The following is a 111,258-nucleotide window of genomic DNA, read 5'->3' as shown; positions in this document are numbered from 1 at the left end:
TTTTCATAACCGATTGTGCACCCCGATGCTTTGGAGAATTGTCTTTGCGTGGCAGTAAAATCCCGAGACGGGGGACGACGAAAGGCAAGGGATGATAAATCGGCGTTCGATGAAACGGCGTTGGGTAAAATGTCCCAGTCGAAATGACGAAACGAAAACCCCGTCACATTTCCCTGTGCCGTTTCCCTAATGTATCAATTTCGCGTGTGACGTTGTCACTGTCTACGTTCCTCAGTACGCTGTTTTCGAAAGAGAAAAATAATATACTACTAAACTACTAAAATGCTACTGTATTCTCGTACTGTAGTGTCGACTGTATCTGCTTGGCTGGTTGGTTATGTGTATCAAGCGTAAAACAACATCATAGAAACAAAGCACAACGAACCATTGCGCATCATTTGCCGCCATTCTTTTCACCGAGTCTGAGTTCCCGATTTTTCTATTAGCGGAAAAAAAAAAGACAGGAAATGGAGGAAATCTATTTTTCCCTTTTTTACACGCGTCTTTCTACATTCACAACTGTAGATTCGCGGAAACCCACCCAGGAACGTTTCCTAAGCGTTTTTGACTAGCGGTCGTTGCTCAAAACAAATGAGAGCAGCATGAAAAGTCTACTCAGCAGTGATAATACCGAAATCAGTTGAACCCTGGGGATATCGTCTGCGCCATGGTCTGCGAACGAAGTGCGGAAGTGACGACAGCGCTCTGCGGGCGATTTCAGCTGAATTCGTGCTTTCTCGGCGACGCATCGTGGTGGACGAACACAAACACGACAGACACGGACGGCGCTCAACTAGCAATCCAGGTTTATTTGACACAAATTCTCCCTACCGCTACCCGGGGGCGTGTTTCTCGACAAAGGTGACGTCTTTCTTTGATGAGTTCCAACCAACATGCTCTTTACCTTCTACGTAGTGCTCCACGGCACAGCGGATAGATCTGAAATGACCAGTGTGTAAGCAGTGTAACAGTCCGTTACGCGAGACCTGGAAATAGACAACCTCACGGGAGATTGGCATCCACTGTGCTGCTGCAATCGGGTCAACGTGACACATGGCCACAGGACGAACGACCGAGGAAAAACAACGAGAATGCGCACGCGTTGACATTACTTCGGTTGTTGTATCTCATTTCTCATTGTAAGAGAGAATCACAGGGGAACGCAACAAAGCTGTTGTTTAGAGCTTGGCTCTTGAGTGTCATTTCGCTTGTATTTCTGACGTCTTTGTCTCGCTCCTTTTTCTTTCCAACTAGTTTCTTTGTTTTCTACATGTGGGGGAACTGAACGAAGAACCGGAGCATGGAAGGAGGGGGCACCACGGTAAATGTTTATTATGTTGGCAAGGGGAAGGAGTGCTGTCGCATCCATTTTGCTACGAGGAATTTTTGTCGCACGATAACTATCTTGCAATGCAAATGCAATTTCTTGGATTGAACTCTGTCTGTAGACGGATCCTCCGTTTACTCGGAAGTACAACGATTGTCCCACGACAAACTGTGCGCAATCAGCGCTGCGTAATGCGATGGAGACGACTGAAATAAACTAGTGAAATGACCACATTTCGTGGCGAAAGATCACACCTCTCGTCATCTCACAAAGCGATAACACGAATCGCAGCCAAAGAGAGAGAGAAAAAAAAGAAAAAGTTATCTTCATCTACTAGCAGTGGCGTAACCACGGGGGTGGGGGTGGGGGGCTCGAGCCTCCCCTACCTGCCACGGACCGACCCACACAAATCGTGCAAATCCGAGAACATAATATATGGGGGGGGGGGGGACCAGTGTGACGATCGCGAAAGTTATTGCAGTTCATGGCGTCTATCTGAGAAGCACTCTTGAGTGGTTTTCAAAGTATGAGCTTTTCAAAATACTTCTAATCTCCTGACACCACCTCATTGGTCATGACAGCCTATACATGTAATCGTATTGTGAACGTCTAAATCAACTATTTTCGTTCCTTTTTTTAATCCACAGTTTGCAGTGTGCACAAGTATGTGTGTGTTGTCGACAGAGGATCAGCGGGGGGGGGCGAGTTTTCGTATCGAGCCCCCCCTACCTTGGAGGTCTGGCTACGCCACTGCCTACTAGTCACAGCCGCTACTATGCGGAATACGAACAGGTTACATAGCATATAATTGTCGAATTCCCTATTTTACTTCGGTTATGCCATTCCTTTGATTCTTATCATTTTGTGTGCGCACTGTGAGTTGAACTTCTAGTTTCAACAGAACTGGTAATTTCATAATTCATTTCAAGAAATCCTGTTTCTGTAAGCTGTATTGAGATAGAACTGCTACCGATCGGCATGTGAACAGACACTTATTTAGAACTCATCTTATTTAGCATTTGCGTCCATTTTTTATGACGGTTGTTTGACCATTTTGCATTTGAGATATATATTTTGATATATCTCAAATATATTATATTTTGCACAGTCTTCGTCACACGCTACGCGCGCGACAGCTACCCCCGTGCTACTCAAAACACGAAAGCACGAAAATCAACTCGCCGTCTTGCACGACAGTTTCAGAAGACTTTTACGAGACAATCGTCCCATCTACACACGTATAAACACCGGGTACAATGGCATAGAGAAGAGACTCAAGGTCAAAGGGTCCAGTCAGCAGCTGTCCCACGCGCGTTTCTCCCTAACGGGGTCATCCACGGAAACCGCGACGGTGGCGCCCCGCGTAGGAAGTCCATAAGTAAATTCAAGATGGCTACCGTGAGACCGTAGCCTTAATACGCTTTTCCCGGAAATATGAGTTTCTCAGGAAGAGTCAACCCGTGCGAGATTACCTCTGCAATGAAACATTTACAGAAAACATAATAGCATGTAACTTTTCCCTGAACATGTCAAACGCTGTACACAATCGAGTGCTTTTAAGTTAATCGCCTGTGTACCGTGACCAAGCAAGTGTGCAGAGATTGCCAGAGCATTGTGAGCACGTGATAAGCATGTTGTCATACACTGACGCCCGAGTAATATTATTATTTATTCATTTTGTGTGGCTCATATACCTGTAGAGAGCGTAACATATTTAATGCGAATCAATAACTAGACCGTGTTCGGCAACCTCTGTAAGCCAAGGTGATTTTATCTTGCCAGAAATGCCTCACATGCGGCACGAATACCTTAAAAGGAGACTTCGCAAGGATTCGAAAAAATGAAAAATAAATGACCATCATACCGAGCACGAACCACGCCTCAATACCGAATGCAATATCCGCATTCATTTTGCGCGAGTAATCAGTTCGTAAATGTTGACAATAGCAAACCGAAACTGAAATGCGAAGAACAGAAAACAGAGCTCCATGCTACGGTGGTTCGTCCGGAGGAGGATTCCGTGACGTCCCCAACATTGTCGTCTGCTTTCAAGCCATGGAGGAAGGAAACACAAGGAGCGCCTCTTCCCTCCAGACTAGCGTAGCCACCCTCTAGCGGTCGCTCGAGTCAAAATCGCCATTGCTTCCTGTCCACCACGTGGTCCCCTCTAAAGTTTCGGTTTTGCAAGGCTTTGTTTCTCGCGCTGCTCTCCGTATGATTTTGCTTCTTGGGAGTAATTTATTGTGAAAATGTGAGCACCGTCGTAGAAACGACGTATGGTAATGTGATCCTGTCCCGGCTCCGGCTCTCGTTGAACTGAAAGCAGCTCCACGGGAACGCGTTTGGTTCGTCAGTACACGGTAACGTGCTTTAGTCGCCCGTGTGTCTTCCAGTCATCTTGAATTGTTCATTTGGGACCTCAAACTCTGCCGCAGATTCATTTCATATCTTCTGTTGTTGCAGAAATCTGATTAATGGAACCGCATTCTTAACCACTTAGTCAAGAAAAGTACATACGTTGGAAGTAACCGTTGCCACATGTGATGTTTCCGGTCCCACATACTCCTTTTGCGTTCTGCACACTGTCACTGGTCTTCTAATAAAACAGTAAACATTCGAACACACAGAAATAAAATGCAAGCACGCGTTCAACGTAATACTGACATCTGAACAGCGACACAACTACAGCTCGCGTCGTCTGCTTTGCTGGAGCCATGCTGTCTGGAGGGTCACGTGAGCGGTCACGTGGAGACAGGAGCATCCCAGAATGCAACGCGAGGCCGGCTATGCTCGTCCCGATAGAAAACTGTCGGAGGGGCCGCTCCTTGTGTTTCCTTCCTCCGTGTTTCAAGCATGGAGGAAGGAAACACAGGAGCGGCCGATTCGAACAGATTTCCGTGGGACCCCTCTGGCGGTCGCTCCTGTCAAAACCGCCATTACTTCCTGCCCACCACGTGATCATTTCTAGAGTTTGGGTTTAGCAACGGTTTGTTGCCCGCGCTGCTTTCCGTGCCTTTATGCTTTTCCGTGGTCATTTACTCTTAAAATGTGAGCACCATTGCGAAAACAACGTTTTGTTAACCTGTTCTTACCGCGGTTGCGGCTGTCGTTCAACAGAAAGCAGCCCTGTCACGAGAATAACGTTTCATTCGTAAGTATACGTACATGACCGGTTGTTTCGTACCCCTGTCTGTGAGAGAGTCATCTTGAATCGTTCGTTTGCAAGCTGGCGCTGCGCTACAGCTGCAGATTCATTTGACTTCCTCCATTGTTGTACAAGTTTGATTACTGGCATGCTTTACCACTTCACCAACACACACACAAAACGTGGCCACGTCGTCACTCAAACATCGCTGCCACGAATGATGTTTCTAGTCCTTCGTGCTTGTCCTGCAGACCGTGACCGGTCTTATAATAGAAGGGTAAACCAAGAGTAAACCTCCGAACACACACAAATAAAACTGGACGCGTGGCGTTCGTCACAATGCAGATATCTGAACTGCGAGACAATCACGACTCCCGTCGTCTGCTTTGGAAGCTGGCCTGCGCATGCTCATGGGCTCACGTGAGCGGTCACATGGTAGACAGGAGCATCCCAGAATGCAATGCGAAGTCTGGCACGCCCGTCCCAATGGCAAAAAGTTGGAAGGGCCGCTCCTGTGTTTCCTTCCTCCATGGTTTCAAGCCTGCATTCCTTCGCCCTTGCCGGATGCCGGGTGATGTTAACAGTGTTGCTTTCAGCGCCCTCTCGCTTCACAGAGACGAACCGCTCGCTTCATAATAATTCGTTTGAGTAAAATCTGCGCAATCGTGGACCGAGATATTTCGTGCACATGTTACTGGCACCCCAAAGATTACAAATATGCCACAGCCTGTGTGGTGAGTTTGTTGAGGAGTCCCACTTTAAAGCAAAGTCGGCTGTACCTTTGGAGTGTAATGGCTATGGCGATATCTCGTTCCGTTACCGATATATTTCTGGTTCCAAAAGACGTTAGTTTATTTCCAAAAGACACCAGGCTTTGTTTATCTGCTCCGAACAATGAAGTTGCAAAACGCAGTAGTTTGAGATGTGCTACCAACGCGTTCCCACTAGTTTTGCAACTGGACTTTCTCCCTTCCGACTCTGCACGTTGAAAAAGAGTGCAATACTTGTTCCTGACGCCAATGTACAGTCTGTCGTGAATGTTTGCCGACGATAACCGCGACACCGCTGTTTGCACTGTAGCTGTACCCAAAAGATCTTTTACTCCATTCTCCGTCCACTATGACCCGAATCCAGTCCTCCTCAGGTAACCGAGGATGCGGCTGTAGAGTATGTACCACTACGCCAGTCTACAACGTTGCAAGCTCATTGGCCTAGACTGTGCGCGCGCTCCGATTGGTCGACAATGTTTTGAAACCGCATTTTCGACGCGCATGTACGTGCAGCGTCCCGGCGGCCGTTTCAACAGTTTCAGCATAGTTTCGAAATAGCTCGCATCGGCGGCACGGCGTCCGTCGTCTTGTGTTCCGTGTTTCGGTGATGTTAATCGGCAGAACAGTTTGTGATTCGACGCGTGTTGTGCTGTTCCTAGACACGACTATTATCCCACGTACAGTCTATCAACTACGGAACTGGATTGCTTCGTGGGTTGGAGCTGTTGGAGAGTGAAGAACGCGTTCGGGCGCCGTTGGATTTTGAGGGCTGACAACAAAGACAGGATTACGATTACGTGCCACACAAGCCTGCCGCTCTGCAAGCAACGAAAGAAGATGCTCATCGTAAAATCGGCCCGCACGGCGTCCTCTTCTGTTCCGTGTTTCAGTGATGTCAATCGGCAGAACAGTTTGTAGAAGTGTTCGCTGGTTTATTCATGCGTCGATGTGACTCAACGTGTGTTGTGCTGTTCCTGGACACGACTATTATACCACGAACAGTCTATCAACTCCGGAACTGGAATGCTTCATGAGTTTGAGCGGTTGGAGAGTGAAGAACACGCTCGGGCCGTGTCGGATTTCGAGGGCTGTTCGTTTTGCTTCAAGTTCGAACTTAGTTACAGTGCGTCAACAACGCAGTGGACTTTGTATTCACAGTGTACCCATGTATCGGATCTTTGAATCAGTGCTTTGTGTCAAATAAATATTTCTTTTAGCCAAAAGAAGCTTCAGTTATTTTGAATATCGGGTAACGGCGGTAGGCGTGAAATCGGTAGAAGTCGATGGGAGCCAGAACCGGCCGAAAGCTCAGCCAAAGTTAAAGGGACTATGAAACGATTTTTTTCTTCGTTTCGTTCGAAAGAAGACATTTTTCTGAGTCTAGAACCGAAATTTTACTTTCGTCGCGCGAGCGGGCTTCTCGGGAGCGAATTTAAACGGAGCGGCGAAGGGAGGACAGCTGGCGCCGCGCCGTGGGGAGCTGCCCAGCGGAGACACAACGGGTAACTTGACGCGACCACGGCCGGCTCAGCAACACGTCATCGTGACGTGTTGCCGAGCCGAGGAATCCCGCCAGGAGCATGCGCCGTAGGATCCCGCGTATGCGTTCATCGGGAGTGGAAATCTCCATGACAGCAGCTTTCGCGCGATCGGCAGATTTCGGCAGTGGCGGCAGCCACAGCGCGAGCTCGCGGCATTACTTGCCATTGTGCAACACCGGTGACGTAACGGGGAACCGAAGTGCGGTCCGTCCAGTTACACCATCGGCAGGGAAATATGCGCGAGAGAGGAGGAACGCGGAAGAGACATTTCCAGCGCGCGCTCCTCGCAGAGTGGAGCGATTTCGTCCGGAAAAATTTGTGGCATATTAGTTTCTCTGCGGGAAGAACAGTTTCCATCGAAAAAAAGTATGGGGGTTCGGGTAATTTCATAGTCCCTTTAAGGCTCCTGATTGGCCGACTGGCATTGCATAATTTCTACAACGTTGCACTCTCATTGGTCGCGTGCCCAGTGTTGTGTGAATTATCTCAAACTATGGGCCCTATGGGGAGCTGTTGGAGCCTGCCGAATCTGCCAAAAGCCCTCACTACGAACCTTCCCGAATGACACTCTCCGAGTCTCTTCGTCAGCTGGACTCTCGCCATTTCTCCCTACCGAAATTGCTTGGTCCCTGGCCCAATCCAGCCCAGCAACGCTCTGCGCTCAAAGCTCTTCTGACATTTCTGGACACCATCGGACTTCGATCGTTATTGTAAAGGGGCTCGTTATTTTATTCCCCCCATTCCACCAAGCACTGGGGTAGAGTATCGCCTGTTGCGATGAAACTCCCCACTCTCCAAGGCCGAAAATAAAGTTGTTGTTGTTGTTTGCCAAAAGCCGTCAGGATCAGGACACTGTGTACGTTGCTTCGCCAATTCGATTTCCTCTTGAGCGGCAGGATCCAAATAAGCATTCGGTGTGTTGCATTCGTACAGAGGACAATAAAAAAATATTGCATATATTGAAGAGTTTTACTCCATATTTCGAATATTTTCAGTGCATAGTTGCACGCATATTTCGGTTCACGAGTTTTTACTACATATTTATCAGTGCTCTAGTTATGAGTGTTAGTGATGTCGAGGAAGATCGCCGCATCAGTCTGCCTGATTAAGAACTAAAAGAAATAGCAACAACAAAAATTCTGCCCAACCCGCTCACGTCATCTTTTCGCGAAGGATGGCGCCACGTACTGTTGAGCCACGTGATATTTCTGGACCAAAATCGGAAATGACGAATGCACGTGCGTTTGCGTTTCTGTACGTTGTCTGACTGTGGTTACTGACGGTAGAGCCCTGCACAATCCGCGGATGGAAGCGGATATCCGCGGGTATCCGCAAGATACATGCGGATTCGGATGAAAATTTTGCACTTTCTGTGGTGTGCGGATCGGATGCGGATGCGAAGGCAGCAGTCGGTAGCGGATCGGATGCGGATATACCGCGTACTGTAATTTTTCCACCAGCACTTTATTTGTATTGCGCGCCCACAGCGAGCGCATGGTCGGGTTCACCTTTGACCATGGACGACCAAGACGGGAAAGGAGGCATTCTGGCGTCTGGGAACCACGTGAGCACCGGCGACGTAGCGTTCCACGCGTTCCAGAAGACTCTCCATATCGCGTTTGTTGAAAGGTTTACCTCTGCTTGTCGTCGTGAGTCCTTTCGTGACAGCATGGAGGCATCCGAAACTATACCAACATGCTTCCGGCGGTCTTTACGCGTCCTTCGAAGCCAGCGGATTTTGAGGATCGGATGCGGTAACGTGTGCCCGGATGCGGGTCGGATGCAGATGCCAAAAATATCATCCGCGCAGGGCTCTAACTGACGGCACGAGGAGCCCGCTGGCTGCTGCTTCTTCTTTTCAACGTGAACAGAAGAAAGAGATTAATAGTAAACACCTTGTAAAGGAAATTGTGTAGACGAAAAGACATATACTACTCTTTGGAATGTGCATCATTTACCTACTTATATCACAAAATCGCGTTGGAAAAGTGATTCAGAGAGCTTGCATTCTACATGTTGACGAAACCAACACGGTCTTTTTCTTCCGTCGTCGCGACACAATGGCTGCACCAGCCTACCATGACCCGTCCTATGGTGAACTCTAGTAGTATAGTATGGTGAGCTAGAACTATAGTTCACCATACCTGTCCATCCGATCATGGTATAATATGAGCTATTTTTCTTTCGTTCGAACATATTAATTGCGGGACAGGCGGCAGCCATGGTGACATTTAAGGAACCCTACCCACGGCTTCGAGATGTGCGGCGTAAGGCACTTGTGTATAATGCCCCAAATAAAAGCTGTCGAACTATAAGTGTATCCATCGTAACTTGTCGTAATTTTTCTTTCCTCAAATTAAAGGGCGAGCGACTACACCTGATTATTCTGCTTTATCAAATTGTGGAGATGACACGTTCGTCAGTCCCACTGTTTACTGCGCATGATTTCTCACGATGGAACAATATCTGAGCGATCATCTTGCACACCACCACCGATAAGTGAAGCGGATTGCAGTAAAGAGCGCCCCATTTTCTCTTTTTTTTTTCTGATTAGTCGGCATCAGACGAGGCCAAGGCAGCCAAGTCTTGTAACGATCAACTAAATAGCCAACATTTTCTAACAGTTTCTTTCTTCTGTTTTGTTAATTGCTTCGAAATTATCTGTGCACACGCATACAGAATACCTGCCATGCTCAAGGAACCAAAATGACCATTAAAAAAGCTAAACAACACAGCTTAGTGGCGGAGGATTGCCTATAAATTGTCACACAGTCACCATTGCCTACTGCCATGCATATTGCAAAGAAATTGTTGTCGACACGTGACGCTGACAGCTGTCTTGCTAAACACATGTTACATCCAAGCCAAGCAGAGTCAAGGCTGTCACTCTTGCACTGCGTTCTGCAAATAATGAAATCCTGCTTCGTACACTGCGTAGTTCAGTATGCGATCACCTTACAACCTGCGTAAGGAAAGTAAGGACAAACGTGGACAACAGCTACAGCAGGTCCTGAAGGTCACTCATTTCCACAACATCTTCTCTCAATTTCATATGCCTTGTTACACCGGGATAGACTATTTCTGGCATTAGGTAATGTAGGTAGTACTTTTTGAGCTGGGGCAACAGGCATCCCAAAACGATGGGTCTTTTCTTATTGTAAGTACCTGCACGTCCGTGGGTGACCCGATCGCAAGCTTGCAATAACTTCTGTTTGTTATATATTAGTTGAGCTTGGATCTGACAAAAGTATTTATGCGATCGCGGCAGGTACAGTGAACCTTCTTTGGAAACACCTCTGTTGTGTCTGTTCTGAACACGTGTGTTTCCTGTGGTGAACTTGAATAAGTCAGAGGTATGCTCACAAATAGCAAACGAACACGTCATGCGGTCTTTAAGATTGCAACTGCGAAGTCACTTTCACACGTCGTTGACGCTATAGTTGAAAATCAAGATGTGCCAAGTTTCCTCATGACACAGCAAATAAAAAGGATTGCTGACTCTGTGTGTTGAGCAAAGGGAAGTAAGCCAAACTGATGCGTTTTATGTCGTTTTAAGTTATGTGTTGTGTCATCGATATCAGAAACAACTACCCCAAAGTCGTGGTATGCGGCCCGCGTAGTTCCTTCGTGGCTCTATGCGGCCCGCGCAGACGAACGAGTTCAGCACCCCTGGTATAGGGTCACAAGGTCTCATGCCCTTCCTGTTAAGCAAGTCCTGGAAGTGAAACAAGACACCCAATTCTAATCTTGCGAGATATTGCTACGGAGATTCGGTCGATAACTTTATTGATATAAAGGCGATAGATAGATGATCGCGCAGACCTTTTGCAACTCCAGGCATCTTCAGCAGAATTCACGGCTGTACGTCGTCAGGAATTTTTCGCTTCCGCGTTTTTCATCAAAAAACTTTTTACAGCATGTTGGAGAATCAACACGGGCCTGTGTAACCCACAACTGAGTCTCTGCAAAAGAACAATGGACAATGGGCTTATTTTTCTGTATCTACTGTCATAAGGTAAGGAACCTGTCTACGAAGGCAGGCCCTTATACAGAGCCCGACACAGGTTTACAGAACACCAGAGCGACGTATTTCTTCATCGCAGCGAACGGGAGTGGACACACTTACTGAGAGGTGCATCGAGTACCTGGTCACCTGTTTGTAAGTCTATCTGCTGCTGTTTGCAGCAACAGTATCGCTCAGATGACTATGTACACCACTCCAGTGTTCCATAAACTTTTGTCGAGACCTGTAGATGTACTGCAACTCTAGCCTATATACATAGGTCGGCGCAATCATGATCGCAATGCCTTATCAAAGCCTGATGATCGCGATCATGAGTGCGATCACGAAGCACTGGCTAGGCTGCCGCGATCATGATTGCGCCGAACTATGCCTATATACTGGAGAACAACTCCACCCCGTGGTCTCTACAACGAACATCATCTATTCCGACGTGTGCTATTCCGCTACTCTAAGCCTAGGTAATTCCCAAGGGTTTGACAGAGTTCGATCCGTGTGATCTGTCCCTGGGCCCAGAATGATGTCCGCCGCAACGCCAACAGCCCTTCTCACCGTAAGGCCTCCCAGAGACCACGCCTCTGATTTCACAGTCCCTCATGGTGCTTCTATAGGTAGCGTCTTATAGATACTGTCTGTGATCTGGTCGTCAAAGACAACGTGCGTTTCATCCAACACCAGGGTGGGCTACCTTTCCAAGTTACCACGAAGCATCGGCGAGCCCGAGACACGGTTCTTGAGGCTGACGCAGTAAACAGTCGTGAAATCGTAGTCCCTCTCGTCCCAGTTTCTGCAGCGACAACGTTGTATCTCACCGTGAAACGGCTGTCTGAGAATGTGCCTGATGATGCGCTTATTCGTACTCTTGTGCCCTACGGATCAGTGAAGGGCGTTTACTTCCCGCTGTAGAAGGATTGTTCGGTTTTCCGCAACCGTACCCACAAAGTTAAGTTTGTATAATATTTAAATTTTCATAGTACATATTGCACCTTGTAAGATATCTTCTTAGAAAATCGTTATTTTGCCGTGCGTACTGTACCTTTCTGTTGCGGTTTGTTACACATACTTGGTTTGATGTCCTGTACATAATGTGTCCTCTTTTTGTTGTTTTTGTTATAAATATTTGGCTGACAGTGTTGCTGTTGCATTTCCCTTACGAGAAGGTTGCATGTTCTGAACTATACATAGTCTGATTTGTACTGGCTTGTGTTCTTTGTAGTTGGTGAGGTTTGCGGCAAATATTTGGCAGAATGTTTTGCTGCAGTACTCCGCCGGCAGAGTATAGTACATCGTTTTATTCATACTTGCATGTTAATACTATAGCAATCCGGTCTTTGCCTGACTAACCTTACTTTGCTTTTTTTTTCTAAATAAACATACCCCCCGTGCTATGTTAAATTACCCTCAAACACCCATTGCGTAGAGACAGTGTAATGGGAATTCATACTCATTGAGGAAATTACTATATTCGTCAGTTACCAGTAGTCTTCATTGCAATGCCATCCCTATGGTGAACATGATAATAGTGAAATAGGAACGATTGTCATCGAATTGCCTGTACTGGACAGAAACACAATAATCTAATACACACATATGCACACAGTCACTCCAGAAGAAGGCATATTCTACTGTAATAAGGTTACTTTATGCCACTATCCGGTGTCGTCCTCCAGGGAAGCCAGACGGGGGAGTTTCTGAGCATCCATGAAGATAAAAGTAACTGTCCCTCATTCTGTACTCCAAGGTGCTCGTGCGTATAGATATGTCAAACAGTTAGGCATACTCATGCTGCTTTCTTGGCAAATTACTTTTACAAATGTTTCGCTTTCTTTCTTTCTTTGCTATAGCGATACAACAGGAAAGTTTTAAGAGAACACTGTGATTCCTAGCATGGCGGCTGAAGCCAAAACTCAGGTTTTTCCCGTTTTTTTTATTAGCGTGGGATGTATTGGCGTTTATATATGGTTGAGTAACTTCAATCACGTAAGTCAAGACATGCTCACCTTCTTCTTTATGTAGAGTGAGACAGTTTCTGCCGAGAGCCACCACTTTCATTCCACTCAGTGGCCCTATTCAACATAGAAAGAGAGCCGATGAAATGTGTAAACATCACTTGTGCGTTAGTATAAAAGTCAACTTTTGTTTGCCTGTCCAACAAGTGATAATATATATTCTATTTTATCACGACGAGCGATCTTTCAGAGAAAAGTGCCTCTACCATTGGACATCAATGTAATGACAAGCACCCTAGTTGCACATAGAACAGCCTGAAATAGCGCCCCACCTCTCCCTGCTCTTCACAATGCAGTACTTATTCGTGGAGGAGGCGCTTTACCTCTATTCCTTCCATATACGCCCTTCTCTGGGGAAAACAACCCGACTTCCCTCTTTTAAGCGCAGCTGCAGCTGTTTTACCGAGTTCTACTGTGTCATAGGAACTCAAGCAAGAACAAGAACGGCAGAGCGATCCTGAGTACGATAAATATAATCTATTCTATCCTGAGGACCAAACCACACCAAACTAAACGCCACTACACGAGTCGAGGAAATCTAAAAGCAAACGGCACGACTCTGATATCGAAACACATATCGCATTCCTCCCGGAGTTTTTTCTCTTTTCCGAAGTGTCCGTCATGGATACCGATGTTGCTTCTAACGTCAGTAACACTAAAGTGCTTTAGCCGGAAACATGCGAAATCTTTTTTATGGATCATCAACTGATGTTTGCGCTTGATTAAGGCTTACCAAGTTCCGAAGGAAATGTATCGCCCGTGCCATTGACCACGACCGTGAAGTTTTTCCTAGAAATAGGAAAGGGTACTCAATTTCAATCTACATATTCATATCACTAAAATGTCAGCCGCATAAATGTCATTTCCGGCGTTGATCGCAGTGGCAAGTCTCTCTTTCCAGGCGATCCTTAGCAGCTATGACTTGTCATATGCTGTCGTTGATGCAGTATCTAGCTTGGAAGTTGTGCACCGATCACCCGAGGCAGTAGGCGTGTTTACAAGCGGGCGATAAGAGTCGACATTACTTGTCGATAAACATAATCTATTGGAAGAGAGAAGTCGATTTCACCGCTTCATGAAAACCGGTGTATATCTGGTTCCATCCGTTGGAGGTAACCCGCAAAGCTATTGGACGATGGAAACAGCTGCGAACTCTTGTCGACGACATTGTCGGTGCCAAGTTTTGATTATATGCACGAGAAGTTCGTACTTCAACAGGCATTCACGTCAACCGTTTATTTCTTATTTATTTATTCTTTTTGCTTTTACCGCAAGTTGGAAGTATGGGAACGATTGAACAGCGCGAGCAGTAGTGGTCGTATGAGCACATCGTCACATACCTATAGAGGAAGAAGATAGTAACTTTGTGACTTTGTGCCAGTACGCAAGTCGTGCGATTGCCAGACTTGTTACACGATGTATATATATATATATATATATTCATTGTTACCCCTTAGTCCTGACGAAGGCGGAGCTTCCGCCGCGACGTCGACGCATCCCTTAACTTTTCACACGTAAATAAATAACTTGCCCCTTTTTCTTACTTTCTATACACTCCTTGTCTGCCTCTCGTTGATTCTAGTACCTATTTCATTGGGCGGTCGCCTACGGTGGAAGCTCCGCCTTCATGAGGACGAAATAGCTAAATGCGGCCACGAGGCTGATAAGGGGCTTTACAATGACGTCACGATCGGTTGGGGGAAATTACCGCAACCTGGCGGTTTTCAGTGAGGTGAATTCCAGGGTGCCTTGACCTCACTCATATATGACCTCACTCCTGAACCTGACACAAAAGCATTCTGGAATTCATCCTATTGACAACCGCCAGGTGGCAGGAATATCCCCAAACCGATAGTTACGTCATTGTAAAGCCACTTATGAGCCTCGTGGCCACATTTAGCTATTTCGTCCTGACTTAGGCAGAGCGGCCAACGTAACGTAGACGTCGCCCCTGACTTTTATAACTTTTAAAGGGACCGGAAAGTGAAAAATAACCCCCATATTTTTGCCCACTGTCGTGCACAACATCGTTGTTTGATAAGACACAGAAAGCATTACTTCTCAATTCGGCATATTTTTTACGTATAAAAATTTGGAAGATCGCCGGAAGATGGTCGGTGCTGCCAGCGAACGGCGAAAAAGAGCAACTTGGGTTTCGGGTCCAGGGCTCCCAGGGATTGGTCAACCCTTACCACGTCAGAGTTAATTTTGTAGAGAACAAAGTTGACACACATTATCTTATAGTTAAACGCCATTTTAAAAATGACGCTCACTTCCATAGCTTTTACGTTAATAAAGCATTCAGCTACTTCGCCGCTACGAGCTACGATCCGCCGCGCCATCTGCAAGGTCATCTGTGTTATCGCGTTTATTGTTTACGTCGTGGGTGGTCATGTTGGTCGCGCGAAGCAGAGACCAGAAAGTATAAGTGAATGACATGTTCGTGGCTGTTGTGTCAATTATTCGAGAGACCTACATATACCTGGTGTAGTTTTGGTGTTGGGGGATGCAAAAATCATGTTCGTTCACCATCGGCGGCGGGCGTTTTCTACCACAAGATTCAACAGGAGAGTGCGCGAAAACGAATGTGGTTCGAAACACGCGGTTATTAGATGTAGCAGTCGTGTCGTGTATGCTGAGCTAATTTTGCTGCAGATGACTACGAATATCCCGTAGAAGGCGAATTGCGAAGACGTAACGAAGCACACTGATGCTCAGTACCCAGTGATTTTGGTTCACCGAGGTGACGAGTTCAACACAACGTCTTAGGTACGTACAGGCGTCACACATGTATAAATTATAATATAGCTATGACGTATTCCATTTAACTTATGTTGTCCTACTTGTCTCGTACTCAACATTGTCAACATCAACAAATTTAATTTTAGGGGCTTTCCAGTGCTAAAGTAGCGCAATACTGCTTCGTGTGTGTGTGATCCAGGCACTCAAGTTGACATGACAAAAATAGCTGAAAGTATGTATGCAAAGTCCATGGATGGAAGCACTAGATTTGTTACGTGTTGCAGACTTTGTGACATTTTTTGGAGTCTTTGGACAGGTGCAGAACATTAGTATGACGTCAACAATAGGAGAAGAAACCGGTGAGTACTACTAGCTTGTTTGAAGGGTACAAGAATACTTCCTGTTGAGGTGTAGTTATGACTTGATGACTAAGGAACACTAATTTTCTAGAAATGCATCCCCTACACTTGAATGCCCAATGAAACAGCGAACGTTCATTGTCTTTGAAGCCCCACTACTGGAATTGTTCAATGTGTAGTGAGCCATGCAAGGTTACCACATCATATTGGTCCTAAATTTGCAGAGTTCCCCTATCTCGGACGCAACTGTCATTTCTTTCTATTACTCTTCTGATCCTAGCTTCTCACAGATTAATGTGGTTCACCATACACTGCATGGGCACTGCCTTTCTCTATACTCATGCTTTCGGTTTCTTGTTCTGTTGAATAAATCTTCACTTGAGTTTGCAGCCATCACGTTGTCTACGGTGTTTGCCCCTCATCTATATTGATGTGCTGTAACGGTATAGCACATCAACATGCCAACAACCAACCAACAACTACCAAAAAACCTTGCCTAGTCCTACTTTTGGATGGAAACTACACGATGTGATAACATCCACATATATAAAGTTTTAGTCGACGGATATTTGCTGTTTTTGTACAACCTTCATTGTACATTTCTTTTGTCTCATTTAGCATGCCTGAAGAAATGTTCTCATCTTCATCAAGATGACAGGTCATTGTTTGATCTGCAGCATTATTGTTCCTGTAATCTTTGCACGAACAGAGAATACAAATGTGAACAAATGGTAAAATATTGTAGAGGAGGTGGTGTCCCTCTACATGAGTCCTGACCGGCGATGATGGAATGTCCCAGAGGGCAGTTGGTCGTGGCCTCACGCTAGGACGGTGCCGGTAGAACTGCCGTGCCAGAGCCGAGCGCGTGGCAGCAGAGGCACGTCTTCGTCATCACACACGGGCCGCCACATCACTCCCCTCCTCAGACGCGGAGCGGTGTAGAGCTAGCGGTTGGGGTCCGCGTCGATACATGAAGAGGAGGAAGACGGGCGACACGTGGAACAGGGACGGATGGTCTTGCGTCTTGTGCTGAGTGGGCAGAAGTGGCGGGATGTACGGTGCGGACAAGAGCTGGCCGGGATGGTTCCAGGGGCGGGCCGAAGTGGAGAGCAGAGTAGGCAGGTAGGCAGAACGTAATGCAGGATGGAGCGACAGAACCGCGACCGGTTCGTGAGCGGTGAGGTTGTCGCGTGTTGAGTGAGGCCAGGAGACAAAAGGCGTCAAGTCGGACCAGACTATTTTATTGACCGTTCTGGCCGGTCGCTCGAGAGGAAGAAGAAGTAACTAGCTCGCATCTCGCGAGCGCGAGGTGGCAGGGCAGAAACAGGGTCATGTGGCCAAAGGCGATGGTGGTGCAGCTAGTGCTGCTACATCATCCTCCCTCCCCTGGAGAAAGATGATGCTGAAGCTGCAGGCTGGACAGTGCGGTGCAGATCCCACGATACGTGCTTGCTTGAAACTGGGCGCAGTGGGAAAGATCGTGATGCGGCTGAGGGGGCGGCTCGATTGTCATGCTGTGCGTCAGGCTCGTTCGAAGAGTCGGAAGATACTTCCAGCTGGGTGAAATGCGCCAGAGATGAGGGGTCTAGGTGAGCGGGCTGCAGCCTATCGATGGGAATGTTGTCCTCGCGGCCATTAAGCTGTACACGGTAGAACTTGGCGTATCGGTGGAGAACTTGAAAGGGGCCGTCGAAATGAGGCTGAAGAGGCTTACGAACGGCATCCCGGCGAACAAAAACATGTGTACAGCTTTCAAGCTCGGGGCTGATGAAGGAATGGCTACGAAGGCTTCGTCGGGTTGGGGAAGGGCAGAGCTGGGACATTGTCAAACGGAGTTGGTGAAGGAATGACGACGGCTCGGCTGCTTCGGGGCGCACAGGATGGAAGAATTCTGACGGCAAACGTAGTGACGTCTCGTAGACGAGTTCTGCGCTGGAGGCGCCGATGTCTTGCTTGAGGGCCGTCCGAATACCAAGCAGTACTGTAGGAAGAGCGGCGAACCACTGGGTACGCTCACGCGCGCAGGAGAGGGAGGCCTTAAGGTAACGGTGAAAACGCTCAACGAGCCCGTTTGCTTGGTGGTGGTATGAGGTGGTTCGTATCCGGTGTGTGCCGAGGTTCTCCAAGAGCTGGGTGAACAGCCTGGCTTCAAACTGGCGGCCGCGATCTGTGGTAAGGGTAGCAGGCACACCGAAACGGGCTATCCAGCCGTGCAAAAAGGCTTCGGCAACGGTCTCGGCGGTGGAATCGGCGATGGGAATTGCTTCTGGCCACCTCGTAAATCTGTCAACGCATGTTAACAGGTATGAATGACCATGCGACGGAGGAAGCGGGCCCACCAGATCGATGTGCACGTGCGAAAATCGGGCGTCAGGGAGCGGGAAGGCTGCTAAGGGTGCCTTGTTGTGCCGGCTGACTTTCACACGTTGGCAGACGAGGCAAGCGCGGGTCCATGCCCGAACGTCGGCGTTCATCGATGGCAATAGAAAGGGGGTGGTGAGCAGCTTCTGCGTGGCGGGGATACCAGGGTGGGCTAGGGCATGCACGCTATCAAAGACAAGGCGACGGAAAAGCTGCGGAATGAACGGGCTAGGTCTGCCCGCGGAGATGTCGCAAGTTAACTTGAGGAGCGATCCGGGCAGAGGCACCTCTTCGAAAGAAAGAGTAGTGGCAGAATCTCGCAGTTTCCGCAGCTCTTCGTCTGACTGCTGCGCCTCGGCGATCTTGGAATAGTCCATCGTCAAGTTCGGAAAGGTGACAGCATCGACGTGCATCCTGGACAGAGCATCCGCTACAGGGTTGTCGGTTCCGTTCACGTGGCGAATGTCGACGGTGAACTCATTTATGAAGGCGAGCTGCCGGGCTTCACGGAGAGTGTAACTGTCGGCAGCCTTGGAGAGGAACGCGTAAGTCAAAGGCTTGTGGTCTGACAGGATGTAGAACGTTCTTCCTTCGACGAAATACCGGAAGTGGCGGATGGCTAAATAGGCAGCGAGCAGCTCACGGCCAAACGCGCTGTAGCGGGACTGCGCTGGAGAGAGCTTTTGCGAGAAGAAGGAGAAAGGTCTCCACTGCCCGTCGATAAACTGCTGTAAGACACCGCCAACAGCATGGTCAGAGGCGTCAACCATGATGTTAGTTGGCGCGTCGTGTTTCGGGTAGACGAGGACAGTAGCGTCTGCAAGGGCTTGCCTGGCAGCAAGGAAAGCGGTGTTCGCTTCTTCCGTCCACGAAAACGGCGTTGAAGATGGCGTGCCGCGCAGCATGTCTGTCAGAGGTCGCAAAATGCGCGCACAGCAGGGAATAAATCGTCGATAAAAGTTCACCATTCCCAAAAACTCTCGCAGCTTACGCAGTGACGTTGGCGTTGGGATGTTGCGTATGGCAAGAACTTTGTGGTCGAGAGGGCGGATGCCGTCTCTGCTGATTAGGTGCAAGAGGAACTCCAGCGATGGGTTGCCGAACTCGCATTTTGCGGCGTTCACAACAATGCCGAACTCTTGGAGACGCTGGAAAAGCGCGCGAAGGTGGTCTTCGTGCTCCTCGGGGGACCCGCTGGCAACGAGGATGTCATCTATGTAGGCAAACGCAAAGGGAAGGCCGCGCAGCACTTGATCCATAAAACGTTGGAAGGTCTGGGGTGTAACGATGGCAGTCTTGGAAACGTCTGAGGGTTCTACTGGAATGTGATGGTAAGCTTTTACCAAATCGACCTTGGAGAACATGGTCATGCCGTGGAGATTGGAGGCGAAATCGTGAACATGCGGGATGGGATAGCGATCTGGCACAGTAACCTTATTAAGGGCTCTGTAGTCGCCGCGCGGCCTCCAATCTCCGGTCTTCTTCGGTACCATGTGCAAGGCTGATGACCAACTGCTGGAAGAAGGCCGTACGATTCCAAACTGGAGCATGTGTTGGAATTCCTTTTTCGCAATGGCGAGGCGCCCGGGGGCCAGGCGACGAGGACGGGCATGCACGGGAGGACCTGTAGTGACAACGTGGTGAGTCACTGTGTGCATCACGGGTCGCTCGGTGTTACATGGCTTCAAGAGGGATGGGAACTCCTGCAGGATGGCGGAGTATGGACAGTTTCCAGCCTTGAAGCGGGCGATGCGGCTGCACACTGAATGTCGACAGGGAACGCCGTTGACGCGAAACCGGGTTTCTGCATCCCAGAGCAAGTGTTTTTTCATGTTCACCATGAGACCGAAATGGCTCAGAAAGTCTGCTCCCAGAATAGGGTACTGCAAGTCAGCCACAAGGAAAACCCATGCGAAGGAGCGGCGGAGGCCCAAGTCGAGAGTGAGGGAATGCTCTCCGTACGTCGCAATCGGCGTGGAATTAACAGCTTGCAGGGTGCGGGACGTTGGCTTGCGTGGTGAACGAAAAAGAGAGGACGGAAGCACACTGACGTCAGCGCCGGTGTCAACAAGAAACTTTAGTCCGGAATTGTTGTCAAGAACAAAGAAGAGGCGGGAAGGACGAGTGCCAGAGTCACCAGCCGCCATATCTAGTGACTGGCTCGGGGATTTCCCTGGAAGGTGCATGGTGGTGTACAGTTGCGAGCCTTGGTGCGGAAACGGCGATGATACCAGCAAATTCCGGCTGGAGATAGGGAACGTCGATGCGCGAAACGGGATCGGCGTGGAGACGGAGAAGGACTGCAGCGGCGGAGGGCTGCGACCTCCAGCTGCAGGTTGGAGATCTGTTCCACGAGCTGAGAAAGGTCCACTGCTTGCGGCGAGCTGGAACAAGTAGCCGTAGGCGGAAAAGGGGGGTGCGAGGCAACAGCTGCGATCTGCGGTGGTGCCATTTCCATGACCTTGTCGGCAAGGTTGGCGAGGTCGTTCAGACTCATGGCGCCAGCGGCGGCTAAAACCATGTAGACATTGGCCGGCAACCGCTGGAGGAAGAGTTGGCGGAGCAGGGAATCGTCGATTACGGCGCTGTCGGGACGGTCGCCGAGCAGTTGATCCTAAAGAGTTTTGATCCTAAAGACCCATTTGGATCTTATGACCTTCATTCCAGGTAGCCTGTCGACCAAAGTCCAAGTGCCCGCATCATGAAGTGAAGTTAGCTTGTCGTCCATTGCTTCTCTCCACTTTGGACTATCTGGTGAAGATAATGCTTCCTGGTAGGTAGAAGGCTCCACCGCCTCTGTCTCCCTCACCTTTCGTAGATTTTCAGTCTCACAATATTTCTTCGTTGTAGGATCAACTTGCAATCGCTGAGGCGGGCGTGATGCCCTACTGGATCTTCGTGCAGGGTTGTCCTCGCTGTTCGAACTGTTGTCCTCACTTGAAGCTGTAGACATTTCGCTGGTGGCTTCAGAGTCCTCTTCTGAGCGAGGAGGGGTTTCTAAGGTGTCGGAGCCATCTACCGCTCTATTGTGAACGGTGTCGTAAAAGGTGACGCTAGGAGCGGTCCTCTCACCGCTGCTGCCTTCTTGTAGGAGTTCCGAACCTCTTCAATGCTCAAGAAACCTGACGTCCCTGCTGACGAAGACAACCTTCCGTTCTGGGTCGTATAGCCTGTACGCTTTCCGGTCGTTACAGTAACCCAGGAAAATACTTTTCCTGCTCTTAGCTTGGAGTTTCGTTCTCTCCTGTGAAGGGATCCATGCGAAAGCCTGGCATCCAAAGACTTTGAAATAGCTCACTGTCTGCTTCCTTCCTATGTACACCTCTTCTGGTACGGCCCCTTGCAGTACCCTCTTACTGCACCGGTTTCGCACATGTGCCGCTACGTTTACTGCTTCCGCCCAGAACTTTTCCGGCAATTTGGCGTCCGCAAGGAGCACACGCGCAGTTTCCACCAAGGTCCGGTTCATGCGTTCGACAACGCCGTTTTGCGCGGGAGAGTATGGTACTGTCTTCTCATGCGCGATTCCTTTTGCCTTGAGAAAGTGCTCTAATTTTCGTCCCACAAATTCACCACCGTTATCCGTCCCGATTCTTTGTACTTTCTCGCCGGTTTGAGTTTCAGCTTGCTCAACGGCGTTCTGTATAACCGACGGTGTCTCATCCTTCGTCCTCATGAAATGAACAGTCACCTTCCTGCTGCAGTCATCTACTATGACTAACATGTACCTGCTTCTTCCGAGGGATGGCGGGAAAGGACCGCACAGATCCATATGAAGCAGTTCTAGTATTTTTTGTCGGGGTACATTCTTGGATGGCTTGAATGGGAGCCTCGTGCACTTCCCTAGCAGACAACAGTCGCAGTTGTCATCATTTGGTGACAGGAAACTCGGGAGTCCACGTACGATCCCGTCTTTGGCCATCACTTTCAGTGTGTCGTAGTTTAAGTGTCCCATGCGCCTGTGCCATCCTGCTGCGGAGTTGTCGTCTGCCATGTTTGCCTGTTCTTGCGGTACCACGACTGCGGCTTGCGTTTTGTAGACTCCTGCGTCCTTTAGCCCCTCAAAAACGAAGTTACCATTCTGATAAACAGTACACTGTTCGCCTAAGAAGTTAACATCCATTCCATTGTCTATCAGTTTTGACACGGATATTAGGTTGTCGTCCATGTTCGGGACATATAGTACATCCTTCGCAGACAACCTGTTGCACTGGCCATTCCTTGTGACGACGTTGAATACGACGGTCCCTGTACCTACACAGTCTATTTCCGTGCCATCCGCTAGAGCTACCTTCTTGGTAGTATCGTCTCTAAAATGGCCACTTCGTGCCATTTTAGTGCCATTCTGAAGTTGCCATGGCGCGACAGCACATTCGACTTCGCCACTCAGTCAGTGAACGGAACACTACCGTCTACCTGTAGCTGCCCAACAAAGGTTATGGGCCCAGAAGCGCAGTCGCAGCTGCAGCAAGAGGAAGGATTTTGAGCAGCCGCAACACTGCTACTGCTTTCTCAGAAGAGATTGAAGAGAAGCGCCGGAAAAGATTGACTGAAGATGGACGAGGCTTCGAAGGGCACCCATGTCGAGAAGCTGGAAGGGTACAACTACCCGACTTGGCGATTCAAGGCGACAGTCTACCTTAAGACGAAAGGTCTGTGGACAGCGATTGAGGACGATCCTCCGGATGCCACGGAAGCCAGAAGCTCTTGGAACAAGAAGGATGAGGAAGCTCTGAATGTGATTGTTCAGGCGCTATCAACTAGCCAAACCACCTGCGTGATTAACCAGACGAGCGCCAAAGGTGTGTGGGACCGTCTGGAGCAAGTTAGTCGAGGACGAGTCCTTGAAAAGAAGTTAGCCCTCCGTCGTGAGTTAAACTCAGCGAGATGGGGCAAGGAAGAAACGGCCATCCAGTATATGCAGCGCATCGAGTCGCTTGGGGAGCAGCTTCGAGTTCTTGGCGATAATGTTGAGGATGCTGAGATCGCATCAATTCCCATTCAATGTCTACCGAAGGTGTTCCATGGAGTTGCGCGACCGTTTGATATTTGTTCGATCTCAGACCTTACACCGGAGAAAGTTAGGCACGCCCTTTTACGAGAAGAACGACGGCGGACCGAAAATGAGACTGCCGACGAAGCCGCCTGCAAGGCTTGTACTTACCACAGGCCAAGGGAGGAACACTTCAAGTGTCACAGTTGTGACAAACACGGCCATGTTGCAAGGAACTGTCGCTCCAACGGCAACGGACCAGCGAGACAGTCCAACTACCGTGGAAACTTCAGAGGACGAGGAGGATCCCGCCCATGGACCAGAGGTGGGCAGTGGCAAAGAGCACGGTTTGCGAGAACTGAAGAGGCAGAACGCCTAGCCGAGAACTTCAAAGACTTCGCCTTGCGAACCACTTCAAGTGATGAGCTCCCTTCAGGCAGAAACACCAGGTGGTCAGGTGGTCCTCGGGGGTCGTCGAGAGGGAATGCTGCCCTCAGGTACCACTTCGTAATCCAGGTCTCCAATGCGTCGAAGTACTTTGTAGGGACCGAAGTACCGCTTCACTAGCTTCTCGCTCAGGCCTCGTCGTCGAATCGGCGTCCAAACTCATACCAAGTCGCCTGGACTGAAGCGTACGTCTTGTCGGCGCAAATTGTATCTTCTTTCATGGACGCGTTGTTGTTGACCAATCCGTAGTCTGGCCAGCTGGCGGGCTTCTTCTGCTCGCTGTGTGAAGTCCAGAGCGTCGTTTTCCACATCACTGGGTTCGTGGGGCAGCATCGCGTCCAGCATAGTCGATGCGTCATGGCCGTGTGCAAGGCGGAACGGTGTGAATGCCGTTGTTTCCTGGACAGCCGTGGTATAGGCGAACGTGACGTAAGGCAGTATTTCGTCCCATGTCTTGTGCTCGACGTCGACGTACATCGAAATCATGTCGGCAAGGGTTTTGTTTAGGCGTTCGGTGAGCCCGTTCGTTTGCGGATGGTACGCCGTTGTCCTCCGGTGAGAGGTGTGGCTGAGTCGAATGACTTCTTGTGTTAGCCTGCTTGTAAATGCCGTTCCCCTATCGGTGATTAAGGCGGTTGGAGCTCCGTGCCGTAGTACGATGTTCGCTCGATGAAGAACTTCGCCAATTCTGTTGCTGTGCCCCGTGGAAGTGCCTTAGTCTCAGCATAGCGTGTCAGGTAGTCGGTGGCGACGATTGTCCAACGATTTCCGGAAGACGAACGTGGGAAGGGCCCGAGTAGATCCATCCCAATCTGCTCGAACGGCGCCGACGGCGGTGCGATTGGCTGAAGGTACCCAGGAGGTCGTACCGGCGGCGTTTTTTGTCGTTGGCATTCCCGGCACGTCCTTACGTAGTGGTGTACGGTCTTGGCCAGTTTTGGCCAGTAGTACTTTTCCCTTATACGGGCCAGTGTCCGGCTGTATCCCAAATGACATGATGACGGTTCGTCATGGCAGGATTCAAGAATCTCGGTGCGCGTGTCTCCAGGCACAACGAGAAGCCACGTAGCGCCTTGTGGTGCGTGGTTTTCTTTGTAGAGAACACCATTACGTAGGGAAAAACTTGGGAGTGATCTTCTGAAGATGGGAGGAACATTGTCGGCGCGGCCCTGCAGATAGTCGACGAGTGTCTTCAATTCGGGGTCGTTATACTGCTTGGTAGACATGGTAGTCACGCTCATTAGACCGAGGAAGGCGTCGTCGTCCTCGAGGCTGTTGTCCTGTCGCTGGAGTGGTGCTCGGGACAGGCAGTCGGCGTCGTTGTGTTTTCTTCCTGACTTGTAAGTGACGGTTACGTCATACTACTGTAATCGGAGACTCCATCTCGCTAGGCGTCCTCAGGGGTCTCTTAAACCAGCCAGCCGGCACAGAGAATGGTGGTCTGTTACCACCTTGAACGGCCGTCCGTACAGGCAGGGGAATGAACGTGTAGTATAATGCTATTGTTGGGAAAAACTCACGTGACCTCAAGCGTTGGGCCAATCGTTGGACGTCGGTTGAGTAGCTTTTTGCTTTGCTTTTTTTTGTCTCCCTGGGTGACCTGTGACGCTGGCGAGGCTTTCCCTTTCCCATCTGTTCTCTCCCTCTCCCCCGCTTTGGCGGTTCGGGGCAGTTCTGGGTGGTTGTGGATCTCCGTTCGCGTCGAGTGAAATAAATAACAAAATGTGGAAGCGTTGGCTGGTCTCTGTTACACAAAGTGCTTTATTTTCCGGGATAGGTATTTCCAAAGCACAAATATGAAGTCTGCTGTAGCTGTGCACAACACGAACATGATGTGAACATTGTTTCTGAAGTTCGAATGAAATGCCGAAGCAACTTTGCATTCACTGATAGCTGATGTCTCACGTGGAAGATTTCACAGTAGAACAACAGTATATTGGCTGCACAGGCACACACATTCAGAGGTCCGGCATGACAGAGAACGTGTCCATATTGCTGCTTGTGTAGGCCCCTGGTTGATCCGTCACAAACGAAATTGTGAAGCTGCTACGCCGAAAGATGATGATCCAACCACTCTGAGTGTCATCGTGTCATATCCATTCTACTGTATCCATGCAGATGCTATTCTGAAGAAGATATGAGTTGAGTGCTTATACCTGAACAAGAAAGATAGGGATCAGAAGTGTGAAAACCAAAAATTCTACCTGCCACAGGTGCGGCGCTATGTTATGCTAAGCGGCAAAATAGAATACGAACTGACTTACCTGTCATCGAGTGAGTAGCGGAAAAACACAGTATTCGTCCTCCTTGAATCGTTGTCGCACCAAGCAAGCGAAGCACACCTGCCTTCCGCTTATCTACCACTCAATTGACTTGCAGAAGTATCCATGAGGCACCGAGTTTTTCAGAGTCAGTATCGACAACATGTTAGGGAAGGACACTAAAAACCATCCAAAGCGGTACCGGCGTAGATGCTCTGCTTGCGTCCCTGCTGCACCCAACACATTTGGAAACTTTGCGGCGAGTTGCTGGAGTTGCTCCGGCACCGCCGACACGGTCGCCGGCTTGAGCGCGCCATGGAAAGTTCATAATTTCAAACCAACCAATGAGCGCTCGCATACCGGGGGAGCGGCCTCAGGAGCCAATGGGCACGTGACGGTTGAGAACTCGCTCTTCGACGTAAAAATTCTGACGTTTCATGACGTTTGATGACGCGAAAAGCTCGCAGCGCCTCACTTTAGTCCGCAAGTGAACTCGCGAGTTTCATCCCCTTGGTACAGGTAGGGGCGCAACTTTGTGATGGCCCATATGAGTGCAAGGCACTTTTTTTCGGTCGTCGAATAGATCTTTTCTGCCTTGGTTAGCGTTCTGCTTGCGTAAGCGATGACACGTTCGACGCCGTCGTGAAGTTGAACCAGCACGGATCCTAGACCATCGTTGCTTGCGTTGGTGTGTATTTCTGTTTCGGCATTTGGATCGAAGTGGGCCAGCACGGGTGCGGTCTGTAGACGCGTCTTCAATTCATCAAACGCCTGTTGCTGGGCTTCACTCTAGATAAACGTGGATCCGTCCTTCGTGAGGGCATTCAGGGGTGACGCAATTCTTGAAAAGTTCGGAATGAACCGTCGGCAGTAGGCGCAAAGGCCAAGAAAGCTTCGAACGTCTTTCACGTCAGAAGGAACACGGTAATTTGCAATGGCCACCGTCTTCTCGGGGTCGGGGCGTACGCCGTCGCTGCTCACGAGATGGCCGAGAAATCTGATTTCCTCGTAGCCGAATCGACTCTTCTGAGGCTTCAACGTCAGCCCTGCAGTTCTGATAGCCTCGAGGACTTGCTTTAGCCGTTCAACATGTTCTTCGAATGTTCTTGCGAAGACGACAACATCGTCGAGGTACACCAGGCAGGCTTGCCACTTTAACCCGGCGAGAACTCTGTCCATAACACGTTGGAACGTCGCTGGTGCTGTGCAAAGGCCGAAAGGCATAACCTTGAATTCGTAAAGTCCATCCGGAGTGACGAAGGTAGTCTTCTCACGGTCCCGTTCGTCGACTTCAATTTGCCAGTACCCTGTCTTGAGGTCCATGGAAGAGAAAAATTATGCGTTTTGAAGGTGATCGAGCGTGTCGTCGATGCGCGGTAACGGGTAGACGTCCTTGTTCGTTATCTCATTGAGTTTCCGGTACTCGACGCAGAGCCTGAGTGTTCCGTCCTTCTTCTTCACTAGTACCACCGACGATGCCCACGGACTGGTCGACGGCTGGATAATGTCATCTCTTAGCATCTCTTCTACTTGCGTTCGGATCGTTTCTCGCTCTTTGCAGGAGACCCGGTATGGCATGCGGTGAATTGGACGGGCCTTTTCGTCGACGATGATGCGGTACTTCGCAATGGGCGTTTGTCTTACTTTCGACGATGCAGCGAAGCAGTCACTGAAATCGTTGAGCATCTGGAGAAGGGTTTGCTTTTGAGTTGAGGGTTTACGTCGAAATGTTCGGCCTCGTGTTCCGTGGTGACCGCGATGCGAGCAGTGCCCATCAGGCAAACATCCATGGTGGAGTATTGGTCTACGATGACGGCTATCTTCGTGCCGTTCGCCAGGTGTTGTGGCTCCGGGCGAAAATTTGTAACCAGGAGTTGGAATATTCCGTTTCTTACGGGCACAATTCCTCTTGCTATCCCAATTCCTCGTTCGAGGAGAAGTTGCGTGTTGCCTTCAGCCAACAAACAGCCAGTCCGTGCTCTCTCGCACGTAGCGGTCACAAGGACTGACGACAAGGGAGGCAGGTTGACGTGCTAAGTCGTCACGGCGGTTACGTCCGTGTTTGCGCGTTTCTTCGCGGTTATTCGTGCCCACCACTTGTCTTCTGCTGTTTCCGGCGTTTTAAAAGAGATAACTCCATTTGTGAAGTCGATAAGTCTGAAGTAAGTCGATGAAGTCTTCGTTTTCGACTAGTAAGTCCATTCTGAGTATTATATCCCGTGGGCAGTTCGGTAAGACGGCAAAGCTGACGACGTACTGGATGTCACGCACTTGTATGACTGCCGTGCATCGGCCAGTCGGTGTTACGACGTGTCCACCAGCAGTGCCGATGTTAGGCTCATCCCACTTCGTTTGCACCTTGCAAAGCTTCTTAACCAACCTACCACTTATAACAGAGTCGTCGGCTCCGGTATCGATTAACGCGATCATCTCATGGCCGTCGATGAGTATTTTCAGGTTATTGGTAATTTTTGGAGAGTTGTGTTGCGCTGCGTTGCTGTTCGTCGAGTTGGAGGAATTGTAACTTGTCATCGGTCCGCAGCTTCACCTCCCGGAGTTGCAGTCTTCAGTTTTCCCGGTTAGGGCTGCGCCACACAGGTCGTCTTGTCGGTGACGGTGAACGTGCTCTTCCTGGCGACCTGCTGCGGTGGGAGACGCTCGGGGACAGGTCGCGTCGCGAGCCAGCAGAAGCATTCTGCTGCCGTAGATAGTCTTCAATTGCCGCGGGGCGACTACCGCGCTGGGGGCGGGGGGCGTCGGGTGGAAAACCGGGAAGGCCAAGACGTCGGTAGGGACATCGGCGATAGACATGGTTGGCCTCTCTGCAGTGGTAGCAAAGCGGTCTGAAGTCGGGAGTCCGCCAAACGCCCGTTTTGCGAAACGGCTGAGGGTGTGGCGGGACGCTAGGAGTAGGTTGGACAGGCCGAGGAGGCGTCCAACGGTTTCCGTAGTACGACGGACGAGTAGGTGGCACCTGTCTCACAGCGGCGGAGTAGGTTGGTCTCGGTACTTCGGCGTCGGGGTTGGCGGTTGATGATGTCTGGATTGCCTGGATTGGAAAAAAATCGCTAGAGAAGTCGGCCCATGTGGAAAAATCGCCAAAGAAGTCGGCCCAGGGCACACCGAGCCCGTCGGCCTGCAGGTAAGCATCCTGACAGCCCCTCACCTGCGCGCCACCCACGGCGCGCTAAAAACAATAATAAAAAATCGCTTGAGAGGTCGGCCCAGCTATTGTTCTTGAAGTTACATACATCCTATCAGAACTTTGTAATTAAAACTCCACTATGGTGCTCACGTATAATAATGTGAAACTTTTTATAATAAAACTTGTAATTTTGATTGTAATGATATTGATTAAAAATATCTTATTTGATTAAATGTGCTATCCCTTCTGCTTAATTGAAAACTTCCATTAATAATAAAAAATATTGTGTATGATGTGTGATACCCCTTCAATGCTATTGCATCATGCCTGTAATAAGTATAATCTTTGTTTGGTGTATTGTGTTTCTTCTGCATCAGGTTTTTTGGCTAAGTTTTTCTCCTTCACACAGAGTCATAGCATAATTTCTGACATTAATGACCTTAATAAATATATTTTCACTTGTAGTTTTGTGTATGGCTATCCTTTGCATGTAAACAGCCTGCTGCACACCCGTTGTAGATGAAAAAAAAATAGGGTTGAAGTCGGCACAGATTGAAAAATGACGAAAGAAGTCGGCCCAGGCTGAAAAATGTGAGGGGGTAAGCGCGCACGCGGCCCTCCCCCCGCCGATAAGCGCGCGGACAACCCTCCGCACACGCGCCGCGCGGGAAAAAATACGCGAACGACGGTGTCGCAGCCCTGGTGACCATGTTGTAGTTTCTCATGCGGTCTCCCCCGACATACCCATATACTACTATCGAGTTATTGGTAACCAGTTACACCCAACAACGTGGAACGCATGAACAACTTGAGGATCCGTATGACATCTGGTGTAATCGTTCTACCCTCTTTAAGAAAATAGAAGGGAATATCTGTGCACCTTTCCCAATAGTAGGGCAATATACACACAATTCGAGAACTAGCAATGCACAATGTAGTGTGACTCGTACCTTTGAAGACTCGAACCTTTAGAACCGTGCAAAATATCAATGTATCAAGAAGATGCCTTTTCTTATACATTGGCTTTCTTGCTATGAAGGCCCCTTATTATGAATACCCGAAGTCCTTTTAAAAGAAAAAAACAACACAGCATATCAGATTGTTTTGCTTTCACGCAAACATCACAGCGCTATAGGTTCATAGTGTTGTAACCGAAGTGCTGGGTGGATTCTGAAAGTGGAAAATAGCTTGAGGTCAGTGTTACACTGACAAAAGTACACCACACCATAACACGCCATAACAGGCACGCCACACGTACACCACACGTACACAAGGACACGTACACCACACGTACACCACACCATAACACGCACACGTTATTGAATACAGATCAAATAGCTAAACTTCATGCTGTCAGCATGACAAGATCCGGTAGAAAAAGCTTGACCATCATCACTGGCTCTGAGGCAGAGATGTGGTGGTGCACACTTTAAGCACGCTCTGGAAGTGGTCCTGCATAGAAGATCAGGCTAGCTTACATTCACTCACAATTTGAAACCAATTGAGATATCGTGCGTCGATCATATTACGCAAACAGATTAAGGCGGAATAATTTATTCACTTCGGATTTTTTTTTTAAATTTAGAATGACTACAAAAACAAACCTTCAGCGGAAGACCCCAGCATTCCAATTTTTGTAGACATGCAGGACTTGGAAAATACAGCTCCAGCACGCAGTTGTCCTGAGAAATGGTTATATTTCGTATAACATCACATACACAATATACACACGATTCTACTTTACTCAAGCATATTTTCACCAAAACATAGTCCACTATCCTAAAAGCAACGCGAAAACCGCGATGGATCACTGAAATCGAAACTATGTGATGCTGTGTTTCCAGTTTCGAGGGAAGCCTTCTAGAACGGTACAGTGAGTAACGTTTATCAATGCGAGGAGTACCACAAGAATAAATAGCACTTACTCTTCGATGAATCACTTAAAAATGTCGCAATTCTTCGAAAGTATGAGGAGCCCGGCCGGACACATTCATTACTCACAGCGAGGGCGACGGGGACTCGAACAGTGCAAACAAGGCTCAGGAACATCATTGGCAGATTCGGAACTGTCGGTCACGTGATTGCAACACTCGGTGCCTGACAGTCTAGGAAGAGAAATCCGTTGCCGCACCCCGGTCATGTGACTGATTATCGTGAAGTGACCAGATCAGCATCGGGCAGCGATCCTATATTTTGGTCACATGACCAAGATCAGTCCAGACCGGGAAGTGATCACTGCACCGTCGGGGGACTAACGACCTTCTAACCATCTTCTCTTGCGCTCCACCTCCTCCGTTCCCCCACCGCTGGAACCCAGGATTCAGGCGCCGAAGCCCCCATAGGGTGCCCATTCTTTCCCCGAGGGTTTGTGCTGCCTCGGAAGTATCTATCTACGTTCCGCGGTACAGGTTCCGTGAACTGAATCACCAGCCACCGTGCCGCGTGACTTCAATGCTCATCATACGGCCTGGGGAAGCCGTAGAATGGACGGACGGGGAAGGAGATTGTTTGGAAGCAATGGAGACTGTTGACATGTGCCTACTTAACAACCGACAGCCAACTTATATGCGATCACCAACGTCGCTCGATGTCCTGGATATTTCCTGGTGCTCAGCAGACATAATTCGTCACTTGTCGTGCGCTACCGATGTCGACACCCGAGGTAGTGACTACTTTCCCTTCTACATTTCGCACGAAAGAGTGCCTCGGTCACCCACTACTGGATTGATTCCTTTCCCAGACTGGAGACTCTTTCGTGCCCGCCTCCGAACATTTGTGTACACCGGTATGTCCCCAGAGGCTCTGTCGCAAGGCATTCGTGCCGCCATGCAGAACGCGGTTGTCCAGTCTAAAAGGGTAACAGGTCATGTCGGTCATTCAGCAATTAACCACCTTAGAGCATTACGTCCCCGAGCAGAGAGAACGGCTTCCCGGACTGGGCATCTTCCTGATATTGTGGCATACCGGATGAGAGCTAAGCTAATACGAGAACTTAAGAACGAAGACCAGAAGCGTTGGCGTAAGTTTTGTCAACACCTTTCACCGTTTGAACCCGCCACAGAGATTTGGAGGACAATTCGACCTTTGAAATTCTCCCTTTCGATTTTGAAGGATGCGCCCCTACAAAAGAATCCTCTCGCGGCATTGGCTATGGTTAAGGGTGTAGACGAAACCACGCTAGTGGCAGATTTCTAGGTCGTCCTTACGACACTGGGGGCTGCCTCAACGCCTGTGGTATACAACAGTTTTGTCCAGAGCTTGACGACAGAAATCGACCAAGACTGCCCCCGCCCGCCGGACGTTATGAACCGCGACTTTACTCTAATCGATCTGAAGACTGCGTTAAAACTTGTGAATGTGCGATCGTTCAAAGGACCAGATAAAATCACCTATGCCGCACTGCGAAACCTTGACGAGCAGTCATTCCAAGCTCTCCATCATGTTTATAATACGTCTTGGCGACAGGGATCCGTACCATCTACATAGAGGGAGGCACTAGTTGTTCCCATCCTGAACCCAGGCAAACCCCAAAATGCCCCATCCTCCTTACGCCCTGGGAGTATGACAAGCTGTATGGGAAAACTGATGGAGAGAATGGTCTTACATCGCCTCGACTGGTGGCTCGAAAAACAAAGTGTGTTCCTTCAAGAAATGGCTGGATTTCGTCGCCACCGAGGCTCCATGGATCCAGTTCTCGACCTCGTTTAGTCTCTACAGTCGCACGACACTCTCTACAGCACGACGCTCTACAGCACGACGCTGGCGGCTCGTGCTCATCGGCGGATCGTTGAATCGGTCTTCCTGGACATTAAGCGCGCGTATGATACCGTCTCGCACACATGTGAGGCTCCACTGGTTGCGTTTTTTTGGCGTATCGGGTCGCCTCTTCAGCTGGCTCCACGATTTCCTTACGGACCGAACTGTTGCTGTCCACACATCCCACGAACAAAGCCCCAAGCACCATATTCATCAAGGCGTACCTCAAGAAAGCATTCTCAGTCCTATACTCTTTAATATGGCAATGGCAGGACTAAAATCGATACTGTGGGGAATGGATGTGCTGCAATGGTGTGCAGATGCCACTATTGTCCTTGAGGGGAGCTGTGCATCATCGACTCTGAGGGACAGTCTGGTAATTGCCTTATGCTTGGACATCACCTATGAGCTTATGTGATCCACCCTCTGATATGACTCCCATGATGTGCGATCAGTTATGATGTCTGATCCAATTTGACTTTTTTTTTCTTTCCTTTTGTTAGGGAGTGTTCAGCAAAATAAACTTCATGATCTTCTTTATTTGTTTTTTAACTGTCTCATCACATTTTGCTTTTGATTGCTGTTATCCTGAATTTTGTGATCACAACATACCCCACAGGGTCAAGCACCAAATTGCTATGTCTGCTACGCACTGGACTACTGTGGCAAAAAGAAATAAGTAGTGCACCATTTCACAAGCTACTCCACAAAACTGGTGAATTGAAGCGTTTTGAGTACGAGACATGCAAAGTGATTTTCGAAACGCGCACTACACAAATTCAAAACGATGACTTGTGCATCACATATGCAGTCCAGTCACCGACATCACACCTCGTGCTTCCGGCGAGTGCACGCGAGAACAAGAAAAAATGCGGAAGCTCTGGTTGTGTTTATTCACACTTACAAAGAAAAACGGGAAGCACAGAGACCGAAAGCGTCTATATCTGCTTTCGTTCTGTTGAACATCCAGAGAGAGCTTCTGCATATTATCGCGAATGAATCTGCACAGATGAGTTTAGGAAACTGTTTTTTTTTTTCCTTTGCCAAATAAGTTGCCCCTGTGTGTAATATTCATGACAACTGGTTTCGTAGGCTTTCTCCGCTTTGGCATTTTTGATTGTGATGGACGCTTGGTGCAGCCCTTGCAAACTTCGTGATGTTTACACTCTCCTTCAATGCACACCTGCAATCAGTCATAAGAAGATGTAAGTACTGTTATTCAGGAGGTCCCGTGGGAACTGAGCTGCACAACAAATACATGCGTTCAAGTTAGTGACATGAACTGATAGCCAGCGTTGTCCCGTCCGTGTCCTTCTTCTCTGCGTCCTTAACAAGCGCTGTTCTTATCCAGGGAAACACACCATCAACCTCACTTCTGAACCCTGCTTACCTTTGTATCATGTACATCTGTAATACACTCAAGAGCTACCACAACTGATGCCGTTCAGTTGCGTTTGTGCTCTTATGTACGTGACAATCAACGGTAGATTGTGCTCAAACGATCAGGATGTCACTGAAAGAAGTAAGTTTCGTCAAGTGCGCCCACCCGAGAAAGAGAGAAAAAAGAACTGCAGTTATTTCTCTCCGGCTCAAACACACATGCACAAGAACCGCATGTCGAAAAGCTCAATCGCAATATTAGATAGCATCAGATTACATTAGATTACTATAGAGGACAGCCCCCTAATTTCTTCAAGCTTGCATTTTGCATACAAAATGCAAGCTTGAAGAAATTAGGGGGCTGCACACGCAGGAGCAGTCCGCCACTATTTCGGCGCATAAGTTAGTTTGGTGTCCTTTTGGTCACTCTTAGCAAATTGGATACTTTAATCACTCTAAAAAAGAAGCATCGCAAGGTAACATTTTCTATGAGTATGAGGGGAAAACTGAGAGAACGTTTGTAAAATATGTGGGAAAGTGACTCGATAACAGCTATTGCAATCGTATGGGGATATTGTGAGATAATCATATAAGTAGCACGCGTGTTCCCTGACACTTAAGTTGTCAGGAACAAGAACCGTTCCAGTACCGCACGCATGGACCGAACCATTTCCAGGACCGCACATGAACGCACGCCCACCCTTTGCATAAGGCTAGGCAGTCCCGCCTGGATTCAGCGACGACCTCCTCGGAGTCCTGGGTCGTCACAGATGTTGAGTACCAAATCTGGGAAGGATTCCCATGGAAGTGACCACGAGTTCTGTCACGGAAATTATATTTTCGGGGAATTTTCTCTTCAAAAATTTCGAAATTAGTCACTACGCACAAGAGGGACAGAGCGGAGTAGTTGGTACATGTTCGTGTCGGCTTCCTGCAGCAATAGACGCGAACAAGGAGTTAGAACATAAATGGGACAAACCACCTTCCTGTGTCAGCTCACCTTTCTTATCACTCACTAACCAGGAAAAGGACTCACCTCACTGCAGTCACTGCGGAGCTGTTGAAGATCTAGAGCACATTCTTCTCCATTGCCCACACTACCAACCTTCTGGAACCGTTCTCTCCGGATCCCTTAACGAGCTAGACTCTCGTCCCCTCTCTCTCACTAAATTGCTTGCTCCCTGGCCGCATCCAGCCCACCAACGCTCTGCTCTTAAGGTTCTCTTCGCCTTTCTGGACACCACAGGACTTCCATCCTTATTGTGATGGGGCTCGTTATTTCATTCCCCGTATCACCACCAGCAGTGGGGTAGAGTATCGCACCTGGAGATGAAACTCACCAGTCATCATCTCGTAATAAAGTTGTTGTTTTTTGACGGTGTACGTAACCCTATTGAAAAAACCCATAAGTAATTCATATAGGTCCTGTGTAAAATTATATAGGATGCTACAGGATCCTTATGGGTTATTTAAGAAACTATACAACTCCTGTGTAGGTCATTATGGGATCCTATACGAGTCCCTGCAGGAGTCATGTAGGAGCCATAAGGTTCTATATAACTCCTGTGTAGGCCATTATGGGATCCTAAACGGGCCCATGCAGGAGTCATGTAGGACCATGCAGGACCCATACGTTCCTACATTGAGGATGTAGGAGTTACACGGGTCCTATATGTAGACCATGCAGGAGCCATACAGGGTCACATACGGCTACATAGGAGTCATCCTTTGTCGACCAGTTATAAGTCCCTGAAACCCTGAAACGAGTAAGAACGTGCAGGAACACCATATCAGCCCTCCTAAAATCAATATAAAATTTTTACATGTAAAAATTTTATGTTGATTTTAGGAGGGCCGATATGTGCTTCATCAGTTATTTTAAGCTGCAGCTTAAAATAACTGATGTTCGATTCATTTTTTGAACATACATACAAGTCCATTATTGATCGACCAAACATCAAACATAAAATGATGCGTGCGTTCCATGCACACATTTGGCATATTACAGTACTTGGCGTTTTTCAACCGTCCAGCAGTTGTTGAACCCCATCCAGCGATATTGCTTTGTCGCTCGATGGGTTTCTGGGTCTAATATCTCGGTCTGCAGCTGTCATATCGGGACGCTGTTTTTTGTGACGAATTCCCATTTCTTCCCCCTTCGCCTGCATGCTCGTGGCTAGTGTGAAATCGACAGTTGCCGAGATATTTGGAAATTCAAGGCCCCCGCCGGTGCTTCCGACACCTCGAAAGTCCCGTTCCTCTCGCCCCGTTTGTCGGATCGAGACCAAAATTTAGGTCCGAACAGGTCTGGAATAGCTCTACGATCGCTCAAATCACACTAGCAGCTGATCTCTAGTGGTTTAGAAGTTGTACGAGGAGACGCGTTAGAAACGTCGTTTTTTCGAACTTCGGGGCCCTTTTTCGGAAATAAGCTCGCGTCGGACATGATGTATCTTTGGAGAGCATACTGTTATCGACGCGGTGCACGTGGTAAAATATACCACACTTTTTCAACTTGAGCGGTACTCGAGTTACAGGTTTCCGCGTTTACTGGCCTCCCAGTACATGGGACCGACGGCTTTTTTCCCCCAAAACGTTCCCCTTGCTGCGACATGGTCGTGTTTCCCTTCGTTGTGACAGCCTCGATGTGCTCTTTCGAACAGCATTGATCCCGCAGACGCGCGACGTTCCGTTCTCGCGATATCGGACGAGGCGACCAGTGTGGCTAGCGCAACTCTGAAACGCTTCCCACTGTTTCGGAGTCTTAACTCACATACCCGACGTCCGATTCAGTCGAAATTTTGTGTGCATGTGCTCTGTTCTCTGCTCTACAACTTTCTCATTCAAACCACCCGCCCATTTCCAGCGGTTAAGGCGTCATTCTCGAAATTCCTGACACCGACCACCATTTCCTGATTTTGTCCCCATTTTCAGATGTCAAGCCCGCGGCGGATGCGAATTTCCTTTCAATGAATAAACGCACTCGACATAGGCAACTCCTAGAAACTTGCGGCACCTTTCTATCCCTCTCTGTTCCCGAGTTAGGACACCTTGGCAACGGCGGCCCTCTTATACATAGGACCGAGAGCATTTTTCACGATATGGGGTTTTTGTTGGCGCAGAAAGGCGATTGAGGTCTCTTTTTGACGGGGAAAGCGTCCTCTTTCCGATAGTATTAGTCCCGTCTTCGCGCGACTTTCCGTTCCCTTGCCATAGTGCGAGAGCGCCTGAACAGCATGCATCCTCCTCCTCTTTCACCGCCGCCCCCAGGCGGGGCTCTGGCGCTCTGGCGCAGTGTTGCCACACCTACAGATTTATCATGAGATCTACCTACTTTTTGGAAAAATCTACAGATCTACAGAGATTTCTGGAAATCTCATGATTTTTTGCTCCAACGAATGAGTCAGTCGACCCAGTGTTACGCATCAGTGCACAAAACGACAACAATGAAAAACGTCAGCAGAATGAGGAAATGAGTGTTTTAAGGACTATTTTTTAGAATGTTTTCCACAGTTAATTGGATGAAAACGAAGCAAAGAGACAACCTCTCAACGACCACCATAACTGGCTTCCTGCACACAAAACACATGCTTTTGGGGGCAAGCTGCTTCGCCTTTGCCGTTGACAAGGATTTGATCCGCCGATGACGAAACTGGCGGAGCTCGCCAGAGGAGAAGGACGTCTACAGCGACTGAACCATTGGCGAACGTCAACGCTCAATCATTTTTCTTGAGTGTTTATGTGTGCGTTGCCAGTTGTGTGTGCCTCACAGACTTGACTGACTTTGAAAAGAAATCACAACGTTTATACTGCACGTCACGCATGTAGGCTTTCATTATGTCCGTGGGAATAATATATCGAGCTTTATTGTCTTTGTTGTCCATTGGGACCCTCGCTCACCATTGTGATGGTGGAACGAGTGAGAGAATTGTTCCTACTACACGCCATGCGTTATTCTTGCGTTGGAACGCCACAGCTCATGTGAATACACATGTCAAAATATTAAAATCTGCGTGCAGTGGCACTTTTTTTTAAATTCTAGCAGACTTTAATACGCGACATCGCAAACCCAAAGTTCCAAAATGCGCAATGCCAGTGCGCCGCGGCAATAAATTCCGACTGTGGTCTTCAGCAGTGGAACAAAATACGTTCTTCCACTAATTTAGAGACGCAGGCAGACATTCCGCATTTGAAGGAAAAACGTTCAAGAAACTGACTTTTGAGTGGCTACAGATTTTTACCTCTATCTACAGATTTTTCGGACTCGGATCTACAGATAAATTGCTTTTGCGTGTGGCAACACTGCTCTGTCGTCCATTTCGCTTGCAAAGTTCGTTGAGGTCAGACGCGTTTGTTCTCGGATCCGGATTTTCGCGTTTCGTGGCGGCTCTGAGCTCCTCTGGTGCACCGAACTGCTGTGGATGTGTTATTCTGCTCTACAGGTGATGCCTGGACGTGCTTTCTTGTGTGCGTGTTGGAAGGTACGTCCAGAAGCCCTTAGATTTGGTGAAGTAAAGGTTAGTTGCGTGCCAGTAGTGTCATGTTTCGTGCTTTTTGTTCAGTATCCTTTCCAGCATGTGGGTTCCTCCGACTTTATGCTCTCAGTGTGAATATTACCCTTGTGATTCCTATTACCTTATCTCTATCTGTTACCTCAGTGTCCCTATTGGCAAGCCTCCAACGCTTACCAGGGTGAAGATGTCACATGTGATGCTCCAGTGGCCCTGCTTCTTACGAGGAATTTGCGAATTTGAGATGCTTTTTACGGATCGATTTTCGTGAACAACGCAGATGAGCCAGCACACACACGACATGAGAAAATGAACAGATACGTCACGGAAACGTTGAAAGACATCAAGTAAGTCGGGTCAAAGTACGTTGCAGAGCTCCTCACTGATTTGTGTTTACTGTGAAACAGATGAGGCATACGCCTCACCCATGCAACTCCGCCATCTGCTCCACGGCAGTGCAAGCCTTTACAGCTGTGACCTTGAATGTAAAAAAATTGTGAATGGTATTAATAAATAACGGGAAGTAGACGGTATTTTATTGTACTCCTCTCTTATTATTTTTGTTCATTGCATGTATATGCATGTATCGCCACAGCCAAATTTTATGCCGTGTCCCCATACACGCAGTGTACAGATCATATAGGAGACGCAGGTCCTACATCTCCTATAATACCTACATTGCTCCTATAACTCCTGTGGTACCTACACCACTTATATGTCCTATATCCAATAACATCATATGAGGATCTACATATAGGATTTTCCAGTAGGGAATTGTGGAACCTTGGTGAACCCTCAAGGTCAGGAGTATGACTGCAACACTTTCTAGTCTACCACGTGGTGAGTCTGAACTTGATAAGGTGTATCAGGTTCTGATATGCCCTATGATGACGTATTTTTTTTTTTCTATAAATACTTCCTCTTCGAATAAACTTCACTTAGTTGAGAGTCTGCAGGTGGTTTGTCCCATTTATGTCCTAACTCCTCTAACGCGTCTGTTGCTGCAGTAAGCCGATATGAGCTAGTCACTGCGCCCGGAAACTGGTGAAATGAGGCGGGGCTAATAGGTGCGGCTATTATGTGAATGCCGCATTACCCGCAAACGCCAGGCGGGCACACTCGCATTTCATCGCCGACCTACAGCAAGACTGCATTTATGACGGCAAATAGCAGAACTAAGGAGGTGTCAGCGGACTATAACGGGTATACCAGCACCCGCGCTCAGCTCTAGTCATAGTGTCATCCCATAGACATTGGATTCCCCCGGAGCTGTCAGCACAGTCATCTGTATTATTGCTATACTGGGCAAAACAAGAACAACAGGACGCCCACTGCTCTAGAGCACGTCGCCCGATCAGTTCTGATGAATATTGGTGTTGAGGGACAGTTTACCGATGAGAACGATATGTGTCATTATTGATAAGATTACCTTATCTTTGTCATAAGGGTCACAAGGGGAGCCCTCCAGTTGGTCTATAGCTCCATAAACCTGCGTTGCTCCCTGCTTCTCACTCTTGCCTACGCAAGGAACCACACAACCAGCTTTGATGCCCGTCTCCTGGAACGAGTAGTAAACGTGGATGAAGCCGGTGGATGGTCGCTGAATATCAGAAAAACAAAACTTGCTGTAACGTCACTGTAAAGATTATGTTCACTGTATAGCTCTTACATACCGCCATGACTCGCAGTCCCCTGAGTTTTCATTTAGTCACTGTTTCACTAATTGGGCTTCCTCGTTCAGGAATCTTAGCGGCTTTCCGCATTACGTCAACTCCAGTGAACACGGAATTGACATTGCACGAAGCGAGAAATTCGGTTGTGGTGCGGGTAGCGGTGACTGAATACTGAGTTTACATGTGTTTCGGCATCACTTTCTCTTTCCTTTTTTTTTTTTTTTTTTGTGGGAGAGGCAGCTTACAGCCGAAGAGTTCTAGGTTCCTCATAGGCAGTGTAGCGAAGGGTATAGCTTTTATTCGGTACAACCTGCACTGCGACTGCACTACTGTATTGTTGGCACATGTGTGTTCATCTGCTTAAACAGTAAGTCTAATGTCAACACACTTCGATAGCAAGTCGTGTGCCGCTACGGCAACGTGGATCCGCGTTGATCTGCACTGTTATAACAGAGGTTCACCACATAGCACGCTCCTAGCCAACCATCATACCGAATGATATCATTCTGCGTCCTGATTTGTTCAAAACAGGGGGGAGGAACGATGAAAGATGAAAGTCACTGAAAAGGTTAGCCAGCTGTAGGACTCGAACCCACATCTTCTGGATTACCGGTCCAGGGCTCTACCAATTGAGCAAAGCTAACACTTAGGGAGGCGCCTACCTGGGACAAGATAACCTGTCCCAGATAGGCGCCTCCTGCCATTTTCAACATATCAATGCACAGAATGATGTCATTTTGAATGATGGTTGGCTAGGAGAGTGCATTGCGGTGAAGTTCTGTTTTAACAGTGTCAATGCATGATGTAAACGTAATGTTCAAAATGAATGTCGTCCACTGCATACAATAAAGCGCGGCTACGTGCCTTTGCTCTGAGAACTTTTAAGAACGTGTTCCTTCGCGACGCTTATAGTACTACGTAAATAGTACTCCAGCACATGACACGATCGAATTACCGCACAAAGTGATACCGTTGCCCCTATTTACTTGAGGAGAAGGCATGTCAGGAAAAGGCGTACGCTTCCAACTCTCTCGAAATCAAGACAGAGAAAGATGTCAACCGGAATAATGCGGTGATATGCGATCAATCTGCGTTCTAAGAGCGTAATAACGCAATACCAGATAAAATGCAAGCCGACAGCCCCAAATCTTGGCTATGTTGAAAGGTTGGGACTACGAGTCTGTGACATCGTCAAAACGAACGGAAGGCAAATGAAGCAGACGTGCTATACTTACGTTATCGAACTTAAATTGGTAATCAGTCAAATGTGCGAAAGTCAATTCGCAATATTTATCCAGCGATACTAAGTCTCCTGGTAGAGCGTCAGTTTCAACACGATCACTGCTGTCGCTGTTGTTGTAGTACAGGCATAGCTTCTCTTCGAGTCTGGGTGAGAAGTCAGAACATTAATTGTTGCTGCAGTTGATGCTGTGGAGACACACTGGTAGGGACTCCGGCAGGGCAGGTACCATGCCGATTTTTAATACTTCACCATTACAAATGTGACAGTGCAAAAAGCTGTATGTACGTATGTATGTCAGAGAGAGAGAGAGAGAGACGGTCAAGCCTCACCGCGGAAGAGGTAGAAGTGAACATGTGGGTTGTGGGGGGGGGGGGGTGAAATGAACATGTGGGGCTCGCGACAGAGGGAAAAGGTAGACAACCACACAGGTAGATGTTAGGCGAAAGAATGATTTATTGGCGTGAGCGCAAGATGGTGCCCGAGCGATGGCCGATAATCTTTGTCGTCGCGCACCACAACTAACCTCCCCCCAGGAAAAAAAAAGAGGAAGGATGGTGATCACTGAGGGTGCTTGAGGATGGGAGGCAGGTGGCGAATAGTGAGGGTCAGAAAGGGTCGACGAGGACCGAAGGAAGGAGTTTGCGAACGGTCAGCCCCGGACGGTCTTGGACGTATCCGGTGCAGCTGAAGGCAGTGCGGCGACATCATGCAGGGTACAGGAAATGGGAGAGCTCGGTTCTATGAACGCCCGCTTAATGCGGTGAACCGAAACGACCTCCTGCGGTCGTTGAAGTTGATGGTGGAAGTCTTATCACTGCACTTGAGGACCTGATGCGGGCCAGAAAATGGAGGTTGGAGAGAAAGGCGGATCGAGTCGGTGCGGAGGAAGATGTGCGTCGCACTCGACAAGTCGGGGGAAACATAGGAAGGAGAAGTGGAAACGGCTCGTGTCGGGAAGCTCGTAAATCGGCGAAAAGCCTCTGAAGGTGCTGGGCGTATTTTGTAGGGGTCGTGCTGGAGGGTTCCGTTGGGATGAAGAGGTCTGCGGGCATGCGTAGGGGCGCTCCATAGGCAATCTCGACAGGCGAGCAGACGAGGTCGGGTTTGAGGCCGGCGCGGATTCCCAGAGCGGCGAAAGGAAGAAACTCGCCCCAGCGATCGGCGATCGCCGTGGGCCACTAAGGCTTGCTTGAGGTGCCTGTGAAACCGTTCGACCAGACCTTTGCAGGCAGGGTAGTACGCAGTGGTTCAAAGTCGGGCGGTTCCTAGGAACTTCGTGAAGGCCCGGAAAAGGTGACTCTCGAACTGCGGTCCTCGGTCGGTGATGACTTCGTCAGGCACTCCGAAGCGCGCTACCCTTGTGGCCATGAAGGTAGAAGCCACAATTTGGGCGGTGGAGTCCTTCATGGGCGCTGCTTCAGCCCACCGTGAAAGACGGTCGATGCATGTCGACAAGTAGCGGTAGCCGTCTGAGTGAGGTAGAGGACCGACGATATCCAGATGAATTTTGGAGAAACGCCGCGAGGGTGGAAGAAACTTGCCCAATAAATCATTCTTTCGCCTACCATCAACCTGTGAGATTGTCTCCTACCCTTTGCCTCTGTCGCGACAACCCACAACTGGTGACCCAAACGTGATCCGAAAGCCCCTTCGCTTCAATCATGGAGGACTCTCCAGCCACTTCGCACATTAACCGCTTCGCAGTTTGGCTGCCGCCCTTTTGGCCTGCGAACCCTTCCATCTGGTCTGTCCAAGCCGAGTGCCAGTTCCAGCTCGCAGGTATAACAACACAGTCTACTAGATACCAGCATGTCGTCTCCTCTCTACCACCTGAGGTCGCCTTCGACGCTGGCGACATTCTGTGCGCAGCGATGAGCGCAACATCTTACGACACCTTAAAAGCAGCCAATCATCAAGCGCACTACGGCCTCCGAACGTCGGCGTTTTCAACAACTGTTGTCAGGCGAGGACCTCGGGGACAGACAATTGTCCCAATTCCTGCGCCAATTGCAGGGCCTCCTCGGCGATCGGGCAGCCACCTTTGACGAATCTTTTCTGAAGGAGCTCTTCCTCCAGCGTCTGCCTTCGGCGGTACAAATGATCTACGCCACCACTTCGAACGTCTCCCTCAGTGAGTTGGCCGTGCACTCGGACAAAATTATGGAGGTCGCCCAACCCTCCGTTTGCGCTCTCGCCCCACCGGCAAGTCATGGGCTATCTCCGCCGTCGATGAACGGCGCTCTACGGATGCTCTACGTTCCCGGGGCAAACAAAGCCAACTCAATCTGACCTCACCTCACTAAGGGCCGACAACCAGAGCCTGAGCAGTCTCGTGGCATTTTTCATCCCCCATGATCGTTCCCCTGGGCCACGCGCGCAATTTTACCGCCGAACGCGCTCACCTTGCTCCAACCGCAGGCGCAGAAGATCTCCGTCGCCGGCATTCCAGCGTCAACCGAACCCATCCCCGTTCTGCTGGTACCACTGGTCTTTCGGTGCCCAAGCCCGCAACTGCACACCCCCTTGCTCCTGGCCGGGAAATGCACCGGGGAACGCTAGAGGCGGCGAGCGCTCCCCCCCCCCCATTACGACGTACAGGCCGTCTTTTCTGCGTGCTCGACCGGACGTCCCAGCGCTGTTTCCTCGTGTACACCGGGGTCGAAATCAGCATCATCCCAGCTACGCGGGCGGGCAAGCTACGGAGCCTCATTTACCACCTAACTGCCGTTAACAACACTGGCATACCACCTCGGGTTGCGGCGACCTTTCTCTTGGATATTCAAGGTACCAATGGACCAAGCCATCATAGGGGCAGACCTTCTACAGCACTTCGGTCTGTTGATTGACACTGCCGCAAGTCTTTAATCGACTCTACGACCAAGCTACGCGACCTGGGCGTCGGTACATCTCCGTGCCTCACCTTCCCTGCGTCGTCTCTCTCAGCTCTTGAGTCTCCCTTCGCGGCAGTACTTAGCGAGTTCCCATCTCTATGGCTGCCCCCCGGACTGGACCAAGCCCGCACGTCATGACGTCGTTCATTACATCCGGACGTCGGGCCCTCCGGTTCATTTCAAGCCTCGTCGAATCGCCCAAGAAAAATAGAAAATCGCTCGTAGCGAGTCCGACTACCTATTGCAAATTGGGATCGCTCGGCCGTCTTCCAGTGATTCGGCTCCACCACTCCACATGGTCCCTCAGAGGACCGGGGACTGGCGTCCATGTGGAGGTTATCGTGCCTTAAATCTTGCGACGAAACCTGACCGATACCCCCTACCTACACTCTTAATCTAGTTCCCTCTAACGTTACTCTGATACGCACCTAACTTGTGAAATACAAGTTATTTGTGCTCGATGTAAAGGTTACAGCCCATTCAAAGGTTACATGCGGACGTGCGCTGCCCTCTTACAGGCTACATTGCGAGAGAAACAGTGGCGTTACCCCTAAGGACGGCGTTACGCTTTTGGAGAAGTTACCAGCGTTACTTATAAAAGCGAAGTGGTCCGCAGTTTCGCGAAAGTCAAGTGGCAGTTGGCAACAGCGTGTATCAGGAAAATGCGGGAGGAGCGTTTCGCTTGCTGTGTGGTACCTCGCCGCTTCGACATCCGTTGCATTGGAAACAACGGAATTCAAAGTCACATAGTAAGTAACCTTCTGCATTTACTATTACATTCCTGCGTAGTTCACTCTCATGTTAGTGCAATGTTGCATGGGCGAAGCTCGCAGGTGGACATATGATGTGACGGACGCACACACACATTCGAGGTTTCACACAGGGACGTTGCACGGACGCCGGCTGTGATCGTGATGTGATGCATTTTTTGGAGAAATGGATGAAAATGGACATGCACTGGAAGTAGCATGCTGTTATTGTCACCATGCACGAGCCAAGCATGCAGCACTGAGTGAAACAGGTTAGTAACACGAGGAACGCGCTTTATGCATGCGTTGAGCAAGTGATTGCGTTGAGTGAAACTTCTTGATGCATTCGCTTTTAGTGATCCCAAAGACGCATCATAATTGTGACTGCTTCTTCCTCGTCCTGAATTAGACATTCGTTCTTTTCCTTCACTATTGTTTAAGTCGATTCCTAACCAGTTATTTTAACGGTCGCTTATGGTCTTTTTTTTTTTCTTCTGTCATTGCACTGAAATGTCGGTTATCATCACTTGGTTGCCTGTGACTACATGATAGAATCCCGAAAAGGAGGATAAGCAAGCTGCGCGTTTCCACGTCAGACTTGTGTAACCGTTATCATTTGGCTCTTCGCAGGTTGTTTTGAACTTGAGACGTCATGAGCAAAGCATTTTTAACGTTACAATTGCATTCGGCGCAATAGCACAGAAAGTGGTAGGACTAAAAGCACCCGATATATTATGGCCTTGCAATTTGTGCAGAATATTGCAGTAAAAAAGATTGTTCTTCGCAGGTAACCCATAGCGCAGCTCCACTGGTTCCAAATTTGATGGACACAGCCATGAGTTACCTGGCAGTATGGTGGCAGAGGGTAAGTGAATAGTGCGGGTAATGGTTCCTGCACTCGTAAACAGTGGGGATACGTGTAAAAATGAAATAATCAGCGCGCCCCCTTTTCACATTGCGGTTTATATTTAGGTATCTTGTGCCACAGAAGTACATACGAACAGTCCAGCAGAAATACAGCAGCAGCCCAATCCCAGTCTATAACTCTGCAGAGGCTCAGAGAGATAGCAGCAAACCAGGTCCTTCCCACAACTCTCCGCAAGCTCGGGATTCGTCGCAAACCCAGCCAGCCAGCCATGTACGAACCTGTATTTGCCAACATTGTAGATTGTCGACTAGGTATTTCCAGTGCTTTTGTGACCACGTTGTTCAGTGTGTTGGGTGTGGCTTTCTCCCTTCTTGTGATACTTGTGGAACAACGTTTGAAACCATCTAAAGATACATACATCATTTGAATTTTTGTATTTAGTTAAGCACACGAGTACAGGATGACATAATATGACAGGATGAGCCAGCCAACACAGTGTATAGGTGAGCTACTTGAGCAGATGGAAAGAACAGATCAAAGTTCGAAGAATAATCTGAAAAAAAAGGCTATTTATGCCATCACCGAGAGGGCCACCACATGTGCTCCAAGGTGGTTGTCGATTGCATTGTAAGCAGCATAGAGGAATTGTTTCAGGAAATGGGTGTGCAGATTGACACCACTTTGGTAAAATCAGATCAGGTTCGGAAGTTGCATTATGAGGAACCCCTGATTTTTTGTAACGTGCCTTAAGTGCAAAATGCGTTGGGGTTCTTTATCTCATTAAACTTTCATTTAGATAATTTTTCTACACGTCATGTGAAGATGACTACGAATTATCTATTTTGCTAAAGTCAAAAAGTGACTTGTCAACTCAGTTCCGTTATATGTACATTCAGTGCAAGGTGCTCCGCAGTTTAGTAATACTCATATTTCATATATGCCTTTTCTCTGCATGATCCTTCGGAGATATTTTGCTCCACTGAAGAAGAGACTTGTGAACTCGATTTTGACTTTCAGTGCAAAGTGTATTGCATCTTGAACTTTTAATATTACTCCTATTTATTATGCTACAATTCATTCTTTGAATGGTCTTTCAATGTGTCATATGAAGATGATAAAGAATTTTACAGTATATTTTTCGAGTATTTTGCGTAGAATACTATGTAGTATGAACCGTTGATAATAAAGTAACGCTGTGTTTGCAAAGAAAAGCTTCATATTTTCGTTTAGCATTTCTTGCGTTTTATTGGGCAAGGTGTCCTTGAGAACGTGTCACAACCTTTTAGTTAATGAAATACTTTACACAGCGGCATGCAGTGAACGATATTTAGTTCCGTGAGGTTTTTGGAAACTCGTGACATGCGTTTAATTTGTTTTCAGTGGTTCCATTCTTACTCGTTTTTTTTTTTTGCAACTGAGCTCCACAATTTTTTTTAGTATTGTGATTTTTTTTTATTTTTCCAAAAAGATGCGCGTGTCGAGCTTACTCTGCTTCAGGTACAGGCAAATCGGCATCCGCGAGCGCATAGTTATGATTACCCAATACTGTTAGGACACATTTCTCTGTGGTGTGCTTCTTTTATTAGGAGTTCGTGCAATGTTCTCAGGGACGCCTCACCCCGCCTTCCTGTGTAGATGGCTTCACTGGATAACTTTAAGATAAAGGTTACAAACCTAGCAACGCAGTGGGTGGGTATAGGTTATACTTTAACCTCTGTGTAAGAGTTACATGGGCAGCAACGTGGAAAGTGACTACAGGTTATGCTTTAACCTGTGTACAAGGGTTATTCAGAGTATAGGTAACATAGTTACCTCTAGAAATAGAGGTAAAAAGTTTGCAAGTTTTTTACTTCTATTTATGGGTTACGGACTTTAGAGCCTTGAACCATCAACCTTGCTGGCACGAAATGGTTCAGTATGGTGGATCTGACAAAGGCATACCACCAGATTCCGGTGGCCCAAGAGGATATCCACAAAACCGCTATCATTACACCTTTCGGCTTATTTGAATTTCTGCGCATGCCGTTTGGCATGAGAAACGCAGCACAAACCTTCCAACGCTTCATTGACTCCATCCTGGACGGCCTGCCTTTCGTCTTCGCATACATGGGCGACCCTCTCATCGCCAGAGAAACGGAAGAGCAGCATTACCAACGCCTTCGCGAGGTGTTTGGCCGCCTCGAAAGTCACGGCGTCGTGATCAATGTTCAAAAATGTGAATTCGGCAAGTCATTCTTGGAATTATTAGGCCACCGCGTGTCAGCGGACTGCATATCCCACAGAAAGTCAAAGCCATCACGGACTTCCCCGCCCCTACGTCACTGCACCAGCTCAGTCGGTTTTGGGGTTTGTCAATTTTTATCGCCGGTTTGTTCCCTCTTGTGCGTCTCTACTCCGGCCCCCGGAAAATTTCCTCAAAGCGCCACGCTCTCCATCCCAACCAATTCCCTGGAACGACAGTCACCAAGCGGCTTTTCTGGCCATCAGGTACGCCCTCGCCAATGCCACGCTCCTCCTTCACCCACTGCACGACGCTCCTCTCTCTCGTTTTGTAGACGCGTCAGACCAGGCAGTCGGCGCCGTTCTTCAGCAGGAAGTCGACGGGCAGCGCCAGCCGGTGTCTTTCTTCTCCCGCAAGATGTCGTCCACGTAGTCACGCTATAGTGCGTTCGTGAAGGAGTTGCTAGCTGCATATTCTGCGGTCCCGTACTTCCGTCACTTCCTCGAAGGACAAGAGTTCGTAATATGGACCGAACACAAGTCGCTTGTTGGCGCCTTCACATCTGCCGGACGGAACTACTCCCCTCGAGAAATCCGGCACTTGGCATACCTCGCGGAATTTTCGACGGATGTACGGCACATCAAGGGGGCCTGCAATACCCAGAAGGTGGCGCCAGACTGTGCGCGGGCGAGGGCCAATAATCTTTGTCGTCACGCACCACAACTAATTTATTGGCGTCAACACCAGATGGTGCCCGAGCGATGGCCGATAATCTTTGTCGTCGCGCACCACAAACATGTAAAGGGAAGATACGAGGGGTAAATGTAAATGAACGTAAATAGTATGCATTTGGAGCAGTTGAGGGTAATTAAATGTAAGGTAAGGGTAATTAAATGGAATTAGAGGTAACTAAATGGAATTAAACCAAGAAAGTTGAGTTTAAAGGCAATGAATGTAAGATATGTAATGAACAGGAAGACAGAATGAGATTAAAGATTCCTCGGATCTTTTTTTTTACATATTCCCTACAGGATTTTACAGCCAGTTTATCTGTTTCCTCGGATATTTCGAACGGAGCAGAAGCGTACGCAAACAAGCGACCAGCCACATGTCAGACTGGCGGTGCCGTGCTTGCAAAGAACGGCGGGGCATAATACTACAGTGCTTTGTGTGGTCTTATTGCGTATTATGTGGGCGATGTGCTCAAGGGGGTTGTGTAGGGACCTACTTAGGGCTTTACTTTGTCTGCTTGGATTTTGATGCTTCTGCCATCCCAGTGGTCGCTCATGACGTCGTAACGCTGAGATTAATTTCCCAATCTGGGAGAGCCAACATTTCTATCCATTTATTTACCGTACTTCGACCTTGGTCCCATGTGCTCCGATTCCATTTCAGCTTCCATTCTGATTCAACTTCGATCCTGAATAACTTTTCTCAGCCAAAGCATATCTGCACACTTGCCCATCAAATTGTCCGCTGTACCTTATTGTACACTAAACGATATGGATGTGTCTGAGATCTGCCCCAACCAGCTCCATCCGCCGCCCGAAATTCCAAATGGTTAGAGTCCAGGGGACCGCACTTGATCCGCGCTCCTAACCACGTCATGAGACGAGGGGATACCCAGTGCGGTTCAAATAACTAGTGTAAAGTTGTCCCATGAAACAACAGATCCCTTTTCCCGTTGACATCCTACTGGATGAGTGCTAAAAGCGCTGCCCGGTTTCCGGCATCAAGTGTAAAAGAAAAGATTTCACTGTATAACCTATCCAGCGCCACTATTTTTTTGACAAGCATGATCCTTCCACATTTCTGTGGCTGCGACTGGGAATTCCAAGACAAATAAGTTTCATCTACTGTTCCCCCGAGAAAATGAGCATCGTTGAACAAACAATAAACACAATTTGGGGTTGGGTTACGCTATGGACCTTGGGGACCTTCTAGCCCGCCATAGTTACGCTGCCCGTGCTCGTGCTCCCGCGTCATGGTCAACGTCGGCCTCGTCGTCTTCCGGCCACGTGCAGCGGTATATAATTTCCAGCTCTCAAATTGTTGTTGCTTGTGACGACACACTCGATGAGAGATGGCAGCACTGCGCTGCCCATTCTGAAGCGGCGTACTGTACGGATGACCATACCTGACAAAAACTCATGTGCCAAGTCAACGGCTTAACATAGATGAAATCTTTTTGTTGGTATTGGTTCTTACTATGTTTTTCTAGTGCGTGATGGAGCCAGATTTTCGATTTTGGGCGGCTCTATTTTGTAAGCGAGCGGAATCTCGAAATACAGCTTTTCCCAAACCTTTCGACGACGATATAAAAATTTCTGAGTCTAAAACGCAAAACCTGCTTCGATCAGGCACTAGATCTAAGCATCCTCTTCCATTTAAAAGCAGTTGCACGGAGATCAACAAAGTTTTCGCGGCGCTACGGGAGTTGAAAAATGTATGGGGATTCCCATAGAGCGTCGGTGGTGATGCACCGCCTTAATGTAAGGATTGGATTGTGATCGGAGAAGTCGGAGAGTATGACACGTATTTGGGGTGATATGAGAGCTAGTGATACGACCCATCGACTACCGTCGATGCTGAGTAACTAAATACGCTTCACCTCAGAGTAGAGACACTGAGTTACATGGTCCAGTAGGAGAGGCAAGGACAGGCCATACTGTTTGCGCGCCATGCGTCACCTTCTCCGCTCACGATACCATCTATCGAGAGCGTTCCGAAATGTTGCTGCTGTTGCCAGCACGTCACCTTGACAAACTTGAGGTTTGAGACGTTGTGGTGGACAATATATAGGTAATGCCGCACGACAATCACACATGCTCCCCTCCCTTTTCAGACGGCACGAAACTCCTCTCGGGCGACGCATTAATTTACCGGACGCGACACAGTGTGGCATTTACAGCTCAGTGGCGTTACCGCTCGCGACAAATCGACACCCCAAGATGACAGCACTGCGACGATTTGGAAGACCTAGAGCACATTATCCGCTCGACAAACTATTCCGAATGACACTCTCGGTGTATTTCGGGCTCTCACCCTCTCAATATGTCAAAGCTGCTTGGTTCATGGTCACTTGGTCCAAGTAATCTCTGTACTCCGACACACAAATAGCCTTGGACGGACGCTCGAACCCAGGCGAGCGACGACAACGTCCTCTGAGAGACAGTTTTTTCCTGCTGTCCTATATTTCCGCGTAGCGCAGATAGTTCCGGATGCGTTCATTTCTCCTGACTCACCAATCACTCCAACATATATTTTCCGCCGTTCATTCGTGAGATCAAATGTACCGGTTCGTTCGATTTAAGGTGAAAGCTCGGGCTCCATGTACTTGTTACAACAGCGGTGGACCTCATCGTCATTTAACGCGTATGTACGTGTAGACGGTGTAGACGGTGCCGTGGTCAGCAGAATGAATCAACTGCCCTCCCCTATACAAGAATTCCACCAACATTACCATCTCTAAGTGTTCGTTTGCTACTAGAAAGGAAAAGGAGGAAACTATACATGTATTTCTGTTGTGCTGATTACTTACCGGGAAATGAAATGAATCTGCTCAGCACAGCAGTTGGAGAATTGGAAGTGCTTGTCGTTAGTGATGTAGCTCATCAAGAAGCCATCGTTCCAGGGACATGTTTCAGCACCTGGATGGCCGTTCACATTCGTCAAAGGTGGTGAGCCATCGTGCACGCACCCGAGGCTAAAATGAAGCGAAATAGGGGGAAATACTTGAGGAAGAAAATTAAGTGCGGTCAACTCCGTGACTTGAAATAGTAACGCAATGATTTTTGCACCACGACCATACCGTGCGGTCTCGGTACCATCTAAAGAAGAAAACGCAGGAGTGGCCCTTCCAATCGTTTTCGATTGGGACGAGCGTGCCAGCCTTCGTATTGCATCCTGGAATGCTCGTTTCCACCACGTGACCGTTTCCGTGACCCTAAGAGCATTCCAGCTCTCAAGGCAGACTAGAGATGCAAAAATTCCGGAAATTTTGAATCGCTCGAAAAAAAAAAAGACGTTTTCCGTTTCTTTTCTTTTTTTTTTTTTCGAAGACGAAGAGGAAAGCGAATTTTTTTTTTCAAAATGTCCGTTTTCTTGTTTTTTTTTCGGGGCTTCGCATCTCGAAGGCAGACGAGGCGAGTTATGGCTGTCTTACCGTTCAGATATTAGCACTGCGATGGACCGGCGCGTGCAGTTTTATTTCTGTGTGCTTGGAAATTTGCTGTTGTGTTACAATGCCAATCACGTTCCGCAGGACAAGCATGCAGAACTAGAAACAAATCATGCGTGGCAGAACCAGCGACGTTTTCGTGTTTGTTGCTCAATTGGTAAATGACTATCAATTAAACTTGTACAACCATGGAAATCAACTGAATCTGCAGCACAGTGCCAACTCGCAAACGAACGATTCAAGATGTCTCAAGCACACAGAGTTCACGAAACAACCTATCAAGTGCGTACTGACGAATGAAACCCTATTCTCGAGGCAGCGCGTCTTTCAGCCGTGGTAAGATTATGTTCACATAACGTTGTTTTCGTAACAGTGCTCACATTATAACAGTAAATGACTTTGGAAAAGCATAAAAGCTCTGAAAGCAAAGCAGCAACAAAGTGTTGCAAAACCGAAGCTTTAGACCACGTGGTGGACAGGGTGTAATGGCGGTTTTGACACGAGCGACCGCCAGAGGGCCTCCACTGACATCGGTTCGAAATGGCCGCTTCTGTGTGTCCTTCCTCGATGCCCGACCTGCATTTCTTTTTTTTTTTTCTGTGTTGCAGGTCGTCAGCCTACCCCATGTGACATTCTAACTCCCCCCCACACACACATCGCGTTCTCTGTCCTCTTGTCTTTCTCTTGGACGCGCACTTTTCAAACTTCGCAAGACGTCGCAGTCGAAGTACTTGCCGTCTGCTGTGCCCTCCGGCTCTACCACGGGGGCCTCGATGGATCAGTTAATAGTAGGCGCATTCTTTTCGCTTGCACTGGATTGCACTACTTTGGACTCCGTGCAAGACGGGTGCCTAGTGTGTCCACCGAGCGCCCACTGATGCCGATGTTGTGGGTTCAATCCCGGCTGAGAGCACCAGCAGCTTTGAGACAGGGCAGAAGTTGCGTTAGACTTGCGCGAGGGACGTGCATATTTCTGTGCATGTGAAATAACACTGAGATGGATAAAACCAACCCATTCATCGATTGCTGTTGCGTCAATGTCAAACTTTCGCTACGCAAAGTACATAACTGCTGTCTTTATAGTAAATTAATAAAATATTAGCACAATTGAATGAAACACAATACATGATTCTAGTACAGCTAATTGGAGTCAACATAAGCCGACACGAAAGTTACTGTAAAAAAATGAAATAATTATTCAGTCAAAATTAAACGCAGCGAGATCCATTGATTCATTCATGAGCGATGTAGCATCGCAAAGAGCTGGGAGGAAGGACATGAGGCAGTAGTGGGAAAAAGCGGGAACTAGCGTGCGTCTCCGGGGTTATCTCCGTCGTTAAAGGTACTGTAAAGCTGTAGACGCAAGCATGATATAACGGTGATGTGACTAGAGACTTTGTTGCTCCTATAAATACCATATGCGGAACCATACCACCGACAACGCTCTATAAATATTTTTAATTTGCCATGAAAATTGCGGCGTAGTGGAGCGGTGCGACGCCTGGCGTCAAACAACCCCCTGTACAGCGGGCAACACTGAAAATTTGTATTACACACTATTACATCAGAACTTCGCTATTTTAGTAACCATAATATTAGTTTCCCTGTTTACGTATGCATTCTGAAACCTCTGTTAACAGTGTTTTTTGCGAAGTAACCCAGCGCCGGCCGCTGTTCGATGGAAGCTCTCCCTACTTCTCTGCTGCGCCTGCACGCTCCTTCTGTTCGCGGCCTCTTTCGAACGAACAAACACTCTCTGTGAACCTCTGTGAACAAACAAGTCCCGACGCTGTCTGGCTTCTTGAACGTCTGACACTTTTTTTTTTTTTTTTCAACGGCTTTTTAGTTCGCTTGTCCGCTTATCCTCAGATGTGGATAGTTGTGTGGACTGCAGGGGCGAATTTTGTGGTGGATAGTTATGTCGGGCCCAGTGTTCTAGGCATGCAATGTGGTTGCCGCCGTATCTGTCAGGAGTACGGATTCATTTCGAATACCTAGTACGGTGTCGACCGTAATCTTTAATCGTAATTTTCTAATTAATTGCACCGTCGATTGGAATGAAACTTGCGCAGTTTTTGTCCTGGTGGCTTGGACTATCGAATAGCCACATCAAATGACATTTGATCGGTGCTGCTTTACAGTACCTGTAAGTGTCCCGGAAAAGCTAGGGGCAACCACAGACATCACAACTGGTGCTAGAATACAAACTCGCCGGTTTCCATCTTTCCGCAAGACCTCTGCGCCACCACCAGCAAGGGAATGCTGCAGGACACCGGCATGCCGCCAGTCAATTGCCTAATGAGGCATGTTGTATGGACGTTCGAACCAGAGTTCGAGGTAACTCGTTACAAGTAACTCGTTACTGTAGCTAAGTTCCTTTTTGGTAACTTGTAACGTTACTCGGTACTTTTGCACCTGGTAACTTTCAGAGGAACTCGTTCCTTTTTTTGGTAACTTTGCCAAAGTAACTTAAGTTAAGTTCCAAGTTAATTTTAACTCGATTTTCACTCCTGTCCACACAATTTCTTGCTTTCTCTCCGGTTCCTCCATGGCATATTTTGCCATAAAACGTGATTTTCAATGAGTGACAGTATTTTATTCAGGAAGTAAGAACTGCTGTCACTGAAATAAAGCCGAACCATTGTGCGCCCACAGGGGGTAAGATGCAAAGCGTTCGAGTAGACTTCTACGAGAGAAACGTCATCATGACATATTGGTAGACAGACTGAAACCGAAACAAAGCGGGTTCCACGAACGGGCACTTGTTCGCTGTCTCCCCTTGAAAGAAAAGTAGGACCGAGGGTCTCGTCCATTCAAGGGATCATGTCGTAATCCCCTCAAGACTGTGGCTTTCGGGCGCGACCTTGTTCACCTCTAGCTTCGAGCGTAGTTCAATTCTACCAAATTCTGGCGCTGTCGAACACTACAACGTCATTTATTTACAAACAGGGAGAGGTCTATTGTTGGGCATAAAGGAAAACGATCTAAGCGTGTTGCACTTCACCGCAGGCAACTCAAGGTCTAACTCAACTGCCCGCGCGCTGCACCTGCGTAATGCTATTTTGTGTCCGAAGTAACTTGGAAGTAACTCGTTCTTTTTAAGTAACTCAGTAAGCGAGTTAGATTTCATGCTGAAGAACTTCGTTATTAACTTAGTTACATTTAGCACGCGGTAACTTAACTTGTAACGAGTTCTTTTTGACGGGTAACTTCTCAATCTATGGTTCGAACCATCAAAATCAATAGGACTTTTTGTGGCCTGCTCGTGTGTATGAGGAACTGGTCACCCGAGCAGGTGTTCCGGGGCAGCGAAGAGACAGTGTAACTACCTCAAATCCATTATTTAACTGTTTAATTAGGAAATTTCGGGGAAGGTTGAGACAGTAGAATGGGAGACAGACGATACTCGTTGAAAACCGTTGTATTGTGGTAGAAGCACAAGAATAACGTCCAATATTTTTTTTTTTTTTTGTTTCGCAAGCCCAATCCTCTGTTTCGCATGCTTTGAAAACTAAAACAAAAACAAAATCCTCCAGTCGTAAACGGGAGATCATCCCTGGGCCCGTCACTCGTGACGCAAGCGGCGCAACTCGAGCAGGTATACGCGTCGCTTTACTTGAGAAATAAGGAAGACACAAGGCGTAGAAGGCGTAGGGAGGGATGGGGGGGAGGGGACTTCTCCACATCACGCGAGGATCGTGTCGGCTGTCCGCGGCTGCATTCCCGGGATGTTTTCGTAAAGTTCATTGCGCAGTTATATTACAACGTCAACATGTCAAAATTGCCTTGTTCATGGCCAAATCCAGTTCACCAACGCTCTCCCTCGGAGCACTTCTGACTTTTTTGCACAACGTAGCACTTCGGTCCTCACAGCCTGGAGGCTGCGAGGCAATTCACCACGTTATCACCAGCAATGGAGTACAGCATCCCCCCCCCGGCGATAAAGCTCATAATCACAAAACAAAGTTTTTGTTGTTTATTACACCGCAGGCCGAATAGGACTGTGGCTTCTGGTGGACAGTTTCCAACCATATTATATGTCGCCTCACTTCTCCTTTAAAGAATCCTCAAATGAAACCGAAACTGCGTCGATCGGGCACTCACGGAGGACAGCGCTCGATGCACGTCAACGTGCCACGTCAACCGCTCTGCGGCCGAGATAAGCGTCCGTCGGCTAAGTTCATGTACTCCTGAGGCGCACCGTTTTAGTTGCGGCTCATTTGAGCAACGAAATTTAGACAGGGATATTTCACGAGATGATCTCGTTTCAGGATTTTTATAATATAGTGGCCAGTACTCTCTCCAATTATGGTATCTCGATTTTGCCCGAAATTATCCAAGTAAATAGTTCATTAATACATTTTAGGTCAGCTTATTGTTACATACACTCTTCGAGAGTATCTCCGCCCATCCGTATTACTAACTTGTAAAAACGACATCTTTGTTGCCCTCATAGCTTTTTATGCACACAATTCGTAAAGAACAAAAAAAAATCACCTTGTACGTTGTCACGTATACCGTAGATCCGTACAAATACATTCGAAACCGATGCGAATAGCCCATTTGAATGTTCGAATATGAGGCGAATAATTGTAGAACCGAAGCGAATACGAAGCGAGTAGTTGCAAAATTGAACGCATTGCACGCATAGGGGGAGTGGAAATAAGCCGCATAAAGTACGGAAAACATAAGCAGACAACGGCTATATTTTAATTTGCAGCGGTATAACCCCAAACAGCTGTTAGTATGCATTTAGAGGGCTGTCTTGCCGTGCAGAAACACTAACACTACGAGATACGTCAGACTCTCCCTTCTGGATGTCAGACGGAGAATAATGGCTACTTGGGCGCCTGGAATAGGAAGATATTTACATGCCCCGTTGGCAAACTTATTGTACAACTACCTGTACAAGTGCACTTTAGTGCGCCACCATCATAGTGTACATTCTGTGCGCTATGAACTCAAGAAAGCAGAAACCCAACGAGAAAATCAAGATGAAGCAGAGTGCTGTGCCACCTGGTTTCGACTTAGGGAAGTGCGCAGAAATAGTGTGTCTGGCGGCTTCGCTGTATGCTGCACTGTTTCGCTGTTCGTTCTTGCGTGGCCTTTTGCGTCCACCCGATGGGAGATTCCATCACCGCCGGTCAGGACTCGTATAGAGAAATACCATCCCCTCTACATTGCCATGAAGTTCGCACAAAAAATAAGACGCTCTGCACAAGTACCGCGTCCTTCAGAGTTGACTTGAACGCCGCTTTGCCGTGCGGAGCGCGGTGGAGGCACCCTAACAGATTTTAGCGAAACTAATGGGAGATAAGGCTTAGGGCTATCACACTCGTGCTAGAGGGGTGCCTGAAGTTAGTGGGGAGCAATGTTGCCTACAACTGTGGTTATCAACGCGGTGCTCGTTTTAATTCGAGCTATTATGCATCTTGCATGCTATCTGATATCGGCGAGAAGGTGTCTTTCCCTTGTTGGCATTCATGTAGAGACAATCTTGTGGGCATGAATTAATCGTCGGAGCGTTGTGTAAAAGGATTGAGGATAGACAGAAATGTTTCAGACATTTACCCAGTACAAAATAAACTGAGCACCGGAAAACCATGGAGAAGGCAACGGGAGAAGTGGCGCGGCACAAGTACTCACGATTACATAAATGTTTGTATTGACTATCGTTCTGAACCATTATTGTTTATTGATTTATTATGAGTGCCCTTCCGGAAAACTCCTTTACGGAGGCGCATTTAAACGCTGCTAACAAACAGATGTGAAGTGCAAGAGGCTGGTGCAGGCACCCGAGCCGTCTCCTAGGTCCGGGACTTCCTATCTGATCGCACCCTTTTTGTGCGCACTGCTCACTGCGACACAGCTCCCTTCCGTGTGAGCCGCGGGGTGCCGCAGGCCGTGTGTTGAGTCCATCGCTGTTCAACCTTGTCAACGCTGACGATGTCTGCATTTGAACTTCAGTTAACGGGAGAGACGGGATTCAGCGGCTCCTGCAGCAAGCCCTCGACGTCATTGAATAATATCTCGCCGACAGGGGCCTACGTGTACCTCCCCAACCTCAAACCTACGTGTACCTCCCCCAAAATAGTCGCCATGAAGTTCATCAACCGCTCATTTAAGAACTACCCACTGAACGTCGCGGGAACGCCACTTGATTTCGTCCCCCGCTAGAAATATTTCGGCATCATCGTCGACAAGAAGCTGTCATGGATCCAGCACATCGAGGCCCTCTCTACGAAGACGAAGAAATTCGTGCTGCGACGCACCTCTGGAGCGTCGTGGGGTCCCTCGTGCAACGACTTCCGACACGTCCATAGCGCACTTGTGCCGGGGGACTGCTACGGTACTACCTCCTAGTACTCCACGAAATCAGTAGAACGGATGAGCGGGACCTCCTGAACGCACAGGCGCGCAGCCTCTGTGTATGCCTCGGAGTGCCACGTACGGCTGAAACTTGCACACTACTTGCGGAGGCGCGAGAGACGCCCAGATATACGACGTCGTTGTTGTTCAAACCGAAACCATGCACGCACATGGTCCCGTGAGGTGTGTCCTCCTCGTCGTTCACAGTTGGCCGAGAAACAACAAATTTACTTGAAGGTGGAGAGTGGAGAGGTTCATCGCCAGAGGCGATACTCTACCCCATTGCTGGTGGGGATGTAGGGGAATGAAATAATGAGCCCCTTCACAATAACGATCGAAGTCCGACGGTGTCCAGAAATGTCAGAAGAGCTTTGAGCGCAGATCGTTGCTGGGCTGGATTGGGCCAGGGTCCAAACAATTTCCAAAGAGAGAAGGGGCGGGAGTCGACCTGACTAAGAGATTCGGAGAGTGCCGTTCGGGAAGGGTGGTAGTGGGGGCAATGAAGAAGAATCTGCTCCAGATCCCCTAGGGCACCACAGTGGCAGCAGGTGGGAGAGTTAACTTGTCTCAAGCAGTAACGCCACTGAGCTGTAAAGGCCACATGGAGTCGCATTCGGTGGATTAATGCAGCATCCTGACGAGAGGTGTTTCGTGGCATGCGGAATGCGAGCATTGGATCAACTCTGCTCAACATAGATGGGGGGGGGAATGTCCGTTGTCCATTGGCGGGAAGCCAGGGGTGTCACGAGGCGTCGCAGAATGGAACGGCGGTGTCCTCTCAGCAGAACAATACTGGTCCGTTTCCGATACGAGAGTGCTGCTTCTGCGGCGCTGTCGGCCTGCTAGTTCCCCACGACATCACAATGGGCTGGAACCCACTCGAGAACTATCCTATGGCCTTCTGCATAATATGTGTGGTAAGCCATTAACACATCTGTGACTAATGGTGCGGATGGATCTCGTCCGCCGGAATTTTCAATAGCTTGAAGTGCAGATTTGGAGTCTGTGAAGACTGTCCATTCCCGCGATCAGTGATGTGTTGTAGAAATAAAAGGATGGCATAGAGTACCGCAGCTGTGGAGGAGGTTGGACGTGAAAGGTGTCTTCCTTGCACTACGCCTTCGGATAGTATGACGAATGCTGAGTCGGACTTCTTGTTTCGAGATGCGCTATCTGTATATGATGCTGTAAACGTAGAAGAAGGATTTGAGGGGGGACCTGATCTCTTCTTTCAAGAAGGTTTAGAAGGCTTACAAAAGTCGGCGGTACCGGCAGAGACCAGGGGGCTTCCGGCTGTATAATGTCCTTAGCTATGAAGCCAGTGAGAGTCTGGCGTGTCCTCTGCGCTACTCGATAGAAGTCGCTTTCAGGGCGGTATCGAATTTTCCTGAGGAGCGGGTGACGGGGAATGTGAGCACGAAGACGGAGGAAGTGCCGAGCCGTATCACGTTCACGGAGAACCTCAACCGGGAGTTCACCAGCTTCAGCCACGCATGCCGTGTTTCAGCCATTCTTGGAACTCTGAGGCAGCGACGAAGGCTTCAGGCAAACAGGGACCGAAGGGTATTTAATGATGTTGATATTCTGTGCAGGATAGGAAGACTGTAAAGCACAGTCGCCCTCACCAACGCCGCGTGAGCTGCGTGCAGGGAACGCTGATCACAGCCCCATCCTGAGCCAGAAAGATGTTGAATTGCGGGGAGCCATCGCTGCACTTTAGTTTCAAGGTGTTTACTGTGCCGAGCTCAGCCTCGGCACAGTAAACACCTTGAAACTAAAGTCGATAACTTTTTTTTTAGTTCCGTGTTAGCGCCGCGAAGCAACTGTGGCTATGAGCGGCGTACAGACATGGACAGATGGAGAGAGGATAGCAGGAAGGAGTGGGGGACAGCGGGGTTAGTATGCGTCCTGGGCCGACTTCAGGGGGAACTGTGCCGACATTCGTCCAGAAAGTCTCCTGAAAACCCAGGGAAAACCTCAGACAGCACGGCCGGCGACAGGAATCGAACCCGTGTCACATCCCAGTCTCGGCATGTAAAGCGATCATCCTAACCACTATGCCACGGGAGCTGGTCGAGTCGATTACTGTGCCAAGGAAGCGGTGGAAGCGAACCCGCTCAAGCTTCTTGGCACCAACACAATGAAGGAAATTGGTCATAGCTTTGGACATTCATTGGTCAAAGGAAGCTCGACGCACTTTTCGGGTGAAAGCACGAGTAGTATAGCCTAACCATCTCTCCTATTATTTACGCTAAGAGTCAGTAGAGTGTCTTTCACCCTCCTCCGTATGTCGAAACAGGGTTCAAGTCAACTCTGGACGAAGCAGTATATTTAGTAAACTTTTTTTTCTTTTCTTTTCACCGCGTTCCAAAACGTACAGTCGGTGTGTTGTGCACGGATGAAAAACTATCTCCACAAATTAAATATGATACACATCCTCGTAACTGCATCGTAACTGTGAGGCAACTTCCTATGCTACTTACTTGTGAGCGAACTCGTGTGCCAAACGAATCACAACACTGAAAGACCAGGCCTTGTCTTCTACGACAGACGAACGTCCCTCTACGCATACACCCGCTACGGTAGCCACACCTGCAAAGAAAATGTGCGATAACTCACGTTTGAAGGTGAGCGCAGCTCATTATTTTTTAACATAAGGTGATGGAAGTATCAACTCAAGGTGAAGGTACACATAGGGCATTACTGTGTTGGTATAGTTCCCCGTTAGCACTGCCATTCGAAAAGGTAAAGACTATTGTGGGGGCTGAATAATGCACCTTTCTCTTAAAGGAGTACAGAGGGCCATAAAAAAAATCAGATTCAGACGTCTGATGAAAGTGTGTGTCATTTTACCGAATAGCGCGAAAGGTTTTGATGTGTGCAATCTGTTTCCCAGAAAAAAAAAAAAAAACTCCCATAAACATGGTTTCACGCATTCACCCTTAACACTCCACTCCATGTATAATGAGGAAGAGGAGGCATACTGCACTTCACCGATAACGTTATAAGGAGAACTCGTTCTCGTTCGCTGGTCAGTGGGGGTCAGTGCCTTGTCCCTTTGCCGCCGTAAGCCAGTTTTGCCAGTTCTCCCGGAGAACTGGGGATAGAAGGAGCGGCCCAATCATTACCGAGCCAGAAGAAAGGCTTTTTCAGAACCCCGAACACAAGAGTAGCAGATGACAGCGGAATAGCAGACACCATTTCTCCAGACCAACCAGCGAGCATTCTCCTTATAGCGTCAGCGCGAGGTTCCAGGCAGATCACATGCTGGTACTGCTCTTCACCACCGTTGCGCACGGTCGCTTTTTGAGGCGTATTTTCAATTCAATTTCTGCGATACATATCACTCTGTGGTGTGAATTACTTCGCATGGTGGATCTTACTGGCCAACTTAACAGTTTTATTGGAAGAACACAGGGTGTTAAAAATGACTTCTGTGCTATTTAAGGGCCCTCATCTCACCCGCTCCAACTTTCATCTGCTCTACCTAGAGTGTTGTATCACAATATAATTTGCTATGCAGCTGCTATCGAAATTTCTTTCTTTCTTCTTTCTTTTTACCTTTCATTTCTGGAAAAAGTGAGAGAGCCTCTAGGAACTTAGAGTCACTAAATAAAGTTGGCTTCAGAGCAGAGTTCGAGGTAACTCGATACGGTAACTAACTTCCTTTTTTGGTAACTAATCCCGGTACTTTTGCGCCGTGGTAACTTTGGAGTGACTCGTTTCTTTTTCAAGTAACTTTGCCAAAGTAACTTGAACTAAGTTCCAAGTTACTATTAATTCGCTTTTCACTCGCGTCCTCATATTTTCTTGCTTTCTCTCCAGTTATTTTATGGCATTTTATGCCATAAAATGTGATATTCAATCAATGACAGTACAGTATTCTAGATCAATCAATGACAGTACAGTATTCTATTCAGTAAGTAAGCACCTCTGCCATCGAAATGAAGCTGAACCATTGTGTGCCCACAGGGAGTAAGATGCAAAGCGTTCGAATTGTTAGACATTAACGAAAACAATCTAAGCGAAGCGTGTTGCACCCCTCGGCAGGCAACTCAAGGCTAGTTCAACTGCCCACACGCGCCGCACCTGTGTATGACATTTTGTATCCGAAGTAACTTGGAAGTAAATCGTTCTTTTTTTAAGTCGCTTCGTGACTGCGAGTTACATTTTAGGCTGAAGAACTTCGTTATTAACTTAGTTACATTTTTCACACGGTAACTTAACTCGTAACGACTTCTTTTTGACGGGTAACTTCTCGATCTATGCTTCAGAGTAACAGCACTAAACAGTGAAGCCATTTTGTTACCGCTCTGCACCAGCGCCATCCTTAGTTGAGGAGCATGGCCAGCTACCATGACAGCGCTCGCAGTGGCGGTTGGGTTCAGAGAAGCATGTGTGATTGTCGTGCGGCATTATATATGTATTGTCCACAAGAGCGTCCTGAAGGAGGTCAAGGTGAGCTCAAGGCGGTCAGGATGTCTTGGCGAGCTCCCCGCAGTAGGAACACCGTTTCGGAGCGTGCTCGATGGATCGTGGTCGCGAGCGTCTGTAGGTGACTCTAGCGTGACACAAAAAACAAAATGGCCTCTCCTTGCCTCTCGCCCGTGGAAACCAGTGCCCCTGCTGTGAAGCGAAGTTTATGTTGAAGAAAGAATCAGATATTTCCCCGATAGTCAATGAACCGTCTGCAGATAATTTTCTATAAGATCCTTGAGAAATGTCGCAGGATCGATAGTGGCCTGTAGTTTGAAAGTAGATTTTGGTCGCCTTTCTTAAACATAAAACTGGTGCAACACTGGCAATTTTGATATCCACTGGGAATTTCCCTTGTCGAAGGCATTAGTTGCATATCTTCTAAAGCTGACTTGCAATTACATGCGTTTCCACCAAGTTGCCACTGTTCCCGGCCGGGTAGTTGAACAGAGTGAATATCCGTGGCAAACTTTTTCTTCTTCCTTTTTTTTTACCGATGTGATATTTCGCTGATGCCCTCACGGTGTGCCTTTGTGGATACCCCAGTTGCCTAGCCGGAGAACGGGTTTCGGGTGTCGAAACTCCTCCGAAATTGTACCTTTGATAGTGCATTTGAAAGCAGAAGAGCAAGGGTGATATTCGTCTCCCATATGTAAAGTTTCATCAAACCCGTCTCGAAACATCTTTTTCTGGCTGCGCTATTGGGATTCCACATGCCTTGCATATACAGTGCCTTGCATATAATGTTGGGAAGCGCCTGCAGGGCTTTAATACTTCGGTGGCAAAGTTAATCCATTGAAACGTAGACCTACCCGCAATGCCGCAATTTACCACGCCTCCTTTAATTAAGCACATGTCTCGCCTGCAAAAGAAAATAAACATATATATCTTTTTTTTTTATTCTCGCGGTCTAGTTAGTGAACAAGCGCAGAAAGTTGGGCTAGTTGGTGAGACAGCATACTGCAGATGTTGGGACTCGGAAGACAGGGACTGAAGGAAGCACACAAACACAAGCGTCAAGCGACGCTTGTGTTTGTGTGCTTCCTTCAGTCCCTGTCTTCCGCGTCCCAATATCTGCAGTCTAGTTAGTGGGCGCAACACAGCTAAATGTTCCGGATAAAATATATACAGGGTGTTTCAAAAAACGTGTCATTCGGACTTTATAAAAAAACGGGGCGACGGAAAAATACGGGGTAAAGGGCACTTGTGTGGCAACTAAATTTGCCATCTTGCAAAAATATTTTAATTTGATTTTAATTAACATAAATTGAATTTCTTTAGTTGAACTCCAAAATTTCCCAAGTCAACCTAACGTTTTTTTTACAGGATTAGAGAGCCTGTAGCGAACTTAGTCAGATCCACCAAGAAATCCGCTCGATATTGCAAAGGGTACTGCCCAAAAAAAGTACCGAAGTTGAGGCTTCATAGTTTCGGGTATTCAACAGCGCAGCAAATCAGTCGGAAAAATGCGCGGAGGGCAGGACATGCTCCTGCCCCCATGAAGCTACAACAGTTTTATCGCCGGACCGGCGTGCAGCACAAGACGCGCAGATAACAAGGCAGGTGACATTCCACCATACGTTGATAAGCGGCAAACAAAAATGATTCCGCCTCTTTTTTCACGCCCTGTGTTTTTTCGACCTTCTATCTTTCATGGGGGCAGGAGCAGTCCTCCTCTACACGAATCTTTGCGTCTGATTTGGTGCGCCGTTGAATACCCGAAACTTATAAGCCTCAATTTAGGGACTTTTTTTGGGCTGTTCCATTTGCAATATCGAGCGGATTTCTTAGTGGACCTGACTAAGTTCGCTACGGGCTCTCTAATTCTGTAAAAAAAACGTTAGGTTGACTTGGGAAATTTTGGAGTTCAATTAAAGAAATTCAATTTATTTCAATTAAAATCAAATGAAAATATTTTTTCAAGGTGGCGAATTCAGTTGCCACACAAATGCCGTTTACCCCGTATTTTTCCGTCGCCCCGTTTTTTTATAAAGTCCGAATCACACGTTTTTTGAAACACCCTGTACATTCCTAGAGCGAGCACGATGATCATGAAAGTCTACAACGTACCCTGTGAGAAACGAGAGCAGGTCCACTTTATAAAATATGTTGCTGTGATTCTTCTTGTAAAAACCTTTGAATGCGGAAAGCGTCTTTGAGAAATCAGGCTTGCTTCCATTCTGTACACTTTCAAAGATGACGAAGTGCTGCTCCTCGTCAGTCTATAAAAGAACAACCCATGACCCTTCAAGGTTTCTTACATTTCCACGTACTTTACGGGCAGTTAACGGCACACCGTTCTTACTCACTGAAAGCGGCTTACTATAAACGAAAGCACAAACGTGTCCCAAACGTTTGCTTTTCGTTGAAAGTTCTCACCTGCTACTTTTATGTTACGCGTGTAGAGGGGTGGTGTTACGGCACGTCCATTGTCATTTACGCATGGTGCTCCGTGTCATTCGGCACAGAAATATTTCGCTACGCTTCCTACTTAATGAGCTACCGAACGTAATAGAGGCTGAGTTAAGTGAAACCCAGAAGGAGGGAAAACAACTCAGTCCAAGAGATCCCGGTTGCGCACTTCGATTAAAAGGGTAACACATCGCAAGAGATTCTCCTCGGCGAGTGAAAGATTGCGTTACGTTGAGAGCAACACGAAACGAACGGGGTTCATGGGTCTCACCGGTCGTTACTTATCAGCGAAAAAAAATCCGCAATTTGTGCTTTCCCCGTCCTTCTCAAGAAGCGCGACAAGGTGGAGAGGCCTCGGATTAGTCTCCCGTAACGATCTCCCGCGATGATTGGGCAAATCGCTCCGGGAGACCAATAAGAGCCCGCTCAGCACTGTCGCCTTTCTCGAGGAGCGGAGTGTAGTAGAGAAATGGAGTGTCGTTGATAATGAGCGGTCTACCGGCCATAGTGACGGCAAGTTGCTCGTAAAAAATAATAAATAGAATTTCAAAAGGGGCCAATTTAATAATATGAAATTTAAAACATTAAATTCCAAATCAAAATGGGGAAGAGGGAAAACTTAAATTGGGGTGTCGTTAAGGTAACAGCACCTTTCAGTTCGGACATTTCAGTTCAGACACAGTTCAGTTCGGACCAAGACATTCTGAAACTTCAGTGCCCCTTTAATGTATAAGGCTTGATAACGATCACACAGTTTGCAGTAGTTGATCCCACTGCTGGTGACCTTTCGTCAACTGCCATTCATAAAATCGGGGTGCAGAACCTCGAACACGCTTCGGCCTCGAGCCATGAAGTCAGAGTTACGAGCGTATCAGCCATTCCTATTCGTTCTCCTAAAAACGTGGCCCGCTTCTGTGCGGGAGTTCGCAACCGCACTGGCGGAGATGTATGCCATGACGTCACGGCCGAATGTGTTTCGATATTCGAGGTGCCGTTTGTGTACGGGATTTTTTACGTCATTTGCGCAAAAATATGGAATGCCGGCCGACATCAATGTATAAGCTCATTCTACATCTATCCGGCACGGCATTGGACGATGTGTCACGAGCCCCTTAATGGTGAGCGCTCAATAAACAATTGGGTTCACGAAAACGGTGTCCGCGCAGGACTCCAGGCTTTACGTGTCCAATACGTATCCTAAGCACTCGTCATAGAAAAGGTGGAGTAAAGCACGTACGTTGTTGTAAAACGTGAAGCCGACGACGGCAATTTCGATGTCCAGGGTCTTTATAGTCTTATATCTTAGATTAACCTGAAAACGCGTAGGATATATACTGTAATAGTTTTGTAAAGTTGGTCAAAATTGGCGGAAGGAAGGACAAGTGTGCACACTTACGGAGTTGATAGCTGCTCCCAAGTACAAAATGACATCCGTCTCATTTTTGTTGAACTGTTCAAAGAGGACGCTGTCCACAACGATATGAGTTTCTGCACGGGCAAACGTTTTGTCTAGTCGGCTCTCTGCAAGAAAGAAGGTGGCCTCAGCTACTGATGCGGTTTACAATGTCACTAAATGTTGCAAAGACGCAACCACTGGCGGATCCAAGGGGGGGGGGGCGGTTTGCGATCGCCCCCCAAAAAACGTCAGTGTATACATTGGGTTTCCCTCTCCCCCTCCCCCACTATGCAACCCGACAAAGAAACCGCCCCCCCCCCCCAAACCGAGGGTCTGGATCCGCCCCTGGACGGAACATCACGACTGCATCGCGAAGCATACGGTACGTTCTACCCAAATGGCAATTTATTGGCTTTAAATCATGTACGTTTAACAAATTCCAATCATGCTTTGCACGGCGATTCACCGACCGCACACACAAAAAAAAAAAAAAACATCCACGTCTCCATAATGTTTCCCAGTACTTGAAATTTCCCAAGCTCATTTGGGAAAACTCAATTTCTCGCGAATAAAATTTTGTAAAAGTGCTTAGAAGTAAAATCAAAATCAAGTTTCCTAAATGTGCCCAGGAAATCAATAGCGTTTACCCCTTTATGATCAGACAGGTAAATTTTTCGTGATTTTTTTTATCAAGTGACGTAAAACACCCTGTATAGGGACCGTGGAGTAAAGTTTCGGAGTGGAGAAAGCCCCCTCTGTAGTTGGCAGAGACGCCAAGCGGACGCGTAACATCTGCAGTCGAACGCTGACGGATGTGTACCGGCCGTGTATTGATGGGAAGAATCGCTCACACTTCGTTTATTTCCTTTGTTTCTGTCTTTACCTGAATGAACGAGGGCGGTAGGAAGGCACAGGCCAATAATACACTCTTTAAAAAAAAAGGATGTACTTTAATACCTTTCGTTGCACATATATCACTACCTTTTTTGGAGAGCACAATTGCTCTCAAAAGGGAGTCTCCTCACTCCCTTCAGGCCCTTTAACTCCTTACTGGAAAGTAATATTGCTCTCCAGTAGGCAGTTAAAGAGCCTGAAGGGAAGAGTGTGAAGCGAATTGTGCTACTTCCACAAAGGAAGTGAAATGAACGATCGGAGAAAGAAAACTGTAAAGATGAAAAGGTAAAAATCGAAAAACATCACCTCTCCAAGTCATCGAACTGTACGTCCACATGACTGTATACGTGACAGGCTACAGTCCATAGAAGTGACCCAACTTGCAAGACTCTAACAGGAACGGAGAACTCGACGACACATGCCTAGAATGCGGTCTTAAAATATGGATTCCATATCTCTCTCTCTCTTGGGTCTCTCTTCCCCTAAACCCATGCTCCATATCGCAGTGCATTTGGTGAAGCACTGCGATATGGACCGATCACGTTGATGAATTGCGAATTTCGACGTGCCACCTTCATTGCAAGGGGCTGTTTGTGATGCCGCGTGCATAGACGCACGTAGTGCCGCACTGTTTCCTGCGTCCCCAGTACATCTAATCTATCTGGCTTGTACAGTAGCTAGGAAATATCAGAAGTTTCTCGAAGACTGCATCTTTTAGGTGTCTTCTGTTCTGTTCTGCTGTAAAATCAGATTCGCAAAGGAGAACAGCACTTCCACAGGTGCCGATGAACAAAGACTTGTATTAAATTTGAAGAAGGTGCTTCGTACAGCAAGGTAATCAGCCACGACTATTGTCAGCAACAACAGCGAAAAACTCGCCGTCTAAAATGGTTTGTCGCATGCATGCTAGCTCAAACACTGAGCTCCGAACTCGCCCTTCTTCCCGAAAGGTCAAATTATACACCGCAACTTTAAGACATATGAGTCAGTGTATTCAAAAATTGCTATTTAAATATAATTATAAATACATTTTCGAGTCAGTATTTAAATACAAAATATAAATACATGTGTTTATATTTTAAATAGTATTTTAATTAAACTGTATTTAAACCCTGCTCATCCCTGGCCGCGACGTATTAATAATGTACCCAGTGCGAGGTTTCTATATTGCATAGGTCACGATCACGTCGTTGTACGCTATAAAAGGAGATGTCGAAGCAAACTTACCAACCATTTCGCTGACAATGCCTGCTGCTCCATCAGTCGCGGGCTCTGAAACTGCAGAGCACGGACACGGATTATTTTTTGTTGAACTATATCTACAGACTATGGCATTCAGTGCAGGATGGATTTAAACGAACGTACTGCCGTGTATCCGCTAGGTGTAACACGATCACGGCTATATGCTGCGACGTCGTTATGTGTCCCGTCTGCGTTCCCTTCTGTCGCCTCACGTCAGGGCGCTCACATTTGGGTGGCGAAGACGAACCTTGATATGCCGCCCAGGACATTTGCCCTGTGACTCCGCGGATGCCCCCGAAGTATAATGTAGCACTTCCCTCTCCACATAGCGACATTGAGCGACTGTTGATAAAACTTTGCCGCCTTTTTGTCTTCTGACTAATTGTCTCGTGGTGGGCACTCATCGCTGGCATCGCTGTCGCTGCCATCTGGCAGTAGCACGGTGCTTCGCCTGTGTACTGTCAATGCCCATGTACGCGTAAGATGTCCGTACCACAGGGGTGATCTATCACATGTTGGTCCATAGACGAGCAGGTCAATGCAGGACGAACGTAATGCGTTCTGGACAGTTCGTGGTCACACGCCATAGGAGTCCATGACTGGCGGCCGGACTGTTTGAACACGATGCAGTAACCGTGTTTTCGTGTCCGTCTTTAAGTGTCACTACTCTGTATTGCCAATATTCTTGCAGTTTTGCAAGATTGTTTGGAAAGGTGGAGTCGTACTGATGGCCACTCAGAAACCGACACTACTTGCTCAGCCGATAGGATGTACTCGTAGTTCGGTAGGATAAGATAATATGTCGGGAGTAAGAACCGCCGTGGTAATTTACACCATCGAAATACGGTCGTTTTGTGGTGATCGGAAAATGTCAGCAAGCGAGGAACAGAATATGAATACAGTCACATCGCCTCAAGATGATGCCAGCAATGCCGTGGGGCCAAAAGAATATAGTGGTTTTGTCAGAGGCGACCGCTTGAGGGTAGTTAAGTGGCATGCGTAGGGCGCCTCTTTTCTGTACGACGCCACGTAGAACGCCATAAAACATGAGCGATGAGCTTGTGAGCCGCGAGAAGGCGAGACACAGGAGACAGCACGGAAAGAGGACGAGCGAGCGGCGCCGCCGCGCATCCGCGAGCCTCCAACTAGAGCTCCGATAAAATGCGTTCTGGAGTAACGAGTCCTCAGAGGGAGCATTGAATCAGTGTGCGTCGATTTTGAATTTTGAAGTTCAACGCGGCAGCACACAGCTATCAAAGAACCGTCATAGCTATAGACGTGCAATCAAACTCTTCTTTATTCTACCGCTGCCGCTCCAAGTCAAAATATAAGAGTGATATTAAACGGTAGGAGCAACTTATTTATTTACACATGGTAATAAGGCTTTCGTGCACGAGACTGCACTTCTTTAGGTTACAAAAATATGAACGTGGTACAGGAACATATATACAGTTGACGAAGGAGTTTTCGTATGAGAGCGTAACAGGGTCATGGAAAGGATGTAAATACAGGTAGAAATGAAAAGAACATAAATACAAACGAAGGGGTATCAGAAGCGCAACATAACGCGAGTCCAAAGGCTTACACGGGAAACGAGAACGCATGTAGGTAACGTTCCAGGAATTAAGGATAAAAAGGGGGGGGTTATGGCGACGGAATGAGGACACAGGTGCGGAGTACAAAGGTGACCAGTGGACCGTGAGAACGTAAAGACAGAGGGGGGGGTCTCAGGAGAGAGTCAAACGAAGCGAATATTGAAACAAAAATGTTGAGTTGTTTTACAGTTTGCGTGTGTGCGTGTTTGTCATTATTTTATTTTATTTTCTGCGAGAAAAAATATTTAGGGTTAAATAATTGTAGCGGGCCTGCGTGGATGTTCAAACCGTGCGGCTTCAGACTGGAGTTTTGCGATTAAAAGGGATTCGCGATTTTTGCGCTTCATCTCACTGTTATAACCCGATTCGAGGATAACGATTTTGAGGTCTGTATCCAAAGCGTGTCCAGGGAGGTTAAAATGTGTAAAAACGCGTGAGTATGGTTATTAAAAATATCCGGAGCTTTTGGACTCTCGTTATGTTGCGCTTCTGATACCCGTTCGTTTGTATTTGTATTATTTTCAGTTTTACTTGTATTTACATCCTTTCCATCACCCTGTTACCCTCTCATACGAAAACTCCTTCGTCAACACTATATATGTTCCAGTACCATGTTCATATTTTTGTCACCTGAAGAAGTGCAGTCTCGTGCACGAAAGTCTTGTTACCACGTGTAAATAAATAAGTTGCTCCTACCGTTTAATATCACTCTTTGATCTACACTCTTGAAAATGAACTTCACCGCATAGCACGCTCCTAGCCAACCATAACCGCGAATGATATCGTTATCTGCCCTGATTTGTTGAAAACGGGAGGCGTACGCCTTTTTTGTGACACTTATGCTGATCATAATTGTCACAACAAAGGCGTACGCCTCCCGTTTTCAACAAATCAGGGCAGATAACGATATCACACGAGATTTAGGTTGGCTAACAGCGTCCTATGCGGTGAAGTTCATTTTTAGATACCCTGCTGAAGTTCGCAATCATGACCGGCAACTTGACATCGCCTATTTTTCTGCCGTCGTTTCATCTTCAAAATATAAGCTACAAAATTACGCACATAATGTTTTTCATGGGTGGCAATCATAAGGCCGAAACTCATAAGGCCGAAAGCCAGAAGACGGAAAAGTCATAACGCCGAACAATCAGAAGGCCGAAAATTCAGAAGACCGAAAAGTCAGAAAACCGAATTATCGAAATCTAAATTAAATTTAAATTTATTTATTTATTATTATTTAAATTTAAATTAATATATTATTGAAAAATAAGTAAACAAAGATACGAAAATTTTTTCCAACTGCGTTTCCAACTTTTTCTAACTTCGCGTTAATAACGCACTTTCCATCACTTAGAGGAACACAAAAAGTAAAAGTAAACATATGAACCACTGTGTTATTGTATGCGTTTATTGTACACAATGGCAGGAAGTTAAAATGAAAAATTATGAGCTATACCCCGGAGGAACTGCTGAACGTCTCGGGTATCCCTCCCACTCAAAACGCGCATGAGACGATCTTCGCGAAGCCCTTGCTGCGTGCGCGGACGAGGGGGGGGGGGGGGGGGCTTCTCCAAGGATAAGCCGCTCTATGATGGTCTCTGTGGTCTCCTGCTCCTCTTGCATAGCAGTTATGAGCCTGAACACGCTGACGTGGTCGCAGCCAATTAATGTGTTCCAGCGATGCCAGGCCTCAACCTCGTTTGTGGTCCGTGGTCGTTCGTCGTCTGTGAGGCATGATAAGTTCCAAAGAGAGGGTGGATACGTCAGCGATGCTCCTAAAGGCGACTGGTTGCCCATCAGCAGTCGTACGTCGTATTGGCCTACCCAACATGTACTTAATTTCCCACCAGTCCAGCAGTGGCGACGCATCCGATGGGAAACGTGTCTTCAAGCCGAAGTAGGCCTCTCTAACTTCATCGAGTGGCAGAAAGGCCAACGCGGCGAGCTGTCGGAATTCAATTGCGAAGTCGTCAACGTTCTCGACGTACAACCTTGACAATCCCAGGTGCTGCACCCTCCGCCACAGTATTTGGCACAAGTGAAAAAACCACCCGTAGACGTTGATATCAGGCAGCTCCACCCGAACAGCATTGATGGCCGCAACCTCAAAATCCACAACAATAGCTCTTGGCGACAGCAATATTTGCTGCTCTGCCGCGAGGTCAACGACGTCGCGCAAAAGCTGCTGGTAAGCTAGCTGCGTTCTCCGCGACATCAGACAGTACACTAAAGGGAACAGAGACCCTTGCACGTAAGCGTGGATCATGTACAATTGCTCAAATAACCTAGACACAGTCTTAAATGTACCGTCCATAAGCCACGTTGTCGAGGATTCAAGGTACGCCAAGTTCTCGTCTGTGCAGAACACAATGACCCTCGAACCGTCGTCGCAGATGGTGTCGTAGCGCTGAAATAACTTTGCTTGTAGCGAGCCCCTGTGGTCGTCACCAAGCACTAAATCATCGATGCAGTCCGGTTCGCGTGGAAGACCGATTCTTCTTGCTCTTCGAACCAGCTGCCTCGTTGCGATGTCACTTGGGAGCTGTAGCCTCGTCGTGTTATTCATCGCGCTCGACACTTGCAGCACAATCCTCACTGGGGCTTCACGAGAAATCGATGCCGCATTCTTAATGGCAGTCCTCGCGTCTAAGACATCTCCTCTGCAGATATCAGGGGCATGAAAATGGCTCCTCGTTTTCTTCGTTAGAATATGCTCCCCGTGCACCAGCTCCGTAATGATGCGGCCTTTGCATTCCGTCTTGCGCTCACAACGCCAATAATGTCGGGTACTTTTCGTTCTGTCTAGAATATACACATAGCCATCATCGCAAAACCATTTTAAAGTTACCTTTCTGAGAAGATACTCGCCGTAGTGCTACGCCTTCCGTGACTAGCTGATCGACTGACGACGGTCCAGTCAACTCTCCACAAATAGGGAGAGGTCGGTGACATTTCCCGGTGACCCATTTTCAACACCGGCTTCAACCCAGCTCATTCCTAAAACCAGTTCGCTATTATCAGCACTGACCCAGAACCACATCTAATTGTTCGGCCTCTGGATAAATAGGGTGAGTAGCCGAGTGAATGGCCTGGGACAAGTGAATCCTCATTCTGGACGAGATCATATGTGTGCTGGTGTACAGGGGACAAGCGCGTGGCCAATACACAGTTCTTGAAGTAGAACAGTACAGAAAGTTGCAAGCTAAGCGAAAAAAATAAATAAATAAAAAATATACAGATCTTGGATCGGCCTTCTGGTCGTTCGGTATTTGGCTTTCGGTCTAATGATACTTCGGCGTTCTAATTTTTCGGCCTTTGAGCTTTCGGTCTTATGATAGGTCGGCCTTATGATTTTCGGCCTTTTGATAGGCTTCCGTCTTTCATAGTACCATGTCGTTCCACACGTTTCTTTTTGGTTTTCATTTTCAGAGAGCAGTAATGTATCTCAGTCCAAACCAGCGAAAGATCGATTGTACTACTGTTGAAATGGCATTGTGTCTGCGCATTTTCTTGCGAACTTCGGCAAAGTTGTTCGTGCCGTAAAGCAGGACAACATTGGAAATTAATGATGAAAGGAGGAAGTCACTGAAAAGGTTAGCCAGCTGTAGGACTCAAACCCACATCCTCTGGATTACCGGTACAGGGCTCTTTGTTCGAGTCCTACAGCTGGCTAACCTTTTCATTGACTTCCATCTTTCATCATTAATTTCTTAGGCACTCGAGGCTTTGTATGTATTGGTCCTTTGTGTGTGTTCCAGCCTCAGAAGGTCAATTGTCTCATGTTCAACATTGGAAATATTTTGCCACGTTCGACTTTTCGACGGAGGAGAAGGCGAGCAGTCCTGAGCATTGTAAAGTTTCGCACGACTGCCTAACACCATACGCGGCACATGAAAGAACTGATGTTCTGAGGCTGGAACAACATAGAAGGGACAAATACATACAACGCCTCAATTCCAGAAGATGTGGGTTCGAGTCCTTCAGCTAGCTAACCTTTTGAGTGACTTTCATCTTTCATCATACGCGGCATCTGGTATTTGGATCATGGATCGCGGTATTTAGATCATGCAACGAAACTGGTCTCACTAATGTGCATACTGAACTGCGCTACAGGGCGGCGTGCGAAAGACAGCGAAGAATATGGCATTTGTACTGGAATAGCAACGTGAGGAATACTTCGAGTTGTGCACGGGGAAGCGGTCTCTCGCCCACGCTGCCGACTCAGAATGACACAGAGCTTCGAGTCGGCCTCGCTGGATAGTGCATTGCCGCCCGTGAAAATTCTGCAAGAAGCTGTTTTTTTTCTTCTTTTTTTGTTAATATTCCTCGATGTTACAGTGTAAATCTGTCACCAAAGTTGGAGAATGTAAAGAGACACTGGTGTATAATGTAAAAACGGGCGACATTTCCTTAGCTCTCTACGGACACAGAAGGGCAGAGAGGGAACAAAATACAACAACTTTATTACGGGATGGTGACTGTGGAGGTTCATCGCAGGGGGCGATGCTCTATACCCCATTGCTGGTGGTGGTCTACGAGTGCTGAGAGGGTTGATAGATTGAATCAGCGTGCGTCGATTTTGAAGTTCAGCGCGGCGCCACACAACTATCAACGAACCGTCATTGCTGACTCTTCAAGCAAACTCTTTTGATTTCTTCTACCGCTGCCGCTCAAAGTAAAAATAAAAACTACAAAATTACGCACATAATGCTTTTCATAGCCTCATAGTGGAGACGGAACAAAGTCGACAGTACACACTTCGAACTTACACCGAACAAATTCTGCGCGGCTTCTTTTAAGTGTAATGTCGACTTTGTCCCGTGTTGTTCTTTGTCGCCCCAAGCCCAAGGTAATGTTGCCCTCGTCGTAAGAATAGATGTGTCGCATGACACCATGCTCTTGTGATTTTTTCCAAAATGTCAAATTTTTCTAGAAAAGATACAGGTTCAATAGCACTTTCCCCACCTTTCCGAAAATTCTTGGAAATGTTACGTCTCTTCTCATAGTGGCGCTATTGGTTACATTGTCAAGCTGCAGCTGGAGCACTTGGTTACACCTTGCGCTCACTTTCAAGCTGCGGTGAAGAAGACGACAGCCTAGTTTGCTCAATACTGCATTTATAATGCAAGGCGTTTTTTTTTTATCCTTTACAATATTTTTATAATAAAGCTGTGAGAGCAACCTAGATGCAATTTTCACAAGTGAGTTATGCGGCGGAGTGGACATCCTGTGGTTAAAAACACGTGACTAATTACCTTGACGACTTGACGAAAACTTGACGACTAATTACCTAAAATTCATTAATTAACCTATTAATTATGTGTTTTCGGGGAAATGTGAGATAGCAGAATTAGAGCCAAAGCCATCCTCTTTTTAACGGGGCATGGTATAGGAATTATATCGCATACCGCTAAAAGCGTAATAACTCAGAAAGAACTTTAGGGAAGAAGGGCTATCTAAGAAGGGCTATCATTATTAAATTGTGCATGTTTATTAAATAGGTCATTATGCTTGATCCGACACATTTTGTAGCCACCAGATTGTTTACGCTGCTAACTGTCGCGCTAAAATTTCGAGGGGTATTACAAAATGTGGTGTACTTTTCTCAACAACTAAAAGGACCATCTTGATTGTACTTGGCAGTTTTCTTCAATGCAACTGTGTCTTCCCAAGCAGCACGCCGATGTCGGGCCGTCATCGGCTCAAATGCTCCTGCCGACACGTCGGACACCGGACGAATATGCACTTTGTAACTTCGCCCGAAGTTGCGTCGATATCCTGTTTCGACATGCTGCCGACACAACTTGCGGGCACACCCGACACACCCGACATCGGCCCAACATCTGCTTCACAACAACCCCAGGAGTTGGACCGACGTCACGTATCTACACGCTGCCGAGACGACTTGCCGCCCGATGTCAGGGCAACATGATTTTCTATTTTGTATTCAACATCTCGTGTGTTGGCCATTAACTACAAAATACAATGCTAAACTGACTATTTGTGAAGCAACATTGCTTCGTCGTTTCGTTAATCCCGGGGTTCCAGAAAGCAAAACGAGGTAATATGAAAGCTGCTAGGACCACTAAGCTCAGAAAGAAAGTGACATTCACATCCAAGGAGAAAACAGATATACTATATATTTATTGTCTGACCAGCTTCTAGAAATTCCAGTGTCTTGTTCGCCGCTGAGTCAAAAATGAAAGGGGAGATGTCAAATTTTATTTGATTACGTACACACCATGTCGATGGTTTCGGTCAACATCGAGCCGACATTGCGAACTTCAGCAGGATATCCCTTGCAAGTTGGCATTGTCGGGAACATGTCACTTTATTTGGTGAACAGCGAGCCGGCATTGCCAACTTCAGTAAGATATCTGTCGTAAGTTGCTACTGTCGGCACCATGTCTTCTTTTTCTTTTTTTCAGTGGACATTGAGCCAACATTGCCAACTAACGTGGCATATCGGTCACAAGTTGGGAATGTCGGAAATATATCCAGCCAACATCCCCAACTGCCTGTGAACATCGGCCCGACATCTGGTGTTGCCTGGGTTGCCCGAACTTCACAAATAAGAAATTATTTGAAAGGCTCAGTTAGGAAAAATTAAATCCAAACTCATATTCCTCTGCACTGAGAAGCATTTGCAATTTTCGCTCGGATTATGTAATATTGTGCGGTGCTTGGAGTATATATTTAGTTCAGTATATTTCTCAATGCCTGAAGTACATGTCTTCGGACATTTCGGTCGTGAAATGCACCCCATGCGATTCCCGATATAAACAGACAGGATGACATAGAATACCTCGATCGCGCTAGCCCAGCAAAGCGTGTCCCGCTTGTTGCTATGGTGATGGGCGTAGGTAACGTAAACTTGGGAATCTGCGACGTGGCTGCGAAATGTATCACTACGGAGGCAATCTTACATGGGTGGACACTTTTTGAGGAACTCACGCTCCCGGAAAAGGCGTATTATTAAACTTAGATTTTCGGACAATCGAACATTTTGTAGGGGAAGCCATCGTGTGGCTGGAAGAAGGGAAGCATGGGGGCAGGCAACAACATTAGCTCCTAATGCCTATGAGGCCTAAGGCAGTGTTCACACGGGGCAACTTTTTCCAGCAACTATGAGCAACTTTGGAGTTGCTGTCAGCCGGCAACCTCCAGCAACTCGAGTTGCTCAGAGTGGCTACGAATCGCTCCCCGACCGAAAACTTGAGAAGTTGCTCGCGCATCGGCCAATCAGCGAGGGGAGCATTGCCACGTGACTCCCGATGGCGTTGTGGATTTCGTTCGTGGACTCATAGGTTCAAATCCTGCAGGTGCAGCTGAAAAATAACTTTTCCTTTTTCTTACTAATGTCACGAAAACGTATCAGTTGCCATTACTGGAAGGTAATAATGATCTATTCGCGCAACAAAACTGACTGAGATTTGGTAAACAGCAGCTAAAGAAAATATTCCACCAGTTAGATTCGAACCCACATTCTCCGGTCACCATAAGGTTGCTTGTGGGTGGAGCTACCGAGTTGCTACGTGTGAACGCGGACTCAAAATTGCTCGAAAGGCGTTGGTTTGAGTTGCTTCGAGTTACTGGGAAAAGTTGCCCCGTGTGAACGCCGGCTAAGCTTTGGTGCAGTATGCCAACGGGACGACGTTGGCCCTGGCGAGAGCAAATATTACGCCATTCGTTTGATGTCTTCACCTCATGGCAGCCACTTATTGATGACGCGATGCGTGGTCGCTTATCATGTCAGTTCAGGATATGGGCATAAGTAAAATAAAATTATTATGAAAATTCCGGTAAATTATTCCACATAGAGTCCACATATTTAAGGCTGGCCTGCTTCATCTCTGGCCGTGTTGATTATGTTTTAAACTTCAATCGACATTTGGATCTACCGAATATTTATTTTTTATTAAATACGAGGAAAACGTCATCTGAAATTACAGAAATAACGCTGATCATAACAGCAAGTCACCAAGGAACACTAGCACTTATTTGTTAGATCATCATGGCACATTTAATATAAGAAGTTTCTCGAAGACTGCATCTTTTAGGCGTCCTCTGTCCGGCCGTACAATCAAATTCGCAAAGAACAACAGCATCTCCACGGGTGCCGATGAACAGAGGCTTGAATTAAATTTAATAAGGCTGCTTCGTACATCAGGGTAATCAGCCGCGACCATCGTCCGCAATAACAGCGAAAAATTCGCCATCTGAAATGATCTGTCGCATGCATGCTACCTCAAACACTGCGCTCCAAACTTGCCCCTCTTCCCGAAAGGCCAAATGCACGTCAACTTTAGGACATTTCAGTATATTCTGTATTTAGGAGTATTTATAAAGTATTCACAAGGACAAATATCCTAAAATTGGTATATAAATACATTTTTCGACTCGGTATTTCAACACAAAATATAAATACATGTATTGATAAATTAAACCTGTATTTTAATTACAATGCATTTAAATACTGCCCGTCCCTGTGGCAGTTGCGCCACTTGATCCCACTAATCAATCCGTCGAGAGGAAGAAGCCAGAAGAGTCTGAGGTTAGAGCCTGCGGATATCTCTGACGAAATACTATCACTGCAGACAAATCGTTTTGTGCTTCAAACATTCTGACGTGAAAATTATTAAATGCACACATGAGCTATGTGCATTAAATAGTGTCTTAAATGCTTAAATTGGGGCTGTAGATAGTGGTATACTTTATACATGCATGCCAGCTATGTTAAGGTACTTAAATATCGCGCAGTCTTTAGACAGATGCGACAACGAGATGCCTAAGGTAAGGTACCGCGGTATGGTAGCGGACAAGTAGTGGCATAGTATTTACGTTACTTTTATTTGGTAGAGGTAGCGGTATCTCGTTACTTTTTCAAATTTGTAGCGACGCTAGTATTGCGTTACTTTTTTGTGGAGTAGCGGGCAGCGATATTTCGTTACTTAGTTTTGGTAGAGGGTACAACACTGCGGCGCACTCACGAAATCATTACATGAAGCGCGCGATTTCGTAGTCCGGTTGTATTGCGGTTGCCTTCTCGTACCGCCATGGGGCGCAGCAGTGTGATCGCACTGCTCGGACCAGCGACATAAAATGACAGCTGAGCCCAACTGTCATAACTGCCCTGCTCTTCCATGTTGCATCAGTCTTGTTCAAGATAATCGCAAGTACCTTGTCGAAATGATTGCTATCACGTCAGACCCTTCATTTCAGTGATTGCGATTGTGCACATCGTGATTTACCGCTCTCTTGAATTTTTTTACCGAGGTCGGAACGCCACTGACCTGTAGAAGCCACATCGAGCCGCATTTGATGGATTAGTGCAGCATCTGGACGAGATGTGGTTCGTGGCATGCGGAAAGCTAGCGTTGGATGAACTCTTCCCAGCATAGATAACATGAGCAGAAATTAGGGTTAACACATATAAGTATTATCTGATGGTTTTGTAGAACTGCAATTCAAAGGGCGTGAAATATCCCGCGCGATGGACGAGGATAATGAACAAAGTACCCACCGTACTGGAAAATCGGAGTGTCAGAACGCTCTTCTTCCACCTTGTACAGCCTGTGGGCTACACGGCCTTCTGAGGAACGTTCAGCGGTGGCCAGAGGTTCGATCCGCCAATCGTCGCCAATCATGCCGCGCTGCCAAAGCAAACAATACCAATTTTGACGGTTCCTCAAATAACATTTGTACAACCGATCTAACATGCTCTTTTTTGCATTTGAGAGATTAACAAGATTACTGCTCTTAGGCCGGAGTCACACATGGTTATACATCATACATTAAAGACGAACATCCCATCATACATGCGTGACGAACATGGTTGACAAACATCCCCTAAACATGTATGGTTAAACAGTACCGGTCACACTGCTTATACACCGTTAAAGCGTGTTGGGAGACATGGGCTTAAAAACAACCTAATTTTTGGCTTTGTAGAGTGGGGAGGTTCATCGCCACAGGCGATACTCTACCCCATTGCTGGTGGGAATGGGGATACATGGGCTTATAACCAGCATGACCGCATACAAAACGCGCGGTTCGATAGTGTTTAGCAACATGTTTTCAAACAGATGAAGATGCATTTGTACACTGCCGAAAAACAGTGATGTATGATGGTCGTCTCCTTTTGGAGAAATTACTATTTTTGGCAATATTTATGAAGTCATGTATTGTTTGACATTTATTTAGTGAGAACAACATTGAGATTGGGTGCGAGTTAAAAAGAGTTAAACGTTTTGCTCCATTGGCCATACCGCCCGTTATTTGAACACACGATTGACGGAACATAATCGTAACATAAATTCGACTGTTTCCAATTCTGAGCTGACAGACAAGACAAGAAATCTTGCCGACTGTTGCAATTGTTGTGCTGACCTCCACTCAAAAATGGGAATTGCCGGTCAAAAGGCTGCTTCACTTTGAGCAACAAGTGGAAAACAGGAATCGGGGTAATTGTGTAGCATTCCTTCTGTGTCTCCATTTCCTACTCTGCTGACGTTTCTTCGGTGTACGGTGAACTAGTCTAGATGCAATCTTTGCTGCGTCTGGGAATGTGCATGCTGTGGTGTCCCTTACGTTCATCGAGGTTTCGTTTTCATAATGCCAAGCTCTTTCCCTGCGCCCATGAATTACAGGTCCCGACAGAAGTTTACGGAACACGCTAGCGGTGTATTTTCTCCTCGATGCGACGCCCTAGCGGCCAGCAGAAGCGGGCTTGTTCACTCCTTCAGAGGGGTGGAGGCACAGGGGTGACACAAACCCGCCATTGTTGTAACTACCCTCAGGCGGGTTCTTTTGGCAAAACTGCCATCTTGTCCTGGTCGTACGTCATAGAGAACGTCACTTTGAGGTCATGTGACTTTGTTTACGTATCGTTTTGCCGCTTATCGGCATATTTCCGTCGTCATAATGCCAAAAGATGAACGTATTTTGCCAGCGTAAACTATGCGGTGCTTCTTCCGCAACATGGTAGCCCATTTCTCCTTAGTTTAAGTACATCGCATCGGCTTAGTGAGTCTTAACGCACAGTCGTCATCACATCTCTGGAAGCCGTCAACAGTATAAGGCCTTATGTGCAAAACTGCGCGTTTTACTGCGAGGTTATCGGATAAAAATAATTACCGTGATCGCAAGGCATCCAAAACGTTGCGCGGAAACAACAACCGCATTATTTACAAACGGTTTGGCCGCCGATCACGGGCGCCGCCATCTTTAACGTCACGTGTGCCCTGACGTTTGCTGTGAAGTGCGACCAGGACCTGTCCAGGATGCATTGCGTTCGCCCAGCACGCTTTCGTCCATGGAGCAATACACTGGATGGCCGGTGCCGGCAGCGACACGAATCAATTCAAACCACCTTTCGTGTACATTCAAGTCATAACGAAACTACCGTGGTGTGTCGCTACCAGCGCACTCGCTCACCCATCTGAACGGGTAAACGAGCCAATTTCCGCCCGCCGGTGTGGTGTCGAACCGAGGAGAACCAGGGATTTCCCTACACCCCCCTCAGGGTGGGTGGGTGTACACCTTTCCTGCATTTTTGCAACCCCCCCCCCCCCCCGAAATTTCTCAGGTGACCCCAACCAACTCGGCCACCAGCACGTTCTAGCTGGTACTGAGTCCGGCGCAGCGAATTACATCATGTTCTGTCAGACTTGGGCTGTAGGACCACAGCCATGCAGATGATCGTAGCATGCACTTCTCTAACATCATTTGAAAGTGACTGTTCAATATGCATATATTGCGCGCATATACGAGCAAAAATGCGTGCGGGCACGCAAACACAATGTGGATCATGAAGAACCATTTGCGCCCAACTCAATCAAGCGAGGTATTCTGCTTTGTTAGTCTAAGGTTTTCACCGTTAGTTGCCAGGTATTCATTGAGCTTCGTGAGACAAGGTGCTAGTCTTTTTTCTTTGTCGGTCGTGCCATTATGCATCTTAATGTCGAAATGCCGTTCATAATGAATCTGTATTCTAATGTATTGTGTTCTAACATGTACAAATAAAGCGGGAAAGCTGTGCAGATATGTCACCATTGTGCCACGATTTTTTCCGTGCCTAAGAAAAATTCCGTAAGCGGAACCTTCACCAAGCATACCCCCCCCCCCCGCCTTGAAAGCTCGGCACCCCCCCCCCCCCCCAGCAATAAATTTCTGGGGAAATCACTGAGGAGAACATACATCGCTCGCGTGTTCTGTAAACTTTTGTCGGGGCCTGTACTATGTGATCACTTTGGTGGAAGATCGGCGTCCCCCCCCCCCCCCCTGGCAGGTAAACTAGAGGAAGCACTACAGAAAACATGTGTGATGTGCAATTCTCGCGAAATTATCTCGGAACTTGGAGCGAAGGAGAGTATTTGTCGATATTGCCGAAGCATGGGGCTGTGCAAATATTCTCATCTTCTGAATGTCAAAGCGAATCACTGTGTGCTCGATATAATTTTGGAGTGGAATATGGTGCTCCGTATTGCTATTTTGAATCGAAAACGTTTCTCTTCCAAACTCAATATATTAGAACTGCAGAATAGAAAACAACAACAACAACAACAAAAAGAAGAAAAAAAGAAACATCATCTACGATGAAAGGAGGCAAACGGAGACAACATACTATATCAGCAGCAATCTGCCGCCTTGCTCTATCCCGCCGTCTCTGGCCCCGATTGGATGCCGTGTCGATGACGACTATACCCTTGTCAGCTGATAAGAAGCTCCGATATAACCAGTGTAACCAGCCACTGAATGTTTGCTCTGCGTACATGTTCAAAGTCATGTATGATCAAACAAGTATACGAAGCAAACACTGTTGTGAAACATGTTTTGTATCGTCAATGTGACCAGCCATTATACTTGTACATCCGCCATGTATGTTTGTATACACGCTGTTAAACACGTTTTAAGCGTTTGTATAACCAATGTGACTCCGGCCTTAGTGTATAGACCGGAAACAACGTCGTCGATTGAGATGGACGAATGAATATTGTCCATTTATGTAATGAACATGAGGTTTATAAAAGCGCGTGAATGCCCATTTCAGTAGACTGCCTACTGGGTACGGCGATATGTAGGTGCTCTTTGTGGTGATACTCCGAAGGCAGCACTTCAGTTATCGTCCCGAATGGCACCTATGTTTGGAATAGTAGATAAGAGGAGTGGGCAAGAGGTGCCAAAGCTACCTTACTAAATAATAACGTACTGTCTAGAAAGGGTGAGCATGCCTGCGTGTGTATCGCGACCACGATTTCCCCGATATTGAGGCTGCATAATGGGGCCACGTATTTGTGCGAGGGGCCATTCACCCGTAGCCCACGTGGGAAAGACGCGCTTTGTCGACCGTATCCGCTATACAATACAAACGACTGCAGTTGACGAACAGTCCGCGAGTGTCGGAGGCGGGACTGGAACCCACACCCTTCTGATTGCTGGTCAGCCGTGCTACCAAATTACACGAAACGGCCATGAGGGTCAAATGTGCTTGTCTTAATGGTTCGTTCAGCATCTGCAATTTAAGTCACACCAAGCAAGTAGGTCGAGGGAACAGAGCATCCTTCGAGCTTCCTCATGTCCCTGTTCGCGAAGTCCGTGTCCTCGTTGGTGGGGCTTCAACTAAGGAGAAGGCAAGTTTGAGGTGCCACGAAGCAACTGTGGACAGATGGAGAGGGGACAGCAGGAAGGAGTGGGGGCAGCGGGGATTAGTGTGTGTTCTGGGCCGACTTCAAAGGTAACTGTGCCGACATTCGTCTGGAAAGTCTTCGAAAACAAAAACTGGGAAAACCTCAGACAGCACGGCTGGTGACAGGATTCCGTGAGAGAGACGGTGAGCGCTCTGAAAACAGAACTTCACCGCGTAGCACACTCGATGTGTGAACCTTTATTCGGAATGATACCGTGCTGCCCATTGGCTAGTTGAAAATGGGAAGCGCACGACTTCTTGCGACAATTTGCATATTTGGTATTTGCCACAAGAAGGTGTGGGCTCTGCTCCCTCCTCGCATCAGAACCGACAATACGCCTTATGGATAAGTGCGCGCCATCTATGTGCGGAGACGGAGACTACGTTTACGCGCCATGTTTGAGTATAGCTGCCGGTGGTTTCGATTTTCGCCACATCGCCTATCGCCAGCAACGCGGCATCCCGGGAGGTTGACCGGCAACTCCCCATTACTGCTCGTGCCACTGTGCACCCAAAAGGGCAATATTGGCTGGAATACCGATAAGGTAAATCCTCAGTTCGCTATTATTGCCTCTAAAATAATTAAAAAGGCACGTGACACGTTCACGGTCAGAACATGCTTAGATTGAGGTTGTTTGGCGTGTCACGGGACGGCGGCTTCTTTCAGAAGTAGGTCTATACGAAACGCGATCTACAGAGGACTTCATTTATGTGCAGGACTGTTGAATTTCCAGTGGCAGCGTGCTGCCAGACCAGCATTTAGAAGATGATTGGGAAAATGAGCTTTGTGCACTGTATCTCTTAGTGGTGCATGTCCGTTTGGGACATTGTTGCTATAATTGCTTTTAAAAAGGAGCTATGTACCAAGCAGATAACCAAGTACGACACATCAGATTTCAGAGCAAAAGCAATGTGCTCCTTCTGATGTGCCGTTGCCTTTGCATCACAAAGAAAATGACATATGATGCGAGGAAATCGTCAAATCATTATAGAAAGTCCGGTTTTCTGTGTCTCCAAGAAAGGTGCTCTTCCTCTTTCTTTGTGTGAACAGTCAGCTCCACATGACTTCCATCTACAAAAGTATATATCCGTTCACCTTTTGTTGGGTTACTGGTACCAAACAACTACATGCGAGTATGAAAGTGCATACGATATTTTACTGAAGGTACACAAAATGTGTCTAGTCACAGGTGCTCAAATGCTTTTTTATTCCGTTATTGAACAGGACTAGCAGCTAAGCAGAGAGTCATGTAGTAAGATCATCCATCGCCACGCCATGCTGCACAAACGCGCATATATAGGGACCCGCTACGTAACTGCGTAACACACCGCATCAGAACACACTGCTGTAAAGTTCGGGCAAGTAGTTGAGTATTCATATGTACAAAAGCGACAGAGTCCCAAAAATTTCGCAGTTCGACGTGAGATTCAGTCACGAAATCGCAGCTACGCCGAGCGTGCTTATCCGATGCTGTCCGCTCGTTGTAGATGACAATAACGAAGTTGTCCGAAAGGAACGTTCGTGTAACGTTAGCTTCGTGAGCTCGGCTGTGCATTCTTCCTGCTCGCCTGCCATGCTAAAAAGCTTGAATCGCAAGTTTCCCGACTTTCCAGCTGGTCCCGTTACAGGAAATCGCACATAGCGCGACCGCCCGAATACTCAAACATGGCGCCGCCGCCAGCCGCCGCCACGAGATGGCAGCACTTATGAATAAGGCGTAATACGCCTTACGTATCATTCGGCGCAATGGAAGCCGTAGAACGTGTCACGCGGTAACTTCTGTTTTTAGAATGTGGAGAAATCGGAAGACGTGCTCACCAGTTGCAAGCCGTCGTCTTCCGTCACCACGAATGATGCGAACTTGCCCTCATCCTGGAAGAGCTTTGACGAGTACAGCGACGAGGAAACCTATAACAGGAGATTATACCAGTTGAGTGACGCCGGAAATAAGTACTTAAAGCTATATCCTAACAGGATCGCTCCTGTTTCAAGCGCGTACCTATAGCGAGTAGATGCATTGTTATTCAGTGTTATGCGGTTTATGATAATTACCGTCAAGCAAACGAAACCAATCAATAAATGCACAACATAGATTCGTCGAGTATCAGTCACATGCCGTAGGAAAAGTTCGACGTCATTAGTGTTTCCGTAGTGCTCGCGTACTTACATAATTGTTCAGTAACGAACCATCGCGCTGGGGCGTTCGAAGGTGAAGACGTTCAGGAAACGGCGACTTCTGCACCAAATTTAGCGTTAAGTCGTCCTTGAGCTTGAGTGTTCGGGCGCCATTGTCAGATCTTTCCTCCAGGAACTCCGGGTACACAATTGTCTCCTCAGATTGTACTGTAAGTGTGAGAAGGAGCAAATGCTCCGTAGAAGCATTGCAAGTCGTGTACAAGGAAACAAGTTTACTGTTTCTCTCTCGAAACTCACTTTTTCGAGTTCCGCCTCCCTACAAATGGCAGTCCACAACAATACTAACTTCCAAAAGGGAAAACTGGAGCAGTTGGCTATAGTTCATGATTATAGGAAGCGGGTCAATACTACCAGCATCTAAGAACACCCACCCAGCATCTAAAGACACCCATTGCACGCCACCGCATAACGAAATTTCCAAAACCACTGCTGGTGTGACATGCAGATTGGGACATCCCGGTTGGATACACAGGGGCAGTTGATGCAAGTGTTACCAGCTTTTTTCTATGTGAGGCGCCCGGAAATCTCACAAGGTAAGATATGAAAGCGCCGGGATACGACCGAAGATTTTTCAAGGACAGGTGCGCAACCACATGCGTGACAACGGGTTGATAGACGCGAGTCTATCAAGGCCCTTTGGTGCCCACCTACGGCACGTTCACACCACGTCCCGTTTGCCCAATACACTCCGTGGTAAACAAGCCTGAGCATGGGCACGCAAGAAAACAGCACAACATGGCAGCCAAAAGCCAACCAAGACGTTTAATTCCCAAAAGTTACACTGCAACATATACAGCTTGGGAAGAGAAGACGTGGGAATCAAGGGAAAAAAGAGAAAGTTTGGCTCACGGAACCCAAGCAGCACAATGTACCTAAAGTCGAGTGCAATAGAGGTGGAAGGTAGGTGTCTTATCAGTGCTCTTTAGTTTCACGGGTCTGTTGAAGGCCTTCCACCTACCCGTCCACCCCTATTGCACTCGACTTTTAGTACATTGTGCTGCTTGGAAATTAGGTCACAAGGGGTTTGACGGCGGGAAGAAGGTCAAAAGAGGCGTTTCAAGGCCCTGTAATGCTGTGCAGAGTTGGCCAAAACATTGTTCAACTATACGCGCCGCCTGTGTCTGCTGAGTCGTCAGCTCCGTTTGAAGACTTCGGTTCCCTACACCGCCTCCAGGATTTTATCTCTTTGAGAATTGGAACAGGAAGAAAAATGTGCTTTAAATTAACCGATAAGTCATTTATGATCAACTGAACGAGCTTAATCAGTGACTAACATGTGTGCTCTGCTTTTCGAACCGCTCTTTCAGCATGAACCTGAATTTTTCTTTTGCCAACGTCTTCAAGAATGGGATATGGCCTCATTGTGGGCAATCCTCAGACGGATGGCTCCCAAACGTGCTCCATAGACCCAGCTACACCATGCTCAGCCTTTTACTCTTCCCGTCAATCCTACTGGCCCTGAGCGATCATTTCACCGGCACTCAATGCTCTCCTGTCCAAGACTCCCAAGCTTTGTTCAGGAGTCCTGGCTGGCAGTGGCGCGGAGGCCGGTTTCACTCCTGATAAATGCCTGGACATGCGTCAAGCAGCATGCGAGAAGTGCCCGTTGATGCCATTTAAGTTTCTGTGTTGTTGCATTGTGTATACTGGCCCGAACGTGAAGGTTTCGCGCGTAAGCTGGAACCTGGTGAAGGGAGTCCGATAATGTTACCGGAACATTTTGTGTTCATTCCATCCTGTCTGGGTTGGTTGGAATATTGTCACTGAGCTAGCGGTTTCTTCTGACTCAGTTCGTCACGAATAACTGGAAGCCGCTTAAACAATGACAGTTGTACGTCACTGCTCATGTGAGTGGAGTAGCATACGTCACGACGTCCTCTCGTTCTGCTATGGGTTCTTTTCACGAGAGGAAAATTATTTTTCAAGGGTGTGGTGTACAGAGCAGTCCCGCTCTGCGCTATAGGTCACCTACAGACATTGTTCTTCCGCAGGAACACTTTTATTCGTTAGAGAACACGTTGCACCGAAAAACGAAGAAAAAAAAATACAGAAAACGGGGGGTCACATCAGGACTCCTTAACTGCATGATTACTGTATACCCGAGTAGGATAGCGTATTCTGGATGGTATATATACTTATCGAATATTGCGTGAAGACAGAATATCCTTACTGTATATGACGAAGGAAACGTCACGCGTTCGATAGCCATTCTGTGCCACTCCCGCCACAAACGTAACACTTCGAACTGAATGGAACAATCACCAGGTACGTCATCAGATTGTGACATAATGCATGAAATCAAAGTAAGCTACTCACGTCCATGTAAACCAACCACTTGTACAATTAGCAACCACACTGAGGTTCTTCGCGACGATGACATAATGGATGTACCCTAGCAGCAGTCGGCACCGCACAAAAGGTCAGCGTTGTATGTGAACGGACGTAGTGCAAGTCAAACGCGGCAATTACTGTGCAGATACGTTGTTTCATATATTAATGTGAACAGCCTCGTTTGAAAGGCTCCAACAGCTGGTCAAACTGATGTTCATCACGTCAGAGTACTTCATGGAGGAATTTCGCGGAATACATGAACCACAATATGAAAGCGTACAGGTAATGAATGGCAGGAAGTGCAGGGTTAACGAGCATTACTTTGACTGATTTTCCTTTAAAAGGTGCAAGCTTGCAGCTCTACAATGAGGTACACTTTAAATGTGTTTAAGGGCGGCTTCGAGGACGTAGCGAACAAAGCAAATTGTTGTCTTATTGCGAGTGCCAAAGGCATGCTAGTATGAAATAGGTAGGCCCAGATTTTTATGCTTTGTGAACCGCACTGATATTGGCCGAGGCCATTATTATCGTCAAGGAAATACGTGGAGATTATACACCATCCCTTCAAATATTTGTCGGGAACTGCTTCTGTATACAATCGGCCTGCGTTGCTACTGTCGCAAGTGATTGGAGTTGTCTTGGGGTTTCTCCTCCAAGCACGCCGCGCGACATCCAGAAACGGCTTTGTATTTTGTATTATCACTTGCCGCCAGAGGACAAACACGGCAGGGACGAATCTCAAAGAAACCATTGAACAATGTTGCGTCAGAAGCTTCTGTTTCGAACACATGTTTTAAACACAAGACTGTTTTTCTGCAGTCATAGTATTTTGTTCGAGGTATTCGCGAATCCCAACTGCAAACTTTTCGCCGTCTGCTTACTGTCGACAGATTGATCAGTTTTTCCTGTGGTCAAGTGGAGCAACTGCCCTCATTAGCAATCACTCATCGAGTCATCAATATGTAGCTACCACGTGGTACACATATTAAACGAATGGCATCATGTTTGATCATGCTTTCGTCAGGGCCAACGCCTCCAAGTTGGATATATACGCTTCTGAGTTCTGTTGGCGTACAGCACCAAAGCTTATGTCTCGCAGGAATTAGGAGCTACTCTTGTTGCCCACCGTCTGTGTGCATTCTTCCACCCACGCGACGGCTTCTCTTACAAAGCGTTTGATTATGCGAAACGAAACACTACGTTTAATACGCTCTTTCCGGAAGCATGAGTTTCCCCGGAGGTGTCAACCCGTGTGAGACTATATCTGCAATGATGCCACTCACAGAAAAAAAAAAACAATATCATATAGCTTTTGCCTAAACATGCCAAACGCTGTACACAATCAATTGCTTTTAAGTTAATCGCCTGGGTACAATGACCATGCAACAGTGCAGAGATCATTAATATGTATGTTGTCATACACTGACACCCGAGTAATGTTATTATTTATTCATTTTGTGAGGCTCATATGCATATAGAGCGTGTAACATATTTAATGCGGGAAAATAACTAGAATAACTAGACTGTGTTCCGCAACCTCTGGAAGCTAAGGTAGTTTTATCCTGCCAGAAATGATTCACTTGCGGTACGAATACCTTAAAGCGGTGTGATGACCATCACACCGAACACGAACCACGCCTCAATACCGAATGCAATATTCGCATTCATTTTGCGCGAGTAATTAATTCGTAAACGATGACAATAGCAAACCGAAACCGAAATGCGAACAGCAGAAAAAAGAGATCCATACTATAACGGTGGTTCGTGTCGTGTTCGGCTGATATCGGCAGATAAACGATCGCCCCTGGCAACTGTGGGATATTGCGCAACACAGTGTAACACGCGCTCAACGAGTCAGTCGCGCACAGACTCCCGTAATGGAAACTATGCTCCTATGTACTCTGATGTAATATCAATTAAACAGTTGGAAAATACAACAAATGGCGACGAGGATGGGATCTCTCACACCGATGGGATCTCCCACATCGATGGACGACTGATCGCATGTGTCTTATGACGTAGAATCATCGATCTGCCAACTGTGAGTACAGGAATTTGGTACTAAAATGAGTGCACCCCTTGTCGGAAGACTTGATGCCTTTGATGAAAACGTCGAGAGCTGGACCTCGTACGTTGAACGTGTAGAGGAGTATTTTGTCCTCAACAATCTTCAAGAAGACAAGAAAGTGGCAGCGCTTATAACCAGCATGGGAGCGAAAACATATAACACTCTCCGCAAATTGACATGCCCAAAGAAGCCTTCGGAGTTAAAGTTCAACGAGATCAAAAAGTACCTCACGGACTATTTCTCTCCGACGCCGTTGGAAATGTCAGAGCGGCATCGTTTCTACAATCGCGTTCAAGGACAGTCCGAATCAGCAAGCGAGTTTTTGGCTGAGTTACGTAAACTCTCCGAACATTGCAATTTTGGCACATTCCTTGACGAAGCCCTTAGAGACAAATTTGTCTGTGGCCTGCGAAGCACCTCTGTTCAACAGCGCATGCTCACCATGAAGGATTTGACCTTGACAAAGGCGCTTCAAGAAGCGGTGTCATGTGAGCTCGCAGCCAAAGGTGTGGAGGAACTACATACCAAAAGAGAAAGCATAAACGGAGCCGCGTCTAGTGTTTCGAAAGTTCGAGACGAGGAAAAGAAGTGCTTCCGCTGCAACAAGAAGGGTCATGTTCCTTCGAAATGCCGATACCTCGACGCTGTATGCCTCCACTGCAACAAGAAGGGTCATATACGTCCCGCCTGCAGAAACCTTGCAGCAAACAAGTCGTCCGCTGAAGCTAAAACGAAGCAAACAAAAAAGAAGGACACTGCAAATGCTTCAAAGGCTGAAAATGTTGGAACCATTCGCCAGGATGTTGACTCAGAGCTACTTGCGCATGTCACTGGTGGTGGATGTGAGCCCATTTGGTTAAAACCAGAAATTGAGGGCCATGTAATTCCAATGGAAATGGACACAGGGTCAAAGTATACTATTGTACCCCAAGTTGTCTACTCGAAGCATTTCAGCCACATTCCACTGGAACCTACCTCCATGAAATTTCGAACTGTGACAAGTGAATGCTTCGTACCTGATGGCGTAGCCACAGTTCAAGTAAAATTTCGAGAGAAATGTTCAAGGCTCCAACTCTATGTTGCAAGAACCCCAGGACCAGCACTGTTTGGCCGAGAGTGGATTCAAGAATTCAAGTTGCTTGAAGAAACAAATGGAATCTTCAAGACGTCGACTGCAACGAAAGCTTCTCCAGAAGAAGTCAAAAATAAGCTGAACCAGATTCTAGAAACTCACAAGGTCGTATTTGAAGACTCCATCGGGAAGTTGAATGGAATCAAGGCAACCTTAAACCTGAAGGAAAATGTTCAGCCCAAGTTCCTTCGTGCTCGTCAAGTTCCATACGCACTCAAGGAAAAAGTCTTTGCCGAATTGGACCGACTAGAATCGGAAGGTATTCTGACCAAAGTCAATGTCAGTGAATGGGCTACTCCCATAGTTCCTGTAGTAAAACCCAATGGGACAGTCAGGATATGTGGAGATTTCAAGAGCACCATCAATCAACACTTAGTCGTGGATCAGTATCCTCTACCACTGGTTGAGGACATTTTCGCGAAGTTATCTGGTGGTCAGAAATATACAAAAATTGACCTCCGGCAAGCATTCCTTCAAATGGAAGTGGATGAGAAGTCCAAGCATTTGCTAACTATCAATACAGAAAAGGGACTTTTCCGGTATAACAGGATGGTGTTTGGCATTGCTCCCGCACCTGCGATCTGGCAACGCACCATCGAACAAGTTCTACAGGGTGTTCCTATGACACATGCAACGCAAGACGACATATTAGTGAGTGGTACTACTGAAGAGGATCATCTCGAAAATCTTTCGAAAGTCCTCAAGCGCCTGGAATCGTTTGGACTAAAAGCAAACCTGCAGAAGTGCTCCTTCTTCCAGGACAGCATTGTGTACTGCGGATACAAGATAAGCAGCGAAGGTTTACACAAGACTCAAGACAAGATCCGTGCTGTACTTGAAGCTCCAGCACCGCAAAACGTCAGCCAGCTGCGTTCCTTTCTTGGGCTAATCAACTACTACGGAAAATTTATTCCGGACAGCGCAAATCTTTTGCGACCTTTGCACGCACTTTTGGAAAAATCTGCAAAGTGGAAGTGGACAAAAGACTGCAAGGTAGCCTTCCAAAAAGCTAAAGAAATTATTGCGTCTGACACAGTCCTTGTCCACTACAATCCACAGCTACCACTCCGTCTCGCTTGTGATGCCGGACCACATGGTCTCGGCGTAGTTCTCTCTCACGAAATGCCTGATGGGACGGAAAGGCCAATCGCATTTTCCTCGAGAACCCTCAAAACGGCAGAAAAGAACTACTCACAAATTGACAAAGAGGCCCTAGCCATTATCTGGGGAGTACAGAAGTTCTACACTGGCCGACATTTCAGACTTATAACGGACCATCAACCGTTGACGCAGATCTTCTCGCCAATGAAGGGTATACCTGCAATGCAAGCAGCACGTCTCCAACGCTATGCTCTCTTTCTCTCCGGCATGGACTACGACATAGTGTATAAGAGGTCAGAAGACAACGGCAATGCTGACAGTTTGTCACGGTTACCTCTACCGGATGTTCCACCGGAGGGCCCAGATGAAGCTGAGCTTTACCATTTAAGCCAGTTTGAGCAACTTCCTGTTACTCATTCGACACTGCGAGACGCAACCCGACGAGATGTTATTCTGTCCAAAATATATTGGAATGTCATGAATGGCTGGGACAGTTCTAACTCGGACGAAGATCTTGTGCCTTACATCCGACGCAAAGATGAACTATCTGTGCAACAAGGAGTTCTAACATGGGGCACTCGCACCGTCATTCCCGCGAAACTCGTACAGTCAATTCTTGACGAGCTTCACCGTGGTCACATGGGAATCGTTAAAATGAAAGCTTTGGCACGATCCTACGTATGGTGGCCAAACATCGATCGTGACATCGAAGCTGTTGCAAGGAATTGCGAAGGTTGTCTGAAGAACCAAAATGAGCCACCTAAGGCTCCATATCATCCGTGGGAAATTCCTAACGGACCATGGAAACGAGTCCATTTGGACTTCGCCGGGCCATTCCAAGACAAAATGTTCCTGGTAGTTGTGGACGCCTTCTCCAAATGGCCTGAAGTAATCGTCATGAGCTCTACTACTGCTTCTCACACTGTAGATGTCCTACGGACGATCTTTGCCAGAAACGGCATACCCGAACGTATCGTCACTGACAATGGACCACAGTTCACATCAAGCGTGTTCATGGAGTTCATGAGGAACAATGGAATTCAACATTCCTTGACAGCACCATACCACCCAGCAACCAATGGACTTGCTGAGCGTTTTGTCCAGACACTCAAATCAAGCCTGAAATCTATGCAGGGGGAAGGGAGTATCCACGAGAATCTCGCAAAGTTCCTTATTGCATATCGCACTTGCCCCCACACAACGACTGGAGAAACTCCATCAAAACTCTTCCTGGGACGCGAAATTCGCACCCGCCTGTCGCTTATCAGGACAACTGTTCAAGACAGTATACGAGACAAGCAAGATAAATTGTTCAAGCGGAACCATGGAAGAGAACGTTACTTTGAACCGGGACAACATGTTTCTGTTCGTGACTATAGAGGAACCGATAAGTGGACCACTGGTCTTGTCCTCAGACGCCACGGACCATTGTCCTATGAAGTAAAGGTTGGTGACAAAGTCTGGCGCCGGCACATCGACCAGCTGAAACCGGGTGCCTGCGAACGTCAAAACGCTCGAGAAGAAAACCGCGGACCAACTTCAAATGACTCTGGTGTTCCAGAGCCCATGGTAGCGGATCGACCACACCAACCAGAAGCAGAAGATACTCCTCCGAGCGAGTTGCACACGACTCCTGAGAATGTGCACGCTCCGAATACAGCAGTCCCTGATCTAGGAAATGGGAATGCACAAGTCGCAAAGACGCCCCGTCCCCAACGAAAAAGAAGACCTCCGGAAAGGCTGATTGTGGGACTGGACTAAAGAATTTGGCGGGGAGGAGATGTCGTGTTCGGCTGATATCGGCAGATAAACGATCGCCCCTGGCAACTGTGGGATATTGCGCAACACAGTGTAACACGCGCTCAACGAGTCAGTCGCGCACAGACTCCCGTAATGGAAACTATGCTCCTATGTACTCTGATGTAATATCAATTAAACAGTTGGAAAATACAACAGTTCGTCTGGAAGAGGATTCCGTGACGTCACCCAGCATTGTTGTCTGCATTGAAGCCTGCATTCCTTCTCCCTTTCCGGATGCCGAGTGATGTCAGCAGTGTGTTGCTTTCAGCGCCCTCTCGCTTCACAGAGGCGAAGCGCTCGGTTCGTAATAATTCGTTGGGTAAGATCTATGCAGTTTTGGACGAAAATATTTCGTACAGATCTTACAGCGATCTCAAAGATTACAGATATACCACAACCTGTGTGGTGATTTGGTTGCGGAGTCCCACTTTAAAGCAAAGTCGACTGTACCTTTGGAGTGAAATGGCTATGCGACATCTCGTTGCGTTAACAATATACTTGTGGTTCCAAAAGACGTTAGTTTATTTCCAAAAGACACCAGGCTTTGTTTATCTGCTCCGAACAATAAAGTTGCCAAACGCGGTTTGAAATGAGCTACCAACGCGCTCACACTAGTTTTGCAACTGGTTGCATCACGGAAACTAGCTTCGTATGCTCACTTTTAATGGTCATTGGGTCCATTGCCTTCGTACAAAGAACAATGAAAAATATTGCATATATTGGGGAGTTTTACTCCATATTTCGAATATTTTCAGTGCATAGTTGCACGCATATTTCAGGAGTTTTTAGTACATATTTATCAGCGCTCTACTAATGAGTGTTAGTGAAGATGAGGAAGATCGACACATCAGGCTGCCCGATTAACAAGTAATTAAAAGAAATAACAACAACAACAAAAATCTACCAACCCGCTCATGTAATCTTTTTTTGCGATGGATGGCGCCACGTCTGTTGAGCCCAGGTGATATTTCTGGGCCAAAATCGGAAATGACGAATTCACGCTCGTTTGCGTGTCAGTACGTTGTCTTACTTTGGGTACTGACGGCACGAGGAGCCCGCTGACAGCTTTTTCTTCTTTTCGGAGTGAAGATAATACAGTTTCTTTTTTTTTTGATTGCATGTTAGCGCCGCGAAGCAACTGTGGCTATGAGCGGCGTATAGACGTGAACAGACGGAGAGAGGACAGCTGGAAGGAGTGGGTGACAGGGGGAATTAGTATGCGTCCTGGGCCGACTTCAAGGGGAAGTGTGCCGACATTCGTCTGGAAAGTCTTCGGAGAACCTATTGAAAACCTCAGACAGCGCAGCCGGCTGTAGGATTCGAACCCACCACCTACCAGTCTTCAGCACGACCTTGGTTACGACCAACGAGCGGACGCCTTAGCCCACTCGGCGATGCCGCTGGTAATAAAGATATTAATAATAAACTCCTTGTATAGGAAACCGTGTACCCGAAAAGACATATGCTACCCTTTGGAACGTTCACCATTTACCTACTTATAGCACAAAATCGCGTTCGAAAAGTTCGATTCAGAGTTGGCATTCTACATGGTGACGAAACCAACACGGTCTTTTTCTTCCCTAGTTGCGACATAATGGCTGTACTAGCCTACCGTGACTTTTCCTATGGTGAACTATAGTTCACCATACCTGTCCTTCCGATCATGGTATAATATGAGCTATTTCTCTGTCGTTCGAACACATTAATTGCGGGACAGGCGGCAGCCATGATGGCTTCTAAGGAGCCTCACCCACGGCTTCCAGATGTGTGGCGTAAGGCACTTGTGTATGATGCCCAAAATAAAAGCTGTCGAACTATACATGTATTCAGCGTAACCTGTTGTAGTACCGAACCAAAACACATGAGTTTTATGTTGTTTTAAGTTCTGTGCTGTGCTGTCGATATCAGAAACGACTACCCCGAAGCCGTGGTACGCAGGCCGCATAGTTCCTCCATGGCTCAATGCGGCCCGTGGACACGAATGAGTGCAACACCCCTGGTATAGAGTCACAAGGTCTCATGCCCTTTTTGTTAAGCAAGTCCTCGAAACCAAACAAGACACCCAATTCTAATCTTGCGAAAGATTACTACGGAGATTCGGTCGAGAACTTTATTGATATAAAGGCGATAGATAGACGATCGCGCAGACCTTTTGCAACTCCAGGCATCTTCAGCAGAATTCACGGCTGTACGTCGTCAGGAATTCTTTGCTTGCGCGTTTTTCATCAAAAACCTTTTTACAGCATGTTGGAAGACCAACACGGGCCTGTGTAACCCACAACTGAGTCTCTGCAAAAGAACAATGGGCAATGGGCTCATCTTTCTGTATCTGTTGTCATAAGGTAAGGAACCTGTCTACGAAGGCAGGCACTTATACAGGTCCCGACACAGGTTTACAGAACACCAGAGCGACATATTTCTTGATCGCCGCGACACCCTAGCAGCGAACGTGAGTGGACACACTTACTGAGAGGCGTATCGAGTACCTGGTCACCTGTTTGTAATACTATCTGCTGCTGTTTGCAGCAACAGTATCGCTCGGATGACTATATACACCACTCCAGCGTTCCACGAACTTTTGTCGAGGCCTGTACAAGTACTGCAACTCTAGCCTATATACTCAAGAACAACTCCACCCGGTCGTCTCTACAACGAACATCGTCTATTCCGACGTGTGCTCTTCCGCTATTCTAAGCCTAGATAATTCCCCATGGACTGACAGAGTTCGATCCGTGTGATCTGTTCCTGGGGCCAGAATGATGTCAGGAGCAACGCCAACAGCCATTCTCACTGTAAGGCCGCCCAGAGACCATGCCTCTGATTTCACAGTCCCTGATGGTGTTCCGATAGGTAGCTTCTTATAGATACTGTCTGTGATCTGGTCGTCAACGACAACGTGCATTTCATCCAACACCAGGTTGGGCTACCTTTTTAAGTTACCATGAAGCATCGGCGAGCCCGAGACACGGTTCTTGAGGCTGACGCAGTAACCTGTCACGAAATCGTAGTCCCTCTCGTCCCAGTTTCTGCAGCGACAATGTTGTATCTCACAGTGAGACGGCTGCCTGAGCATGTGCCTGATGATGCGCTTATTCTTGCTCTTGTGCCCTACGGATCAGTGAAGGGTGTTTACTTACCCCTGTAGAAGGATCGTTCGGTTTTCCGCAACCGTACCCACGAAGTTAAGTTTGTATAGTATTTAAATTTGCACAGTACATACAGGGTGTTCAAAATTAAGCTTCCACAAGCGGTACGCAAACACAGCGATGACAGCAGACCGGATGATAACTTTACGCTACTTCTGTAAGAAACAGTTGCTGCTAATTATGTAGCACCTGTTTCTTACTCAAGGAACAGAAAAATAGCACCAGTTTTTCTCTTGTTCGCCTATTTATAAAGTGCTAGTGAAAGCTTGATTTTGAGCACCCTGTATTGTACCTCGTAAGATGTTTTCTTAGAAAATCCATATTTTTCTGTGCGTACTGTATCTTTCTGTTGCGGTTTCGTTGCGCATTCTTGGTTTGATGTCCTGTACATAATGTGCGGTCTTTTTGTTGGCTTTGTTAAAAATATCTGGCTGACAGTGTTGCTGTTGCATTTCAAGGTTGCATGTTGTAAACTAATACACAGTCTGATTTGTACTGGCTTGTGTTCTCTGTAGTTGTGGGGTTTGCTGCAAATATTATGTAGAATGTTTTGCTGCGGTACTTCGCCGGCAGAGAATTGTACATTGTTTTATTCATACTTTCGTGTTGATACTACGCTATGTTAAATTATCCTCGAAGAACCGTTGTGTAGCGACAGTCTAATGAGAATACTCATTGAGGAAATTATTATACTCGTCAGTTACCAGTACTCTTCATTGCAATGCCATCCCTATGGTGAACATCATAATAGTGAAATAGGAACTATTGTCATCGAACTGCCTGTACTGGACAGAAACACGGTAATCTAATACACACATATGCACACAGTCACTCCAGAAGACATATTCTACTGTAATTGGGTTACTTTAAGCCACTGTCCGATGTCGTCCTCCAGGGAAGGGAGGCGGGGTATATTCTGAGTATCCACGAAGATAAGAGTAACCTTCCCTCTTTCTCTATTCCAAGGTGCTTGTGCGTAGATACGTCAAAAAGTTAGGAAAACTCATGCTGCTTTCTTGGCAAATTACTTTTACACATGTTTCGTTTTTTTTTCTTTCTTCTGACTTGCTTTTTTGTTATAGCGATACAACAAGAAAGTTTTGAGAGAGCACTGTGATTCCTAGCATGGCGCCTGAAGCTAAAACTCATGTTTTTCCTGTTTTTTTTATTAGTGTGGGATGTATTGGGGTTTATGTATGGTTGAGTAATTTCAGTCACGTAAGTCAATACATGCTCACCTTCCTTTTTATGTAGAGTGAGACAGTTTCTGCCGAGAGCCACGATTTTCATTCCACTCAGTGGCCCTATTTAAAATAGAAACAGAGCGGATGAAATGTGCAAACATTACTTGTGCGTTAGCATAAAAGTCAGCTTTTGTTAGCCTGTCCAACAAGTGATAATAGATATTCGATTTTGTCACGACGAACAGTCTTTCAGAGAAAAGTGTCTCTATCAGTGATCATCAATGTAACGAGAAGCACCCTATTTGCACGTAGAACTGCCCGAAATACCGTCCCACCTGTCCCTGCTCTTCACAATATACTGGTTATTCGTAGCGGAGCCGGTCTGCCTCTAGTCTTCCCATACATACGCTGTTCTCTGAAGAAAACAAACCGACCCCTCTCTTTCAAGCGCAACTCAAGCTATCCTACCGAGTTCTACTGTCATGGCAGTGCAATCCTGAGTACGCTTAATATAATAAATTGTATCCAGAGTACCAAACTGAACGCCACAACAGTCCAAGTCGAGTAAGCTAGTCCAGTAAATCTAAAAGCATACCCTGCCTAAATGCAGCCACTGGTATCGAAACACATATCGCCTTCCTCACGGAGTTTTTCTCTTTTCCGAAGCGTCAGGTCGTGGCATCCTGTGTCGACATAATGTTGCCCATGTTGCTTCTAACGTGAATAACACTAGCACGCTTTAGCTGGAAACATGCAACATCTTGTTATGGATCCCCAAGTAATGTTTGCGTCTGATTAAGGCTTACCAGGAAGTTCCGAAGGAAATGTGCCACCCGTGCCATTGACCATGACTGTGTTGTTTTCCCTATAAATTGGAAAGGGTACTCGATTTTAACCTTCCTATTCATATCGCGACAACTTCCTCTGCATAAAGGTCGGTTCTGGAGTTGATCGCAATTGCAAGCCTCTCTTTCCAGGCGATCTTTAGGGAGCTATGACTTATCATATGCTGTCGTTGATACACTATCTATCTTGAAAGTTGTGCAACGACCACACGAGGCAGTATGCGTGTTTACAAGCGAGTGATAAACGTCGACTGGAAGAGAGAAGTTTATTTCTAACCTTCATGAAAACCGGTGTATATCGACTTAAACGTGAGCTACATGTTTATGCAGTCGGCTATGACGGTTCCGTCCGATGGAGGTAACCCGCAAAGCTATCGGACGATGGAAAGAGCTGCGAAATCTTCTCTACGACATTAGATCTCGATACGAAATTTTGATTATGTGCACGAGAAGTTCGCACTTCAACAGGCATTCACGTCAGCCGGCTTTTTTACTTTTACTAAACTTTTACTTTTACTACAAGTTGGAAGTATGGGAACTATTGAACAACAGCGCAAGTAGTAGTGGTCGTATGAGCGCATAGTCACATACCTATATAGGAAGAAGATAGTAACTTCGTGTCCGTGCGCCGGTCCCGCTTGCGAGACTTGTTACACTATGTGTATGTATATATATATATATGTAGCAGACGACACAGATGGCGTGCGCCGTGCGCAGGCACATCGAGTTTGGCACGCCCCTCGTGTTACGCGCCAGCCTTTGGCCATTCTACTCGGCCACCTTGATCGAGTTCAGTTGGCACCCAGCCGGCAATAAAGAACCTTCCGTTGCAGTCCTTTCTCTGACTCAACACTGGTGACCCGGACGTTCGCAACGTCCATGAACTACAACGTAGCACCCGGTGCAGGGCAGCCGTCCGCCGCCCCTGCCACCTCTTCCGCTATCGCCCCGCACCCCGAGGGTTCAACTGCTGCATCGACCCCTTCGACAGTGCAACATCTCGCCGTGCGCCTCCCGTCCTTCTGGCCGCAAAACCCGCAAGTCTGGTTCTTGCAAGTGGAGTGCCAGTTCGCGCTGGCCGGCATTACCAACCAAACTACGAAGTACCGCCACGTCGTGAGCGTCCTACCTCAGGATGTCGCCGCCCAGCTGGTCGACCTGCTTGCCACTCCCCCCACGCAGAACCCTTATGACACGCTGCGAACTGCTATTCTCGACCGGACCACAGCCTCCGAACGGCAAAGATTGCAACAGCTTTTGACAACCGAAGAGCTGGGCGACCGCCGGCCCAGCCAGCTTCTTCGCCACATGCAGTCGCTCCTTGGAGACAGGGCTCCTTCTTTCGACCCTTCCCTTTTGAAGGAGCTATTCCTCCAACGACTTCCTGCCAATGTGCAGATGATACTAGCTACAGCTACCAGCCTTCCTCTTCCAGACTTGGCTGCTCATGCGGACAAAATCATGGAGGTTTCTTCTCCACACATCGCCGCCATCCCCGCTGCAGTTGGCGTGCAGCCAGCCCATACCCACTCCGTGCCGATCCCTTCTGGCGGCGATTCCCTTGCCAACTTGAGGGAAGATTTCAATCGCCTATCGGCCATGGTCGTCTCTGCCCTACAACAACCACGGGCACGCTCGCGGCGCAGAAGCTCCCGGCGCTTCCGTTCCCCCAGCAACAGACCCACTGCCCGCCCACCAAGTCATGCCCGCGACGGTTCCCCTGCTCCTGGCCTTTGTAGGTACCATCGCCGTTTCGGCGCAGAGGCCCGCCACTGCATTCTGCCATGTACCTGGGAGGGAAACTCTTCCGGAGGCCGCTAACGGCTGCGGCCGTCTCCGTCCCGTTCAGCAGCCGATTATACTTCGTCGTCGATCAGACCTCTCGTACCCGCTTCCTGGTCGACACGGGGGCCGAGGTTAGCGTGCTCCCAGCCTCCGCGGCCGATAAGCGACGCAAGCCCATTTTTCACCTCACGGCTGTGAATAACACGGGAATCCCTGTCTTCCGACAGCAGTCCGCCACTCTCAATTTAGGACTGCGCCGAAGTTTCGCTTGGTTATTCCAAGTCGCCGCCGTCGACCACGCGATATTGGGCGCTGATTTTCTTCAGCATTTTCGCCTAACAGTGGACATGGCACGGAAGCGACTGGTGGACACATCAACAAGCTTGTCGGTGCGCGCCTTTGATGCCCAGAAGACACCCATCAGCACTGCCACGGTGATCGGTGCCTTATCCTCTACCTTCGCTGCGCTGCTGAAGGATTTTCCTTCATTGACTCAAGCGCCGGATTGGTCGAAGCCCGTGGCCCACGACGTAGTCCACCACATCCACACCTCCGGCGCCCCCGTCTTCGCCCGCCCACGTCGTCTGGCGCCAGAAAAATTGAAGATCGCACGTGCCGAATTCGACCATATGCTTGCAATGGGTGTCGCTCGGCCGTCTTCAAGCAGTTGGTCTTCGGCACTGCATATGGTGCCTAAGAAAACCGGCGACTGGCGCCCTTGCGGCGATTACCGTGCTTTGAATTTAGTCACCATTCCCGACCGCTACCCTCTGCCTCGCCTTCAGGACTTTACCGTGAACTTGCAAGGCACCACCATCTTTAGCAAGATCGATCTCATGAAGGCGTACCATCAAATTCCGGTAGCCCCCGACGACGTCAAGAAAACCGCAATCACCACCCCGTTTGGACTGTTTGAGTTCCCGCGCATGCCTTTTGGCCTGCGCAATGCGGCTCAAACATTCCAGCGGTTCATCGACTGCGTCGTGCGCGGTCTGCCGTTCGTCTTCGCCTATATTGATGATCTGCTAGTCGCCAGAGCAACCCCGTCGAGAGCTCCATCCCAACAGTCACTGACCCCTCGTCGCCTGACGTCATAGCCGAAGCCCAAGCCCACGACGAGGAGCTCCGCCTTTTGCGCCTCCGCCCGAGCTCCTCGCTGAAGCTGTTGGATTTCCCTGTACCCGGTTCTTCCCGCACCATTTGCTGCGACACCACGACGCCCCGGCCAAGACCCACCTCCGACGGTCACTCTTTGCTGCGCTGCACAACCTGGCCCATCCTGGCATCCGTGCGTCTCAGCGCCTCGTAGCAGACCGCTATGTGTGGAATTCCTTAAACAGAGACGTGCGAACCTGGGCACGTGCCTGCCTACGCTGTCAGCGATCGAAGACTCACCGCCACACTGTGACTCCACTAGGACGTTTCGCTCTCCCCGACGCCCGCTTCGACATGGTCCACCTGGACATAGTGGGACCGCTGCCCCCGTCCTCCGGCAATCGCTATCTCCTCACCGCCGTGGACCGTTACACTCGATGGCCAGAGGCGTTCCCCATGCCAGACATGTCAGCCGAAACTGTCGCCGCCACCTTCTTGTCTATGTGGATATCGCGTTTTGGCGTACCCTCCCAAATCACAACTGAACCTTCCAATAAAGAACCTTCCGTTGCAGTCCTTTCTCTGACTCAACATATATATGGATATCAGTGAAAGGAAAGGGGACACAGCGACGGATTTGAGGTGTTAACAGAATGCAAACAAAGGTTTAGTCGACATAATTAAAACACTATTTAGGAAATGGGGAAGTGTCGACGTTTCGGAGGGAAGCTCCTCCTTCTTCGGGACAGAAGAGGCAACAAGACTGTCCAAGGCCTTTATGGATTCAGCTTGCTGATGTAATCTTGTGTATTCGCCCCACCTGGCGTTCGTCGATGAGTCACGTTCTGGAAGGTTCGTTTGTCGCTGTCCGGTGTGGTGTCACTGCCCTGCTCAATCTTCATTGATTGCGGATTCCGCAGTCCGCAATCAATGAAGATCCCGGTGTACTGTCAACAGTTAGAAACTTAAACAATTAGCTATCCTCCGTCTCGCCCTGTTCTTCTTCTCTTTCAGATATGGCTGGAGGACATCCCCGCACTACGGACAATGCTACGGAAAAACCCGGTAGATGACTTCTCCTTACATGGACTATTGATGAAGCAACAGGGCCACGAGAACAACAACGCCCCAAAGGACTACTTCCCGAGGAGGCCACCTTAGGCTTTCAGACACGATGACCTAAACCCCGGACTCCCAGGTAATGATTTCACCACCGACGACGCCTTTGGAAGAAAGACGATGACCCCCAGCTCTAACTTCAGAAGATCCCGGAACGTCAGGGCAGTGACACCACACAGGACAGCGACAAACGAACCTTCCAGAACGTGACTCATCGACGAACACTTAGGTGGCGCGAATACACAAGATTACGTCAGCAAGCTGAATCCATAAAGGCCTTGGACAGTCCAGTTGCCTCTTCTGTCCCGAAGAAGGAGGAGCTTCCCTCCGAAACGTCGACACTTCCCCATTTCCTAAATAATGTTTTAATTATGTAAAATAAACCTTTGTGTGTATTCTGTTAACACCTCAAATCCGTCGCTGTGTCCCCTTTCCTTTCGCTCGTATTCCACGTCGCGGCTGTTGGATTTTTCATCTTCTGCAATTTATATATATATATAAAGAGAGGGAAAATTCACTGGCTTGCGCTGTGGCATTGAGGAGTGCTCAGTCACCCTCCCAGGTGTATATCGCTCGCTGAGTGACCCCTGGTTTGCCAATCCCGAACGATGCTCAGCTACCCAGGGCTGACGAGCCGCAAACACGGCGAAACACGTGTCCTCTGGTGCTGTCGCATCGTTCCATGAGTATCTATATATATATATATATATATATATATATATATATCTTGAGAAGTTGGAGTTGGATCGGACGGCTACGTAATTATAGTTGAAATAAATGGGAGACAGAAGACGAAAGTAGGGGAAGTAAAAAAAAAAAAAGGTTTATTAAAACTTAAAAATCATAAAAGTTAGGGAGGATGTCTACGTTACGGCGGAAGCTCCGCCTTCTTCCCCTACTTTCGTCTTCTGTCTCCCATTTATTTCAACTATATATATATATATATATATATATATATATATATATATATAAGTTCAAAAAAGACGCGGAAACAGATTTTAGGAGGTTACAAACACTAGTTTATTACATAGGGAGACGTTAGGAAGTAAAATGGGCAAGGGGTCGACGTTTCAACAGTGGTACTGTCTTCGTCAGGACATGTACATGACGTCATAATCGGTACGGGACTTCCTCAAAATCTGTTTCCAATTCTTTTTTTGAACTTCTGAAAAACTTCGTGGCCGTTTGATAATCCTTTTGCCTCAACCTATATATATGTGTGTGTGTGTGTTTGTAACTCAAACGTCGCCATGCCAGTACTGGACAGCTGTTTCGGCCTTCTTGAGCCTCATCAGCAGTACGCAGACAGGCAACGTTTGAGTGGATGGCGTCAGAAGGTCACGTAACACGTGATTCCTCCAGTCAGGGTGAGATAACTCACTCACTGAAAGCCCAGTGCAAAGCCAGTGAAGTATACTATGAAAAAGCTCCGGCTATTTTTTTCATAGTATATATTGTGAGACAGACCTGCGTCCATCGCCTTCGTCGTGTTCTTATTCCCACGCTCTCCTGCTTCATTCGCTCGGTGCAAAATAAATAGTTTCTTACACAGAAGAACAAACCGTTCTCTTGCTCAGAATATATATATATATATATATATATATATATTCATTGTCACCCGTTAGTCCTGACGAAGGCGGACCTTCTGCCGCAACGTTGACGTGTCCCTTCACTTTTCACCCGTAAATAAATAACTTCCGAGAATGTTGTTGTCACTGGGACCACCGAGGGGTGCGTCAGCATAGCCTCGATCTCCATCCTAAAGGCGCTGCAGGAATTTGTTCGATTTGGGTGACCTCACCTCAATAAAGTCAGCACTGGTTTTGAGCTCTGCGTGTGTGTGTTTTCTCCTCTCCGTCCTCAGGGTCAACGTTTCTCCGGATGCACACACACCAGCTGGCCGCCATCCGTTAAGATTTATCTACGCCTAGATGAGCCATACTCTTTCTTTCGTTCCATTTCAGTCTTTCTTCTTTTCTTTTTTTTTTTCAGCTAATCCCGAAGCAACACTCACTTGGCTCCTAAATCCTGGCCTGTCGTTACTGCTACGGCTCATGCGTGTGGATGCATCCGAATTATAATACATACTAATTCGAAGAATAAGGTGAAGTTGTGCGCTGGCTTGCATCGCCGTTACTATAAATACTTGCCATCGGCCGTCGTCCATATAACCATAAGTTACCGGTGTTCCAGTCTGACACTCATCTGATGATTCTTTAACAACAATATAGATGCATGGCTTCTGAGTAGTATGCGTTGTGCCGTTTAGGTAATACGGCCCCTTCTTCAGCGCTTCGAGGACCTTTAAAAAAAGCAAAAAAAATACTGCAAATGGTAAGAACGCTGCCCTTGTCTCGCTTGTACGTGTGGCATAACTGTTTAAAAAAATGTTTCCCGTAGAGTACACTCTGAAATTCGTTTGGAATTGCAGTTTGGCAGTGTGTACAATTTAAGAGGGAAGCAGTCTGGGCTCAATTGTCAACACACCTGTCCTGTGTTATGTGTCGTATGTATAGCGGATGAGAGGTGTACAGCATTCAGGGCTTCAGTCCTTCTGCTTTGCTTGTGCTCGATCTCTGCCTGGTCGGAGGTTGCGTTTGCGCCTCGCCTTCTGCCCACCTGAAGGATACCAATGCAGGAACGACATATGGCATCCGGCGAAGACATGACACGCTCGCATGTAGTTAATTTTCGTGTTGCGTACATCCATATACAATGCCTAAGCTCCACTGCAATGGTGCTGTCGACATGCATACAGAGGCTGGTTGGCATATTTGGAAACTGGGCAGGCTAATGCGTTCTCCTGTGGATGAGCCGCACTCTGCTTTTTCAGCAGATTTTTTTCTTTTATTCCGTGTTAAAAGCTCTTCAAGGCGACTGTGCCTACGAGCGTAGGGCCGTGGACTGATGCACAGGGAACATAAAAGGAACTTTCTCACTACACCAGCGAGCACCGCGAAAGTCGCGAACGACGGACATGCCGGTGGATTTGTCACGATCCCACAGAAATTTGTGAATACCGCGGACACCGCGAATGTGTCGAAGGACGCAGCGCGACAGTAGAGATTGCATGGAAGTGCCGGGAAACACGTGAGTTTGGACCACTGAGCTCGCTCCGGAAGCGAGAACGCTGAGAAGGGAGAGCAGCGGCAAGGACACAAAACATGACGGACGCGCAACCTGGTCTACGAAAGTATAATCGAGGCTCCAAAGTAGCGCTAGATGTTGTAAGACAGCAAACAGAGGAGGACCGGAAACGTAAATATGAAGACCGGATCACAGCAGCTACGGAGAGAAGACGACGAAGTGAGCGCACGTGGACTGCGTGGAGACATGTGTAGATGCATGCCGTCTGATGCTCGCAACGGCCATCGCTTTTCAATTATTACAAAAAATATTAAAATAACAACACTTTTTAAATTTCTTAACTGGAATCATTGTACAAATATTCTTATAGTCCAATTAAATTTATACACTCCCTGAGGACCAATCTCTTCTAATCAACCATTATCAAACCTATAATAATAAAGTTCAGAAACTCATGTCTTAACAGACAATCCCCCGCTCCTGTACAAAACCCAATCAATATGTGTTTTGAAATTGTTATCTTGGTTTATCATAACGGCATTATACATATTCAACGTGCGGAATCTTGAGTACAGTTCGAATAATGAAATGGGTTAGATTTTGAACCGGAGGACGGTTTGTTGTTTTTGTTTAGTTTTTGCCGGCGTTCGGAGTACAGTGTGAACAAGAATGTCGCGAAACCCCCAAAAGCTCCCGGCGTTCACGGCTTTCGGTGATGTAGTGTGAGCATATATGCTCACACTATTGTTAGCTCACACCAGAAGTTATTGGCCAGGAGAGCGGTAGAATTGCTTCGTCGGAGCCGTCGTTGCTGCCAGTATGAACTTTTAAGTTCCGTAACATAAATTGATTGAATCAACAATGCCCAAAGTTTTATGTATAAATAAAATTCAATTATATAATGCAAATTCTTCATTATCTTCTCCGTATCAGGCGCGTCTGTCGTGCTATATTTTGGGATCCCGGTCTTAGCTACCCCTAACGTTAAGGACGAAACATCTCATTTTCGTGCAAATAAAGATGGCGGACCGTAAGTTGAAGCTTATTTTGCAGGTGCGTAGATTAGGATATATACTCACAGTATGAAATCAGAGTATTTGATGAAATAATCTGTCACGATATCTCCGCTTCGTCGCTACAAGCACCATCCTCCATTTTGAAAAAAAAAAAAATTGTGTTATCGCGGCCCCAGTGACGCCAGCCAATGAAATACGCCCAAGTTTGATTGACAGGTCGAGCCTCATTTTTAGGCTCCTCCTAACGGCAACACTCCGGTGGTGGTGGTGGCGGTGAAACGGCTAGCGGTTGTGGGCCTAACGGAGGCGGGCAACGTCACGACTGACGCAACACTCATTCTAATACATGGCAAGCAGTATGCCAATCATCATCCCAGGTGATATCGCGCTGTCTCCCGATAAGCTGAGGAAGAGGGCGCACACCTTTTTATGCATTATCGCTTTACCTTCCAATTGGAAGGTAAAGCGATAACATTCTACTACGATACGGCACATACTCGCCCGTGTCCGAAAAAAGGGCGTGTTTTTGTTTGACGCTGCAGGAACTCCTAAATAGAATTACGAAGCGTGGGAAAACAAGATTACACCTATTACGCCCATTATAAATAGGTGCGGACAGGAGTTCTTACCACCTCTAAAATTCCGCGTTGTTCTCAAAATAACCCGTCTTAAATAACTTACCTTTTTTACATCCTTGCCACGACCACATCCCGTCTTATTTGTCTGATCTGCTTTGCCATGAACAGCGCCTACCAACAGGCAGGCAGCCAAGAAAGTGACTAGCCGAATCATGTTTCACATGTACTTCTCGACAGATACGCCTCAAGCGTAACTCGAATGAACGCTTACACATGGACAGAACGGTGTTCTCTCTCTGACATCTACTTCCCGCTTGGGGGAAAGATCACCAATACAATAGCCCCCGGTCTAACAAAAGGCGAACAAAAAACATTATTAAGAATTCTTCCCAAATGTTTATGGTCTGCACATATCAGCAGCCTTTGCATTGCTGTACATGTACGCAACATATGTTGGATTTCCTCGGTTAAGGTGAACACTGAAACCGCAGCTGCACATGAATCAATCAACTGTAGAGTTATTTATTGACACATCATTGTATAATTTGATAAATCAACTGCTTTGATTGATCAATTTGATTGATCAATCAAGAGCTCGTGGCAAATCAGGGGCCGGTGTGATGCGTTTAACGCGCGTTATGGGATAACGACAAGCTGAAGATCGGGGCCCTGGCCACACAATATATGAAAAAAGTAGATATTATAACGGGGAGGAGAGGAACAAAGAAAACGAAAAAAATAAACAGCAACCCAGGCTCAGGCCTGCAGATCACAATGCAATAAAATAAAAGCGTTAACTATCGCACAAAACCAGAAGGACTCCGAAACAAGGGTACTATGGTGCCAAAAAGCGCAATCTTCAGGACCTCAATGATGGACATTATAATGATGGATCTCAAGGACAATGGAAGTTAGTTCCAGGCAATGGCTACCCAGTGAAGCCAATAGGTGATGGTAAAAACGGGTTAAAAGCCCTAAAAGGATAAGGACACAAAGAGTGAGACGAACAAAACGCGCGAATAACACGTCCAAATATTTCCTCTTCCGAGCAATGGGGAGTTTTAGTTCCCACTACGATAACACGCCAATAGATAAGATCTCCGAAGAAGAGATACGACTCACGAGTCGGTGGGAATGATTCCTACAGCGGACATCCGCAGTTTTAGTTTGCAGATGAAAGGTTACCGGGAACGACCACATCAGTGCGAAATATCAATCGGGATACCATCTTCCCGCACAAATCCCAAGTTCATTTACTCGTATCATATGTCAGGTTCTCGTTACATTATGCGCATGAAACACGTGTTTCAAGAAATTGTCTCAATGGTTATTGTGAAAGATGCTAAATGGTTCTCTGCGCATTTCCTCGCCGGCGACAGGTTTTGTCAACCATCGTCTGCATATCTTCACTTAGGCTTACAGGCGTCCAGATGGAGGAGGTCCCCTATAGCGTTAAGCACATTACACCTCGTCAACGTTCCGATGTCCTTGCTTGTCCGACGGCTTAGGCAACCAATATTGATCCCACTGGGGGCCTGGTTACACATTTCATGTTGGGCCAATATTGGCAGCCCATATGCGACTGCCTGGGCTGATGAAGTTTTACACGGTTTGAAAAACCAGATGAAAAGTTTCATTCAGTGAGCTGCACGATCGACCCGATCGACTTCAACGGAAACTTGTTCAAACAGATTCTGAGGTGATGCCGATGCGCTCCGTCAGACATGACGATGGGGGCGTTAGGATTCGGTTTCAAAAAGAAGTGGAGGCAGAGAAAGCTTTGCTATCAAGGCCACTGCAACTGTCCTTGTCGCTATTATTTTATATTCTATCCAGCTGTGGTTATGACCTTTACGCACTTGCTGCTATTTATGGGGAAGATCTCGCTCTTCCGTGTAGACCGTAGCCCGTGCCGATGAAACATCCAATTCACAGTTTTCACACGAAATATTTGTTGTTTCTCACTCTTCAGGAGATGAACTAATCTTTCAGATAAGGTAAGTAATCCTTCAGACAATAAACAACAACACGTTTATACTGTGCCACAATGAATGGGGACTTTTCATCGCCAGGGGCGATACCCTACCCCATTGTTGGTGATGCGGGGAAT

The 111,258-nt window shown here is 47.5% G+C and overlaps 1 protein-coding gene and 2 long non-coding RNA genes across 4 annotated transcripts; 1 reads left to right on the top strand and 2 right to left on the bottom strand.

Moving 5' to 3' along the window:
- Positions 1 to 10,616: 10,616 nt before the first annotated feature.
- LOC135365952 (uncharacterized) lies at positions 10,617 to 13,635 on the bottom strand. The gene is made up of 3 exons (XR_010414034.1): positions 13,547 to 13,635; positions 12,805 to 12,870; positions 10,617 to 10,745 (listed from the first exon to the last, which is right to left on the bottom strand). It is a non-coding gene; the product is annotated as an uncharacterized LOC135365952 (long non-coding RNA).
- Positions 13,636 to 25,458: 11,823 nt separating this feature from the next.
- Positions 25,459 to 109,436, bottom strand: LOC135366473 (venom metalloproteinase antarease TserMP_A-like). 2 transcript variants are annotated; one of them, XM_064599183.1, is made up of 21 exons: positions 109,252 to 109,436; positions 106,955 to 107,086; positions 106,618 to 106,769; positions 100,430 to 100,488; positions 99,678 to 99,743; positions 86,833 to 87,008; positions 86,484 to 86,573; positions 80,501 to 80,630; positions 69,368 to 69,418; positions 67,247 to 67,371; positions 67,088 to 67,162; positions 65,509 to 65,660; positions 64,251 to 64,300; positions 61,446 to 61,554; positions 51,955 to 52,119; positions 41,677 to 41,827; positions 40,198 to 40,326; positions 30,726 to 34,060; positions 30,072 to 30,573; positions 25,980 to 29,025; positions 25,459 to 25,871 (listed from the first exon to the last, which is right to left on the bottom strand). In XM_064599183.1, exons 1-18 carry the CDS (start codon positions 109,360 to 109,362, stop codon positions 33,893 to 33,895), a joined length of 2,091 nt encoding a protein of 696 aa, XP_064455253.1. In that variant the 5' UTR covers positions 109,363 to 109,436; the 3' UTR covers positions 25,459 to 25,871; positions 25,980 to 29,025; positions 30,072 to 30,573; positions 30,726 to 33,892. The 2 variants fall into 2 exon arrangements, with proteins under 2 accessions (XP_064455253.1, XP_064455254.1); XM_064599184.1 differs by lacking the exons at positions 25,459 to 25,871; positions 25,980 to 29,025; positions 30,072 to 30,573 and having other exon boundaries at positions 33,975 to 35,580.
- Positions 45,500 to 46,663, top strand: LOC135365951 (uncharacterized). The gene is made up of 3 exons (XR_010414033.1): positions 45,500 to 45,596; positions 46,112 to 46,189; positions 46,297 to 46,663. It is a non-coding gene; the product is annotated as an uncharacterized LOC135365951 (long non-coding RNA).
- Positions 109,437 to 111,258: the final 1,822 nt, after the last annotated feature.

Source organism: Ornithodoros turicata, chromosome 8 (genome assembly GCF_037126465.1).
Source record: "Ornithodoros turicata isolate Travis chromosome 8, ASM3712646v1, whole genome shotgun sequence".
Taxonomy (NCBI): Eukaryota; Metazoa; Arthropoda; class Arachnida; order Ixodida; family Argasidae; genus Ornithodoros; species Ornithodoros turicata.
This window is presented reverse-complemented; position numbering and strand designations above follow the sequence as displayed.

What these genes read in the sequence shown, in the direction of transcription:
- LOC135366473 (XM_064599183.1), bottom strand. Translation starts at nt 109,362, where the DNA reads ATGATTCGGCTAGTCACTTTCTTGGCTGCCTGCCTGTTGGTAGGCGCT. An exon ending in CGACACATAACACAGGACAG is followed by an intron (nt 106,770 to 106,954) that starts GTGTGTTGACAA and finishes CTTTTTTTAAAG; the next exon opens with GTCCTCGAAGCGCTGAAGAA. An exon ending in CTGCTCTCGTTTCTCACAGG is followed by an intron (nt 64,301 to 65,508) that starts GTACGTTGTAGA and finishes TTTCTTTTGCAG; the next exon opens with GCGAGACATGTGCTTAATTA.